Source organism: Tetrao urogallus (assembly GCF_951394365.1).
Source record: "Tetrao urogallus genome assembly, chromosome: 2".
Classification (NCBI taxonomy): domain Eukaryota; kingdom Metazoa; phylum Chordata; class Aves; order Galliformes; family Phasianidae; genus Tetrao; species Tetrao urogallus.
In genome coordinates, this window is record NC_136814.1 from 86,286,557 (window position 1) to 86,430,735 (window position 144,179).

The 144,179-nt window shown below is 37.6% G+C and overlaps 3 protein-coding genes across 3 annotated transcripts in view; 1 reads left to right on the plus strand and 2 right to left on the minus strand.

Moving 5' to 3' along the window:
* Window positions 1–22,643: 22,643 nt before the first annotated feature.
* HMGCLL1 (3-hydroxy-3-methylglutaryl-CoA lyase like 1) lies at window positions 22,644–95,044 on the plus strand (the record flags this gene model as incomplete). The annotated part of the gene is made up of 9 exons (XM_079550373.1): window positions 22,644–22,748; window positions 42,871–42,948; window positions 43,853–43,960; window positions 47,821–47,916; window positions 49,511–49,659; window positions 59,835–59,898; window positions 63,987–64,175; window positions 90,927–91,052; window positions 94,931–95,044. 9 exons carry the CDS (start codon window positions 22,644–22,646, stop codon window positions 95,042–95,044), a joined length of 1,029 nt encoding a protein of 342 aa, XP_079406499.1.
* Window positions 95,045–103,425: 8,381 nt separating this feature from the next.
* On the minus strand, window positions 103,426–128,661 carry GFRAL (GDNF family receptor alpha like; the record flags this gene model as incomplete). Its single annotated transcript, XM_079550768.1, has 10 exons — window positions 103,426–103,513; window positions 104,484–104,565; window positions 110,097–110,192; window positions 112,129–112,388; window positions 114,855–115,182; window positions 115,836–115,892; window positions 116,610–117,038; window positions 118,484–118,642; window positions 125,355–125,489; window positions 128,640–128,661. 10 exons carry the CDS (start codon window positions 128,659–128,661, stop codon window positions 103,426–103,428), a joined length of 1,656 nt encoding a protein of 551 aa, XP_079406894.1.
* Window positions 128,662–133,387: 4,726 nt separating this feature from the next.
* Window positions 133,388–144,179, minus strand: part of HCRTR2 (hypocretin receptor 2) — a gene marked incomplete at both ends in the record, with an annotated part of 32,753 nt that continues 21,961 nt past the window's right edge. Inside the window, 4 exons of the mRNA XM_079550145.1 lie at window positions 133,388–133,581; window positions 135,636–135,836; window positions 136,940–137,061; window positions 138,496–138,716. Of these exons, the coding sequence (XP_079406271.1) occupies window positions 133,388–133,581; window positions 135,636–135,836; window positions 136,940–137,061; window positions 138,496–138,716 (738 nt within the window). The remainder of the gene's footprint in view (window positions 133,582–135,635; window positions 135,837–136,939; window positions 137,062–138,495; window positions 138,717–144,179) is intronic.

Sequence of the window (144,179 nt, forward strand, 5' to 3'; positions counted from 1 at the left end):
GACTGCAATGATTTCCAGTAGGTAATATTAAAAGACAGAAGAAAAATGTGAGATGCGTATTTCCATATATTGTCCTCTCCTGAAATTATATTTGCTGTGTAAGTCTCACTGTAATTAAGTTCCAACTTGAATGTTACAGCATCATCACTCAGGAAGCAGAGGGATGCCATTAGCTAAAAATAGTCTTAGTTGTTTTCCAGATTCTTTTGTATTTGTGATCTGTATTTATTATTTCAGCAATATGTTGACTTCATCCCAGCAAGCTCTACTAATGTTTCCTTGAAGTTTTGTACTTTGGTATTAAATAATGCATTCAGCAGACACAAAAATGCATCCCATTACGCTCTGATAAAAGGTACATTCATTTACTAAAGCTCTAGAAGCAAAAGCTAACAATTTAACTTATTCTTGCTTTTTTGTTTATCTTTTTCATCATGCAGTATGATGATTAAGGTACAAGATTGAAAAATAAATTACTAATGCACAGCGGATTTATATACAATATGTTCAATAATTCAGTTTTAACTTCATGTTAAAGGGTTGTTAAATGTTGAATATTTTAAATCGACCTTTTGCTATAACTGGACAATGATTTCTTGTGCTAAATTAGCAAACTGAGATCTAGGATGGTTGAGATTAAAGCAGAATCTATATACCAAGACTACAGATTTTCTGAATCCTTACTAGTTAATGCCTTGGGCTAGTAGTATATAAAATTCCTATGCATTTATTATTATGATTTCAAAGCTGCTCATGGGTCTCAATTTTTTTTACTCAGCATATCCACAGACAACCCCAGTCTCTGTGCTAAGAGACAGGAGAGATTTTATTTTGAATTTCAGAAGACAAAATGCCCCTCACACTTATGAGAAATACGGTTTCAGGCTCACCCTTTGGCTGCAATGGTCTAACTGTTTCTAAACCACCAGACTTCAGAGGTTTCAGGGCACAGGAGCTGCCAGTGTCTTGTGGCTAACTGAAGTTTTTCAAAGCCTGATGAAACATTTTCTAATCAGCAACTGTGATTCAGAACATCAGTTAGTCAGTATTGGCACTATTCAGGGAAGACTGCAGTGACAGCTCAGCTAGGGTGACCTGTGCCACTGCCACTGGCTAAGCAGAAGGTATGTGACTGCCTCGGTTTTCTTGCAGGAAAACTGACACCAGTTTCCAGATTGTGAAACACCATTAGGCAGAGATATCTCTTAAATCTGCAATTAAGTATATAAAACCTTACATGGGAGTAAAGATGAAGACAATTCACCACTTACAGCATTTCTTACAAGCTGCTTTTGTTGACCTCTGCTTTCTGAGTCCAATTCATGTGTCCCTGATTCTGCCCCAGTCTTGAACAGGAAATCCAATACGTGGCAGTGAAATCTGTCAGGGACCTACATTTGGGTGCTAAATATTCACAACTGCAGCACTTCAATACTACTACTACTACTATTATTATTATTATGTTTCCAGACATAGGATCTGCAGAGAAAAAGATCAGATTCTGAAAACACTTATAGTGTCTGCATACACACCAGTCTTGTGGTCTTCTCCTGGACTGCCACTGCAATTAGTAAAACTATAAGGATTTAGAGAGCATACTGCAACTAATACAGATGTTGTATACTAGCCATTTAAAGGTAACTGTGGAAACTAGGTACTGTATGCCCAGACTGCAGCATAAACTGCAATTATGTAAACATCATCATAGCATCAGGAAAATGTAGAGAAAAGAGAACCGTAAGCTGGATTGCAGGGCATTTAACCATGCGCTCATACTGCTCATGTCCACTATGCTTCTTCTGGAGGGGCCATGCAGGCTTAGGAAAGCTCAAGAAACTGAGACTGGCAGCAAATTAAAGTTTAATATGCACTGCAATTTGTATCTTTTAGAATCCTACATCACTTCCTGATCATAACTGTGTGTGTTAACTGCCATTACATCCAAGTATATGAAGTAATAAATAGGTCCCAAGTGCCAAGTAAATAATAATAATAATAATAATAATAAAACAAACCCGAGGCATTTCTCCATGTGGGAACCATCCCTGGTGAACTATAGTTCTGTAAAATGAAACTTATTACTGTTGTTCTACAAGTGTTTTCCTTCACTAGAAAGCTGCTATGGAAAATGACAAAGAATTTACTCTTTTGTTGAATGTTCTATATATGTTGTATGCCTTCTCCAGATACAGCTTTACAGATGGAAGTATTTGAGGTGAGGCTGAGTGCTGTACTGAATTGCGATCTGTTATAACAGGACTTTTCTTCTCAGTCTAATTCATTCTGCTTTGCACTAGTCAGGTGCTGCAAACCAGCTGTTGGACTAGCTGCTTTTATATATGTAAATTCTCCTTATGCATGAATGCCCGTGTAATGTTGACAGAAAAGGACTTGAAAACTGTGTACCAATAGACTTTTAGACATGAAAATCACAGAATCATAGAATCACCAAGGTTGGAAAAGACCTCCAATATCATCTAGTCCAACGAGTGGCTTCCTGGGGTACATTAAAAGGAGTGTGGCCAGAAGGCCAAGAGAGGTGATCCTCCCGCTCTACTCTGCCCTGGTGAGGCCTCACCTGGAGTACTGTGTCCAATTCTGGGCTCCCTGGTACAAAAAAGGGATCACTTGGAAAGAGTCCAGTGGAGGGCCACAAAGATGATAAAGGTCCTGCAGCACCTGTCTTATGAGGAAAGGTTGAGTGACCTGGGTCTGTTCAGCCTTGAGAAAAGAAGACTGAGAGGGAATCTGATCACTGTCTGTAAATATCTGAGGTATGGGAGGCAAAAGGATGATGGCCATCACCTTTTCAACAGTGTGTGGCAATAGGACAAGGGGAAACAACCACAAACTGAAGCATGGGAAATTCTGCACAAATGCGCTTAAGAACTTCTTTGCAGTGGGTGATGGACCCCTGGAACAGTCTGCCCAGAGAAGTGTGGAGTCTCCTTCTTTGGAGAAGAACCCAAGTTCAAGACCCGCCTGGATGCCTACCTGTGTAACCTGGCCTAGGGAGTCTGATTTGGCAGGGTGGTTGGACTAGATAATCTCTAAAGGTCCTTTCCAGCCCCTACAATTCTCTGATTCTGTGTGATTCTGTGAACAGGACAGTCCCCAGTACTGACCCCTGAGCAATGCCACTCACCACCAGTCACCAGCTGGATTTAACTCCATTCACCACCACTTTCTGGGCCTGGCCCTCCAGCCAGTTCTTTACCCAGCAAAGAGTGTACTTGTTCAAGCTACAGACTGCCAACTTCCTTGGGAGAATACTGTGCAAGATAGTGTCAAAAGCTTTGCTGAAGTGTAGGTAGACTATGTCGATGTCCTTTCCCCCATCCACCAAGTGAGTCACTCAATCATAGAAAGAAATCAGGTTGATCAAGCAGCACCTGCCTTTCATGAATCCATGCTGGCTAGCCTGATCCCCCAGCTGTCTTGCACGTGCCATGGGATTTCACTCAAGATGATCTTCCCTGGCACCAAGGTCAGGCTGCCAGGCCTGTTGTTCCCTGGATCCTCCTTACAATCCTTCTTGTAAATGGGAATCCCAATGAAATGAAAACAAAATGGATTTTACTAGATAGGTGATAATCCAGAACATTCCTGCACTCCAATACTCCCTGCTTCTTTGTGTTTGTGAACATATTCATACAATTTTGAAGCACAGCTAACTTCTACCACAGTCAAATTAGTTTTTGCTGAACCTCAACAACACTGAAAATGACCTGAAGTAACTGTGCCACTCATCCCATGTCAAGGGATTATGTTTAATTAGACCTAAGTAAGGAATTTAAGTAGAAAAGAATAAGATTATATAAATTTAACTTTTAAAACAAATATAAGATTATCATTCCTTTGACCATTCCTTCTTAGAGACAGCTTTATGATAGTATCTCTAAATATGCCCCAAGCATGATAAGGAATTGATAGTGGATGTTTTTGTTGCTATAGCAAATGGAGTGGCAAAGCATGATGAAAACAACTGCTATGTATTGCTATTGTATACATACTGATGGGGTTGTAGGGCACCACTCTCTTTGCTTATCTTTGTCTATTTTTAAGCAAAGTGTTAATTGAGTGCAAATGTGTCTGATTCTGTGATGTAGAGAACTGTGCTTTGTTGACAGTCTTTAGTCTCTTGATTGCTTGTTTGGTACTGACCAGCTGTGGCCTTGAGTGATGAAATATCTTAAAATATGAACCATGCTTTCTTCAAAGTATGTATTTTGCCTTCACAGAAATCAAACCTTTAGATTTAGCTTACAGGAAGAGGAATTTTGCTATAATAAGTGCTGGGGGGGAGACCTCAGTTCAAGGAAAGAGGATGCTGAGGAATGTTAAAAGCAGATACTGTTATCACTCCATTTGAGTATTGAGTTTACCTTCAAGTACAGTTGCTTCAGATCCTCCCTCTCTAACCTTAAAGAAAGCCTTTCACAACTACTGTGACATAATTTAAGGAAGATTTAGCATTGAGGGAGGGTGGGAGGGGAATATCTCCATTTTCTCCTGACAGTATTTTTACAGGAAATACATAGTGAACCCTCTGGATTACATGAACCTTTTTAAAGTTCTGTTTTCACAGTAACAGTTCAAACATACAAACAAAACCACAATGCTCTAGTTTTGGTAAGAGAAACATAATTTATTAAATCAGAAATTCTAACCTAGAAAAATCTCAGATTATTTTCACCTGAATTCCATGATTGATATGTGTTAACAACTTTTCCTCCTGCTATTGTCGGGAATCAAACACTCTTTCCCTTATATTCTAATAGAATCTCTAATATTCTAATATCTATATATCTTTTAGTGAGAACTACTGGTGATACCTGGATGGTTGGACTGGATGATCTTGTAGGTCTTTTCTGACCTTGGTGTTTCTGTGATTCTGAGATTCCGTGATATCTAATATCTATATTTGAGGATGAGCCTGTCACAAGACAAAGTTTGAAAAGCTTAGGATCTTCATGCTTAAATGAAGAACTGACCTCAGTCTCACAAAGCATACTTAGGTGGTAACTAAAAACTGACTGAAGTCTGTGCCTCCATTGGATCTGGAATGAGGCCACTGGGACGTTCATTTCAACAAAGCTACTCAGATGGGATGAGAATTCACAGGACCAAGTGCTAGTAAGTTGCTTGTCCCTCAGAGAAAACATCTCTTGCTACCTCTTTTCCAGAATACAACTCATTATTTGTATTTTTAGCATAGTCTCTGGTATGTTTGTGAAGTGTGCCTCACAAGATTTGTTCCACTTCCTTGAAAAATGAATGTAACAGTCATATTTGTGGTTCACGTTCACTCCAGTGGCATTCCTGTTTCCTATGTCTTCTGAAGTCAGATATTCTCTGCTCTTAAACCAGCTCTCTGACCTTCATTTGGCTCCATTGGGAAAGAGCAAAACTGTCTGTGACTCTCTCCTGAGAAGTATTTCCTTCCCTTATTCTTGTGCTTATTGTCTGAAGAAGGCAAGAAAGTTCTCTCTGGCTTCATAATTTTCCTGGCTACCCTTACTTACTGCCTTCCGTCAGCAGAAAAGTTGGCATTCTGCTAGCATATCTTTCTCACTCGTACTTTGTGGGAACTTATGCTGTTGTGGGCACAGTGCAGATCTTAGCAGCTGGAAATGAACTGTCAGGCCTAGCCAAAGACAGGTGTTGGAAAAGACAAGAGATTCTGATTTTTATCAAAAAAAGTCACCATAGTCTTTATATTTGCAGCAATCACGAGTTAGGTATGTTTTGATATGTTTAAGATGAAGTCTTTCACATGTGTGTGGCATTTACATATGTACATGTGAGGCTCCATCTTGCACAAATCTCTTTGGTAAGCTAGTATCAACAATTAAGCTAAAAAAAAAAGGACCTGATTATTTTATTTTTCTTTTTTTGCAATTCTTCAATTATGACAGAAGACACTTCAAAACAGTGCTTAGGTGGCTCACTTGAGATCATCAGAACAGGTTTACTTCTGCTGTGATGAGCCAAGAGGAATTACAGTATGTAGAGCTTGAGTAGGCTGAACCCAAATTTCTTACAACTGGAAGCTGGAAAAGGGCAAAGAAGGAAGATAAAGTAGAAGGGGTTAGAAATGGAGCGTGTTATTCCCTTTCCTTCCAAAATGAGTTCTGGAAAATTATAAGACTGCTGTCAAGATTGTGTTCTCAACCTACAGTAAGGAGCCTAGTCTGCCAAAATGAAGATGATTTTCCACCTTTGAGGCTCCTGCAATTTTTCAGTAAAGCCAACACAGCAGAACACCTACCGAACAAGGCAACTCTACCTACTGTTTGGAGAAAAAAAAAAAAAAAATTACATTACTGTCATCAGAAAGAAATGTTATTCCTAAGCCACTTTGTTGTGGTTTATTATCCAGTAGAAAAGTTACCTTTGAGAATTTTTTCCCCCTGCTACTTGTGAGCACATTAGCAGGTATCCCGAATCTGGAATATCTCTTCTTGAAGCATGATTATGGTTATCTACAGCCCTGAAGCACTGCACTCTTCAGAGTTAAGAAGGCAGAGCAAAGGTCAATGGAAGCTCAGCTCACGACTTTTTACAATCCAGCTTTTTCTTTAGCACACAGTGTGAGGAAGTCCAAGCTGTGGTGTTTCACTCTCATGAATGTCTTTTGGCTTTCACTTCAGCTTGTATTTAAAGCTGGATAACTGTTTTAAAGGGCACTTGAATTCAGTGTCCTTTGTAGCATACTGTTCTGCGTCTATTTAAGAGGTGTTCCATGTGCTTTTGGCAGATGATATTTCCAACCATTCTGAAATGTTTTAAAAGGCCAGTTTTCTGAACTGCCTGCTGCTGTGTATGCTGTAATTCCAATTCAGGCTTTTGAAGCTATGGCTAGATTCAGCATTTTAGTTTTACTTTGTTGTGAAAATAATAAACAAAATAAAATACCCTTCCAAAATACAAATAGCAGAGGAAAAAAATGAGAAAAATACAGATTTAATGATTCTGTGGTTTGTCTTTTTATAGTTGTAAGACTTAATTTTGTTTCTTTTGACCCAGCCAAGAGCCAACAGTTCTCACTGTAGCAATATGGGAGGCTTCAGCCCCAGAAAATATAATTGCAAAAGAACAATATTGTTAATTGTTGGGTAAATAAAAACATTGAAGGTGACTCCCAGAATAAGAAGATCAAATCTTTATAAGCTTATCTATTGTGACACTTGTCACTGTCCTATGGACAAAATGAGATGGAATAAAGAAAAGTTGTTTCACCTTGCAGCATGATGCAAAAATACGTATCCAAGCAAATAAGATGGGGTGATATCTGTGGATGCCCTCTCCTTCGTTTCTGTTTGCTCATTAGAAAAATTAAAAAAAAAATTTAAAAATAAAAGCTGTTCTGACAGAGCTTGAGGCAGAGCTTAAAATTCAGAGGGCGCTGAGTTGCGTATTCTTATGTTAACCTTAAACCAGTGCTACTTTTTCGGCAGTTACAATAGATAGCCATTCTGGATGGGAATGGTTCACAGGTTCATTTGTCTGCTGTGCACATACAAGCCGCGTATCATACCTTGCATTTCAAATTCATTAGCCCCATACAAACATCTCATTCACTAAAGTGCTTAAAAATATAAAATAAAAATATAATTTTATAAAAATATAAAAAAGACAGCCACGTTACGAACCCCAATCACTCACCAGATGGACTAATTGAGAAGAAGGGAGTCTGTTTTTGGCAAATATTTATAAAGGAGGATTCAGTGGTTGTCCACTGTTTTTTCACCAGCAAACAAGTACCTTGTTTGTAGTTTAGGTATTCATATGCCAATGTTTAAATTCTGGTAGAAATATACATGAATGCTACGCAAGTTTATGTCTGAGTATTAACAATAAAAGGTACACCTCATTGTGTGTTTGTGAAAGTGTTTGTGCAGATTTTCTACTTACAAAATGTACTGAAACACTAATCTCCCACATTTTCACACGTATAGAGAACGGACAAATTCTTCCAACTTAGTGTACATTAAATATCATTCTCTAAGTCACGTGCTTATGAAATCTAATTGAAATAATACATATTCATAATATGAAGGACCTGCTACCTTTGTTTAGGCTTCTAAATTTACACTGAACAATGTAGCTAATGTATTTTTAGTCATTTAGAAATGGTCATGACAATCAGACATTGCTGGCATTGAGGGTGTTTAACTCGGTACTTCAATAGCTTTCATATAAAGCTGGCAAATAGGATATTGGAGTGTTCTCTCAAGCGCAGTTATTTTGAGTAATCAGAACTGATGACATAATGAAATGCCTTTCTTTTTGCCCTGTACAGCTCCACATTTAAAAATATTATGTGACTTAAGTTGGGAGTGCTCAGCACCTCACAAAACAGTCCTGGAGCAGCACAGTTGTACAGTTGCATTTTATTAAGCTAACATTAAACATTCACTTTTCAGCCTTGGTATCAATTTTATGCTGTTCACATGCTATGTTAGTTTGCTGTTTTCAGATTTGTTGCTTTTGCCTCACAGTAAGAGGCCAGTTTACAATGCTGCAGAACTGGCTGCACCTTGGTAGAAGCAAATATATTGCGGACATATGCTAAGCAGCCACCCTGTTACACTCTGTTTCTTCTGCTCTGTCACACCACTGTTATCACCGATCAGAGCCTCTCCTGAGCGAGGGCTGCCAAATGTGCTGAAATCCCTCCAACCTGTGTGGCAAGTTTCTCAAGGACTCTCCTAACGTGAGGGAGGCTTGGTACCTAATGAGGTTTTTGCCTTAAAAAAGTGTATCAAATTGGAGGCAGTTGTAATTTGGAGCATAAATCATACATTGAGTAACATAACTGTAGTTTGCCCATCATTTTTCACAAGGAAAATTTGCATAAAAGGTATTTCAATGGATAATACATAAGTGGTGTTAAAATGTGAGAGACAATGCTTGCTTTAAAGAAAGACTGGCCCTTTACTTGAGAAAGCTTATTTTATCATTAAGATTAATAAAGGTATCCAAAACAGTATGTGTCTGCAAAATTCCACAATAATTTAAAATGGATTCCTGTTGGTGAGCAAGGCTCATCTCAGACCAATTTCCACATTTGTCGACTTGCAGATCAGGGTCTAAAAAGTTTACATCTCAGTGGGAAATGTCCTTTATGTTCTTTCACAGCAGGTGAATCTGTCAGATAGGAAGAATGATACCAAGAAGACTTGTTCCAGCCCACTCTATCTTTCACTCTTGTTTTGCTTTATTAATTTTTTTAAACGATTCATCAGGTTAGTCACCAAGCTTTATTCTCTATTATTACACTAATTTTAAAATGATACTATTTTGTCTGCAAGAATAATGAGATAAAGTCATTGGGGATCAGCTGTGGATACATGGCCCCTCCTTTACTCATGCTCTCATGAGGAGGATTAGTCATATGTTGGTTTAACACATCCCTACAGGCAATGTCTTATTGCTTAAGGTTCAGAAATATGAATAATAAAACTAGACCATAAGCTATTTAACTTGCTAGAAATTAAATTTAACAGCTTCAGCTCATGAATCCAGCTGTAAAAGTACATACAAGGCATTAAATTAACAGGAACACGTGGAAATCTACAGGATCATATTCCAGAGGAACCAAATTTTGTGTTTGTCTTACCAGATAATGTGGTAAGACTAGACAAAACAGATTTCTTTTTCTTTTCCTAGCATGAAACTTTTCATTCCACTATGGAAATCCTTCTCCGAAGAAATGTCACTGTTGCAGAACAATATTCATAACCCTGATTTGTCCTTTACTCATAGAAACACCACATCTCTCAGCTACTTTCCTTTGTCCCTGTTGAAAAAAAAAAAAAAAAGTTGAAGCAGGATTAATGTGCCTAAAGAATCATCTGCTTTTTTTCCTTCCCAAATATAGTGACTAATCTCCCTAAAAATACAGCCTCTACCTACAGACTTGTGTATCTCCTTAGATCACAGCCACAGCAGTGCAGTGCTAATAGTATCAGTATTTGAGAATATATCCGTATTAAAAAAAAAAAAATTACTAAAATCCTGCATCTCAAAAATAAATTCCAATCCAAAATGAGTTTTTTTGTTTGTTTGTTTGTTTTTTGCAAAGTAAGGGCATTGCTTTTGTTACCGATTCTATGCACTCACTCCGCAGCAATAGGCAGTAGTACAGGGACTGTTCACTGATAGCACTGTAAGATATATTTGAGTCTTTTGTGGCAGAAAGTTCATATAGGAAGTTTTTTTGCTTACTGCTATGACTGGCTTTAAGATGAGTGAGAAAGTAAGGATGATAGTGTAGGGGCATCATAGAAAGATGAGCTTTGAATCTGCTGTAGATATATCAGTGGGGACATATTGGAGTAGGCCAGGTTACAAGCAGAAATGAACATCTGGCCACTTGTCTTCCTCCAAATCCTACATGCAACACCTGCAGAAAGGCCAAATACTATGTAATTACATGGGACTTTAGGATTTCTCATTGTGTGAGGAAAATAAAGTGCTTTTTCTCCCATGAGGAAAATCTCGGTTCTGCTTTTGAGGCCAAGAAGACTTGTTCTATGCTGAAATTGTGTTTTGGCAGCAAATGTCATGACTACAGACTTTGATGGTGTATCTCTGTACAGACCGGTGTACCAGTAATGGCTTAGAAGGAGAGCAAGGCCAGTGATCAACTATTAGTCAGCTGTCTTCATTCAGCAGAGCTACATGAACTGCACTAGCAGTAGGATGTTCTGCTTATTTATCCACGGCACTCAATAAAAGATGAACTGCTATCAAAGTCTTGGGTCGTAACTTGTATGAAGTCAGTGTTCCCCTGCTGCCTACATATTCTTTATGTAGTTACTGCTAGGCAGCCCTTTAGGAGAAAGCTGATTTCATCATACCCCCATATCCATCAACTTTATTGTTTTCTGACATCATCTCTCATGCCCTTGTATGTCTGTTGCTAGGTGACATCACCTATTGTGAAATCACAGCTGAGTAAGTGTTCAAGTTGTCATGCTCACTGTCTCGCTATTCTATCCAGCCTTATATTTTGTGGTGGTAGAGATGGAAGGATTCCGCAATGGCAATATAAAAAGGAGCAATCAAACCTTACTTTAAAATTACAACCTGATTAATATTCTTATCAAAAACATAGCACTGCATACTGGTACACATGCGTTTTGTTCACAACAGAGGCATATATTAAGATATCTCTTTATGTACAGATAAAGATACAATCACATCATGTCTAAGGTCTAGCTAATAAGTAATCTGTCTCAGGAGCTGCAGTCCATTGGCTATTATAAAAAAATCAGACAGTAACCAAAAATTAAATCTGCTTCTAAGGAAAACTCTCTAATTCTTCCGAGTGTCAAGTGGTAAACACTTGGTGTATTTTTTCAGCTATCTTCTCATGCATGTGGTCACTAGTCCTTCTCAGAATTCTGCTAAGCTCTTAGATTTCATGATATCTTGTGCAAATAATCCTTACTAGTTAAGAATTGCCTAAAAATGTATCGAAATAAAAAATATTTCTATCATTTTGAAATGTTTTGCTTGCCATGAAATTCATTCTTGCTTTTATGCTATAAGGGAAAAATGTGACATATTCAATTTTAACCTTGGTTAAGAAGTCCTATTTGTGATTTGTCATGATGACATATGTTAAGAATCAAAGGAATCATTTGCTTTCTTAATGGGATGGGAATATAATTTGCAGTTTGTTTTTAAAAGCTGAATCACTGTTTTCAGATATCATTCCTCAGAAAATATGTTTTCAATTATACGCCCTCCCCTTTTTCTCTGGCTACACAGTATTTTAAAGCAAAATATATTCATGTTTTTCATAAACTTACTTCCCAGATACCTTCTTTTCTAACTCATTTTTCTTAGAATTGCTTATGCAATATCTAAAATAAGAGGCCACTTATTTTGATGTCCATCTCACTAATTGTTGACTGTGTTCAATATTGCTCTGTCTGATACAAAGCACAGACCATTAGTGTTATATTTAAAGACTGATAAGGACAATCTTTTAATGTTTTAATTAATTTCTGTACTCTCTGACTATATATAGAACTAGCTGCATAATAATTCAAGTCAGAGAATTTCAGATAGCCCACATTTTGAATACAATAATACAGTAATACAATATAATAGAATAATTACCATGCTTAACAGACCATTTATGAATATAATTTCCAAATCTGTCTGAGTAGACTAGAGGATTAGAATAAGAATTGCTTCATATCTTCCTTCAGAAACAACACTTCAACTCTTTCTGTCTTTTCCTTATAACTCTCTTCGGAGTGGAATCTTCATAAGTGTTAATACTTGTTCCTTTCTGCCCTGCACTTCGGGAGCTCCACCTATCTTCTCTTCTCTTAGGGCTTGACTTTCATCTCTTTCCATTTAAGAAGAGCCCATCTTACTATCTTCCTAGCATATCACTGTTTAAATGCCATAGCAATGATTTGCTCAGAGATCAAACAATGAAAAACAGATAATTTCTTGCATTTCTTATGAGGTCTTCAGCAATGCATCTGCCCCTCCTTAGCTAACGTACTCATTCATAAAATTTAGTCATGACACAGATAAACAGAAAACAGCAAGAGATTCTATACTCTATGGTTTATTCCTAAGTTTTTGTGCCTAAAATAGTTTGTATTTTGTACCTTTGTCAGTGAAAGGCTTTTACGTCTGATTATTTTCTGATTACCTTTCCCTTCCCATGTTTCTGTGATTCTACGATTCTATGATTCTGCTCTCTCTTCCGGCGTTTTGATAATCTGGGATAAGAACCATGTTTCTTTTTTTTCTTTTTTCTTTTTTATGCCTCGATACAGCCGAGCTTAAGAGAAGCATGGAAGCATTGTTTTATTTTCATATGTTTATAATTAATATCTTATGTGTTAACAGAATGGCCTCTTGCTGGAAATCATTGTTTCACTAAAAAGAAAATAGTCCATAGGTACAACAGAACACCTCTAGAGCTAGCATTCTGCAACTTAGCATTCTGTGACCTTTCTGTCCTTACTGTAAAAAAGTATCAGACATTTAATCTATGAAGCACAGCATCCTGTCAGTGATGGCAGCCAGCACCAGATGTTGTAGACAAAGGTGAAAAAAGCCCTTACAGTAGGCAGATGTTGGATTATTTTTCTATTAAGGAGATCTCATCCTAAACCCTAATACTTAGAGATTGTCTGAAACTCTGAAGAATGAAGTTTCAAGTTCATTCCAGAAATCTTCTTTAGTGTCTTACTAAGTTTGTTTGTTGTGGAACAATGGCAGGAATTGTGTTGTGTGGGCTCCAGATGTAGGTTCAGCATTGTTTCCCATGCCGGAGCAACGTGCAAGAGCACAAACTGCTCAACCAGTATATTAAACTACTTAGCTGTTAGTCTCTAGCAAACATAAAGAAGAAAAACATAACCAGAAAATTACATTAACAGTTTGGAAATTAGATCGATATTCACCTGGACAACAGAGTGCACGTTCCCGACTTCAGGCTGTACTGCTGGCAAACTCCAGAGTTTTTCTACAAGACATGGAGATATCTGTCCTTCAGAAATAGCTTGACATACTTCTGCAATGGAAAAGCTTTGGCAACTTAAACTCAGTGGTTACTATTTCAGGCACCGATTTACCATGAGTAAACAGCACTGTGTTTACAATGGGAACACAAGTTCATTGTCTCGAGAAACTATGTGGTGACAACAGTATGGCCATGAGCAGGAAATGGATGCTAATGAGGCTGGAAGAGCTGTTCTGGTACTTCCAGAAGTCTCTCCAGGACCAACTGCAAAAGAAATTAAACCTTCCCTTCCTGGCTGTGATGCACTGGAGCAGAGCTCCTGCCTCTGTGAATATAGGGCTGCCTCTGCTATTAGGCCTTCTGGAGCTCCATGCCTGCCTTCATTCTTGTCCCTCAAACAGCCCATTGAAAGGGGAGCATAAGAACTCAAACACCTCCATTAACGTTGCTGTATGAACATTCTTGATAGCTCTCTCCTTGAGCTCTGAGTTATAAAGCTGATTTATAATAATGAAGGCAGTGGGTCAAATTGTTCCTTAACATGGTATGAAACACCTAAAAAATTTCAATGGAAGTCCTGTATGGGCAGGACACAAAAAAGCTTTTTACAAAACCGATAAATCATAGCTTCAAGTCCAAAAGTCTAGAAGTCTATTTACCTGTTCTCCTCAAGGGAAGCTATAGATCTTTAAGAATCTCTCAGCCTTAGAACCAGCAATACTTAAAGGTCAAAGAAAAGTCAGAACTCTAACACTAATGTATCACTACAGAAATACTCTGTGCATTGTTTTTAATTCCTTATTACTCAAATTCCTGGCTGTGCAGTGATCCAGTGTCAACATTTGGTTTGGCATTTAGGATTCTCTCCTAGGAAATGGGAAGTGTGGGTTCAGTACTCTCAAGGCTTCTCAAATCCTGAGCCAAAAACTCCATGGCCATTCTTCCATGCTTGAGGTTTCCTACTGGCCAAACCTTATTGTCTACTTGTTCAGTGTATGAGCATATGGCATTGCCTACAAGAGACACCTAAACTTCCCTCATTGCACAGCAGAAGCAAGCCTAAATCTTGGCTGCTTCAAACAACTCCCTGCGAGTGATGCGGACACCTACCTCTCTGCACTGGCTCTGCAGAAATATGCAGCTAATAGGCAGTCTACATCTCTCTGAAGGCTCATAAATGCTGCAGTGCCTTATTTAAAAGCCTAAAGTAGGAGGTTTGACTAATACTGTTCATACCTATTTTAAGTCTCCGCAGTCACATGCAGATCTGTATCTGTTAACCCCAGCAGGCAGCTGAGCACCACACAGCCACTTGTTTGCTCCCCCTCTGTGGGATGGGGTGAGAATGGAAATGGGAAAACAGAGAAAAAATAGGGGTTGAGATAAAGTCATTTTAATAGGTAAAGCAAAAGCCACATGTAGAAGCAAAACAAAACAAGGAATTCATTTGCTACTTCCCATCGGCGGGCAGATGTTCAACTAGAAAGATTAGAAAAGTGCTAATTTTCCAAGGAGGCTAATTCTTGTGTTGCCACAAACCCCTAGACCTTCTGTGTGAAACAAAACCCTTCTTGCTACTGCGTTCTGCTTTGGAGGCAAATTGTCCTTTAAATGGGGGAGAGAAACCAATGAAGGGTAGAGTGGTATAGCTGATAACTGTGATGACATTCTAATGAAAAAGAATGTTGTCCTCTTTTACAACATGGCATCAGTATTTTCATTTTAAGGTCGGTTGTTTTTTATTTATTTATTTATTTTCCCTCAGATGAAGCTTAGTTATGTCTTTGTTTCAAATGCTTTGGACTCAACAGTAATATGAAGTAGAGAACATGAATTTTTAGGTGATCACGTCTTATGATAAACTGAAAAAGTAGATATAAAAAAACCTACAGTTTTTACAGGGCATCTTTATTTTTAAAGGGAATCTCTGAGCATAAATACCATTCCAGTACTTCCTATGTGATCCCTTCCTCTAGAGTTACAGCATTCATTTGCTTGATTTGGTCTTCACTATTGAAGCCAAAAAATAAAACCTTTTGTTCTAACTTACGCATGCTACCAAAGAGGATTTTAGATCACAGAACACAGCTGAAAACTGCAGCCTGACTCTGAAGTTAAATACAAACAGAAAAGGAATAAATAAATGACACACACATTTACTTGCAGATCTCAGATTACTTTGTTTTATGGTGCATGTTATATTTGTTTTTCTTCTCCATTACACACTATTTCAATTTCTTTTTCATTATTTAGTAGTATTTTGTCCAAAAGTTTTTTGCTATGTTGATAGTTTAACAACTGCATTCAGTTGAATATCCATTCTAATTACACATTGTTTGGTCAAAATGATATAAAGTAAATTGGAATACGTCATATTAAACACAAGGAGACTACCTTGGCAAGCATGCTCTTTACATAATTTTGCTGTAAGGAAGAGAAAATTACCAAAGATGCATTACTTCTGTCTTTTCCAACATTGTTATTTTAGTTGGAGAGAAAGCAATTTAAAGAGGATTTAATAGGGTAGAGTACATATCGATAAGTTAAGAATGCAACAGAAATCTTCAAAGAATGCTTGGAAATTTTATAGAGGTTACAAAGGTTTTGGAACCCCAGTATATTCAGAACTAACAGAAAGTTAAAAAAAATCAAAATATTAAATTATACTGAAACCAATCCTTGTATGCACATCTATGGATGTATTCAGTAGATGGTAGTTGCTGTATTTTTTAATGCAAGATCATGTATTTTAAGCAATCTAAAGAAAAAAATGTCCTCCAGACTAGGTAGAAACCTTTTCTCTGATAACACAGCTTATCTCCAACCCATAATGTACATTGAGTTTTTACACATTCTTCCAGTTCTGACTAAAATTGGAAAAAAAATGAAAGTTCATAAAATAGCTCTTCTTACTCTGATTTTGCAATATATTTTTAATGAAGCGTGAAAATATAACTATGTTTGGACATTAGATTTCAGAAAAGCCATTTTATTGATCCACTTAGCTGCCATCCTCCATTGTGTTTTTAAGGAATTGCCATTTAGAACTCACATATCTCAGATATTTGAGGGGATACTACATGAATCTTCTTGGAATCAATGATTTTGGATTTATATAGCTACCAAACTGGACTCCGGTTGTTTTATCTGCCTTAGGAGGACAATGTTTGTTAAGTAATACCTTTGCGTTTTTCAGTTTTGGGTTGGCAAATTAGGAGGCATGTTTATAGTACACCAGAATACTTCTTTTTCTGCATTTATTTTTTGTCCCACGTTGAGTACTGCTGGTGACAAAGAAGAAATAGAAAAGCTCCAGTGACAGGTTACTAGTCTGTCTGGACTTTAAACACTGCTATTTTTCTAGGACAATTTAATGACAGGGAAATAGTAGATGAGCAAATACAGTCATTTTTGAAGGATAACTGTATAGCCAACACCTAAAAAAAAAAATTTCCAACATAGTCATTCCTGGTATGGTCACAAGTTATTTTCTTTTGTAACATCAGCTTAGTAATTACAAGAATAAAACTAAAAAGAATAATGAAATCTAACTTCTGATTTTTATTGTCTACATGTATTTGTGCCTTATTAGATAATTGTCAGAGCTGTATCTCATGCACTGTCACTTCCTAGAAAAGTTTGAAATAAAGTACTCGCATATTAGATTTTAATATATTGAATCCTAGGATTTGTAATAAAATCACCAACAACCAAGTTAGCAACTCATCAATCTATTTCTCTTGAGATTTCACTGCCTACATACCCAGTTCCCTGGACTATCTGGGCTTCCCAGAAATGCTCTAGTCCTATTCCATCTCTTTTTCCCTGCCCTTACTGCAGAAACTGCATTCAGCTCTGACAGTCTGAAGCAGGGACACACTGGTTGTTTGTCTCTTTTATCTACCTGCCTCGAAGCTATTACTGTAAAACCTTTAGCAGGTCAAGTTTGGCACCATATCTCACGCAGCAAACAATGAGATTATATATACCTATTTTCAAATTGCATTTCATTTTCATGTTTCCCTAACAGAAAAATGACAAAAAATAAAATGATTAACTTGTACATGTCATTTCCAGGTATTTTCATTTAAATCAAATTCACTATACACAAAAATTGACTCTACCGCTTTTTACCAAGATCACAAAACATGACACAGATAATTTATGCATCATCCTGCTGTAATTTCAGTCCACTTTCAGCTTCTTTGGTGACCCTTTCTCTAAAGCCAGCAGCAGGTTTGCAAATAATACTGGTTTGAGACTTTCCCTGTCTGCACAGAGCAAGTAGAAATCAAATATGGAGTTGAATGGAATGACAGTATAATGGACTCAATCATGTTAGCTGGGATTGGGTCTTATTTAAGCATATGTAGGTAATGCAGCTATCTGTATCTGAGTAGTTACTTTTGGCTCTTGTCAGTAAATATATATGCATACAGTAGAATGTGGTTCATTTGGTCTTAAAATAAATGTTTAAAATAAGTTAGAAGAATTGCTCCCTATCAGAACACAGAAAAGGTCCAGGTCTTTATTTTTTCTTTCCTCTTTGGGAAACTATTCTCAGAAAGCACTGCAAGTTCGCTTGCCAGATGATTATTTTGTGGTGTTCTGCTTTAATTCCAATAAATGCTAAGCACCTGAGAAGAAATGAATGTAGCATAAAAGTCAACCCAAGATCTCCTTATTCAGCAAACATTTCTTAAGGATGATTTAGGGTTTCTGTGTACCGAGTGACATAAAGGGGGTGTTTACTGGAAGAGCAAGAAAACTGGCCTCGCTGACAATCAGTGCTGTTCTGCTGACTCTCAACAACATAAAGGGAGGAAGGAAATCAGAGGTTTCTGCCTATTCCACCTTCTACTCCATATAAGAGATAACATCTGTAATTACTGGCAGAAAAGACTGGATGGAGAGGGAGATACCAGCTGCATTTATGTGCAAAACAGAGATGGAAACATAGTCTGTGTAATGGTAGGCAAAATATGTGCTCTGAAATGTTTTCTTAAGTATCACAGTAGCACTTTTAAAATCCATTCAGACATCAGCTCTTTGTTTCTCCTGATGAAGCTGAGTAGTAGCTCAGATACCTAAGATGAAGAACTTACCATCTAAAAGATGGAGTCAGACAAGAGACATATTTGTTCACTATTTATGGAAAATGGAAAATGTAACCCATAAATAAACCCTTTCTGCTGCAATACTTTTTTGCCTGTGATAAGCCTCACAATGATTACATTTAGCTGTGTAGTGCTGGCACTTGAGAGGTTCAGAGTACCATTCTCAACACTGTAAGAGGCAGTGTCCTTTATATATATAGCATAGCTTTCTTTTCAGACTCTGTGCATCAGTGAATAACTTTCATGATTACAACAAGAAACAAGAAACAAGCTCTAAGCTCACAGAATTTTCTTATCTTTTACTTAATACTGCTTAGTAGCACTATAATTAATTTTTTTTTTTTCTTTATGTGTTCTATGCTGTGATCTAGTTGGCTAAAACACTGCTATCTGATTGAATTAGGGAAAGAATAGACAAGAACAGGATCCAACATCTGGCAAGATGCAACTTGGACTTTCTTCCTGATTATGACTGTTTCAAATGCCAGGTGTCTATCACCTGGAGTGCAGTCTTTCTTTGGCAAAGTAAATCTATTACTACCTCTCTGAAGAATGCTGTCTCTGAATGATGCCGTTGCTAATGGAACACTGATTTACTGCCACAACTGTAAAGAATCTTTTTTAACATTGTGTTACACTTCCCATCAATTTAGATCAACCAGACCTACCATATGTGAGAAGTTATCTGCATTTTTCTCCAATAAAACTGAAATGATGAAAGCTTTGCTTTCCCTAAGGTATCATCCACTATTGGTAGCGCAGTTGTTTTTTCTTTAGCCCCCATCCTCTCTGACAAGGCTGGAGCATATTATTCCTGCAATGCTTGCCAGAATTCTATGGCTTATTTGTTGTTTGAGACTCACCATATGTGTCTTTGATCCCTGCCTAGTAGGCACCTTGGCTGCTTGCCAGTTTGGCACTTAATGATTATCAGCGGTATGAATAGCTCCCTTGCTTCTGATTCTGTCCTTCTCGCTGTCATCAAATCACTCTTTAAACAACTTTCTTATTTTATTTTAGATGCTTGTAAATGACTGACTTATTTTTACTGTGCCTCTCTTGGCCAAGGGTTTGTGTCGCACTGCAGGAAACCCAACAGTTCGGTGTTTTCACTTCTAATGATCTGACTGCCAACTACCTGTGTAATTGCATGGAAACAGTAAGCAGTACAGAAATATCTCTCATGGTAATAGCTGAAGTTTCTCTGCATTTTACCCAAATGTGCCGATTCTTACCATCTGGTACACTTGGTGGCAGGATTTCTATGAGATTATTTATTTCAGTGAAAAGCATTCCTTTTAATAAACGTTTTAAAACCTTTGACCAGAATACAGTGAGCCAACGACAATGACAGATTCAGAGGAGTATCAAAATGATAAATAGTTTTAAAAGACAGATGGAGAGCCTAAAGCCAGTCACGTGCAATTTCTGTTCCCTGTTCTGACATACCACTAAACACATCTGAGTCCTTCCATGTGTTCCTGTAAATTGACATTCCTCCAAAATGCCATTTTTGAACAACAAAAAATATGCAGAATCAAGATAAAGAACAGCACAAGGCATGTAAAGATTCAGACCAAAAGAGGACTGCATGCTTCAGATCTGCCAGAAGTCTTGATTCTTCTTCACATGATTTTGCAAAACCTTCCATCAATAAATATGCTGGTAGTACCACTGAGGCTAGATAAGGTTAAGCAGCACGTGGTACCACCACAACATTAAGTTAATTCGTATACTAGGGTGAAGTTAAGCAAGTTTTTTAACCCCTGCAACTAAATGACAGCATCAGCATGGTTAGGTCTGCCTAAGGTGCACTCAGAGCTCCTTCTACTTTCTATTGTTCCACATGAGTCTAGCCTAAGAATAGCAATTTGGTGTAGCTCTAAAGGTTTTAGCAAAGTGTTTTTTCAGTGGATAAATCATCATTATCCTAAGAACCAGCCAGTTTCAGATGAATATTGTGCAAATGCAATTATGTCTTTTGATTTTAAAGAAGCTGTTTACATATAATTAGAAGCATCAGTTGAAAAATTCAGTGCTAAATTGCCAAGAATGAAAAAGATATATATCTGTTTTCAGGAGAATGAGAGGGGCAAAAGAAAAAAACAAACAAACAAACCAAACTATGAAAATCTGTTTATTTGGGATTATATTTTCAAGTACCATCATTATATTTTTCTTCTCTGCTCAACACTACTGGGATTTCAATTAAAAATGCTCCTTTTCACCTTCATTAGAAGCACTCTGAGTCTTAAAGCAGATCTGTGCTACAAAATGTTGACAGAGGGCCTAGCATGGAATAGGACTGGGAAGCTTCGAGCCCCAGAAATACAGCATTCAAATCTGGCACAATGTTTTTCTGATTGCAATAAGAGTGACACAGAAAAAGGCTTATACTGAGTCGTATCATGAAACAAATTTCAGACGTATTTGTAAGAAAAATGATTAAAGGTTTGACTTCAGTGCTGAAGTAACTGGAGAAGAGTCCAGGTCAAGCAGGCAGGAGAGGTACACTGTATACACAGGCATACTCTACCTTTCTCACATAATTGTGTTTTGCAGCGTACTCCAATTTGCTAAGAAAACATAAACAATGCAAAACAAAAAATATTTACATCAATGCAGTATTTTCCTCTTCACATACAACACATCAGAAATAAACAGCCTGTCACAGGGACACAGAATAATGAGGCTTGTTTTACGATCAGCCTTTGTGTATTTTATTTCCAGTTTTACAGGTAGCAGGACTCAGAGTCAGCATGTTGCAGGTAATTTGTGGAATCCTGAGTTTTAAACATGTAAGAATTTTAAAGGCAAATACTTGTCTGGTAGAAGAGAGAAAGGATATGAATTGTGTATGATTGCAGCCAACAGAGAATCGCCTCTGCACTTTCCTGTGGGCAGGTTTGAAATTGCAGAGATGCCCAAAACTGGCATTTTATAACATACTGTAAAACTGTACTTTAAATGTTTTATTTCTGAAGAGCTGTCACAACCCTCAGAAAATAAACATTTCCCAGCCCTTCCAACTCGTTCCAGCATTGTTTTACAGGGTTTCAATAGACAGAGGAGCAAGCCTGAAATACAAGAGACTGCCTTGAGAGTCTCAAGCCTACCAGCAAAGGGCTGAACCAGGGACTTGGCTGTAAACTTGCTAATCTTCTGTAGAAAACGAGGGAAAGGTGAGTGAAATTATGAACTCGCTGATACCCCAGAAAAGGAATTATCCAGAAAGCATAAGGCATTTCATTTGAGAGGAGCCTGGAAAATTGGCTGACACTGAAAGGAGCGCTGAAGGGAGATGACAAAATATAACCTGCTGCTTTTGAGAGCTGTTAAAGGCGAGCAGTGTGCCGCTTGCTTTAAGTTTCCACTGCCCAACTGCAAAGCTGACACGCTGACAAGCACAGAAGACTTTTGTCAAAGATGTGCCACCATCTGAACTGTCAACCAGGAAAGGTTTTATCTGGAATCACCGGCACAGCCCCAGGGTCCCCAACCAGGCCGGCTCGCTGTCAGTCCTTCCTTGGCCATCTCTCCTTCCCCTCCAGCCTTCCGCGGAAGCACGCAGAGCACAGCCTGCACTCCGCTCCCCCAAGGACGCGTGTGCTTGCCGTCGCCCTGCGGCAGAGCGGTTAGCTGTCCCACGTTCGTGGCTCCCGCCCGGCAGAAACGTTGTCCCCGCGTCCCCTCAGAGTTCCCTGCACGGCTTCCCGCAATGGCAGGCAGCTGTGGAGCCGGCCAAGCCGCCGCCCGACGCGGGCAGGCAGCGCCCGGGCTGCGCAGCGCTCGGGACGGCGCGGAGGGGCAGGTGAGAAGCGGGGCAGCGGCGGCGGCCGCCGGTTGCGCTGAGGCGCGGTTGCCGCAGCAAACTGTAGGCGGCGGGGGTGCCGGCACGGCGGGCTCCCGCCTTCCGCCAATCGCAGGCGCTGCCGGGACCGGGCTGCAGCCAGTGGCTGCGGCAGGAGCGGGGCCAGGAAGCCGGGCTGACCTTGCGGCCCGCCGGCCGCCGCCCGGCCATGGGTACGGTGCCGTCGGCGCTGAAGCACTGCCTCAGCTATCAGCACCTCCTCAAGGAGCAGCTGTGGATCGGGGAGCCGACCGCGCCTCCTCATCCCGAGCAGGTACCGCCCCGCGCCGCGGGGGGTGGAGGGGTGGTGTGGGGCCGGCCCTACCAGGCGCCGCAGCCGCCAGGGGGAGAACAGGGCGCAATCGCCGCCATGTGCCTCCGGGCGGGGATCTGCCTCGCCCCGCGCTCACCTGCGGCACCGCTGCACCCTGCCTGCGTCCGGTCTCCGAGTGTCCGCAAACCGTGTTGGCCCTCTCTTGGTCAGTACTGCAGTATTTTTCGTTTGCCCGAGGGTACGAAGACCCTATAGAGGGTTCTGGATAGGCTGGATCGATGAGATGAAGCCAACTATGAGAGTTTCAACAGGACCAAGTACCGGGTCCTGCACGGCGGTCACAGCAACCCCAGGCGATGCTACAGGCTTGGGTAGCATCAGAGTGGCTGGAAAGGTGCACAGACGAAAAAGCTGTGGGGTGTTGGTTGAAAGCCGACTGAGCATGAGCCAGCAGTGTGCCCAGGTGGCCGAGAAGGCCAATGGCAGCCTGGTCTGTATCAGAAACAGTGCTGCCAGCAGGAGCAGAGAGGTGATCACTTGCCTGTACTCAGCACTGGTGAGGCTGTACCTCAAGTGCTGTGTTCAGTTTTGGGCCCCTCACTACAAGAAAGACAACAAGGCCCTGGAATGTTTCCAGAGAAGGACAGTGAAGCTGTGAGGGGTCTTGAGCACAAGCCTTTTGGGGAGTGGCTGAGGGGACTGGAGTTGTTTAGTCTGGGGGAGGCTCAGGGTAAACCTTATTGCTCTTTACAACTACATGAAAGGAGTGGCAAGGTAGGGGTCAACCTCTTCGCCCAGGTAACAGTGATAGGATGTGAGGTAATGGCCTCGAGCTGCACTGGGAGAGATTCAAACTGACTACTGTAATCTTTTTTTTTTTTTTTTTCTCAGAAGGAGTGTTCAGATGCTGGAACAGGCTCTCCAGCGAGGTGGTGGAGTCACGCTCCCTGGAGGTGTTCAAGAAACATGTAGATTTGGCTCTGAGGAACACAGTTAGTAGGCATGGTGGGGATGGGTTGGCAGGCTAAATGATCACTTGCAACCTTTGTGATTCTGTGAACATGGCAGGTTTTAGACCATGCAGGTAGGCATCTTCTGAGTCGATCCAGGATCAGGGATGATGCATTGTTAAAAAAGAGTTCCACTTGTGCATCTCGCACTTCCACTCCTCTGTTACAGTTCACAGTGTGAAAAGTGAGATAGTTTAAAAATTGTAGGGTGACAAAAATCTTGACAAGCCAAAGTATCGACTTTGCTTACCTGAGTTCGCATTTCTCAAACTGAAGTTCTGGGCCTCTCTCTGGGCTGCCTGTAGTGCTGCCCACAGTTCCAAACCATGTCGGTATTGAGCCTGTTGCTGGTGCTGCTGCTGGCACCAGTGGAACTGTCATGCCCTCGTGTAGCATGCTGTGCTCTTACCAGCCATGGGCTTGTCATGGAGCCCACCAACACATTGGTCAGCAGGAATATTCAAATTTTTTTTCTGTATTACCTCCCCGTGCTTTTGTTGGATGGTTTTAGTAATTTTCTTCTGCTTTCATGGATGTTCAGATTTTCATTTTTCTCACACAGATGCTCAAACAACATGCAAAAGTTTTCCTTATGCTTGAGTGCATTCTGCAACTACTACATTCAAGAAAAAATATATTCTTTATATGATAGAAACCATAGTAGCTCAGTTGATGGCTGTAAAAAGGTGAGATGTGTGTTAGGTAGCTGCTGTTAAGAGCTAGGGGATGGGCAGGCAGAGAGAGAAGAGGGGAGAGCTTTAAGTAGGAGTTTGTTACCACATATACAAACATATATACCAAGGAGTAGAAGTTCAAGAGCTAAGAATCAATTGTTGGTGATCTGTAGTAGCTTTTGAATCAAAATTACAGGCCTAGTTACAAAATGACAGTCCAGTTTAGAAATCAAGTTAGGCTATGCAGTGTCTATAGTAGCAAAAGTGAATGGATTCCTAAAGGAGTTTGAAGCTTGTTTAATAAGGACTGTAGGAATAAACATTTAAGTGATTGTTGAAATATAGGCAGTTCCAAATTCAATTTTTTGATGACTTACAGTACACTGAACAAAAATGAGTTTGGACAGTTGGAATGTGTGCTTCAGTGTGAAGATTCATCTTCTACTTTCAATCAGTGCATCCTCCTCTGCTGTGGGAAAGTAGTAGCTCAACGTAACTGGTTAATAAGCATCTTTCTCTTGGATAATTGTATTTTTATGTGCCACTGGCTAGATGTACTGAAAGGTGTGTCATATTAGTATTCATTTGCTCTGTTGAGAGCTGCTTATATCTATTACATGCAGAGCTAAAATGATTAAAAAATAATGGTCTGGTCTCTTGCTCTGCTGGATGAGGCTGTGACTCTAGGAGACATAAATCTAAACAGTGCTGATGTGTACAATGTAATCTTGTCTAATTTCTGGGTCCTTTGTTGGATGCAGTATGCTGTTATTAACTGATTGATATGTTATCACAGCAAATCACGGTATACATTAATGTTAGTTATGTAACTACAGATGAATTCAAAACATGTATAAACTTGTATAATAACAAACTAAAGCTCAGGTCCTCCAATTTAGACAGCTAACATCTGTTTCAGTGCTTAGGTCACAGTGATTTGTATGTTACATGCCTAATTATGTTTAATGACCTAGACCTAAAATGCACAGCCTTAAGATTCCCTCTCTACTCACCAACTGGCACTCTCGAAGCAGGAGATACACAGAAGAAAGACAGGGATCTTCTAGAGAAAGTCCAGAAGAGGGTTATGAGGATGATTAGGGGCCTGTTGTATCTCCCTTATGAGGAAGGCTGGATGTTATCAGCATGGAAAAGTCCGAGCAGGGATCTTGTCAGTGTGTATGAAAATTTCATGTGCGAGAGCCAAGTGAATGAGGCCAGGCTCTTTTTGGTGGTGCCCAGTGGTAGGACAAAGGGCAGAGGGCATAAACCACAACACAGGAAGTTCCATGTGAGCATGAAAAAGGGCTTCCTTTTTTGTGAGAGCAACAGAGTGCTGGGACAGGCTGCCCAGAGAGGCTGTGGAGTCTCCTTCTCTGGAGATGTTCAGAACACACCTGGATGCTTTGCTGTGTAACCTACTGTAGGGAACCTGCCTTGGCGGGGGGTTTGAATTCCATGATCTCCAGAGGTCCCTTCCAACCCCTATGATCTACAATTCTGTACTTGTCTTGCTTTTGCAGTTTTAAGTTAGTATTTTAGATTTTGCAGTATGCTGTCATTTTTTAATGGTATGCTAGAAACCTCTCAAATTTATTTTTAAAGTAATTCAAGAATGATGTGATGAAAACTGACAAATTTATCTGTTTTTGTCTTTGCCACTTGTGTTTAACAACTGATTCTTGGTTGAAATTGCAGCATAAAAATGGAGGTGTATGATATTATGCTGCCTGGAAAATCGAGGCATGCCTGTTATATTTGAACCTTTTAGCTACTCCTCAGAGTGATTGATTTGAGACATACTGCATTTCATGTTCTTTTTATCTCTGTGTAATTTTATATTCCAGCAAAGAATGTGCATTGCAGACTCTGCTTAAACTGCTAGGTTATTTTAATTTTTTATTTAACGTATTTAGCTTAAGAATTATTAAAAAAATCTGGTGTTGCAAATATATTATGGCAATTACAGTGTACAATAAAAATACATCATAATTTACGTTCAGTTTGTTTTGTTATGCTGAAAGTTGCCTACCAAGTCTGTTTTTATGGGAGAAAAGAGAAGCTTGAAGTTGTAAACTTTATATTGTGGAACTCTGGTTTCCTAATTTTTAGAAGGGTGATGTTACTGAAAGATGCTTAATGAACTCAGTACAGAGAAAGAACATTAATTTCAGGGAGTGAAGATCTGGCATCCTTCTTTTTTTTTTTTTTTTTTTTTCCCCCCCCCCCTCTTTCTCTCTGTGCTTTAGCCACTGTCTTTACCTCATTCTGTGTTTTTATTCCGAAATTCCAAGGTATTCAGACTTAACATTGTCTTTCATGTAGTTTAAATAACTCATTGTTAAGCAACTTAGAAATTTCTGATTTCTAACCCTGCTTGTTCCTCTACATGCAGGGGCCATGTCATGCATCCCAAGAATGAGACTTTTTTGGTTTGTTACAGATTTCCTCACATTTCCAAGCATTGTTTATTTATTTGATAAGGCAGAAGGCATACAATCTTATTCAACCAATGAGTACAATCAGAAGAATAAAGGAGGAAGGATTACTCAAAATAAAGAACAATTTAAATTGTTAACTGTTAGGTTGATATCAGCATTTCTTGATGACTTTGGAGATGGTAGATGCCACTTGACACATGTTAACACTGGAGGTACAAAATAAAACACAAAACACACTCCCACTGAATTTAACAGCAGTGGAGAGAGTTCAGTGTCAAACTCTTTCCAAAATTTTCCTTTAAGTCAAGAAGAATTTTCCCTTCAGAAGATTAGTTCAGTAGACTCATCTCTATTTTTTCAGCCAGATATTCTTCATGCTGTGATTTAATGGCTCGAGAACATCGCTGGATAAAGCATTGAAGAGTGGAAAGTCTGAAAAGGCCAAGCAGTCAGTTTTCTAAAAGTGCCAAGCAGAACATTAGAAGGTCAAGGTTGGATAGTAAAATTTAGGTTTGACACAGGTGAAGTCACAGACTTTTTTTTAAATGCTATTGGATTGTGAATAATGGAAAGATAACAGAAACTTTTTAGCTGATAGAGGTTTATCCTATATTGGGATTATTATGTGGGTTTAGAACTTCGTAATGCAGCTGGAGATGTTGTAAAGGATTTTACAGATCTTGCTCTGCAAATTTGGGAATTAAAAAAATACACAGGAAATTTCTGCTCAGACCCAACATCTGTTTTTTGGTGAGATCCTGTTTTTGACTTGTCCCACCTCCACCTCCTTCAAAGACTGCATATGGGCAGGGATGTTCATTTCCTCTCTTGCCAGCTCAAGGAGGGAGATTAATTTCAGACACCCCATGTGTCAAATCATCATTCTGAAAATTCATATGTCTTGAGATCATTCTTCTTGATTCATTTTCTAGTTGTTTTTGCTGCGGTGAAGATAAGTGACTTGTCTAAGATGAACTAGATTCACATTTAATTCCTATTGAAATAAATGGAGCTTTTATCATTAGCTCAGGTATTAATCTTAATAGTGGTTCAACTTAACAGTTTCTGGATCTTCTAGCTTTGGAGTTGCTGTACTTTGAGTAAGGAAATCTCACAGCCTGCCTTAACAAATCAGCAGTAAGTCAGGCATAAAAGTTTTTGTAAAGCAAAATATTTACTGCTCCTAATGAATCAAGTTTTGAATCCTGAAAATGTTTGATGAGGATACTGATAAATTGTAATGACAGTAGTTTCTGTGGTGGCTTGGATCAATAGTTTGTTTATTCTTTCTTGGACTTAAAGGTAAAATGCTGGGTACTAAGAATGTAGTTACGTTTATTTACTCTCAGTTTTAATCCTTTTTTTTTTTTTTTTTTTTAATGTTGTAATTGTTTTGGAGGAAGAAGGTAGCTTTTGTTCTTGCAGAATCTCTAGTAAAAGATTCACTTGTGTACGAAAAGGTGTGTTTGAATTTCAGTTTCCATGTGAATATTGTGTGGGAAGAAACCGGTGCAGTGTAAGTACAGTGCAGAGATAAAGCTGAAATGAGTTCTTGTCACCCTCTGCTCTTTCACAGCGTAAATATTTGAGGTATTTAACCAAGGCGATGATTCCCTGAAATTTTAGGAATTGAAGGTTACTGAAATCCTTTGATGTGTCAAATGTGGAAGGAGTTATGTTAAAAGAAACTGTGGGGGACTCCAGCAAAGTAGTTATTTAATACTTCAGGCTGTGTTGAACTCTCTTGTATTGTTCAGCTCCCTCATTCATTTAACAAAGATGGCCTATTTTCTTTAACATTCTTCTTTTCCCCCCAAATGTGTATTATAAAAGATACATGAAGTATGAAGAAGAAAATGTGTGTTAAAGATGGTGCTTACTATTGCGAACTTGCTGGGGAATGTGTGCTACAGTGTGTGCCAGTGCACATCATAATGCACACGTGGACCTTGACGTGCTCATAGTGCCATCAAGGACCATGCACCCAGCTGCTTGTAAGAAGTAAGACTCATCAATTAACTGATCTTCAGAAAATACTGGAACAGAAAAATTAATTTTAAGAATGTGAAAGACAGACTGCCAGACACAAATTTATAGGGAAAGGTTCCCTTTGGCTGTCTAACCCATTCATTTTCTATCATGTGGAAGAACTCAGCGGGATATTGAAGCTCTCAGAAAACTTGCTTTATTGGCTGATTTGGAATTTCTGAGATAAGAGCATGTAATACGAGGTCTGTAACTCCGTGATCAAAATCAGGCTTTCCAACTGTGCTAAATACCAGTAAAGCTAATTCAGCATTTTAGCTTTTCAGCAAAAGGGAAATATTTTATTGCTGCTGTATTAGTGGTTTACACATGCATAGACCTCATGGGACGGAAATGTCAAAATTGTGCGCAAACTTTAAAGCTGAGTAGTGGAGTGGAGATAAAAGGTTTCCTTTCAGTTTTGTAATATGTTGGTCTGGACGTAGGATTTAATGAATAAAGAGTTTATTCAGGAGATTATGAATCAGATACGGATTTTATTTTTCTGACTTTCTGGCATTTTAATCAATCTCTTGCTCCAGAGGAGTCAGAAAACTGATAAATGCATGATATGCATTTCAGGAAAAACCTTACAGGGTTACTTTTAAGGTTTCTTTTTATCACAAGGTATTGAGTTGAAAGTAATCAACTTTCCAGACTTTCACTGGGTTAAATGTAACGACTGGCAGTGAAGATTTTGAGCATTGTTTGGGACGAAATCTGATTGTGAAAAAGAGGCTGCAGGAGATAGGGAGTACATTATACTTTCTGTCATAACGTTGCTGTACCTCATACTGTTCTTAGATAATTCCTTTGTTAAACAGGAATTTATTTTTTGGTTTGATATAAATGAATGAAACTTACTCCAGTTGTTCTGTTTGAATGTGTTGCTTGGATTAAATGTACTTAAGAGTGCTTCTCAGCAGCTTTAAAAAAAATAGATTTATTACATGCAGAAACTGCTAACAGTATGTTGGTAAAATGCTGTATTGGATAGATATTTCTTCTTTGTTTGGCTGTTGTTTTTTTTTTTTTCTTTTGTCCACAGCTGTTAGCTGTTTTGTATGAGAATAAAGGTGTTAGTTTATGAGTTTCTTGGGAAAAAAAAAAAAAAAAAAAAAAAAGTTTAAAGGCTTTGAATGCATGAGATGTGGACTGAAGCGCCAGAGGACATTGGTGGAATGTTAGGTGAAACCCACTGGGAAATAATTGAACAGCAGCATCTGGAAAGGAATTGTATGTGGCTTTAGGGTTTACTTTTAATGCAAGTAGTTAAGATGAGATTAAATATAGGTGTTAGTATGTGAGAAATGGGGGAGCAAGCTAAGTGATGAAGGTATATCATGTGGAACGCTGGGATTAGGACAAAGATTTAACTGAATCCGTAGCTGATCACAGCTGAATTTTTAAAAGCTTGGAAACATAATTTGAGTTGAGCTATGTGTTGGCTTTATAAACGGCAAAACAGCTTATATGAAGAATACATTGGGAAAGAGAAGAGAAAGGATGGGGAAGCTGCTTGGACCTGCTGTTTCTCACTTTGCCTGAATGGTGTGGAGATGGCTTAGTTTAGCTGCTAAGCCAGCTGGCTGTTGGCTGTATGGAGAGGAATGTGCTGGTGATTGAGAACTGTCTTATCTCTCTGTTATCTTTTCATCTTTAGAACTTGATGCAGTTGCTTAAGCATAGTTGACTGGTACTGTTTCAGATGGTTTGAGGTAACTGGGACATCTCAGATTGTTGGTCAATACCAAACAGTATTTATGGGAGACCTGTGTAGTGGTAGCTGGCAGTCAAGTGGGATGCATCTCGGTGCTTGCAATTAACCATCTGAATTGTGCCCATATTACTCAGTTGACTTATGTCATATGCTTTTTGCCATTGCTGACAGTGCTGAGAAATGTCGTTCTAAGATACTCTGTCATATCTTGTACTCCATGTCCCAAAAAAGGCCACTGGTCCCTGTGTTCTACATTTTGTCTTTCAGGAACTTTAAGACTGTACATGTAAAGGTGTGAATTGACTTTACTGAGCAAACTTGTAAATAACAGTGTAGAGTGTTGATACATTCTTGTTCACGGATCTTAAATTCCAATTCAGTTATATCATGAGGTCATGTGAGGACATTTTGGGCTTAATGGTAATGCTGGATTGCCATTTAGATCCTAATGATTATTCCCTATCTTCAGAGTTTAGAGCAATCCTTTGGTACTAAAAAGAAAGGACAGCTAATAATAATTCTTTTAGATATTATTTACATATTTCACATTTAGTTAACGTTGACCCACTGGTCTTATTATGAATTCTACAGCAGCACATGCTTTTTTTCATATGTTGTACATCTTAATTTCTAGAATATTAAGGCTGAAAAAAGTCTTTCCAAAATCAAGAAGTGGAAGCAATAACATCAGGAGATCTCATGATTAATTTTGCCTTGACAACTTGTATTCCAAAGTATTCTGAAGTGATATGATTCCATTCTGTTTTTCTCTTTGTCCAGTATTTGTCTCTTTTTCTCCAGTACCACTCATATTCTTCTGCCTTTTCCACTTTAATGTTTTCAGGTTTGCATGATAGAATATGTTAAAATCTTATACATTGCTGTCTGCTCATACTGCATACTATACACTGGAAACTTAACCAGTTTGTCAGAAGCCTCAAGTATACGTAACATATCTTTACAGTGGCATATCGTTGTTTGCTTTGAAGTAAGCTAATAAAAACTGATAAAAAATCAATATATTTATTTAAAAGTGAGGCAGCACACCTGTCTTTTTCTGAATTTTAAATATGGAAAAAATTCAGTAGTTTTAATTGTTATCACTTAAATGGTCAGAAATTGATATTCTTTAAATGTGTTCACGTTTTACTGGTTCTGTTGTGAAAAGTGGAACACTCTTACAATACTGAGAATGTTGTAGTGTTCAAGATACCATAATTTCCTTCCTGCTATTGGGAAATTATTATGGTAACACTTTACAGATGTTACTTTTCTAAGGAGCTTCATAGAGTTCAGATTGTCCTGGAGTACAAGTTGCCAACTGTGACTAAATAAATAATCATTAAATTACTGTCATTTTTATCAGTGTCTTTTGGGGAGAGCTGTGGAAAACGCAGCGGTGAGCCAGCTGTACTTGAGCTGAAAATTTCCTTGATTAGGTATTGGTTTTGGACACAGAAAGTTATTTTGATGACACTAATAATTGAGGATAGTTTATTTGCTTCCAGCTTTTTACTTGAATTCTCGAGGATGTGTGCATAACTCACTTTTATTGACAATGAGGTATTCAAAGAGCATATATGATAGAATGGATGGACTGCCTTGTCAGTGTATTTTTTTTTTTTTTTTTTTTTGCCATTGATATCCCAAAGTATTATGAAGGGCAAATTGCTTTCACATGTTGGTCTTGTAATAATGATCATGCCTCTGCTTTTTCAGTGTGTGTGGAAAAACACCACTCTTTCTGCATTCTAGAATTCTGTCTTCAGTCTTGCCTGTAAAACACCATACACACCATAATGCTATTACCATAAATAATAGTAAAGGAAAGTGTGGGAGGTTTTGGCTCCAGTGTCATCAGTATGCTGTTGATCACAGTTCTCTGTATCCTTTTCATCCAACCCAGATGGCAGAGTATAATTGCTTTTCCAGACTTTGACCAAGATAGGGAAATGGATGAAAGTGAGTTGGCTGCAAATCAACTTGGTTAATGGAGAAATGCTGCTTGTTAGCCAAGGGAAACATTTAGGAAAACAGAAAATGGTAATGTATACACTGTGTCCTGAAAATACATCTTCAGTTTTTGCTAAAGTGACCAACAATGCTGAGATCTAACTAACAATAGGACTGTAGTACTGTTTATTATTAATGATTCCATTGTAACATGAGTCTAACTGTGGTCATCTGTGTCTCTGCTACTGCCTGATTCCAGTAATACATTCCCTTTGTCATTATTTTGTAAATTTTACAAAGTCATCTGTGACTACAGAACATCTGTCTGCTTTTAGATTGCATGAACTATTGTTAGCTGTGATTGACACTTGTATGCAAAACTCTGTGATAACACATGCTCTCCATTTGTAGAAAATAGCAAAAATTTTTTTTTTTTTTTTTTTAGAAAATGGCAATTCAAGTTGTCCGTGATGATTTAGAGTTCAGACTCATCCAGGAGTCTGTTAGTTGACATACTCCGTTTAACTTTTTTATTCTGTCATGTTACTTTATGTCATATACATGCACAAATGAGGAAGAATATCTTTGTTTTCGCAGTCTTGGAATAGCCTATGGGCTTGGTTTTATCCTTCTGAGTATCTTTCTTGTGATAGTCCTGCTCGTTTCAGAGCATCCAACATCACGGCAGTGAATAGGGTGTGATTTGCAGTTGCTGTTAGAACTAGCTGCTGCTATTGCTGGATGTTGAGTCTGCAGTTCCTGACATTTCATATTCCTAGGGCTGTCAGAGCAGCAGTTTGGATAGCCTGCCTGTGCCTAGTGTTCCAACTGGAACAGGTTGCCCAGTAAGGTTGGGGTTGCCCCCTCCATGGGGCTGTGCTGGGCTTTGAGCAACCTGTTCTGGTGAGAGGTGTCCCTGCCTTTAGCAGGGGGATTGGAACTAGATGGTCTTAAAGATCCCTTTCAACCCAGTCCATTCTATGATTCTGTGATGAGGTAGTCTTGATAGGTTTTGCTCTCTTAATTACTTTTCTTAATTTTCTCTCCAGCATAGCTGTTACTGTGTACCTGAGACATAATGACCGGTTAAATTGTGTTCTATCATTTCACTGTACCTGTGCTTTGCACTGTTTTGGGGTTGGAAGCAATATATGAAGAGTTATGAAGCAGGGACTGCGTTAGAACTGATGCCAAAGAATGTAGTCTAGCAACTCATTGTTTTATGCACTGCCATTGGGGGAAAAACACGCACATGCCTGATGTAGTATGTCTGTATAGTTCTTCAAACCTGGAAGAAATAATACTGTTACATTCTGTGCTTGCATCAAATAATGAAGAGATTGAGAAGAAAATCCAGTTTATGAGGAAACTGAAATGTCATTAATAAGTACAGGATTCTGTGAGATCAGTGTGGTAGCCTATGCAATTTGTTTAAGTAACAGTAGTTTCAGAATGCATTCCAAATGCACGATATGATAAAAAAGTGATGAGGAAATTTTAAGCCTGTTTGTATTACTTTTGAACTCATGAAAGAGGAAAATGAGAAATAGTCTGAGAAAGAATGTCGGTTTAATCTTTCATGTAGTTTGAATAATATGACAGGAAAGAACTTCTGTATTAAAAATGTATTAATAAAATATTAGTACTTTGGCTTTTAAAAGAAATGTAGAAGTAGACATTCCTAAACAGTACTCAAATGTATGACTGCTCTTTCAGTTAAACAAGAAGGAAGGAGTCAGGGTTTCTGTGTGTATTTGTAGTTCAAGCGGAGTTCACTAGATTTGGTTATACAGGCGAATTATCTGATGGAGGCAGCTGCAGGTTTTATTTGCATCTCTGATCAGCTAAGGACATCCGCTGCAAGTCAAGGGTAAACTGCATCATAGAAAACAATATCCAGCAGGTGTTGCACACAAAAGATGCGAGAGTTCATCTCATGTGCTGTAAAGAAAAACAGTCTGAGGGATGAGGACTTCTCTTATTCCCCATGTTTGACTCCTGCAAGCAGAGATTATATCAATTTATGAAGTCTATAAGATTGTTTGGAAAACATGCTTTTCTGTGTTTGGCCTGAAATGAATTTCCTTCTATCCAGAAAGGAGTTGCTTTATTTAATCAGTTGTTACGTATAATCTCTTGCTGCATTTTGCTAAGATCTAGGATATACCATGCTGGGAAACAGACATACACGCTTATTAGTACTCTCCTGATTCCTGGTGATTCTCCTAGCAGAATGTGGCCTAACATGACTGCATACACTTTTTTTTCTTTTAAGTGGATTTGTATTTGTGTATCAGAGAGAGCTCTTTGAAAGGGTAGATAACAGCAGGACAAGGGGAAATGGTGTTAAGTTGAGGGAGGGAAGATTTAGGTTGGATGTCAGGGGAAAGCTCTTTACTATGAGAGTGGTGAGGTGCTGGAACAGGCTGCCCAGAGAGGCTGTGGATGCCCCGTCCCTGGAAGTGTACAAAGCCAGGTTGGATGGGGCCCTGGGCAGCCTGGTGCCCTGCCTGTGGCGGGGGAGTTGGAGATTCATGATCCTTGAGGTTTCTTCCAACCTGGGCCATTCTGTGATTCTGTATGATTCTGTGATTGTGTGATTCTGTGTTTTTCATGTCAGAGACCTCTGCTTGTATTTGGAGCCCATGTCCTCTCAGGACTTCTCTTTTGGGATGACTCTCATAGCATCTGATAACTGCAGTCTCCACTGAATAAGGAGGCAGTGCAGTGGGCTCAGAGAGTTAATGTCCAAACGCTAGTTTTCAGAAATAGCTTACAACTGCTGCTGTGGAACATATTATGTTGCTGGCCTCTACTTGCAGTAGTGGCCATTAAGAACTGCTAACTCTTCTGTTTAGGTGCAAATGATGGAAAAGCGCAAAGAGGGGTAGAAGCAGGCTATATTCTACTCCTAGCATTTATGGTCACTGAGGGTAAAGAAATGTTTGCCTGCAGCTGGCTGAGCGTGGGGAGATTAGGGTGGCCTTGGGGCTGGAAGAGTAGCCAGGTTCAACCAACTGTACAGAATTTTCTTAACCTTGAAATGAATTTTCTTTAAACCTTGACTAGTGTAGCTTTCTATTCTATTCTGTCCTATTCTAAAGGATTTCCAAAAGGAATAGTAATGAATGGATCATAGTTTGCTTTTTTAATTCATGAGCATATGTTTGTGAGTAGTGTAGTTAGTACAACCTAACCTAGTTTTGTGTATTTTTCTTAACAGTGCAATGTTTATGAAAATTAGTTAATGTCATTTGTTAATTTTGGATCTATCAGTTCATGAAAATTCTGCTTGCTTGATAGAATTATTTTTATAAAAGATTGTCTCAACAAAGGTAGCAGATTTTTCTTACTGATTCTTAGTTAATATTCTTTGCATTTGATGACTTTTCCGGGCAGTATTGGTGGTTGGTAGATGGTTGAAGTAGAGGATCCTGGAGGTCATTTCCAACCTTAGTGATTCTACTTTTCTCTTGACTATTACAGTCCTCATTGTTAACCGAATTATACCAAAGAACTGTCCACTCTGGCAGCATAAGCATTTATCGTTTGGCTGAATTCCCCTTGTGTTTAAAATCACATTTATTTTGTTTCTGTATGACTTGTATTTAGGTGTAAACAGCCTTGCAACAATTTAATAGGTGTGATAGCAGATTATATTTAGATTTCACAATTAAAGGAAATGATGGTGGAAATGTTAGATGTATTACTTTGCAATAATGAATTCTCAATTTATATAATTTCCTGATATATGTAAATCTCTTTCATAAGCTCTCACAAGCCTTCTGATAGAAGTTATAAGCACATTTGAGTTAAATTTGAAGAGGTGGGCTAAAGTAGTAGCTGTATGTTTACTTCCCATTAGAAGTCATATGGATGTACTGGATTGAATCCAGCAAAGGGCCACAGCAGTGGTAATAAATAGGAGCATCCCTCAGATGAGGAAAGGTTGAAAGAGTTGAGATTTTCTAGCCTGAAGAGCAGATTTGAGACATCTTACTGATGTATATATTAATGCATCAGTACATTAATACTGATGGGGAGAAGTCAAGCTCTCCTCAATGTCATGTCAAGAGGCAGTGGGCACATACTGAAGGATAAATTCCATTTAAGGATCAGAAAAAAATGTTTTGTACTGTGAAAGTGGTCAAACACTGGCACATGTTACCCAGGGAGGTAGTTGGTTCTTTGCATGTGGATGTTAACTCTGTATACAACTCTACTTTATAGAATGAAGCTCATTAACAAATTACTTTGATTTTCTATTTTGCCGCTCTTTGGTTGGTCAAATTCTTTTTTTGAAGCATAGTCCAAAATTAGGCCTAGTATTTCTATTCATCAAGTGCTGTGCTGCCTTTTTAATTTCTGACATCTGTTTATCTCCTAAGTCCAGGGTTATTGTTTCACTTTTGTTTTTTCTAGTAAGTGTTATGGACTCTTATTCAGTTTGCTACCAGTTTAATATCCCAGTACTTTCCTATAGAACTGTTTATTCAGGTACCATCCATCTTCTGAATTTTCCAAGTATCTTTTTTTTTTTTTTTTTTTTTGTCAAAATTGTCAAACTAGAGAAATGAACAAAATAGAATTTGTAAAAGACAAACAAGCAACAATTATTTTAATTAGTATAAGTATGATAATTAATCAGCCAGTATTTAATTAATCAGGATTACATACAGTAATGATAATCCTAAGTGTTATGCATTGCTTTATTGAAATGCATTGTGTTTCACCAGGGGATGCTGGACCAGATGACATTCAGAGTTTCCTTCTACCTCAAACGTTTTGTGATTCTGTGTTTGTTTCTCCAGTGTGCAAATGGAATTTCTAAAGCATTTGCAAACCATTTGACTGTGGTATTTCTATTCAAGTTGTGAGTGTGCAGTAGTATCAAATGAGCAATTTACTTGTGGAAAATGTCTCATGGGCTGATGAATTATTTTACTACTGACGTGCTCCTGGCTAGTGGTTATCCAGCAATTGTGTCAGCAGCATGTAATAGATATTCTGGGATGGATGCTCAGTTTATCTTTCTCATAGAATCATAGGATGGCTTCGGTTGGAAGAAACCTCAAGGATCATGAATCTCCAACCCCCCTGCCACAGTTAATACCTCCAACACTTAATACCAGACCAGGCTGCCCAGGGCCCCATCCAGTCTGGCCTTGAACACCTCCAGGGACGGGGCATCCACAACCTCCCTGGGCAGCTGTTCCAGCACCTCACCATTCTCATAGTAAAGATCTTCCTAACATCCAACCTAAAACCATTTCCCCTTGTCCTGCAGTTATCTACCCTTTCAAAGAGTTGATTCCCCTCCTGTCTGTAGGCTCCCTTTAGGTACTGGAAGGCTGCAATGAGGTCACTCCATAGCCTTCTTTTCTCCATGCTGAATAAGCCCAGCTCCCTCAGCCTGTCTTCATAGGGGAGGTGCTCCAGTCCCCTGATCATCTTCGTGGCTCTCCTCTGGACCCTCTCCAACAGCTCCCTGTCTTTCTTGTACTGAGGGCCCCAGACCTGGACACAGTACTCCAGATGGGGCCTCACGAGAGGAATATTTACCAGGTGTGTCCCTCTGTTTTCTGAATATTTGTATATATTCTTCGTATTTCCAGGTGAATCTCCCCACCTTTTCCCCTAGTTAGATTGGGAATGAATCTCTTTTATAAGCAGCTTCCCATAGCGTGAACAGTATAAACAAGTCTCTGCAATATCACTTCAATCATTGTTTGATTTATAGTAATATTTTAATTTTTTCCTGTTTATTTCCTCTATGTCTTGTAAAGTTTAGAGATGTGTGTGTGTGTGTGTTCAGAAAATTGACCACTGTTTTCTTTGTTCTCCTTCCAGCAATTGTATTTTTTATCTCAGAGTCTTTACTCAGTTATTGGGCATTTATCCATGTTGCTGCACGTGTGCATGCGAGGTCATGATGCCACATCCCTGCTGATTTGTCTTTAAAACAATTCTCTTCAGCAAATTTTCTATGAGATGGACCTGCTTTTGCTCAGTTGTCCTCTATGAGAGAACACCACCTTGTGGAAAAGGAAAGCAGAGCTTCATCTCGGCTAGATTGAAAAGACCAAACCTTCAACTTATTCTCCCTTATTTTGGGGTCTCTTTAGTTAGTTTTGATCATCTCTGGATAATATTTGCCAGTGCTGTTAATCCCCATGTAGGTGAGCTGCACGGAATGAAAGTCAGAAGTCTGAATAAACCTCAGTGCCTTTATTAGAAGTTTTGAAGCAGTGACAGAGCTTAAAAAAGCATGTTTCTTTAATTTGATTACATTTATGGTTATGTTAAATTATACTGCTCTAATTAAGGATTACTAGGATTTTCTATAATAAACTTGAATGTTCAGCTATTTATAACTCAGGGAAAATATTTCCTTACAGAAATTTGGCATCCAGTGTCTCAAGCTGAACAGTATAGCTTTCCTTTTTCTAATTTTTTTTTTTTTTTTTTTTAAGACTCTTTGGCTGGATTCTGTTTAGAGGGAGGCAGTTTTTTTGTGGTTTTATATGCTTTTTGTTCTCCCTTGGCAAGGCTTAGATACATGGAAAAAACAAATTTTCTAGGCTCTTAGTCTTTTATGTCATCTATTTCCTTTTTGATATTTCAAACATTGTGCTTTGGTAGCCATTACTTTTTAACAGAGCCAGTATATAATTCAATAAACAGTCACCTCTAACTATCTGCCATAACTACTTTTTATATTTCATTACATGAAAGTAGTTCATATAATAAAGTTATGTATTATTTTTCTGAAACAAAACTGATTTGCCTTGCATGTTTAGTGTCTAACATAAATACTTGTGTATTTCTGTAGGGTTCATCGTTTTTGGATTCTCTTCAAATATAAAAGCTATTTCTCATTTTTCTGTTTATTGCAGAAATAGACCATTTAATGCCATACTTAAAGGTATCAAAAGTCTCTGAAAACCCTCCCCTTTTACCCAAGGGGATGGTGCACATTTAAAATCCCTGTTTTAGAGTTAAGGAGACTCCATTCCTCAATTCAAGAAGTTCTGGTTAAGGTCTGCTACCATCCAGATAGTAAACCCCACGTAAACTCTTTAAGACTTCAGTCTGTTCTGTGGATTTGATGTTTGCCTAGTGAATGCAAGTGGCATTGAGCCTGGCACAGAATGACTGGTGGCTGTGCTCGCTTCTTCAGCTGTGTTTTAAGTGGCATCCACATACTCTGCAAGTGTGACACTGTGATCAGAAGGCTGAGCAAGAAAACAGGGAGTCTCATTTTCTGATTGCATTGTCAAGTACATATCTCCAGCTTCTTGGAAGTAAGTCCTAACTGCTTGGTTACTGAGTCCTGTGAACGTAGGACAAGTGAAGGTGAAGAGATGTTTCTTTCCCTTCAAATTCAACTTGGAATACAGACTCTAAAAGATACCGCCTGAGAAGATGTAAAATAGTCCCTCTTTATTTATGAGCTTTATTCAGTGATTATGTACTGTAAAATGCGTAAATAGTACATGGGACTGAATTTGTCTTTGTATCTCTTTTGCTCGTTACTTGAGCTTTGGCAGTACAGCACAAGAGAATTTGTATGTTAAGTTGGGGAGAAAGATGATGAGAAGAGGAATTGCAAAATGAGTAAGAAGCTGGCTGAGGAGGAACTAAGAGATAATGTTGAAAGTAGATGTTATACTGAAGAGACATTGCTGGCGGAGATCCTCAGATAATTTTGTTTAACGTGTTTCTTCAATAGTGCTAGCTCAAATGTATTGAATTGAATGTATTTTTGCTAAAATGAGGTATACTCATGGTAGTCCAAGTGTTTTAGTTATGAAATTAGTAATGTCTGTCTACTGATGACAGAAAAACAGGAGACCACGTCAGTACCGCACTGGATAGCACACAGGAGGAACTGGCTGACCTTGAAGACAAAGCAATAGAATGTAATAGGTGAAATCAGAAATAATGTAATGCAAAGCAAGTCTTTCCTGGTCTGAGAGCCAAGGTGTTTACTCTAAGCCATTACTTCATTAGCATGAAGAAAGTCAGGATTTGTCTATAGCGCTGCCTTGAATTTCCATTTCGTGACTTGTCCTCTTGAAAATCAGCCTGTACCCTGTCAGTGTTTTTGGTCAAGAACAGAGTTTAAATTGGGACTGACTGATGAGCAAGAAGGCTACAGAGAAAATCAGATATGGTATGCCTGAAATATCACAAGTGGAGAATATAAATCAATGCTGGAATGGCTTTCTGCAGCACTTTGTCTTTTTGAAGTTCACTTTGTCTTTGTGAAGTCCAACGGCTGCAGAGCTCCACTTGTCCACTGGTCGGCCATGTAAGTGACTACAGTACATCGTACAGTGAGCATGTGTGAGCTATTCTGTAAGAACAGGTACAACTCTTCCATTCAAACAGAAGTTTTACAACAGTAGGAATTGAGCAGGATTTACAGGATTTGGCCTAGGAGTTGAACATTTTTGCCACCAAAGTTTTATGGATATTTTTCATGCTCTAAATTAAGCTTTGCATTATCTATTTTAGCTCCTTTTTTTTTTTTTCTTTTCTTTTTCCCCCACTTTTTTTTTTTCTCCCAGTCACAGCTTCTATTCACAGCAACACTGTGGCATTTGTCTTGTAACAAGAAGGATCTATAATCATGAAGTAACCCAGATTTATGCTTGAAGCTGTGCCATATTTGTGAAAATAACTCGAGGGGAAAAAAAAAAGAAAAAGGAGGAACAATATACAGCAGATGTGAAGGTTTTACCTTCCCATTTAAGTAGGTTTATACTGTCAGCGAGTGTGGGCTTAGCACAGCCTGACAAAGTTTTAACTTACCAGATGTTCCACGTGATCAAATAGATACTATACAGCTGTTTCCCATTCTTTTTACTGAGCTCAGATAAATATACAGTAAATGCTCTGAAATACGTTTATTGTATTTTGGCCAGTATGTCGCCTGTTACTGTAGAGAGCTTCCTTTAATCCACGAGCGCTGAGAACGCGGGGGAAAACCAAAGGTGCTGTAGAAGTGCGGTGCAGATGGCTCATTTTCCATTGCTGTGAGGAGAAATTAGCAGCACTTTGATTCAAACTACACTGATGCTACTAATAAGGAAGGGATGAAATGCACATTTTGAATAAGATCACTGGTCTCACAACATTCATGTGTGGCACAAATGACTTCTGTGGGCTGTGCTTGGTCTCTGTGCAAACTCAGACTCCTGCGTGCGGGGTTGGTCCCCCGGAGCTGACAGCCTCATGGATGCAGTGGAGTTTAGCTGCCAGGGGAGGACATGGTTGTGAGAGAGCTACTGTCCTGCAGGTAGCTTGCACTAATCCCATCAAGGGCTTTAGCACGAATTGAAGACACCAAATAAGATTCTGGATTCAGTGCAATATAGAAAACAGGGCACCTCCAGAGCTTCTGGTGGTGCTGCCTGTATTCTTCATCCTGTCTGCTCATCCAGGGGCTGGCTGCCTGCCCGAGGTTGGCCATTTGATTTGTTTTTTAAAGACACACAGCATTTGGGGGTCAAACTAAGCAACTACTCTGAAGTGTTTCAGGACTTCAAGGTGCAGGTTACATTAACTGCCACACCTGTCAACTTGATTCAATAACAGAGCAGCTAAATAATAAAAAAGGAAGTTTCATTTCCCCTCACCTGCTTTTCTGCTCTTGTTTCTCGTTCCTCCACCTTCAACTCCCCATGCTCTCCTTAGCCCTATAACCTTACTGCTGCCTTCTTTCCCTCCTTTGAGCCTCCTGCTTTTGTGGATCTTCTCTTACACCTGGAAAATTCCTCTTGTCTACCAGGGGCCTTCCTTGTTCCCCTTTAAATCCTTCTTTAAAGCCTTCACCTTCCAGCAGAGGAATTACTTTCATCTTTCACTAATAATCTCTTCAACATTTCTTGACTTCTTTGCCCTCTTCTTTTCAGATTTATAGCCTAGTCTTGCAAACCTTTACACAGAAGTAAGTGTTTGGTTAAATTGAGAACATTCAGGTAAAAGTTTAGAGGATGGTAATACTTGTTTGTTGGGAAGCTTTTAGAAATGGGAATATTTCTCACTTTGTAAAACAAAATGTTCATTTATGGCTTTCTGTATATTCTTAAAATAAGCATTTTTGGCCTCAGAGTAGCTGTGGAACATATATGTCAGTAACTTCTGCTTTTCATTCCCTAATTGAAGGTGTGGAACATATTCTCACAGATTTTTTTTAAATTCACTGTTGACAGTATGACTTTATACCTGGAATAACAGGAGAAGTGCAAGCTGTGCCTTTTATTTAGAGATCTTCATTGTTTTGTGTTTCAGGAATCCCAAGTATCTGGACTGCCGGAGTACATAAAGATTGTAGAAGTTGGGCCAAGGGATGGTTTACAAAATGAAAAGGTAATTTCTTTTTGTTTTGCGTACCTTGACATGGATATCAGTTTCTTTTCATTGTGTAAAATACGTGTGTCATACTAATCATATTTCTTCCATTTTATAAAATATAGTTATGTATATTAATAACTGTCTTGCATAGAATTAAAGCATGTTACTGTTTAGCCAAATGTTAAATTGCATCACCTCTTGCTATACTTGATTAAGTAGCCTTTATTTTATTCCACCACCTTTTTTTCCTCTGGATTTTTTGTCAGCTAATCACATTCTGTTATAACAAAACACTAGCTATGCTTGTAATATGGAACATGTAGGTATATATATACAGTAGGAACAGTATGATAGATTTTGTCATAATTCCTGAGGAAATGAAATTATTGCCTAAAGGAGTATAGGGAGTATAGAAGTAAATTGAAAGGGACTATTTAAAACACAGTATGTTTGTCAAAACCCAAACAATAATCCCTTTCATAAATGGGTGGTTAATCTTACTTATATTGTTACTTATATAAAAGGTTTTGGTAGAGTTAGTAGTACTCCAGAATAGGAGAATAATTCTGCCTCAGTTGTGGAGCTTTTATTTTTTTACCCCAATATTTCTCTGGTTGAACTATTCTCTGTTACAGTTTCCTTTGTTGCTTCTTCTCCAGGCTGATGTGAAGACAGATCTATAATCAGTTATATGGAAGTGTTTCCTCATTTTATTTTTGTGGTGGAAAAAATGGAGTAGAATCTTGTGTACCATCTAGTGCTTTCCCTGAATGTCAGCTTCCTCTCTCAGTAAATTGCATAGTACAAGTATAGTTCATTATTTTATAACTCATGTATGGATTATTGCTAGGAACATGTCACTTATAAAAACGTCTTGCTGAATGAAATGCTTTATGATAATATGTCTCCATGTTCACAGGTGATTGTCCCAACTGATACCAAAATAGAGTTAATCAACCGGCTTTCTAAAACAGGACTTCCAGCAATAGAAGTGACCAGTTTTGTTTCATCCAAATGGGTGCCTCAGGTATGTAAAATCATCACGATTTCTAATTTAAATTCACATGTCATTCCATGCAGTGGAGTTTTCCAAGAGTACAGCCTGTATACTTATCCACGAAAGTGGAACAGGGGCAATACGCTGTGTCTGTAAAATCAGATATTGTTGTCTGATGCTATTTATGCAGTTTTCATGTTTTATGGTTTTATCTAGATTACTGAAGTTGAACTAATTATTAAAATGTAGTCTCAATGCATACACATACATATATAAACTCTACACACCTTTATCTGTCTTTATGTCTTTGTCCCACAGCGTATTCCAATGAAAAATAACAAGCTGAAAGTATTTTTATTGTTTTCAGCTGCATCCATTGAAGGGCTTGTTGGAACATGAAGGTTTTATAGCTTCAAATTATAATCTAATGTTACCCAGAGCCGCATGTTGCATGCCCTGAGGTGGGAGTCACCTGCAGTGAATGCAGACACAATCAGTGTCAACAGTTGAACAGAAGTTCTGCAAAAAACTGGTTAAATCCATAACTCAGTAGAGTGAAAGAACAGCAAGAACAGATTGCTCCAGAAGGGAAAGGAAACCCTGATCCAAACACAATAACCAGAGGATCAGAGGCTGTAGCCTTGTTGACAAAGGGGTATTCCAGCAGTGCCCAAGAACAGAGCAAGGTGGGTGAATGTAACCGGGGGTGGCACATACTGAGGCAAGTCTATGGTGATTTGATTCAAGATAGGAAGTCATATCTATCTGAGACATAGCCAGAATCTAGTCAACAGATACATGGCCAAGCATGGGGTTGGTTGCTCCACAACTGTGCTGTTTCTCCAGCAGGGAGGAAGAGTAGAACCTCAACTTTTGACCGAAAAGGGAAATAGTTTTAACAGAGCTGTTTGGAGTATCCTCTGCTGAACCTTCTTCCAGCTTTTTCTTGCTTCCAGCTTTCTTCTTTCTTCCATAGCTGAAATCTTAGACATCATCGTCGCTCCCAAACATAAGAAATTTTCTAGAGGAAGAAAACATAATTACAGAACTTGTGCAAATTGGGGATTACTTCAGAAATGTTCCCTAGCACCAAAGCAAGGCAACTGACTCTGAGATTCCTCTGTATACACAGAAGCATTTGAGTATTTGTATATTTAGTAAGGACCACACGAGTTATTTACAAAGTAATACATGTATATAATTGATGTGAGAAAATATGCTAATTTTTAACATTTTTATTTGCACATCTTCTGTTAAAATGTATAAAAAGTTTGTCCAATTGAAGCTGTTGAGAATGTGTCCTGCATTCCAGGCTTTCATCTGAGAAAAACATGGTATGGTCATACTTCTTCTTGTTCTTGAGATAGCAGAGCAAACTGGCTATAGAGCACACACGTATTTATTTCAGTGTTTCTGGGATCATCAGAGAGGAACCTAAAGAAAGGATAAGAGAAAGATAACTACAGAATATCTTGGGTGGCAGTGTACTTTCAGTTTGTGTTCGTTAAAGTGCCTATGCTAAGTGTCATCAAACTTTGCTGCTACAGCAACAGAGAATAACACAAAGATTTTAAACATGTGAGGGAAAAGTCTAAAAAAAAAGAGATGGACTTCTTCATTTCCTGTCTAATTAATTTCTTCTCCTATCAGCCATTAAGAGTATCAAATTTAGTACTGATGTGACAGTTTCAGAAAAAATGAACAATCCCTTTTTATCTTAAATCCACGTCTGAATGCTTTATTTTAATGACTTAAGTTGTGCTTAAAATGTTTCTTTATTTAAAAGATAAGATTGTGTTGCTTTGATAGGAAGTGCAATCTTGACTTTGTCTTTTCTTTGCTCCTTTTTATTTTTGTGAGTCATGGGAATGAAATTCTTGGTTATGTTTAGATTACTCATTCACTTATTTCTTTTTTTGGTATTTTCGAGCTTTTTATAGTTTCCCATCCACTTCTTCTTTTTTTCTTTTTTTTTTTTTTTTGGCCCAGAGATTCTGTTGCTGAAAAAATGCTAAAAGAAGAAGTTCCACGGTAGCAAGATGCCATGTAAACAGGATCCCACACCTATAACTTAAATGGCCCAAAATTATAAATACCTACCATCAGAAAGCTTATTTTTAAACACATTTGGAAAAGAAATGTTTTATTGCAATTTAAAATTTTCTAACATGCAGCATGTGTTAAAATGGGATTTTACTTGCAGGAAAAATAGTAATGGGACAAATGTACTACATAAAGTATTATTTGGACCTGGCAGTTTTATGCAGTTTGAAACTGTGTCATTTTGGTTTTCTAATATATTTTAAGTTGGGCTATAACTTTAAAGTGTAGAATTACTTCCAACGTTTGCCATTTATTTAATCATTTAGTTTTAAACATTCTCCTTTGCCCTCAGAAATTTTATTAAATTGTGGAATGCAAAATTGTTCTTAAATAAGGCAAGACAGAATGTTTTCTATAACTTCATCAGATATGTTAATTATAAAGACCTATACAGTTTACATACAAGCAATTACAGAAATTTACTTTGTGCTATTTTCTTGATTCCTGATGAGAAGTAAGTTGTATCAGTCTGTAAGACATTCTGTACGTACCATGTATCTACTTCTTTACAGGCGCACGTTGGTCTTACACTGGAGGAAACAGGCATGCATATTTCTGATGTATTTAATTCATCCATTTTCATAATAGGAAACCAGTTGTGAGATTCTAGGTTACTGGTAGTATTGGCACTTAGTAACCTAGAATATACTTAGAATTCAGGTACTGCAAACTCTCATTATTTCACATCTTACTTTTGCAAATGACAAGTAGTGAAAGCTTCATAGTTCATGTATTTTTTCATATAGTACTCCTAAGTTGACTCTGCACAAGTGTGAAGGTAATCAGAAATCCAGTTAAATATTTAAAGTACTGTTTGTTTGGAAATTTATGTGAAAACTGATGTAAACAGCACTTGAAACGTATGTAGATTGAGTATTCTAAAACTCAAAATCTGAAAGATGCAAAGTAGGAATTACTTGTGTTGTTAACTCTGTTGTTTTCAAACGTGGACAACATTAAAAAAATTAATTTTCTCCCACTTTTTCAAGAAATAAATTGTCTAAATAATATACAGTTTAAATAAGTCTTTGATTTTTCTTCTTCATTAATACATGGAGCTATATGTAATCTCGAGTGAGAAAAAAGTAAGCGTATCCTGCAAGGTATGATTTCTCTTGTGAGGGGAGGCTACGGAAAACAAATGCTTCAGTAGGTGTTCAGTAAAGTATTGTTCTTTGACTTTTGTTGTAATAATTTTTTTTTTTTTTTTTTTTGAAAGAAAGTCCCAAGTATATTAAAATGTTGTGCTATGCAGAAATTTGGATTTTGCTGTATTTTTTAAGAAAAGACTAAGCACTTCTTCTTAGTCTTTTCAAATATGCTGGTTACAGCATTGAGTAAGTTCAATTGTTTTCAATTTTGTGAAGTCTCATTTATCTCATATCTGATGTCGCATTTATCAAAGTGCTCCATTTTCAAGTTTTGGATGGTTTTATTCTGTTGATTTCACCTATGGAGTCCATCAAGGTAGGTTTAAAGTTGCAGTAACAATCAGAGATTAGCATCATAAAAAATTTGTCAGTGTATAATGCATTCTTTTTTTTACATATACATGTAAAACAAAACACTACAGAATTTTTAATCCCAGTTCTGTATTCATGTGGAACTGAAATGCTTGCAACTCAAATACTCAAAAGTTAAGAAATACAAGAAAAGACGTTTGTGCAACCTCAGTTTAATCCCTGTGCTGTTATTCTTTTCTGCGAACGGTATACCTGAACTAGACATTGTTTTTTTGCTTAGATATATAATATAAAAATTAGCTGCAAATTATTTCTGTATTTTAGATGGCAGATCACAAAGAAGTAATGAGAGGCATTGAGCGGCATCCTGGAGTCCAATATCCTGTTCTCACGCCTAATCTTAAAGGTTTTCATTCAGCTGTAAGTGCATTTGTAGATGACATTTACAATTACCTCCTCCATGTTTTCATTTTTTTTCCTTCCCTAATTTCTCACACCAGTGGAAATATCAATCAGTCCTTGCATATTTGTATAAATGATATTTGCACAAAAAGGAGAACTCCTTTTCTTAAGCTTGTTGGCTCTAGAAAAGTTTCTGCAGAATTTTTTCTTATTAGAAAGCAATGAGTGAATTAAATGAAAATGGTTTAGAGGAATGTGTTAGGTTCCTTAAATTTTTCATTTCATTTCAAAAGTGCTTAACTGTTCCAGTTCATACAGAGTAAATATTCATTATGTTAAAACTCAAAATGGTGTAGTTCAGTCTTCATAAAGCAATGCTTATTGATAGTTGTCTTCACGTTGTTTTTTTTTTCTGAAAATGTTTCATGCTTCCATGCTTTGCCTTGATAGAGGACAGGCATATTTGGAAGGCACACTGTTTTGCAGATGGACAGTTGTGGTGTCCAGACTACAGTCTGTCGTTCAGTTTCTATACCACGCATGTAATCTCTGTTAAGTAGAACTCTATACATAAGTGAGTCAGTTACCAACAGTCAGCCAGCTTTGTCTGCAGTGGCAACTTGTGTAAATTAAATTAGATCTCTGCATACCCTGCTTAGTGATATAGTGAAGGGAAAACAAAAACAAACAATAGTTGCAGGTGATTCCTCTGTCCTTTCTTGATTTTTTTTTTATCCTTTTATTTGAAAGGGTTTTTGTTTCTGTAGTGGTTGCTGAAGTTAAGACATCCCACAGAAACAGCAAATAAAGGGAAAAGTGAGCTAGAGAGAGAAAGCTACTAGTATTTGTACCAGAAAGTGAGAATTAATTAATTAGCTTAAATGTTTTCTCAGTGTTCTGATTTGCCTCCTTAGTTAGTTAGTTGATTAATTGAGTATAAGCTCGGGCTAATCACCCCTTCAGTGAAGCTCACACATTGACACTAGGCATTTTCTAGGCTGGTATTTGCTCTGAGGCCTTTTCTCAGCAGAATCCAAATGCCCTCTTTGTGTTCTCAGCTATGACACCAATACCAGTGGAGCTCTTGATCATAGCAGTCAACTGTGTCAAGGAAATCTTATTGGTTACTGCTGCTGCTCTATGTACTTGTGGGTCACAGATGTTGTGAGAATGACTTCTTGGCGCTGACAAGGAGCTGACTTTGTACGGAAGCTGAATGTTTCAGAGATGTTATGCGATCTTTACTTTTGCAAAAAATGAAGTGAATTGTTATTTTCATTGAATGTTTATGTATTTTCCTGCATTTTAATACTTAAATTTTATCACTTTAAAATATATATGTATTTTTAATATATATTTATGTATTTATATTTTTATGTGTGCATGATTGCTAATAAGAAGGAAATTTGTCATAGGGCAATGAACTTAATGTTTGATTTGACTGATTTGTATGAAATAGACAGAAAAAGATAAAGTAATTAAACTTATACTTCAGAAATAGAGAAGACTTATAATGTACTTTAAAGTTCCAGAAGGTCTTAAGAAATTAAGTACTTAATCTCATCTTGTAATGTAGTGTTATAATTCTGTTCTGTTGAAATGTATTTTTCAGATTGCAGCAGGGGCTACAGAGGTTTCAGTATTTGGTGCAGCATCTGAATCTTTTAGCAAAATGAATATTAATTGTTCTATTGAAGAGAGCATAGAAAAATTTGAAGAAGTTGCTAAGTCAGCAAGAAATATGAATATTCCAGTGCGTGGGTAAATATAAAGATTCTTAAATATTATCGAATTTTTGGAATACTGTTAGAAGTTTATTTTTTTTACAAGTAAAAAAGCATACTACCATACTTTTATGTAATAAATTAATGAAATAATAGCCTTTACTGTGATATTATTTTCTTAAGTGAATATATTTAGTAATTTTGTTCTGTATCTTGCAACAATTAGTGGCAACTAGATTTATCTGGAAATTACAATGTGTATATACATATCCATTTTATTATGCAGGGTTTTTTTGTCATCACCGATGACAGAAAAAAACGTATTTTGTGTTGCTGAACCTTAAAAAATATCCTGAATGCTTTTATTTTATAGTAGTATTCATATACTGTATAATCAAGGTATAAAAATAATATAACAGATCCATTCCTAAAGAAAAAAATATTTTTCATGGAAGTTGTTGTGAAAACTTGGAGATCTGGAGCATATACAGTATCTACTGTGTGAAACTCTGAAATCTTCCAGTATTTCTCTTTTTCTAGTATATTTTCTTTTAAAATTTCAGAATTCCTGAATGGTAGTGGCCTTTTGACAATCTTCTCCATTTCCATTTTCTGTTGCATTACATTGAGCTTCATATCTAAGATTGTTTGTGAACGCAAAAAACATTTGTATACATGTTTCAAGATGAAACTCAACACTGGGATTCATTGAGGAGTGCTAGTCATGCAAACTGCATCAGACTCAGGAAATACCTGGAGCTGAAAAGAAGTAGATATCTCAGAGAGTCAGTTCTTGGAAACCTGTCTGGGAATAAATACTGAGATCTGTCTTTCCTTCAGAACAGTGAAGAGAGAATGCTACTGTGAACTTTTTGCACAACACAGTGTTTGCCTTGAGAAAAGCTTTTATAATATATCTCATACCTGCTCATGTCCTTTTTGCCTGGCCTGGTCTGGCCCAATTTGGATGGACAGTCACTTGGATAGAGAAATAAGAACCTAATTAAGAAACAATAAAATTGTAATGGAGTTAAATACTCCAACTAGCGGCTAATCTCTTGAGTCAAGCTTTGCCTTCCTGAGCAAAGTCTTTTATAAGAAGTCTGTTTAACCAGTCTCTGCAGCCGCTGTTTGCTGTGTTTTTCTGAAACTGAACTCTGAGCTGAGAGCATAATGAGTGACTTAAGTTTTCCAGGAAGACTAAGCTCAGGGATTAGCGCATGTCAAGCAGTGTTTTCTCTTTCGTGTTCCTGTATTTCACTACCAAACATCAAACATATGGCCCAATAGAGCCAGCCAGCAATCAAGGGAGTCCTCAAAGCTTGTGGATTGCATTGCGTGCATTTTTGGATAGCTACGGGTGTCAACAATTGAACTTTCTGAAGATGTAAACTGCAGGTGATGAAGAAGCCCCCTGTGGTGGACTCTAGATTGATGTTGAAGCTTAAAGTGGTAACTTATATTCTCTGCACTAGTTTGCACATGCTTAAGAAGCTGGAACCCTGCTGCTTTTTTTGCACAGAGTACGCATTTAAGGCATTTGTGATATGCCAGCAGCAATTATTCTGGCTCTGATAAACTGACATGTGATGGAAATAGCCGTTCCCATGGTAGGATTCTACAACATTCCCATACATTTATTGTTAACTATCTGATCAATTATGTATGGCCACAAGGCAGAAAAGAATGAGAAAAAAACAAAAAAAAACCCCAAAAACCCCACACAGTATTCCAAAATGAGATGATTTAACTCAGAGAAAATATAATCAGATTATGTATATATTGCATTAGCTTTGGACTTGTGGAGCTTTACACTGCATTTAATGACACAGAACAGAATGTGGAAAAGACAGTCAGGAAGTGAAATTTAAAAATATCTTTAGTAGAAATATTCACTGCAATCAAGGCGACTTTTTCCTGGAGATAAAACAGTCAACAAAGTTAGTTATCAGAGCTTGTGATTTATGACCTTGATATACTAATCCCAATTTAGCTGCTATTAAAAGAATTAGTGGCAAATGAAATAAATGTTATTTTCCCTAAAACATTTTAATAACCTTTGCAAGATTCTCTGAATGCTAGAAGAAGCAGAACTTTGTGGTTTATAAAAATTACAACAGGTAGAATGAATGTATCAGTAGTTTTTGTGATGGAAAGTAACATAAAGTAAAGCTGTATAATGTAAGGGCAAAGATTTGCATTCTGTACATTGAGAATTAACTTTTTGTTTTTAATTAATCTCTTAGAGAACAGCTACATCTGAAGAGCTGTGGCCAAATTCCACAGCCTTTACACATGCAAACGTCCAGGACTACGCATTTTGGTTTCTAATATAAATGTTGCAGGCAAAATATTTTGTTTGAATTACTTAGGTAATAAAAATATGCATGAATTGTGTTTCTATTAATTTCAATACAGTGATTGTTTCCTTTCTAAAGAACTGTTGTTGTTTAAAGTGTTATTTATTTTCAGGAAATGGATAATTTAGTGTCTTGCCCTAAGTCCTTATTTGTGCAGTTGAAAAATACTTTCAAAATAATTTTAAGGGGTTCAAATTTTATTTCCCATTTTTACTGGCAATTTAGACTTTATGTATTGAGTGTAAATCATTGGCAATCCTTGAATCTTATGAAAAATGCACTCAAATAGTTGAAACTAAATGTTAAGCTTTTGCATGTCTTACTGTTGCTACAGCTGCACTAACATTGACTCGATCATCATCCAGAAAATTTATGTTGTCAGCTGTCACGTTTAAAATCTGTAGTGTAGTTTTCTAAATGTTTACTAAATTAGTTCAAATGTTTATGAGGAATTGAAATCTTGCATATGGTCATAGAAGTTAGACAATTTATTAGCATCATAAAGGGGTTTTAATTTTTAGTTTTTGTACATGTATAAAAACTTTACAATAACATCTGGGACACATTCTGTGAAGACACTGTGCCAAATCAGTGTTATGAATTGTGTGGTCAGTTAATGACTACTATGTGTATTTTGCATGGGACATGGCACAAAATATATAGCTGGTTTTAGGATTATATCTTTTAATGCATCATTCAGGTACTATTACAAGTATCACATCTTTTTCTGTGATTAAAAATGAACTCAAATAATCCAGGATTAGTGAAAAATTGTGGCACATGCTAGTTACAAGTAGTCCATTGGACTGTGTTTTACTGAAATTGAAATTTTAGTGTAAGTGTAGGTATAGTGAGAAAGTTAAGCAAATTCTGGCTAAGCCACATTCTTTAAAGTTAATATAGTACATAATTTGAATAGAGAAAGTGCAGTTATTGCAGTAGAGAGCCTTTAAGAAATTAAGGAGTTTCTCATCCACGCTCTCCACCTCTTTTCACAAATAGCTCTTCAGTTCCTACTTTAGTTCTGTGACAGTGAAGCAGTATTATTCATCTGAAACGTTTGGTTCTGTGTAGGATTGTGTTTGTCCTGAAGAAAATTAATGGTGAATATAGAGCTGAAATGTTCCTTTTTTTTTTTTTTTTTTTTTTTTTTTTTAATCTATCAAAAAACACCTTTCTATGACCTGTAATTAAAAGCTGTACGTATGTCACAGTCCTGAAAAAATTCCCTGTGAATAGCCCTTTTGGACTATTTGCATGTGCATGTGTAAATCTGAGTGTGTACGCGAATGTTTAGAGTTTCAGCGTTGGAAGAACAGATGGAAATGTTTGCTATAAAATAACTTCTAACTCTGGAAGCGTTTCCTTACAAAGCTGCTGCTTCATAAATTAAAGCACGTGTAATCACACATTAATTCTAAACTGATGTATATAATTCCTTTGTTTATAGTCTATAATTTTTAAGAATGAGCAGCAGTGTCCCGAAGTTCACAATATGGAAACGATTATTGAATTGTATCAATATTTGGCAAGCATCCATGTTTGTATGGAATTCAGTGCCAGTTGATACACTTGAAATTTAGGAATTTTTTTTTTTCTGTGGCACACAAATGTCATACAAACAATTACACAGCAAAATTATTCAAATAGTTCAAACAATACATTTATTATGTTATAATTAAATTATCTTAACATTAAGATTTAAAAGTGTATACTTCCTTGTTGATCATAGTAAATAGTTATTATTGTACATCTATGTTAATATAAAGAATAATAAGAAGATACAAAATAGTACAAAACCTAACAGAAAGAATAAAGTTTAATTTTCTTCATTCTGCTAAAGATATTTGGATTTATTCTGGGGGAAAAAAAAGGGGGGGGCGAGGGGGGGAAGAACACATTGGTATTTTTTTTGATATATTTTATGGCATGCAATTCCAGAGATGTTTATTTTTATAATGAAACATTTTGAGTATCTGAAACTTCTGATTTTCAAGACAATTTGATCTTAATAATTCAGTTCAATAATGCCGTTTTTCCATTTTTGACAGTTCACCTTAGATACCTTAATGCAGGACATTTGGCTGGCCTTACAACACTGTACCCAATGAGAAGTACTATGAGATGAAACTCCGACAATGCAGTTTTGCACAGATCAATGTGGTTTAAAGCTGTGTATATTTTACCAATAAAGACAGGAACTTAGAATTCACATTTTTGGCTTTTTAGAGTACTTAGGGCTAGACTACATATGCTTTTTCTGAATTGCGTTAAACCATCGTTGTTAGGCCAGATTGAGAGTTCTTTGGCATAGCCACAATTATATTAATAAGAGGGTGATTTGTATTAGTATCACTGCTTTAGAAAGTTAGTAATAGTAGCTTAGCACGTTCATGTCGCTAGAAGTGAGTCTATGTTTGAGACTGTGGGAACAACAAAATGTAGACAAGCATTTAACAGACTTGGAAGCAGTGCATTTTAATGTGTAAATGGTAAACTAGTCTACGGGGTTGTACAGTATTAAGCCATCTGGTCACGGTCCCCTGGAGAAGTTTGAGAATCCAGAAACTGTTAGGAGTTGGGACTTGGTGCATTTCTCTCTACTGCACAAAAGTTAAGAAAATAATGAAGGAACTGTTATAATAATTCCATCATGGTGGATGATTACACAATATTAGAAGAGAGATTTTCCTTAAGAACCATGTTATACCAATTTGTACTCATCTGTTTGGTGCCAGGAAGATAGGAAATATTACTGTAGGGCCGGAAGTGTATTTACTTGTTTCTCTTATTTCTCTTCTCTGAATTTAAGCAATCCCTCTTCATTGCAAGTGGTAGTGTAAAATTAGATATAATTGTTTGTATGAAATTATAAAATAGATAACCACGCAGTGCTTGGTAGTATGTTATTGATTATTGCTTGAATAATTAGCCATAGTTACTAACCCAGAAATGGCCCTTCAGTATAGTAATAGTATTCTGTTTTTAGAGAGGTTGAAAAATCATTCATAGAATTCAGTGGTGTTTTCTGGACTTTTTTTTTTTTAAGTACTTAAAAAAATCCTGAACTTATTTACACATTTTGAGGCTGTCTTGGAGATTTTGTTTCTAGAACAATCTCCTTTCCCCCCTCTCTTCTTTGTATTACCCTCTCCTTACAGTAAAGATTGTGTGTTTCTAACAAATGGCTTCCTTTGCAAAGAGACAGAATATATCAACCTTAATATTATGAATTTACCAAACGATAGGCACATACATTTTAGCACGAACATCCAATAAAAATAAATACATCTGCAGTGAACATGGTAAATTATATGCGAACTTACACTATAATAATAAACAGGAAACAGCAGCATCTGAGTCTGCAACTGGCTTCTCAGGAGGCTCTGTGCTTCCAGCTGTGGTAGCAGCTGTGGATCTGGCTCTTGAACTCTTGCTGAAACAAGCTGACAAAGGTCTGATTACAACATGGAGTTGAGTTTCTGCTTGGATTCATTTTCATTTTAACACTTTGGTTATGAAAAGTTTGTTCATTTACCCTGTTTGTGGTTTTGTATCCTACATTTCACAGTCATTGGGCTGGTGTGGTGATTATCACTGTTACTAGTCACCTTGATCTCAGAGACTTTATACTGTCTATAGCATTTGTGGAGCACAGCAATTTAGTTTTGGCTTATTGGAAGAAATTGAAAACTCTCTTCCTCTTCCTTATCCCTCCCCATCCCCAGAGGCTGTTTAGCATTTTTGTCCAAAATATTACACAGTAAATTTGTTGGGTTTTGCGTTTTAAATTGTTGTTATATGCATAGAAGGCAATTTAGGAGAAACTCAAACGATCCTCACCTGCAATGAATTCTGAAAAAACATGCAAGAGACTGGGCAAACTCTGCCTGGGGATGCAAGTAGGGATCTTTTTATCACTTTTTTTACTAAAGGAAGTAATTGGTCTCATAAAACCTGAGTGAGAAAAACAGCATCTACCTGTGTGTTCCTAAGGCGGCTTTATAGGTAACTTCACATATTGCAAGTTCTTCTTTCTGCTCCCAATTGCTTGAGTTCTTTTAGTGATAGCATGCTAAAGACACAGTTAAGCTACTAAAATGCCTGGCCTTCATTCAGCAAAGATTTAAGCACGTACTTAGAATTAAACACTTCCATTGCAAAGTCTCCTTTGTGAACTCCCAGATATGTGCTTCTGCTCATATAGTGAGGAGTGTCTCTGGTGAATATCCTGAGACCAAGACAGTCTTTTCATTACAAATTCCTCTTTTCTTTCAGTCTTGCCATCTTTTGTAGAAAACAGCTGTATTCTCTAACTTAAGTGAATCCCCAAATTAAATCCCAGTTGTCTCTATAACTTATTGCTCAAACTCTTCCCTCTTTTTCCCTCTGCTTCTTTTCTTCACACAATGTCTTGCTTTTTCTCGTGTGGAAAAATAGATACACTGTGCTCTTCCTTCTGTCATTCCCCTTCCGTAATCTTTTCTCCTTCTCCACTGTCGAGCAGCAGGAGTTTCTTGTCTAGTTTCCATCTGTACCCCTTCCACTTGCCCCAGTGACCCCATGTTCTGTTCTCCCTCTTATTTCATCCCTCCCTTATTCTCTTTCTTAACCTCTCGTTGTCCTCTGGCTCTTTTCCACTGCAATATAAGCAAGCATTTGCCTCTTAAAAATTGCACCTTTGACCCTACTTGGTTCTTCATATCATATCTCATTGCCTATCTCTCCTTCATTTCTAAGCTCATTGAAGGCGCTGTTTATAATTACTGTCTGGAGACCCTCTTCTGTGATTCTCTCCTATAACTCCTACACTTTGGCTTCTGTTCCTTGCTTGCAACTGCAACAGCTCTCACCAAACTCCCTGATGACAGCATCTCAGAAACAGTAGTCTATCTCCATTCTTCTTGCCTTGTCAGTAGTGTTTGCTGCACTGGACCAGGCTCTTCTTTAAATGTGTGTCCTTTGTTGCTTCCTGTAGCTCGATCTTGTTAATTTTCTTCTTTCTAAGCAATTCTTTCTATGTTCTTCAAGGTTGTCTGCAATTTGAAAGGGTGTGGGTGGAGGTCTTAAGGCCCTTGCCTTGACTGGATTCTTTGTTTATGCCTTATGGATTATTTCAAATACTGCAAAGAAAATGTAGCTACCAAATGTATCTGTAGATAACAGATAGGTTTTAATATTAAGTTACCTCCTCTTCCTCGAGTTTATTAATTTGTATATGTGTTTTCTTTTCACGTGAGAGATTGTACTGCTGCTAGCTGTACCAGCCCTTGCAGGCATCTGTTCCAGCTTTTTCTATGGATGACTCAAATCATGTCTGTTTTCCAGTGAGAACATAACAACTTGTCAAATGAAATTCATGTTTTATATTCTCTTCTAGAAATGCTTATCCTGATATATGCATTTCACTATTTTACAGTCTCAGGCATTTCATTCCTTTGTCATTGCTGCCTATTGAGTCTCATTTATGTTGATTCTGTCCTTTCTTCATAGAATCCCACTGCTTTTTTGTAAGGACAGTACCAAGAAATTTCATGTAACCACCACGTTTTTAATTGCAAGTCATTAAATGAGTGTTTCTGACAAAATTCTACCAAATCCTTAGTGTGTATCCTTGACAAACTCTACTAAAAACAATTATTTCATTATCCTTAGAACTTTGCTCTCTATGGTAGGAATTCCTTTACCTGGCTAATTTTTCCCTAGTCCCTATTTTTTCCAGTCTAATATTGAATATCGGGTGCCCGGTTAGATTATATTTGCTGTATTTTCCTTGTTTAAAATTTCATTCTAGTTACAATGGTGGAAGCATGCAGAGAGTTCATAATCTCAAACAGATTTGTGCATTGTAGTAGGCAGATTCCTTAGGTCACCACATAATTTCATACTCCAGCAGGCCCAGCTGCATTATGTGAGCTCAGGCTGAGGGATGGTTGATGGGAACTACAGGGAGTAGTAGTTCCTTGTTCTGTAGGTACCTTTTGGCCTGTATTTACTTCTGTTTGCCATATGCCATTCAGGATGCCACTTGTGCCACATTATCACTACAAAATGCAGGTCTTAGTGATCTAAGGTGCTAAGGTGCTAGTAACATGTAAGTTATACATAATTAAAGTGAACGTGTAAATAAGTACTGTATGTTTTGTATTTACTTTGTACTAGTTTTGCCTCACTTCACAATGAGTGCCGTGGTTGATATTTCAAATTCATTTCATTAAAAGTCTGTGTGTTTGGTTTGGTTCTGACATTTGTCATGTTTGGTACCTTTTGAAAAACTCTTGGTATGCAGACAAGAAAGTTAAGGAAATTTTCTCCAGTTGTTTCTGAGTTACATGTTTCTGAAAAGCAGAGCAGTGCTCAACTGTTAAAAGTAGCTACTGTTTTATATAGATAAGAAAATTTGGAATGTTAAAATTTAAATGGTGACAACTAAATTGAAGGATATTTATTGAAGTGTGTGGTTGAGGTTGAAAAACCTGGTTTTTATAATAATGTAAAGATAATTGAAATCATGCCTACTGGGCATCTGGGTTAAAATTACAAGTAGGATGCAATGGACCTAACCACTTTCGTGGAAATGAACTTTCTTTTCCATTTCTTTGTCAGGGCTAATCAAGGGCTTTTTAGGTTCCGGATCTGCTTCATTCTCACTGCAAGTTCTAATGTGCCATATATAAATGAAGGATGGAATATATTCCATGCATTAAAATGCTGACATTTTTTCACAATTAGTTTTTGCCTGTTACTCATCCCGATTTCACATTCTATGAATCAGTTTCTCTGTCAACTGCAAAGAAAAAACATGTATTTTACCCTACGGATCTTGACTACATACAAACTGGCATCTTTTCAATCTAGTTTCATTATACAGTGTATAATTTTGTGTTATATTCTTCAGTGCTGAGGGAAGGGAAATGACAGGGGATCGATGAAGGCTCTTGTTCTCCTATTAAGCAGTTGAGTAACCTCCCACTGGGGCTGGGGCTTTGCCTGTCTTTGAAGCTGTTGTAAATCCCTCTACAGCAGCACATACTTTGATTTTGAATGGCTGTTTCTGGTTGGTTTAATGCTACTCTTAATCAATTTAAGATAAACAATTAGAAATATAATTGAAATTTCATGGCTTTTAATTGTTATTGAGAAAAGGAAATTTAAACCCAATTCTACATTATCACGGCATTAAGACTGAACAATGAAGATTCATCTGTGGCTTTCAGTTTTTGTGCTTTGTGGAATAGACAGCTGCTGAGAGACACAGTCTGGTTACTCGATTTCTTCTTGTCCCAAGCAATGAAGCTGTAGTTCTCCTGGGGCACTGAGACACAGATGCCAGCACAAAGGGCCAAAGCTATCCTATTCACTGCAGTTCCAACTACTGATGAAGTGGTGAGGTGGTTTTAAGTTGCTTATGTCCTTCTACTGCTCTCTGTGATCCAGGTAGCAGGCACAAGGAAGGAAGTGTTAGGATGCTTCCTCTGAATAGCTTGTGTGGGCCAGGCAAGGCAAAACTTGAGTGGACTCTTGTAACTTATAAAGGAAATACCAAGAAAAACTGAAGTTTCCTGCAGCAGAGTTAACTTGGCTGCATTGCCAGTGCTTTACAACTTGTAACATATTGAGCATAAATAAAACTATAAAATCTTGTTCTGTGATTTAAAAAGAAATTGGGGAAACCTGCTATTCTCATGTAATGTAATTTTAACTTTTCATTGAGAACTTTATTCTACACTGACTAGCTTAATTGTTCAAAATTATATTTAAGCTTTTTTTTTTTTTTTAATGTAGCATGGACAGTTACAGAAATGCATATATAGAACAGAAGCATCTTTGTGTGTTGTTCTTTTTACTGTAGGTATGTTTCTTGTGCATTGGGATGCCCATATGAAGGAGACATCACACCAGCTAAAGTGGCTGAAGTAAGAGTGAAACTATGGCTTTTCTTTTTAGTGAAATTAATATATATTTGGAAATGTCTGTAAGTCATGTTATCTAATTAATCCTAAAAAAGATCTTCAATGAATAACAGGAGAAACAAACACAAAACGCAGCTAATACTAAAAGTGGGTGCAAAACATCACTATTTTTTTCTACCATCTGTGGTCAAATCTAAGGAAAATTGTGTGTTTGATTGTTTTCAGTCATGAGAAAATGTATAATGTACTATTTCCTTCAACAAGAAAGTAAGGAAACGCTTAAAGAAGTAGATTAAAGAAGTAGAGCATATGTGTCGGTGTACCAAGTTGTATGAGATGATGCACTCTATGCTGGCGAGAGCATGCTCTTACAGTCAGCCAGCAGAGTCACAGGTAAAACTTTGTGTTTTGGCATGTGTCATACAAATCACATGACTGACACATGAACTCATGCCCAACATGATTTTCTACAACTTAACTCATGCTTCTGTGATAAAGTACACCTCTCTCCACCGATTTTTTTCCATTTTGGATAAAGGACAATGAAGTCCGGCCTTTACTTTGCTAGCAGAGCTAGCAGACAGAAAAAACTGGGGAGTAGAACACAAGTGTTAGATTTTTCAGGAAGATGCAGAGTGCACTGAGGGTGAGATGAATTTAAGCAGCACAAGGCAGAACGTAACTTTCCTCCTGGAGAAAGATTTGTCTTCTCTGTTACACTTAATCACCTATTTTTGATGATTTAGCAAAATCTGCAAAGCACTTCTTTTTTTTGGTAGCACTAACAGCTAGTCAACATTTGTCTGATTTATTGTGTTCTCCTTGTGTGGCTTTCAGGTCCAATTCTCATGCATCTTCTTCTGGTGTACATTCCAGATGGAACTTGTGATAATTCTGCTCCCACAGCAGCCACATGATACTTGAACTCTTTGAAAAAATAGCTAAATTGGAAGGTACTCAGTATTTCTAAATTAATTGGTTTTAATATGAAGTGAAAATTAGAAGTGACGCAGCTTTACTTAGAGCGGTGATGACAGATTCAGCTGTGCTGTTGGTAAATTGCTTACTGCAATATCATGTTCCCCAACAGGCTTCCTTCCATGTGTTGCTTGTTTTCTTAAACTAGGTATTCTCCTTGTGCAGAAAAGCTCCTTTTCAGATTTACAGTGGGAGTGCTATCTAACATTCCAAACATGCGTATATTTACATACACAGCTATCTTATGTCTAAATCTTAGTATGTGACTTTTTGTGTACCTCTACACCATTGTGTATGAGTTTAAGAATGAAAGCTTCCTCATTAAAGTTACTAATTCAGGCCTTGATTCAGCAAGCATTCATGTTTTTATAGAAATATCTGATTAGCTGTTAATGGATTTTATGTGAACATCTGCACTCATCCTTTGCTGAACCAAAATGATCAAAATTACTGGCCCTGTTGCTCAACCTGTCAGAGATCTGCCTCTTGGGTCATCATCTTTTTTGGGATGGGAGCGTCTGATTGTGCACGGTAATCAACAGCTATGATTGAAAGGTTTATGCTATTTTGATGCTGTCATGAGAGAGAACAGATTTTTTTTTTTTTTTAACAGAAGCTTTAACTGAAGCAAAAGCAATTAGCAGAGAGAGGTGGATCATCAACCTACATGCATTTCAAGCTTACTAGGTCATAACTACTTTACAATGACTCCAAGCTTCATATGCATATAGAATACATCTGGTTCATGCATATAGTTCTTTATTTGAAAGTGAAAAAAAAAACCAAAGCATTTTTAATGTATTAAAATAAAGCTAGATAATCTTTTTTATCAGTCTGCTTCTTCTTGGAATAGTCTCTGATTAACTGTTTTCCATATAAATATTTATTCATAATAGTATTTATTCATATTGTTATTAACTATGAAGTAATTTCCATTCACTGATCAGACTACAGAAAATGTACTTAATCTTTTTTTTTAACATTGTTTTATATTATTGCAGTTTCTCTTGCATTACAAAAACTGCAGAGTGTTTTTTTGTTGTTACTCACTTAAAAGTATGAGTAACTAGACTAAGACCTTTTTTATTAAATTTAAGAGTATAGTTTTAGATTTTCTTTGCAACAGTGGAATTATTCACATGCCTCTGGGGTTGCAGTGTTGGGTCACCAACTTCCATTTTGATCAGTGCTTGGTGTCAGGGCAGTACTCCCAGAGGGAGCAGCCCAAGGCTGATGCAGAGAAAAACTCTTCAGTAGTGCAGAACACAACTGTCCAATTAAAAACCTATAACACATTCTCAAAAATCTACACCGAAAAGTTACAAAATTTTATAACTAATGAGCTGCCTCTTAGTATGGTAGATTAGAAAATTCAGCATGAAAAACTCATTCATTTCTTAAGCATGCACATTCTTCTTGAAACTAAACATGTTTCTCTTATGTCTCTAAGACAATAATGAGCTCAGCTTGTTAGCAGAGTTTCCTATTTTCTTCTTTCAGGACTATATATTCAGGGAGCTGGAAGACAGAAGAACTCAGCAAAGGATTGAAGGGAATCCAATAGGATTTCTAGCAGTTGATATACTCTCCTGGTCATCACTAAAATACTCACCTATAAAATGAATCAAGCATGGAAAAGAATGTGAAAACAAACAAAACAAAAACTGATGTTTGGGGATGAACTGGGGATAATTCACCTCTAACTGCAGTTGATCCATTTTGTGTTACAACAGCAGTCCAGTTTAAATGGATCCAGTTTATATGCAGTGTTGATGCAGTTAGAATTCATTTTTGCAATCTGGTGAATGTCCCTCCTTTTCTTAAGTATATATGGAATATATATTGATAAGACCAAAGGATTCTTCGACTGTAAAGCAGGAATTTTATTACATTTGCAATGGTCGTAGCACTTACAGGCTTTAAGCAAGACAACTCAGACCACTTGAACTTCTTTTTCAGCTGTTCTTTGAATTAAGTGAACAATGATATTGATCCAGTTCTTCTGGGACTGCTAACGCAGCACTTTGTCAGCTTCCTCAGACATATTCACAGCAATCCTGCTGATGAAGTCTTGGAATTGTTTTAACAGCTAAGAGCAGTGCAACCAAAGTTGTCTTGGAGAAGAGTCATGTTTTTTCGTTTCTAAACAGTTGATGTCCAGATCAGGATTCCTCTCCAATGGAGAGGCCTGTTGGGATCGCTGATGCACAGTGGGAAATGCTAAAGGAGGCAAACATACTCAGCACGTGTAAATCACTTGAAGCCTTTTCCAAATAGGTTTGACAAAGTTAAAATAGGAAATTCCTACATTCAATTTCTAAAGCAATATATTTGGTGCAAACATAATTGCTGCTTTCTTGTGTATGTCTCTCCTCGTGCAAACTGATCTCATATTTACACAGTGAACTCAGCAAAGACATAATTCCTGAAACATTTAGGGCGCTATTTCTGTAAGAACAGCAACAAGTATGGGGTTTTGTTTGTTACTAAAAGAAAAAAAAATAGGATTTAAAAACTTGAATATTAATTGACTTACGGTTTTGCTTTTATTTGTATTTTAATGAATGGCTTCATGAAAAGCAAGCATCTTAAAACTTCAGTTTTTATTGATGTTTTCAGTACCAAGACAAAGCCAAATCAAGCTGCTTAATTATTTATTGTCTTAACTAAGCCACATGCTTGATTCTGTGTAGTAAGCAAACAAAAAGGCAGATCTTTACCCTACACAGTTTGTAATCTGAAAAGTACATGGAGAAAAACAAACACCTGGAAAGTGCCCAGAGAGAGGAAAATGCTGGGAAAGGGCTTGACAGAATCTTAGTTCACAATGTAAAGTCTATGTTATTTAGATTATGTGGGAGAGTCAGCAGTTGTTGGTGGATTGCTTGGCTGGTTTTTCCATATGTAGAAACGGACCTATAAACTTGAAAAGGAGAGGATCTATGGGATGTTCTTCTTGGGGTGCAATTTTGAAGAATGAATAGAGGTTTTCTTATATACAGGCCCACTCATTGTGACTAAAACTGTAGAGAAGTGTACTCTTTTTAATGTATATTCTGGACCTTATTTTCACTCTTTCATCTTGATCTCTTGTTGTTTCTGTTTCTGATCAGGTGTCTAAACATCTGTACAGTATGGGCTGTTATGAAATCTCTTTGGGGGACACAATTGGTGTGGGGACTCCTGGAAGTATGAAAAGAATGTTGGAAGCTGTTATGAAGGAAATCCCTCTGAATGCCCTTGCTGTTCACTGCCATGATACATATGGGCAGGCGCTAGCCAATATCCTCACAGCCATACAGGTAACATGGGTTCTTATTTTAAAGTCATGATAGAAATAATAGCTTAATTCAAGTAAAATTGTTTTTAAAAAATCTTACCTTTAAAGGAGAGGAGCCACTCATTAAACTTTCAGCAACTATTGTTCACTTTTCAAACTGTCTACAGGTATTATAGAATCATAAATCCTTGGAGTTGGAAGGGACCTTTAAAGATCATGTCATCCAGCTCCTCTGCAAAAACCAGGGACATCCACAACTAGATCACGTTTGTCATAGCCTGGTCCAGCCTCACCTTGAATGTCTCCAGGGGCAGGGCTTCCACTACATCTCTATGCAGTGTATGCCAGTGACTTCAACAGTGACCCTCACTGTTTCCTTATGTCCAACCTAAATTTGCCCCTCATTTGGTTTCAAACTATTTCCTCGTGTCCTATCACTACAGACCCCACTAAAGAGTATGTCTCCTTCTTTTTTGTAGCTCCCCTTTAGATTCTGAAAGGCCGCTATCAGATCTCCCTGGAGCCATCTCTCCTCCAGGCTCAACAGCCCCAGCTGTCTCAGCCTGTCCTTATAGGAGAGGCGTTCCATTCCTTGAATCATTTCCTTGGCCATCCTCTGGATGCGCTCCATCAGGCCCATGTCTCTCCTGTACTGAGGACTCCACATCTGGATGCAGTACTCCAGGTGAGGCCTCACCAGTGCAGAGTAGATGGGCAAGATCACCTCCCTTGCATTGCTGCCCATGCTTCTTTTGATGCAGCCTAGGATATGGTTGGCTTCCTGTGCAGTGAGGGCACATTGCTGGCTCATGTCCAGCATGTCATGTCTGGGCTGCCCTCACAGCCCAGAAAGCCAACCATATCCTGGGCTGTGTAAAAAGAAAATTACTGCTTTTGTTTTTGAAAAGCAAACGAACAAAAAACTACAACTGTAAAAAAATTAGTACTATTTTTTTTTTTCAAGAAAATGTCAAAGCATATTCTGCTGCCTTGCATGAAATAGAAAGTTCTGAATTCTGATATTATCTTCAATTCCATACAAAAACACTAGGAAACATTGATGATGAATAAATTCCATTTATGTTGCATGAATGAGAGAGATAAAATACTTTTTATTCTGATATCTCAGATTCCACTTTTTTTAGGAACATCTATACATTCATTGTTCATTAAACTAAAATCTCTGTTTTACAGATACATCTAAATATAAAACAGAATAATGCATTATTACATATTGATTTCAGATTGATAAGCCTCAGTTATCGACAGTCATGTACACAGAATGGTATAATTTTTTCACTATTAACACACTTTCAGTATGCTTTTATGTTTATGAATTTCATCTTTCAAGCAACTTTGCACCTTGTTCAATCTTATTTGAAATTAATAGGTAAGTTATCAGGAGTACTTAATTTCCATAACAGTTTTTTGTTTTGTTTTTAAATAATATAACAATACAAAAAATAGACTACAAATTCTAATGGAATTTTTGTAAGGATAGCATCTTAATGAAAAATACTTTCACAGGAACATGCATTCCTTAGGAGAGCCAGTATTGTTAAGTTTTATACTTAATGGCACTTTCTGCTTCCTTGCAGTTCTTGGTGTTACTTTTAAGGTCAACTTTTCTTTGTACTGTACTTCTTTGTACTTTTTGTTTTGGCACTGCTCTTATTATTTTGTTTAGAAAATAACAGCATCTTATTAACAGTGTTAGTGATAAAGGCAACAAGAAAGTACACAGAAATGTTTCAGTCAGCATGAGAATCTCTGCAGGTATTAAATGCTGGATGACAAAATCTGATTAAAAAGGGTTCTAACATAGTATGTTATTATTATTATAGTATTCATTATAGACCCTTACTCACTTTTACTATTGCAAATACGTGTGTATGTGCCATGGGATAAATAAATTGCCAACTTCACAGTTAGCTTCAGTTGCAGATGTAATAGCTAAAGGCATGAAAACCCCTGAGTATGGGAGGAGTTTGCCATAAAAATGTTTGAAGGATTGTTTTCAAATCCTTCCTTAAAATAATTGCTGTCATGGTGCCTAATAAACACTGAGCTATGGTTACGCTTTGTTAACCCTGGTATTAGTTGTGGTACTCATTTTGTGTTTACATCATGTTGCTATCTTTTTATTTACATCTTAACTCTGGAAGAGTTAAATGGGGAAAAAAAATCTTAGGTTGCCAACGTGCAGTTCAGACTATTTAGCAGGTAAATTCAAGAAAGCAATAGACCTGAAAAAAAAATCCCTAGGCAGCCTTCTCTGATTCCTGGGAAGCCAGAGGTGCCTGAGCTTCCAACAGCAAACTTCCTTATGTGCTCAAGTTCTGCTACAGTGCATGCCTAAAGGTGCTGTGTTTTTGGCTGAGCTGAGCTTGTCATAGATTTTGCCAAAATTTCTTGATGAAGCAGGCATTACACAGTCTCCCTGGCTGGATTTATGCAAGCAGCTCCTTGGCTTGGCCTGAAGGTAAGTCCCCAGACTCTTGGATACTCAAATGGGTCTGGAATGTCACAACACATCCTGCCTCTGGTGCTGGCTCTAAGTAATGGCTTTGTTTGAAGAGATGGGGCAGTTAGCAGTGAATTATAGCTATTCAATATTGTTTCTAAAATAGGGCAACTGTTACTGGTCAGTTGGATTGTAAATGACAAAGGTGGATTAGAATTCCAAGTCACTTCGTAGTCCCTGCTGCTTGGTTTGTCTCTGTTTTTCCTCTCTGACAAAGAAACATGAGTGGGCAACTTAAAATACTGGAGCAAAACTGTTGTCTTCAGCTCAGTAATTTGTTTCATAGACCAGATTCTCCATAGATGGAATTCCTTACCCTGCCTGCTTTATGAGTTTTTGTGACCAACACAATATTTCATCAGGAGTGAAATGTGATTGAGGGGTTATAGAAATAATGGGCTGCAGTTATTGCTTGAAAACAGTTTTCAAGAATATTCAGCAGGTAAATTACACTATTCCTAAAGCAGTGCAGACTACAACCTTCAACTGAGTACTATTGCATTGTATATTGTGTTTCCTAAGAATTAATGACTGACAGCTGGAAAGCCACAAATCACTCTGCACTAATTCAGGCATTACTTCGATGGGAGATCTCCTAGGAGTGGAGAGAGGTGCTAGTGATTCAGTAAGTGATTTTTTATACAGATCATATTGTTCCATGCAGGATTATACTACCCAGAATATTTTCTTTTGTTTGGGGCTGGTCCAAAGTCATCTAGAACTGACAGACCATATCTGTATAAGAAATTAGCAGGGAAGTAGCCTTGTAATTCTAGTATTCAGTTTTATGTGTGTTGTTTTAGCAAAAGGATAGGTAGTGAAAGATGGAAGAGATATTAGCCACTATTTAGAGGATAAGTAATTTTTTAAGTTGGAGTGAATAATATAGGTAGAAAGCACTGCATTAAAGAAAAGAAAGGAGATTCACTTTTATGAAAAGAATCTGTGTAAAATGTGAAAAACATGAAGGGATGTTTCAGAACAAAACATTAAACAGATGACTGGCTCTTGGTTAGCTGCCTTAATATTAAAATACAGGAATACAGAATTAAATGAGGGGGCAAATTCGGAGGACAAGAAATGATGTGATGATTTAATTAGAAGTTGTGGTATGTTGAGTAAAATTGCATATGTGGGTTAGTTAATGCAACAAATACAAAATGGGGCTAAAAGAAGTAGTAAAATGTCCATAGAAAATTGTTACAGACCTCCAAAGAAGACTAAAAAGAATGGTCAGGAAACTTTTGTGCTGGAGAGGCCCCAAAAAGGTAGACCATCTATCTCAGGAGATTTGAGTTACCTTGATAATTGACTCCTATAGCATTTATAGAATGAGTAAGAAAGGAGAAGTTTTTTAATGGAAATAGTACAAAACTCTGTTTTCTTTTAATAGTTTGTGTAGTTGCCAGAAATAGCTTTGACTGTTTTCATAGCGCATACCTTAACATGAGAAAAGAATATGCTAACAGGTAAGTGGGAGTTTTGTCTTGCAGCGATACCTCAGTGAATTAAACAACTGCCTGGTAATCTCACAGAATTTTATCAAATTCAAATTGCTATCTTAATTCATTGATATGAACTGATCCCTACAATACTGGGATCAAGTCCTAATTCTGGGAAAGCGAGTGTGAAATTCTTATGACTCACAAGGAGCAAAGATTTTTGTCACTGTGTGTAATATTTCTACCTTACTAGAATACAAAATGAATGAGTTTGACAATTATTGACACAAAAATGAAAATTATTTTTCATTAGTCCTTTCTTTTTCAAGCAAATAGGTACTTTGAAATGAAATGCACACTTTACTACCAGAAACACAATCTAGCAAGTCTATAATTAAGCTTTTGAGGCTCAAATTGAAAATTTCAGATTTGTGAATAGGGTGTTTCTCATTATAGAAATTATATGTCCCCTTATAGAGATGAAAAAAAAAAAAAAAAAGGTAGTCTCTCATTAATATCTTTAATGTCCTTCAATTTTAAAAATTAATTTCTTTAAAAATGTCAACAGAACCAACGAAGTGGAGTGGTTGGCTACTGAACTCTTCCCTTCGTAAGTTAAGTAGATTCTAGACCCCTTTTTACATGCTGAACAGATTAACCATTTTTGTGCTCAAGCTTATGTATGGAATAAGGGCTACATTCACACAAAGGCAGGCAGTGATGATATGGCTAAGTTTTAAGTTCCAGAACCAGGAGATGAATAGGAACAAAGATACTGAAGGTCATGGTGTATTAATTCACAAGGATCATTATGTTACAGGAGCAGAGTTCAAAACAGCCAGCAGCCTGAAATGGGAGAGCCTTAGTTAGGCAACTGAAAAGGGGATTATGTTTTAAATTCCTTTTTATCATGATTCTTATGAGCTTACATCTGAAGCCTTAGGTGAGATGAATTTTGCACCCCAAGCCATCTCCTAGATATAAGTGCCTGACTCGTTTGTTGATTTTTTTTTTTTTTTTTTTCAAACACAAGATTTGCTTTTCCTGACTGATTAGCTTGCGTATAGCAAGAGCTGACTGTTGGTCCATTTAGCTGCTTGTTAAAGCCAGCTCACCATTAACATGTCTTTCCAAGAAATTGCTCCTAAAATGCTTCTATTTGGGCTCCCCCTCCTTCACCTGAGGGTGACTTTAAACCTGAAATCTTGTGCTTTGCCCCCTCCTGAGCTTCCCTGCAGCAGAGTTGCAGCTGTGCCTGCAGCCGTTCTTTTATCTTGATTCTCAGACTCATCCTCACACACTGACTTTGCTTTGGACCTGGCTCATCAGTGAATTACTGTGTGATCGCTGGACTGCTACCGATCCTGATTACTTGGCCATGAACTGATGACTCAACTTCTGACTCTTTTTTGGTGAGATTGATTCTGCTACCTGCCTAGCCAGAGTCTCCTCGTTTGCCATCCTCTAAGGCGCAGGCTGTCCTTGGCTGCTACTTGAGATTATCAAGTATTTAGAGGGGAGACCAGCAACCACTATCAGAATTCAGGATAGAGTTGAGCAGCAGCTACTGATGAGCTGGGAGATACAGCATGAGCTAGCATGATCCAGGTCTATAAATATCTAAGGTGTGGGGGCAGAATGGCGAGGCTGGACTCTTTTCAGTGGTGAATGGAGACAGGACAAGGGGAAACGGCCGGAAACTGCAGCATAGGAAGTTCCACACAAATGTGCGCAAGAACTTCTTTACAGTGAGGGTGACGGAGCACTGGAACAGGCTGCCCAGGGAGGTGGTGGAGTCTCCTTCTCTGGAGATGTTCAAGACCTGCCTGGATGCCTACCTGTGCGACCTGCTGTAGGGAACCTGCTTTGGCAGGGGGGTTGGACTGGATGATCTCTGGAGGTCCCTTCCAACCCCTACAATTCTGTGATACTGTGATACTGTTTCCTGAGATCTTGGAACTTAGCTGGTGGCCTTGTTTATCAAAAGGCAAGATATTGCTATTAAGTACAGAAAACATTTTCTTGTGTGTGGTTGCACACAGAGCTCTAGCAGTATTACACCGAGAATTTCACTGTACTTAAGAGAATACAAAAAACCCAGCTTGAGGTATTGATGTATATAGCAGAGGAATATCAAGATTTTGAACTAAAATATCTCTTTTAAGAGCCAGATGAACTTTAGCCACACTTAACTTAAAATTCATGCTAAGTTTTCAGTCCAGTATTTCTGGAACTAATTGACTTAAAGAATATATATATAATGATGTATTTCCAACTAAGTACAGCATCTGTAAGAATATTTCTTTACTAGAAAATTTGCTTAGCATTTGTATCCTGCAGTCAATTCTTGCATTTTTTTCCCAATTTATTTACTGAATAATTTTATTAGATGGTGTATGGTAACTGTTGAGTCACAGCCTGAACCAATTGAGCACCTGGGAAAAGGACCAGGTCAGCCCTGGGAGCACAGGTGAAGGTAATTCACTTGTGTTAGCAGAAGGGGTGGAGCCTGGCTGCACCTCTCAGGCCTCATTTAAGGGCTGACTGGCTCTGGGGAAAGATCTCTGCTTGGAGATCCTTTCCTTGTGGAGTTCTCCCTGCAAGCCTAGATCTTTCGAGATAGGTGAGCATTTCTTTTGTACTGCCATTCTACTACCAGTCTGTTTGCTACTTCGCTCCTGTATTGCCCTTCCACTGTTTCCACAGGATAGTGAAAAGTTCAGCACTCATGCTAATGTGCCCTAGTAAGTGGCCATTATGTGCAGCTGGAAGCCGTATAAATTAGAGTAGCTGAATAAAATGGGAAAATAATAGAGAAGAAATAATGGTAAATTAGCATGAAGGTATCAGTAGTGGTGGAGGAAGGCTGGGTAGCAAGAAGGCAAATATATTTGTATATTTGTTACGTATAGCTGTCCAAAAGCTTGGGGCTTCTGTTGGAAGTTTGTTACACTTTTGCTTTTTCATAGTGTGTGAATGATTTCATGATTTATATAAAAGCATGTACGTATGCAGACTCAGTGTTCTTAATTTTTACAAGAAGCAGCAGGACAGATGTTTGAAGTACAATTTTATGGAATCTTATTTTGTAAAAACTTATAAGCATGTTTTCCTGTGGTTTAGTTTTCGTGAGCTTTGTGTCCTGATTTTTCCTTTGTAATTCATTTCTGAAAAGACACAAAGTTAAAAGGGAATTTTCTGGATTTATGGTAAAATCCGCTTTTTTTTCTTTCTTATAATGAAAAGACATCTCTGGGTTCTGATCTTTTGGATGGCTGCTTGGACAGAGTCACAGAATTAACAGTGATGTTAAAACTAGATGGGTTGTATTGCAAAATGCTGTTTTAGCAAAGAGTGGTGAGGGTGTGAACTAAGTAAAACATCAACAATAAAACCAAAAGACTCTTAGTTCCCTGCTTTTCTAAGGATGAAATAGCAATAAGAAAGCAAAACAAAGTCTGTAAAAGAGAGCAAAGAAAGCAGGGTTAACTCAAATCATCATTCATTCGGGCATGCACATTAATTTATGTGCTGTTATATACAGTCAACATTTTAGATTATCAAAGTTTGGGTTTTTTTTATCTTCCTTCAGTTGGGATTTTACCAGTATCTAAATTCCTTCACTAAAACAAAGTGTTGTGAGTGCACAAGCCTCGAATAAAAGTATAAAATTTCTTTTTTGTTGTTGTTTTTTTTTTTTTTTTTTTACCCTTGATTCCTAGGCTTCATGTTTGTCATTGATAATTGTACTTCTTTCTACTGACTATAGGCTACAGTTGTGATAGTACTATAAATACGTGATATACCCACATCTCTCATATATTGTCTTACTTACTAGTAACCCAATATTGGACATTCAAGATGGTACACAGAAAAAAAAAGCCTTTTTCCTTTTTTTTTTTTTTTTTTTTTTTTAAATGAAATGCTATATTTTAAATTCCTTACAATGCACAATGAATAGATCTATAGTGTAGGAGAATAAACTTCTGTTGAAGGATAAAGACAGGTAAACCAACGTTGAAAATGTATTGATCCTTGCATGTAATCATTGTGATAGACTTGAACTAGGAATTTGTCATGGAACAGTGAATATGAATTTAATAGCTGTGGAAGACAGTCTGCCCTTATTTGCCTACTGATAAACAAGTCAAAATATACTCGTTTTTGAGCAATAAATAGTAATCACAGAATCACAGAATTGTAGGGGTTGGAAGGGACCTCCAGAGATCATCGAGTCCAACCCCAATGGAGGTGATAAACTTTTATGTAGTGGACTGCTGAATTTCTTGATTGAGCAATACATTAAATACCACTGGGGTTTTGTTTTGCTGTGTACTGGAATGCCCATTGCCTTGCAAGGGAATGATTTACATCTAAACTCATTTTTAATAGTGTAGTTAATGTTTCAACATTATACTAAAGACAATTTTTTAAGCCAATAGGGAGGTATTATATGGAGTGAATGAGGTACAGAAGGCAGGAAACATAAAATCTCGGCTCTTTTCCCAAGTTGACATGTCAGTGTGTATGTCAGTTCTCTTCAAATCATCTGTGTTTTGTAATATGCCATTACATTTCTTTTGCACAGACTGGTACTCTGAAGAATTTGTCCAGTCCAGTGTGGGAGTGAGAAAGGCTTACCATGTAAAGCACTTGCATGTTTTGAGATTTTGAGAAGTATTAATGTTGTTTGCGTTTTTAATTTGAGAAATGCATAGATTTGCTGAAGTGTCAGCAGACTTCACAAGTTTACTTGATTCATTTGTAAACAGCAGAATAAAGATATGCTAGAATTCTACTGAAGTCTTAGCAGAGAACTCCAGAAAGTAATTTCAAGGTTCAGATAGGGAAACATTAGAAAAAGCACAGCTTGACTGAGAATGGGGTTCAGGAAGGGCTGGTCATGCTTCACTGTTTTGCTGGAATTCTTTGAGGCAAATGCTGCCAAAGAAGACAAAGGATATACAGTGGCCATCATATGCCTTGATTTGTCAGAAAACAATTCACAGTGTTCTGTACTGGAAGTTAATACTAAGGCGTGGAGGTGTAATAAGTGGAAAATTGGCTAAATGGCATGGAACAAACAGTTACAAAACAGAATTTATTCAAGCTGGAAAAAGTACCCTTTAGCAGAGATGTGGAAGTACTGGCCTGATTAAATAAGTAATTCTTAGTACCATAATGTTCTTAAAGGCAATTGGTCTTAGATACAGAAATTAAAATCTTCAGACTTAAATTTAGAAGTTCCAGACTTCTGTTGTGGCTAGCACAAATTTTATGTATAAATCTGTCTGATACTCTAAAAAGAAAAGTTTAGGATCAAAAGGAGGAGAATAGGAATGAATATAATTTTTTGGTAAGGTAAAATGTTTTTTATTATGGTGAGCCTCTCAAAAAAAAAAAAAAAAAAAAAAAGTCTTCCTGGAGCTTTCTACTTTTGGATTTCTTAGGGAGCTATTTAGTCCTTGGTACTTAATAGATATCTTTTGGGTTTGAAGTGAAAATGATACTTTTGAACTATTTGCCAGTATCCTAATAAAGCCATTAACAATAACACCAAATTATTTAGAAAATGTCAGTTTGTGTTTTTATTTTCATTTTTTCATTTTTTTTTTTTCCTATCAGAAACAGCAGGAAACATAGGTATAGCTAGTAATTCTAAAGTTCATGTTTAATCTGAAGAGATATGTGATGTGATGAGATTAAGAAGGGAAAGAGTGAGCAAAATTGCTCAAGAATGAAAACTAACAAAAAAGAAGTGAGGAAAACTGTGTTTGGAAAGAAATAAAAGAGAGGCAGGTGAACTGTGAAGAGATACCAGATTGCAATATTTCTGTTAAGAAATCTTAAGAGAGTACATGCTTGGGGAAAGTAGAAAAACACTTGCATTATATCAAATAATATCACTACTATGAGTAGTCAGCTAGTTACTTTTGCAAGTGAAAAAACATACTGCAGAAATGAGTATATCAGACCTACATATGGGAAGAAAATGAAAGCATAAGCATTCATACTGAAAATCACAGAGATTTCCCAGTATTTTCTCTGTTCTTTCTCTTTTGGGGGCTTATTTCTTCCTAAATATACTGGTTTTATATTATTGCCTGTAATCTCAATGAAATAAAGGAAGAGAATAAGCCGACAGTACCACTCCTGCTCTTTACTGAGATCAATACAAAAGAAGCAGCAGCCCTGTTTCTGTTGCTTTCTGCTCCCTTTATGTGCATAATTTTCTGAAGGGCTAGATGTTTCTGACCTTTCTGTGCATCAGGAAAAATATGGGAATGTTATTTACCAAAATAGCAGCCAGAGTTGCAAGATGAAGAAATATACATTTACTTTAAAAAGGTAGCATTTATGTTTTCTTAGTGTATTGTAAATGATTATCAAATAATAGAAATCTTCATGCTAGCTGCTTTTAATATGATGATTGAATTTCAGAAGCTTTCAACCGTAGTTACTGAACCAGCAAACCTCAACTCTCTCTGTTTTGGGATACTGATCAGACAAAGAGATCCTTCATCAAAAATAGATTATTCTCATTTCCAAATTCTCTCACTAGTATTGACTTGGAACAGTATATACTACTTCCCTTTGGCTTAAAATCAAGCCTTAACTAACTTTTTAAACATTTTTAAACAGTGTTTAAACTGAATTTCTCATGCAAATTCATGTATGTTTCTGTATGTCTCTGATAGTTCATATGGATTTGTCACTCTAGATGTGGAATATGAATTGAGAAATCACTGTAGTATGAGAAAAAATCTAAAGTGGTTTTAGCGATTTTTTTTTTTCTTTTTATCTTAAAGGCAATAATAAATTTATTTACAAATAGCACTGAAGCTGCAGATTAATAGAAAGAATGAGTTTGGCCCAGAAGTTTTGTTGTCTATCTTTTTTTCTGTGCTTGCCTACATAGTCTTTATTCTTAGAATGCTGTTTTTAATGTAGTTTTCCTAATCTCCATTTGAATGCTTTCATTTCTGAGTTTTCCATGCTGTAAGTGATGTTCAGTTGCACATTTCATTCTTCGGCGACAGTGCTATGTTCCAGTTTCAGCTTTGTTGATAATTTTCTGATTCATTAAATCCAGAGCCCTTAAGACAGTTCTGTTTTGATTGACCAATACGTGAAACCTAGCATTGTTTCCATAACTGGACATCTTTTTCCTGTTGTGAAAGCACTTCTTTTGAATGTAAAAATAAACAAATTTAGATTGCTTATTATAAATGGTTCTTAGGTTTTCATCAGATGCTGTTCTACTGCATCATTCTTTACTTGTCATATCTGGGAACTTTGTAAAATGGAAAGTAATTAGAGTCTGTAGACTATTAGTAGACAATTCTGTCTTATTTCACCTTTTGCCTATTGATAACAGGTTTGGAAAATTGTGCTTGCAAACAAGGCTCGCACAAGGTAATACACTATATGATGTAGGTACTTAACCCATAGATTAAAAGCCCTTCTGAGGATAGTGCTCTGTACAGGATGTTATTGTCTACCTCTGTTCTTCGTAATCCTTTTCTTTCTTTTTTTTTTTTTTTTTTTTTTTTTTTTTTTTTTTTTTTTTTTACCATTCTTGGTCTCCCTCAGAGCTTGGCTGGGTAAATATACTGCTGGCAATTCACTGACAAGAAGGGAAAATGATATGAGCAGATACAGTGTTCCTACATCATCTAATCATAATATTTTCCCTGGCACTTAACATTAATTTTCTCCTCTCTTTCACTATTTTCCTAGTCATTGTTTTCTAGCTGTAAGTCCACATGACCAGAGAAATAGTCTTCTTACAGACCTCCTTCTGTCATCCCAACTGTGTCTTGTTTAACTTGACTATTTAAATGGCTAGGAGTCAGCATCATCCAGTTCTGAAGTGGACTGGGCAGTAATCCAGCTCTTTCTGTTAGAGACAGACATTCATTTTTTTGGAATAGAAACAAATTACTTCCAAATGCTGGAAATGTAAGAAGGCTTTTCAGAAAAGGTTTTCAGGTGTTTATAGAACAAATCAGTATAAAATAGTTTTCAAAATGCTAAGCCCAATTTAAAATAAATATTTAGTGCTTTTAGGAGTTGTGAAAATACAGCACTAGAAAACTGAAGTCACTAATCTGTAGCATGCATAAAAAATGTTGTGGGGGCACACAGTGTCAATTTCCCGATGAATTTTTTCTGTTGTGCCTCAACTGGATTGCCTGCATAGAAAAGTAGCACTTCCTTTTTTTTTTTTTTCCTCACCTGCCTTTTTTTTTTTGTTTTACATGAGACTTACATGGCTGGCTGAAAGTTTGTCAAGATGAATGTCCATAACAATCCAAAACTGAATTACTTTAAAACAGCTTTTGATGCAGTGTCTGAAAATCTAGATTATCTGGACTGGAAAATGCAGACTTTTTGTAGAATCATAGAATGATTTGAGTTGGAAGGGACCTCAAGGATCATCAAGTTCCAACCCCACTGTCACAGGCAGGGTTGCTAACCACTAGATCAAGTACTAGATCAGATTTCCCAGGGTCTCATCCACCCTGGCCTTAAACACCTCCAGGCATGGGGCATCCACCACATTTCTGGGCAACCTGTTCCAGCACCTGCTCACTCATTTATTTGAAGGTGGTTTTTGTGTGTGTCTCTCATTCTCCACAGCTATTATCTATCTCTTGGTTATACGATGTCTTACTTACCTATTACACACCTACAAAACACAAAATGGGATTTCCATGCACAAGTATTTTACCCAGCTGACTCATCCTAGATCTGCTCCATCTTGTCAGGCAAGTTCCATTCTCTCCACTCAGTATGCTTCCCACAATATGCATTTCTTTATCAATTTCTGTTCCATCAGCTGTCACATAAATTTTAGGTATCAGTCTATGTGTCTCAATAGGTGTAGTGCTTGTAGAATTGCTGCATTGCTACTTTGTGTATTCCCAGTCTCATCCTACAATTCTAGTTGTGTAATTTCTTCCCTTGTACATCTCATACTATTTCTCATACTATATTCTTTTTTGTCATAACTCCATTTGAATCAGTCAGCTTTCTGTTGCTGCGTAGGTCCTGTCAAATGTCAAAACTGGCTAAATATGTGCTCATAAATTACCTGTCCCTAGGCTTCTGTGGCATCAAGGCTGATTGATATAAAAAGTTGCATCCATTAAATTGTTGCCTTCCAAAACAATGCAGTCACCTCAAAAATGCCAACTAAGGGTGATCTCTAAATAGTGCTAGTTCCTAAAGTACACCAGAAATGGTTTGTTGGAATCCTACGTGGGCAAGGCTTACAGCAAGAATTATGCAGAGTGTTCAGTTTATTTCCACTACTTGGAAGTCTTCCATGACCATAACCGGAGGGCACAAGTAACATTACATTAAATGCAGGAAAGAGAGTTTTTGTCATCATTACTAGAGGTAAAAGCCACCGGGCTGTCTGCACTATTGAAGTTTTTAAGTTCTGGTCAGCTCTGGCTGTGCTCTGTGCTGCTAGAGGCCCTGGGGGTTTTCACTACCCCACTGACAAGAGTCTTTATCACACACCTGTACAGTGTACGTGTTTTTGTGGTGGGAGTCCCCAAGTTTCATGTCCTTGATTCAAGGCACTGAGCAATTGCTCTTCAGGAGGCTAACAACATTGTTTTGAAAAGCTGATCTATTTTGGCTGGGTTTTTCCAAAACAATGTAGTTCAGGGCAGACATCCTTCCCACAGGATTTCAGCTCAATTAGCAAAAATTGGCAAAGTTGTAAGTAGCGTACCATGGGATCTGAGTAGTGAAGATGCTGGCCGATCTTTGTAGCTGATATTTCTAATATGGCAATTTAAATTTCTAATTGAAGTACACCACCAAATTAATGTCTGTACTTAAAAAAGTACTCTGAAACATATTCTTGATTAACAATTTATGTTAATAGGCAACCTACTTCCTCCCATGATTAAGATGTACTTATGATTCTAGGATATGTACTTTAGCTTCTTTGTGATCTAGAACATCTGAGTATGCTAATAGTTGTGCACTGACCTTCATGTTTTAAGATAGTTTCCTTCTGGATGGACTGTGGTATTTGTTTTGAGCTTACATGCTGTACACTGAAAAGCAATGTGGTACAATGGCAGTAACACTGTATAGTATTTCAACACAATTTTAAAGCAATTCTGAAAAGAAAATCAGAAATTTGGTTAGGATACATTTAAGTGCTTGTAAGAACATTTTGTTGTGACATTAAAAAAAAAAAAATACAAATAATAAGAGCTGCTTCACTTGTTTTTGGAAACTCTCCCTAAAATCATCTTGCACTTCAATAAGGTTGTGATTCTGTATAAATCTGCCAGAAGATAAATGGTTTTTAAGCTTTTGTATTTTTCTCCCTCCCTTTTTTTCCTGAAGTAAATGGTTGTGTTTTTTTGTGGGTGTTTTTTTTTTTTTTTTTTTTTTTTTTAAGGCTTAACAGTAAGCATAAAATAAGGACAGAATTGCTACAGTGAAAATGGTATTTCTTTTCATTAACTTACATTGCTTGTGAGGATGGTAGAGTAAGACTAATTTCCCATGGCTGTTCCTGCCATGGCAAACAACTGCAACTGGGTCCCAAATCTTAGTGTCTCCTGCAGGGAAGTGCAGTGTTTACAGCATGATGCTTACTTCCTTTTTGGGCAGCTCTACAGACAGCTGTGCTGAGGGGGTGTAACTAAACCTCTGGCCATTTTTGCATATTTATGGCTTCTCGGAACCAATTTTGTTATGATCCAGCAGGCAGTGAAGGAGACAGATTTACTTCCTATTGTTGAGACACGTCAGGCAGCTTTAAATAAGCTGTTTAAGTAAATTAAACTGCAGAAAGTCTAGGGATGCCGGTGTCTGACATGGTGAAGTTTCAAATTCTCTGTAAGGGAGTGTGTTCAATAGATCTTTGTAGCTGTATGAGAACAAATGGTCATCTTGCGTAACTGCAATGAGCCAAAGATGACTCTTCGGTCAAGACAGAAACCAAAGCTGATGCAGTACTTGAAGTATGACAATCATCTTTCCCTTCTGTGCTGTCCAGAAGCAATGCTGAACTGCTCTTCTGAAGCAACTCATTTCTCATTTATCTATTTTTTTCATTTGAAATATTACAGTACAAATTGAAGCAGCCAGGGTTTCGAAAACAAAGCCTTTTTGATCATTGTAAAGACAAATGGATGATACATTCCATAATTTTTACCAGCTTGCATATTTTCCTGTTTATTTAATTCTTTTCTCCTTTGTTGCTTAGTGCAGCTACTATACAGAAGCAAATTGTCAGAGGCAAATGATATGATTCACTTAACACAAAGTCCTTTCAAATGCAGAAAGTAAACAGTTATAGAAGAAAGTTTTTCTCTGATCTGTGTTCTTTATAGTTAGATGTTGCTCACTCTAGTTGTACCAATATGTAAGAATTTTTATTTTGATGTATCTTTTCCACTTAAGAATACTCTGTATGAACAGAGTAGAAGTAATCTTAACAAGGCAATATAACATGCACTTACAGCAAAAGAGAAGATGCTAAGTTGAATTTTTTTTTCTTAAACAAAGCCAGTGTTCAGGCTTTAATGTTGGAGTTGTTTTGGATGAGCGATTTGCAACTTTTTTTTTTTTTAAGAATTTTATGCAGCATTAAGGAGAAATAGTGTAAAGTAGATTACAGTTTGTAATCTTCTTTAATGTAGCTTCATGCTGCCATTTAAGTAGCCACTGTATTAGAAAGCAAGATTTTCTTGGAAGTATTGTAATATGATAAGGCATTATAATGCAATGTGGTAAATATTACAGAACTGATGCTCTTACAGCAGAATAGTAGAAACTGAGCAACTGTCATACTCTCTTTTAAAGTTTACTGCATTGTGATGAAAATCATGCAAAAAACTTAATTTAAAATAAAGATTATTTCTTTCATATAATGTCTAAAAAGATGCCCTATTTGATTACATTTTCTCTGGTCACTTTACATTAGTTATTAAGTGTTTAATCCCATCCTGGATTCCTGCTCAGGACGTTACATTTTAGAACAAAATGGGTCGTTCTACTTCCTTGAAATTACGTAGATGAATGAGTAAAACGTATATTCTGCAGTTCCTAAAAGGAGAATGCTCCTTGGTTCTGTATCTTTACAGTAGAAGCCGTTTTTTTCAACAAGACCTTGTTGGCCCATTTGTTAAATACATTTGTCTGAGTCTTGAATAAAATTAAGCCTGTGTATAGCTATTTGCAAGCTATAGAGGGTATTTAGTGGGAATGAATAGAAAACTCAAATCTACTGATGGAAACAATCTGTTTATTCCTTTCTACATCTTTTGCAAAAATAACAATAATAATGATAATAAAACAGGAATATTTATTAATTTATTATACCATAACTTCCATTGAAATTTTTCTGTAACTTGTGCTTACCTAAGTGGGATCCTAGTCTTCCTTCCTAGGAGTGATTAGATATTTGTTTTTGTTGTTGGATTTTGTTTGATGGGGTTGGGTTTTTTTGTGGTTTTTTTTGTTTGTTTGTTTTTGTTTTTTGGTGGTGGTCCTTTTTCTTCCTTGCAGTGGTTTTCATAACACAGATACCAGTGAGGAGAGAAAAAAAAAAAAAAAAAAAGCAGCAGTGTAGCTGTTGTAAATATTCTACAAAATGTCCATCTGAAGCCCCTCAACCTCTGGTAATTAGAGGCCATACTGTGGAGATTGACAGGGTAAATTACCAGTTAATGTTTACACAACAAAACATATGCCCAGTACAATATCCCACACTGATGTTACTGAAACCAAAGTCCGGAAATGTACAGTGGAAACAAGACGTGGTACTTTTCTTGTGCCAACACAAACAGCAATTACAGCACAGTGTGAGAGAAGTCATAAGAAATACTACTGCATATCAGTAGTTCAACAAAGTCAGCACTTTTGTGTAATTGCAGGGGAAAAGGGCTGAAAAACATTACAGAACTCAGCAAGAAATGGCCCTTTATACTTTTAAAGTGATCCTTGATAAAACAATGCTGGGGTCATGAGAAGGCTACTCAGCCAATTTTGCTTCACTGTGGGATCCATTGACATCTGGCTGAGCTGCGGAAGCTGGAAAACTTCTTTAATATTCTCTTGACAGTAAAATGGACATGTGGAAAACATTCTAATCTGTTAATCTTTGGTGCTCCTGAAGAAAAAGGACATTTGGCTTTATACTTTGCGATGATAAATATTAAGTCTCCAGGTCTAGCTGTAAATAAGTTAAAAGTATTAAAATGGAGAATGTATTTCTTCTTTTCCAAATATGGGAGAAGATGGATATGCACCTGTGTAATCCAGATGATGTAATAAATGCCAGGAGTTTTTTCTAAGGGTAGTTTACCATACGTCTTTGGCAATTTGCTCTTCTTTATGGTGAATATATTTAGTCAATGAATAATGAGGAGTAGAATCTCCAAACTTCCTTATATCCTACATACTAAAATAGAATAAAGTATTTTGTTCACTCAGGGGATTATGAAAATAGAAATATGAGGGATTCAAAATAGTAGTTTGTCTGAATAAAAGGCTGCACCTTTTATTTGATAGCATTGACTCTACAAATCCTTTTTGGCCTGACCTTTGATATGGAGTAAGGTTGAATGATGGAGATATGCATTCATTTAACTTGAGGTAGCTTGCACAGTTCTTCATTACTGTCATGAGATGAGAAGAGCAATTATTTATCACATAAAGAAGTGACTGCAGTGAGCTTATACTATGTGTTGTAAATATGAAACATATATTGAAAAAGGCAAACATGGGAGAACAAAACTAGAATTTCTGCACTTTTTTTTTTTACATTTTGAATTAGTCTAAACAACTAAAACAATGCATAGAAATAATACATTTATTAATTTTATGAAAATTAAAGTGATTTTCTTGTTCAAAGTAGCAAATTATATTATTGTAACACATGTTCTGTGCTGGAAATGTCTGTGATTTCATTTACGTATCTTCTTTTACAAAATAAATAGCCTTGTAAAGTAAGAAAACTTGCCTTCCTCCTCTCTTTCCCCTTACCCCCCCTAAAAAAAAAAAAAAAAAAAAAAAAAAAAAAAAAAAAAAAAAACAAACAGAACAATTGAAAATATGAAAACAGACTTCTATTCCCTGATAAAAACAGGCCTTTTTCTTTCTGCCTGCTTATTTGGGAATTATGGTATTTCAGTGATTGTTACTGAGATCTGCCAGAGGCATCAAATCTGAGTTCCAACTGCAGGGTAGAATTATTTTAACAATCGTAATAGTAGTGATACAGTCCTGAAGTTCACATCCCTTCTCAAGCGAGCTCCCAGTGAGGAATAATTTTAGTAAAGTAAGAATTAGTCCAATCTACTCTTGGAAGACTGTGTTCGCAAGAGTTCTATGCTTCTAAAATAGGTTCTTTTAAGAAGCTGGCTTTATTGACAGGACTTTAAATGTTGCTGTTGCCTAAGGGAAGTGCAATAAAATTTGATTGAAAAGTTTTTTTGGGGGAAGATGATGTTACAGACATTCTAGGCTTCTCAAGGCACGTGGACAGACCCACCAACATCCTAGTGTTTCTGAAATAGGTGAAAGCTTGAGCTTCAGCAGAGTATTCTATTTAAATCGGTTTAGATCAGTTTTGTCTGTTGAGCTTCCCCAGCTTCCATGCCAGTGAGGCAGCAGCAGTTTCAGACCACGAAGACCACACATGCCGTATGGGTGATCAGCTCTTAGAGAGCTGATAGGATCTCCACAACACATCTGGAGATACCAGCCCCGGGGATTTTGGGGAGGTCCCCGTTTTTGCTGGCGGGGTGGCAGGTGGGTGGGATTTCAGAGATAATATGGGGAATGAAAGTCAAAACAAAGTGGTTTCTGTGGGTGGGTGATGTTCCTGGCTTTAGGGGAGTCAGGTGCTGCTGTGTGAGGGCTCTGGCTGAATTAAAGTCAGATGGGATTGTAATTGCTGTTACCATTCCTTAAGATACCCTGTTGTTTACATACTGCTGTATAGAAGTATCTTTATTCTGTTCTTCCAGCTTTTATATAAACACCATCGTTGCTACAAATCAGTTTTATTGTATTTATATCTATGTTTTCAGCAGCCCTCCTACTCTTTTTTCTCACGTAGGTACAAGCTAGCATCCTCTGCCACTTAGTGCATCCTGCTGGAAGCATTGTGTATACAAAGTGAGGGAAATTAGACCTCCAGGAACAGTTTTTGGCCACCCAGCTCAAGCCACAGAGTAGATCAGCAGAAGCTGGTCTTCCAGGAACTAAAAAAGGCAGGAGCTGGCTGATGCTAATCAGGAGTGAATGAGGAGATTGAAAAATGTATAATTTCTATCTGAAGTACAAATATCTAAAAAAAGGGCAGCTAAGATAGATGAACTAGATTATATGATCCCTAAATTTAGGAATAATCACCCTTTTCAGGCACTATGATACTCGGGTCAGATTTGCTATTTTCACTGAATTAATATATTCCATTTTTTCCACATCCACTTAAAATACTAGAACAGTGCCTTTCTTCTGTCCACCATAGCAGCACTTACCATTTTCAGTATTGTAACTTACAGTAAAATGCATTCCCTGCAGCCAATATCTCAGCCATTCATTTTCTTCTGTGGCTCCAATCTTCAGTCTGCTCTAAGCTGATGCTCTGTAATTCAGGCATTATGATAATTCAGCCATTTTATCTCAGTGGGCACATCTCTGCTCAGCTTATCCTCTGTGAGACATCCTTGGCAAAATGAGTGGGTTTTGTTTCTTCATCAGACCTTCAGTGTCATCTGTTCCAAACAAGGTTTCTTTAATCTCAGCTCATTCTTTCTCTCTCAGAACAATCCTCAGAAACTTTTCCATCAATTTAAGTAATCTTTTTGTCTTCCCTGTTGATTCTCAGACCTTTATTAATTTACAATGTGGGGGTATGTGAGGAGTCGGGAGCAGCCGTTGCTCCCCCTTCCCCTCCTCTTTATCTAGTGAGGATGTATCAAGCTGTAGCCTTGTATGTACATATTCATATGTAGTATGAATTTGATGTAGTATGTGATGTAGTATGTGAGAAAAACCGTGTGGCGTAGGTGTTATGTGTCCATAAAATGTTTCATCCTACCCACTCCACTGTTGCCCATAGCTTTTCTTCTCTTACTCTTTTCTTTCTGATCCCAAAATTATTGTTTTGTTGCCTCCTGACTGTACAAACTTGAATCTATCCCAAATTTTAAAATCAGATTAATTCAGAAGATGTAACAAACAGACAGTGTGAAACCACCAGAGCTTTAGCTGAGAACAGGAATTTCTGCTTCAAATCTCCAGCAAGCAATCTGGAAAATCTGGCAATGCCCTGGGTTGCTTGGAAAGGGAGAATGGAAAGCCATTCAGTGCCCTTATGATCATCGCATCTTCATGGGTCTGGAAGTGTGTCTTCTTTTTCCCCCTGCAGGGTCAGTAATCCTTAGCAGGGGAGCATCTCTAACGTACAGCCCTAAATAAGCAAACTAAAATGTCCTGTAAATAAAGAGGAGTGCATATACCATAAAGAGAGCAAAATGTGCCTGCAAAAGCAATGCTAGTGAGATCAATAATAATAGTAGTTTTTGAATTTTCAGATTCTGAGTAGGACTTTCTGAACATTTCAGAATCTCAAAATTCCTGACAAAAGCCATTCTCTCTTACATTTAGTGGCATTGATCCCTCCAAAACATCCAGGAGGCTTCACTGAAGAACTGGATCCACAGTACAGCGTGCTGTAGGCAGTTGGTGAGATGTTTCCCGTAGAGGTGATGCAGTGTAGGGCAGAAGCATGACTTTTTGTAGTTTCAGAGAGAAATTGCTCCCTAGTTCATTCTTTGTTGAGAGTGAACATAGTCAGTTGTTGATGCCTTGACTGTCGGGCATTTTAGATACCAGGCTGCTCAGGCTCCTGACAGGGAGGTGAAGCTTTCCTCAGCCCAGGCTGTGTGAGCACTTAAAGTCAGTGTTACTCCTGTTCCACATTTGAGAGCATAAAGCTACAAGAATGTCTCCAAGAAGCTGGTGTTAGAATTATTGAATATTAGCATAACAAAGCATTTTTCTTCCCCAAAACTTGTTCTCGGAAGCAGCCAACTCCATTTTTCACTAAAACTTTCCAAAACAATACAGCCTGAGGCAGAGACAAGGCATGGAAAATATAAGATCCAGCAGTTAAAGGCTGACAAAGTAATAAACAACTGAAAGTAGGGCCTTATGATGGAAAGTGTTAGGGAACTTTAACTCTAGATGTCATTGCCAGCTTTGCTTATAATAAATGTGTCAGTAGCAATATGAAAAGATGTGTGCAATACGTTAAAGGAATGCTGTTTTAACCTATTTTATGTAGCACGTCTGCCCACAAATTGCTTACATCTCAGTATGTTTCAGGAGAAAAGGATATATTTTTTTTTGGCTGAGCATACTAATTTTCTAAAGAATGAAATGTGAAATAGTAGATTTTAATGTAACAGTGACACCCTGTGGGCAGTAGTGGTGCAGTTTATTCTCCAAAGCATTTTCTTTTGTGATGCCTTAATTTTTAGCAAGAGAGGAGTAAGAGAGAAGCAGAAGGGAAATGCAGTTAGCTTTCCACAGGGAGAGGTGGCATCGCATCATGTTACTTTATGTGTAGAAATACATGCTTCTAATTTTTCATATACTAAAAAAATATTTACTTATGTTGTCTTACTGAAGTAAAAGGGGATGACAAATCTTGATTTTAGTCATTTTGAGAATATAACTCATAGAAAAGTTTCTGTGGACATTCTTACAAGGAGTTCTCAGAATAGCTATATCTTTTAAGTACTTGATAAATGCAATTGATTTTAAAAAAAAAAAAAAAAAAGTTAGAAGCCAGAAAAAATGGGTATATGTTATGGTTTCAAAATCTCATAGTTTAATTATTTTTTTATGATGGACCTGGGTTATTGCTTCTGAATTACAGTTTATGCACCCCTCAAGTTACTGATGCTGATCTTGCCATTTTTAAGAAAGGGAGAAACACATTTCTGTCAAGTGAAGTCAGGTTTAAAGATGGGTAATGAAGAAGGCTGACTGTCACAACAAGAATTTATGGGGAGTCAGTAAAGCAAACTGAGAAACACGAAGCATTTATTGTCCACTGGCAATATTGGTTTCCTGTTAAAATTGGCTATTTGACAAAGGTGATGAATTGAATTCCCTGCTCTCTCTATGGGGAATTAGGAAGTTAACATGGGACAGAAGGAAAGAGCTTTCTGCTTTCTATGGAAAGTAAACTGATACTAGCCAAAGCTGAACTTTAGAAGGTCTTCAGGAACTGCTATCAGGAATTTAGTGATAATCAAAACTGTACAGGTCTTTAGAAAGATTGGAACATTTGAGCGATCCTGGAAGACAAGCCATCGTTCACCCACGTATATCCTTATGTAAACAGCTCAGTGAGTGCTTCTCTTGGATGCATTCTACGAAATAGCTGCAGGGCAATGTCTCATGAATCTCAGCACAGCTCAGTACCTGTCAGGAAGTGACAATGAGACTGTGGGCTTTTTAAAGATCTCGTATTGACAGTGAATGTTTTGCAAGCTTAGATTGCTGAAAGGCTTGAAACTCATTATCTCCTTTAAAACCCTGTCAAATATTGTACATGTGATGAAGGATGAGGCCTTATTTTACACTTCATATCAGTTTTTTTGCTTTCCTTTTAGAGCCCCTTCTGCTTTTAAGGGCTGCAAAAGCAAAATAGCTTCATAGCTGCTCAAACTTGCAGAGAAGTTATTTATTAGGTGCTATTTCAGACTCTGAGCTTGGACAGGCTGTGCTGTAATATTAACCTCCAAATTAGTTAGTAGTGCTGCTGAAGGATGTTTTCCAACATCTGTTTTTAGCACTGTTAGAATGGATCTTGGAGTATGTGTTAAGTACTTTTTGAATGGGGCCATACTGGAGATGAACTGCAGCGATTCTGCACATGGATCAGAAAACACATTGTAGATGCCTATCACTGAAAGAAGTACCACATGCAAAAGCAGATGGATGCTGCTGAGCCTGATGCTTAAATAGCAGTATGGTGCAGTAGGCACTCTGAACTGTTGTAAAGAGGACTTTAAAGAACAGAATTCTAAAGGCAGAGACCCACTCACTGCATATTAAGAGAAATGACTTGAAGTCGTCAGATTTGAATTTAGTCAGAACTGCTGTATTATATACATTGTTAAGACCTTCTCTACAACTTGCCGAATGTTTAAATAGCACATCCATCCTAATGCAGATACAGACAGAGACAAGTTTATATCCTGCTTCTCAGTGTCCCAAACTAGCATGAAAGCTGCTGTTTTGGGGCTGTGAACTATTTAAAACTGTGACTATGCTTCCTTCTTTCTCTGTTTAGGCAAAATAGTTGGTCCTTTAAGTGAGACTGTCTCCCAGTAATCATCTGTCATCTGGAGATTGTTGCTACCACTGCTTAGCCAGTTAGAAAGCTCATGCCTACATAGGCAAAATGGAGCTCACTCCATTTTACGGTTTAAGTAGTTTGAACTGACCCAGTGAGGCTGCCTGAGAATCCTAGGATCTGCTTAGACAAAGATGTGTATTTCGTTTATGTTGCTCTGATATCCTGTACCCCTCCATATGTTCACAAACCCTTCCAACAAAGAATAGTAAACATATACTCCAGTGATATGGACCTTGCACTGCAAATGTAACATTACAGTGGCATTGTAGCTATCTGTACAAGCATATGTGCATTCAAATGCTAATTTGTCACCAAAACCAATTCAGTTGATATTTCTCCCATGTTTGCTCAATGGCAAGTGTTTCATGAGATAATTCACTGGAATTAAAAGATGACTTTTCATATGATACTAAAGCTAGTCCTCAGTTTGTTGATCTTTTTTTAACAGCTATGATGTCTCTCAGCACATAATTTACCTAAAACTTTATCACCCTGTGAAAGTCTAACCAAAAAAAGTGCATCAAGAAGAATTCTCTGGCAGTTAAGACTTAACCTGGCAGCTGGGGAAACTCCGTAAAGGACATGTTCTTCTAGCTTTTCACTGCTCAACAGACATTTCTGATGGAAATATTTATTTCTGATGGGAATCTCAAAATCGGACTGAGAGAGCAAGCATGGTTGGAGGATGCACGTTTGCATTGAAACAGCACATCTACATTGTAATCTCTCTTTTTTTTTCCCTAAACCTTCAGTATGCCTGAAAGCTTTCTGGTAACAGACCTTAGCTGTGGTTTACAGTTGGACTAGATGATTTTGTAGATCCTTTCCAACCTCGTTATTCTGTGATTCTGCGGGGATGCTTGCAAGCCCATCAGTTGCCGCTTTGGAGCTCGAAGCAATGACATCCAGAGTGAATGTATGAATCGTAGCAACTAGTGTGAAAGAAACAGAATTGCCAGTTGAAAGCTATCACAAAAGCATACCCTCTGTGTATTGGACACAGATGTGTTGTATAACACGTTTTTTTGACCGGTGGGTTACACAAACAAAGTGTGTGACAAGTGACTGAAATGTGAAATGTGTAGTTCGGTGATTCACTCCATAATTCACAGATTAGTATACTTTTAAGTACAATATCCCTTCTCAGAAAGTCTCATTGCGTGAGCAATATGAAACAGTATTTACTGCCTTGCCTGTCATGGTTATGTTCCTTGTCTCATTTGAGGTCTTTATTACAGGTTTTTAGCAACTACCTAGCTCGAGATAGTGTTTCCCCTTTTAGAATGGGACATAGCACAGCACTTCATTGGATTCCTCTTTTATTTTTACTCTCCAGAACTGCCAGAATTTCAAAGAGCCAAATTTAAAGGCCAATGACAGAACTATAGAAAGCACTGTTAGAACTTAGAGGCAAGTACAACAAAACCCTAGGGAAGTTTATTTCAGAACCTCCCACATGAAGCTGATGGGTATATTCGGAAAGGGGACTTCGCAATTGCAACATCCAGAACTCATCTTTAGTCAGCCTTGCCAGGCAGTTGTATCTGTGGCTGTGAAGGAGAAACTCAAGCTCCCAGTTTAGCCTATGAGGATGGTTAAGTACTTCTATGAATGCAAGCAACAGAAGTCAGCTTGTACTGCAGTCAGACTCCTAAGCTGGTCTTAATGACTTGCACATGTAAACAACAGAAATAATTTAACCTCTGAATTTCTCAGGATTCAACATCAAGGTTGGGGTAAAAGCTTGTCTGTGCTCAAGAATTCCTGTCCTCATTCTGGGTGCACCCTCATCCAGTCTGTCTAAACTTCTGGTGCATGTCTGACTAAATTGTAGGTGGGTAGCCCTAGTGGGAGGGAACACACTAGTGTGCTTAGGGTAGAGAGGTGCTGGTGTGTCTGAAGAGCTGAAGACCTCTCTGTCTGATACCATTGCCTACCTCTTGATTATCTCTAGATCTTGAATGCTTCCAAAGGTATCTGATCTACAAGGGGAGAGAGAAAGAGCTTTCTATGGCAAAGTAGGCCCAGTGGCTAGGATCACATGCCTCATGTAACAGAAAAAAAATGCTTCCTCATTTCAGCTTTATTCTAAAATCTGTTCACTAAAAGAAGAAATTGAACAAAGCGCTGGCACTTACAGCCTCGAGTTCCTTGCCCTGTCTGACCAATTTCTCTGGAAAGGCTTTATCCCTTAGGAAATTCAATGTTATCTATTGGGGAAAATCAATAATTGTTTTTAGTGCTTTTTATTGTGACTATCCTGAGTGACGATCAGGAGAGAGCAAGAGATCAGTAGGTTGGAAAACCATCCTAACATAACCTTAATCCAAACTCTTGCCTGAATCAGAGAATTATGAATTAAAGACAGTTGACTATTTTTTAAGTCTTAATTTGAATTTGAAAGTTTAACATTGTGTTAATATGCTACATGTGTTTCCTTAAAAAGTACTCAAAGTAAAGATCAGAACCTGTACCTACGGAGAGCTTCTGTGATACCCAAACTAATGAGTAATTTCAAGCAACTTAACATTTAACAATCAGATTTCAGAGTGCTGTGCTAGGGTGTGAAATTTAATGGGCTTGGGACTGTGTATTCTTCTAGGCTTCTGAAGATTGTAAAGAAAGAGTCAGAGTCACCAGGATGCTGCTCTTTACTGCTTTTTTTTTCTTTTCCCAGTTGTTTTGAACTCAAACTTTTTTAAAACGTATCCCCAAAGTAATTCTTCCTGACATTGAAGCGTTCAACTTGGTGAAAATATCTCAGTCTTCATCTAAACCAAAAACTAAGAAAATGTTGAAAGAGTTGTTAACATGGTGATTTCATTGCCTCCAATAAGAGAAACCAGAAGAAAGTTAAAGGAAAGAAAATGCTATTACTGACACTCCTCGTGGAAGGGCAAAACACATTTTAGAGTATTTATGTACCAAAATCATTGAATAATAAATGATATAAATCAGATGCTAATATTAAAAGTTCCAACTTGCAAAGATTTGTACATATGCTTAAAATTACATATTTGAATAATGTATTGATTATGTTTAGTTATTAGAAAGCCTTTACAGACTAGATACTGGCTTAAAAATAATGTGGAGATGTAAGGAGAAAGATACCATAGAACTATGGTTGGCTCTAAAACAGCAATCAGTTATCTGCCAAAATCACACATAAGTTCTCTGTTCCACATCCTGTGTTTGGAGAGTTTTACATATAAAGATGTCAGGACTAAGGCTGTTGTAAGAAACTTCCTCTGAGGAATGCCTCCATTTGTGGAGATGTGTATTTATCTATGGTAAATAATGTGTATAATCTGCTACTTACGAACAATTACAAATAATATTTGTTGATAGTGATGCATTTTTGTGTTTGTTATTTTCCAGATGGGAGTTGCTGTAGTGGATTCGTCTGTTGCAGGTTTGGGTGGCTGTCCCTATGCAAAAGGTGCTACTGGAAATGTGGCCACAGAGGATGTGGTATATATGCTTAATGGTCTGGGGATCAATACAGTAAGTTATCTTGACTTTGTATTTAAGACTTTAAAGCATTCTGAACAATGATGCTATGCAATAAAATATTGGAAGCAAATGGTAGTTTTTTGCCAAGGCAGTGTTTTAACGTGGCTTGTCAAAACTTGAATGATGTTCATGAGCAATCTAAATCAGAACTGTATTTGGCAGGGATTTGAATAACCCCTATTTCCTTACCTTGGAGATATGAGGAGCACAGTAGCAAATGCTTAGAGTCATTCTATTGCCTCAAGTAAGATAGTTTGGTTAAGTCATGGTTGGACTCGATGGTCTTTAAGGTCTTTTCCAACCTGAGCGATTCTATCGTTCTATGATAGCGAATTTTTACTAATTTAAGCCATGCAATGATTTTACCTTGAACTTAGACAAGAAGGAGCTGACAAAACTGTAATGTCTGTGGCTTGCATTTAAACCACTTCAAGAAGAGCTTGAAGTCTGACGTCTGCCATGCAAAGATCTAAGTTAAAGGATTTGTCTATTGAAGTTCAGTATGGCGTTCTTTCTAACAGAATTGCTTGACATAATAGAATCATGGTACTTCCTTCTGAAATTAACATCCTCTAAGCATTGTAAAATCATATTCCGTGCCTTACAGAATTCACTGTAATGATCATCTACTTCCATGTGCTTCTTAGGGTGTTCTGGTTAGGTGTTGCATACCTGTTCAGAAAAGTTTTAATCTCAAGTGTCTGCTGTACAAGTGGACTCAGTTTTGAATTGTTCATAGCTGATTTGGGGTGACTTTTTCATGAAGACGGTGCACATTCTTTTAAAATAACAGTTTGAATGAGGAGAAACCATGCATTTTAGTTTACATTGCTCTGTACGCTTAAAAAGTCTTTCAGAATATTCTTTGTCTGGGGAGAATACCCACTGACTTTTCCGATTGACTCCCAGCAAAAGAAATCAATTGAATAAAAATACTAACTGAAAGAAATGCACCTTGTTCCAGTCTGGTTGATAAGATTTACTAGTCTATGAATGATGTGGAATCTAGCTTATTCTAAAGGCTAATGCCAAATCCCATGAAGATAAATATCTCATCCTCAAACATTTCGTGCTCTTTTTTTTAAGTTTAAATTGTGAAATAGCAAAGCATGAGGCTTTGCTTCTTGACTCTTTTCTGGCCCATTAAAAAGAGAGTGGTTTACTGGATGAGAGACAAATCTGTGGATGTAGACAGAGTTTCAAAATTCTTATTTTAGTATATGAGCTTTGTTCTTTGCAGTCTTTGTTGGTTTTTGTACCATGGTAAAATAATAATTGAAAAAAATCTATTAATATGTCCGTTTTTGTATGATGGTATAAAAATGAAATTATAATTACTAATGCTGACCATTTGCAGAGCTCCTTCTCTTGTTCCTTTCAGTGATGCACTAAAGCACTAGTTTTGTTGACTAAAGTCATGTAAAGTGTCAGCCAAAGGATGGGCAACATTTAAGTGCATATTACTGTGTTCAGATTGACTAGATATATCAGAATAATAATTAATATTTTCTATATACTGTTCTTCACATTGCCTAACCAAGAAATGATGCATGAAATAAATCTCTAGAAGGATAAATGTGAAATTTACAGCATAGTCTATCTACAACTGATTGGTTGTACCATAGTAAATGGACAGAAAATAATGTCATAGATCATTCATGCTCATGAAGGGGAGCAGATGGGCTGATGTCAATCTACTCTCTGTTGACCAGCGATAGAACCCAAGGGAAAGGCATGGAACTGCATCAGGGGAGGTTCAGACTGGATATCAGGAAAAGGTTCTTCACTTGGCGGTGATCAGGCACTGGAAAAACCTCCTCAGAGCAGTCATGGGGTCATGGCACCAAACTTGACAGAGTTCAAGGAGCATTTGAACAGCGCTCTCAGATGTATGATTTTTGGGTGGTCCTTTTGTGGAGCCAGGAGTTGGATGCAGTGATCCTAATGGATCCCGTCCAACTTGGGATATTCTATGATTCTAAACTTTATAGGGACCCTATAAAGTTTAGACAATTTCTGTATGGTTCCTGTGTAATTATAGTAAACAGTACTTGTGCTTACAATGCCTCTGAAGTTTGGTTAGCAAACAATAAGCCTTTCTCAGAAGTGACTAAATACTGTTACCCTCATATCCTGACAATGAAACCGAAGTTCATGCAGATAATAGACTTGGTATTTATGAGTGCTGAATGAGAACCATTTAATTGAACTCAGCAAGAGTTAAAGAACTGTGCTTTTTGGCAGATGCTTTTCTGATGGAAGTAACTTTTTCATGCTCATCGATGCTATTGGAGAAACTTGTTTCCGTGTTTCATGGTAGCATGGAATAATTCTGAATATACGAAATGCTTACCAAATACACCTGAGTACATGTCTGAGCATCTATCTGAAGGCATTGTTTTGACTCAACAACCTTACAAATATCTGTCACTGCTCTTTTCCTACATCCATCTGTGAGCTATGCTTTTAGATGCTGGGATTTGTGCCTTCACTGTAATCCACTTGGGTTCATGACACGTAAGAGTGACAATTTAAAAGGCAGATATGCTTGTGTTCCATTTAGTGATTATGAAATGTAAATATGTTCCTTATCAACATGTATCATGTTATTCGGTGTTACAGTGCTGAAAATGTGATTTTTGTATAGTTTTGTTTTCTTATTTTGGCATCTTACATAACCTAACCACTAAGTATGTCTGGTGGAATGTACCTTGCTTCTTCCTAATAAAAAGCACAGATGCTCTTAAGAATTTTGAGACTGTTATGTACAGTAACTAAAGCTGAGTAATGACCAATGAAATAAAAAAAGTATGAGCTGAAATTACCCTTGTTATAACTCTTTGAAAATTAACAATAAGTTTGAGGTGGTGCTGATTACTATTGGAAATTAGTCTTTTTTTTTTTTTTTTTTTTCAAATTAAAAATATTTTGATTCCATTTTTGTGAAGTATTTCCTGTACTCACTAACATTTGTAGCCAACTCCAAGAGCATAAAAGACTAAGTTTTAATGTAGAGCGTGGAAGTATCTTTTAAAAATTCTAAGCAACTAAATGAGGTTTTGGTATAAAGTGCAATATTGTGAGAATGTCTTTTTGGTGTAATAAGTCTTGCACTCTTTAGTGCTGACTGACACACTACTCCCAGTTTTGTGTAGCTACTTAGTGTATTGGCAGTTGAATGTCTTGTTTTGCATCCCTTCTATTGGCTTTACTGGTTTCTAATTCCCAGTCTTTGGTGCAAGAGCTTGAATTATTTATACAATCTAACTCTAAAACTTCAAGTGTACATGAGTTGCTCAAGAGACCATTTTAGCTAGGACCGATCTAGCAGCTGCAGGTTTTTGCTCAGTTGGGTTACCAGTGTAAACTGCAATTTTGCACTGAGGGGAACTTTTTCAAGAAGGCTTTATTTGTTCAAGAGAATGCAGAATCCTGTTTCTCACTGATGTTATTTGCCAATAGATTTCCTCCATTTTCCTGAAATGCAGATGGAATACTTACAAACATCAAGTTTTTCAGCGCTTGACGATAAGCAATTGCAGCACATATTTAGACAATGTATTTTTCTTCCAACTTCTAGTTATTATTCTGATTCTTTATTCCAGATTCTTTTGTGTTTGAAATTTATTACTATAGTATTTGGTTCACTACCATTAGAGTAAGAGATCACCCTGATAGTGGTAGAACTTCCCACCAGCAGGAAGCTGTGATTGTTGTGCAAGTCACCACAACTTTACTGAGCTCCATTAATGACTTATGAGTCAGACCCTTTCCAAAAATTAGACCCTGGAGCAAAATAAGATGACATTTAAGCATTTTCAGTGTGTGTGCTTTTATTATTATTAATGATTTTTACTTCTATTTTTCAGGGAGTCAATCTTTATGCCGTGATGGAAGCTGGAAACTTCATCTGTACAGCTCTGAACAAGAAAACAAATTCAAAGGTTGCACAAGCTTCCTTCAATTCTAGAACTATCAAGTAAACGGATTTTCTTTGCAATTACATTTGTCATCTACCTTGACCAAGGACACATATATCAAGAAACCAAATATAAGAAAACCATTTCAGCAAAGAACTAAAATAGAAACCAGATATAACTTTCTGTTATGGAAAGAGTTTCCATACTGTAGTGTCTTGTTGAAAATTGTCTTATAAATAAGTATGAAATAAATGACTGTCATAAAGAATGCTATGCTTGGTACTTATACAGGTGAGAAAACTGTATAAACAGCAGGTCATTTTATCATGCTTTAAGTTGAATTTTGTTTTTTGAGTTTTCTTTGGTTGAACTGGTTGGAAACAGTGAATACATAGTTAACTTTTAATCAAGATGACTTTTAGAGCAATACAAATATTTGCAGTAGTTTATGAGATCCCACATTGTGTGTGGCCATTCTCTTATGTGTTTTATTTATTTGAGTCTATATTTTTCGTTTGTCAACTCAGTTCTGTTATGAACACAGATCCAGATCAGAATTCACCATAAGAAATTTTTAGATACAGCACTTTTGTTATTGTGTTTTGTTTAACATCTGTTAAATATATGGATGACTTTATCTTGTTCCAAGACTTTATGGTTAATGGCAGCCTTCCAGATCCTCCAAATCTGATGCAAATTTTCTTATTTGCTACATGTGTTAAATTTGTTGTAGTTGCTTTTTTTTTTTTTTTTTGTCAACTGTATTAAAACCTAATTATATTAAGCAATTAGAAACTGGCAAGATTTTCAACTGTCATTCAGGGTAGTAGTAATATAGAATGGGCAAAAATTTTGTCTCATTGAACAACTGGACTTTTTCTTCTGTATTCTATGAGTTGACATTTTCCATTAATTTCTGAGGATATTACTACTCAGTTGGACTTGCTTACACAGTGAGAAGTATCTGTAATATTTCTCTGTGCTCTTGTGATGGTGATACTTTACTGTTAAGATGTCTTAGTTCAGCAAGATGCTAGTGAACTGCTTTGTCGTTTTTAGATCTATAATTGACAAAAGCAAAGAAAAGCCTTATATCTATAAACTGTTGAAATGCTCCATGAAAATATTGTCATTTTTCAATTTGAAAATTCAGTACTGTTACTGATTTTGTGTAGATTTTTTCAGAATTCTTTCAGAATATTTAACAATATTTTTATCAGTAAAGTTTCCCCTTTCAGTCTGTTTCTGTGTGTACACAGTATAAGCTCATTTTAGGCTAAAGTGCCCAGTTCTGATGCAGACTGGTGAGTGTTTTGCATCCAAGATCCTGTGAGCAAGACTGAGCTTCTCAAAGATTGAAAGTAAAGTCACTGTTGGGAAAAAAAAGTAGTTTTTCTGCAAACCCCTTTTAAAAATTGGCCTGAAATTCAGACTAAACCACTGATGAGAGGTGAAGATCAGCGTGAGGATATTCAAATACACTTTCTTTGGGGATGCCCTAACCAGTGAATCTAACCACTGGGATGAAAAAGAACATACTTCCTAACCAATCTGAATTTGTGTCACTGTCCAGGAAGGAATCCAGGATTCCTGAGACCAGAAAGATGACGAAGAAAAAAGCAGAAAAGGTGGTTTTTTTTCTTTCAAGACGATGATAAGATCATTAATTGTAGGCCAGTTTGGGAAGTGAATTGTCCACTTGTTCAATAACTAACCAACTATGAATTTCTTAAAAAAAAAAGTGGTTGGTTGCACTGCTATCACAACTTCTGTGTCAAATAAAATATCTATGCAGCATATAGAGTATAGATTAGAAGAGCTATCTCTGCTCAGTTCTCTGAAAGTTCTAGACATCTATATCATAACTCCCTAGAAGAATTCCTGACTTGGGCTCTAAGAGACCTTTAAACCATGGAGGTTTGCAGATATGTCCTAGTGTGTAGTGCACTGTAGGCTTTTCAGCAACCAGCCTGCTTGGTTTAGAGTTTTAAGGCACTGAACTCTCCCTCTATGCACTGAAACAGGGTACCTATTACATTGTGGGAATGAAAAACCTAAAGTCATAGAATCATAGAATAATCTAAAATGCCTTAGTTCTTTACAGGTTTTGCTTTAGAAACAACTTAGGAGCTTTTGAAGAGTCTTGAATGCAGGTCTTTTGCTCTTTAGTGATGTGAGCACTGGAAAAAGACGAGCAATCACATCTGGAGCCCGTACTTCACCCACACGTTCATCTTCAACCATGTAGTGAGTTATAGTAATCCAGGGTGGAGGTCACAGACATATAGATTGTTTGTCAGGATCGTTTTAAAGGAGAAAGAAACACAGAGCCAGATTAAAAAATAATGAATGCTTATTTGCCAGAAGTGCCACCTGGGATGAATTTAAGCCTGGGTCCAGGTGAACAATCCCAACAAAATCCCTGAGATTTGTTAGACATCTCATGTTCATGCTGCTAAAGTTTGTTGGGCACATAATGTTCTGCTGCTTGCTGTCCTGGGCTGGTATCCCTTTGACTGAGAGAGCATTTTAATGCCTACTCTTTGGCTTCAGAAAATAGACATACATCAACCTTAAGATCAAGGACTAATCTGGCCGTTACTCACATAGATAACACTGACTTCAACACAGCATAGTAAAGCAGTCGAGACTGCATCCCTTCAAAATACAGCAGAAGCAGCATGCATTGTGATAATGCTACTAAATCTAAATCCTTATGCTACCATTCAGAGTGATTGACCACCAGTGGTGGCTGCTCTTCTAGTCCCTATCAGCGTCTCCCATTGAGTTCACTTCCCCCTAAAGTAACTCTCTGCTTGTGGAAGGCTTGACTGCAGGTGTTCTGTTTCCCTGTTGTGCAGCCCTATTCCTATTTGTGGCCCAATTATTATGTCATTATAAAAATTATGTATTTGTTGAAAGCTATAAAGAAAAAGCAACAAAGTGCTGAATATCATGATCACACAGTTAGAATGTGGGGATATGCTGCCTCTCTGTCTGTTTTGGTGGTGCTCCTATATAAATGCTGAAAAGGGGAGAGTGTAAACTCTTGGCATCTGCAGAGGAGAGAAGCTCCTCCTCCACACTGACTGCTCTCTGTGATTTTTACCAGAGCCACATTACATGTTCCAATATATTTATTTCTGTTCTTTGAAAACTGTCTTCTTCTGTGGGCCACTGGATTGAAATCACTACAAAGATCTTCTGGAACAACATGGAGGTCATTTTACTTGTGCTGGGGCCATGGAGTATGTAACTGGAATATCCAGGGCAGTCTTTGGTCAGTGGCCTTCTCTGAGACTGTGAAGGTTTGACAGATGACCGATTGCTGAACTTTCTTTAATACTTCCACAGTAGTTTTCCTTCTTTCCATGTTGTTGGCAATGACTAGAAAGTGAAATACTGGCTCTTGAAAGGTCAAGATACTCTGTTCTAAAGGCATGGCTTGTACATGTTTCTGGAGAAGTTGATTAGTTCCGCTAGTAATGGGCGTAGTTCTTCACTGGGCAGCAGTGTCATGGATCCCTTACATGGGCAGTGCTAATGTCTTCCAGCAGCAGCTTGCTTTGTAGTTTAGTTGCAGCTTTTATGTATTTGGGCAACTTGGCTCTGGACCAGCACTTTAATGTTTTATTTTCATGTGTAGCCAGAGTTTATGGGACAAAGAAGTGAATATTCTGGTCTTGTGAATAAGTCCAGAGAAGCTTCGGCTAATTTTCCCTTCTTAATAGCATCATTTGAGTTCATAAAACTTTTACTATTGTAATAAGGAGTCACAGAATGAAGACTGAAAGTCTATGAGTTAAAATTTGCTTTTTGGGATCAGCACTGTTGAAATGAAATAATCTTCATCCAAGGGTTTAGTGTGAATGTATGAGATATGACTATTTTTTTCAGAGTTACTTTTAAGTGGTAGAAATATTGCTTAGATATGATGCTAAATATCTGAAAATTAGAATTCCGTGGCACTGAGTTTTATATGATTTCTCAGGCTGCCGTAAGTTCTTTTTTAAAAATAAAAGGTTGTCCTGTTCATATAATATTATCAGGATAACTGTTTCTCTAGATCCAAGATGTATGCGGAAGTGGATAAATGTAAAAATCAGTCTTGAGAACTGAACGAAAGACACACTTCCTTTCAGTTCTTACTGATAAATCTTTTTCTACTAAGATGCATTTTTGAACATTATTTTTCTCTAAGGTTCTTCTCTAACACTGTGTTGGTATTCAGTGCTACAGTGTCACCACAAGCAGAAGAAATAAAGCCAAATTCAGCTTAGTCCCTCAAAGCTGATGTAAAATGGTGATGCGTTTGTTAAGGAATCAGCATGTACCCTCCTAGTTATATCCACTGGTGATTTTGCAATGTGTGATGTTAAAGATAAACAAAGTCTTTCTCGGTGTTTATTGAAAGTGATACACTCATCTATTATGCCAGATTCAGCAGCTCTGATTTAGCAGCTCACACGTATGGCATTAGCAAATATGAGCTGTCCCTCTGACATGTCCTCCTGTGTTGACTTTGTTGCCTCATAATCTATTTGAAGTACATTTTCTTGGATTTACCTTTTTATCAGTTGTCCCCGTGTGCTTTTATAGCTGACAAATCTCTTCTAAGTAACTAGGAAAACATTTTTTCCCTCCATTAACTGAACATTAAAAGCTACAGGCAGTAATGGAGGTACAACTTGAAAATTCAATGAGGCTTCATCCAGCTTTAGATGTTCCCCCACAAAGCAGAAATCTCTGCCCTGTAAATGGTGTCAGAGACTCTCTGTACAACTCATGGGAGATGGGACAGCTTCAGCATCTGGTCTGAAATGTCAGTATGTTGACTGGGGAATATTCTTGGAAAAAAAATTGCAGTAAATATCCTAACCCGTGGCACTGAGCTGCCTCAACCTGAGCTGCAGATATTTGTCTTCACCAGTTTGAATCCAACAGTAAAAGACTCCCATGATAATTTTTTAAAAGAACAGAATGGTGTTCACTCTTTTAAGGCACTGTGCTGGGGATGTTGATGGTCCTGCTTGCATCTGTCATCTGTGTTAGTAGGCTATGATTCCCACAGCTTGAGAGGGTTGTCCCTCTAAAAAGTAAATTCTCTCATCTCATAAGAAATTGGAGTAGCTGAAGAAAATCTTCCTTTTGAAGAATTTAGGACTCACTATGGTAAGACAAGAGAAGTGTGGACTTTGAATTTTAGGCTTTATATCTTCAGCACTGCACAAGGAACCAAAACCTGTATGTCTCAAAGACTCTTTACATTTAATTTGAAGCAATCTTTAGATAAACTGCATAAATGATGTTGAAAATGCTTTCTGCAGAAGCTGGCAGTCAGAGGCTTGGATGGGTACACTCTTGGCTGGGTAAGGAGCTGGCTGGAGGGCCGGGCGCAGAGAGTGGTGGTGAATGGAGTCAAATCCAGCTGGCGACCGGTCGTGAGTGGTGTTCCGCAGGGGTCGGTGCTGGGGCCTGTCCTCTTCAATATCTTTATAGATGACCTCGATGAGGGCATCGAGTGCACCCTCAGTAAATTCGCAGATGACACCAAATTGGCTGGAAGCGTGGATCTGCCTGGGGGTAGCGACGCCCTACAGAGGGATCTGGACAGGCTGGAGAGCTGGGCTGGAGCCAATGGGATGAGTTTCAACAAGGCCAAATGCCGGGTCCTGCACTTCGGCCACAACAACCCCAGGCGACGCTACAGGCTTGGGGCGGTGTGGCTGGAGGACTGCGTAGAGGAAATGGACCTGGGGGTATTGATTGATGCTCGGCTGAACATGAGCCGACAGTGTGCCCAGGTGGCCAAGAAGGCCAATGGCATCCTGGCTTGCATCAGAAACAGTGTTGCAAGCAGGAGCAGAGAGGTGATTGTTCCCCTATATTCAGCACTCGTCAGGCCGCACCTCGAGTACTGTGTCCAGTTTTGGGCCCCTCACTGCAAGAAAGATATTGAGGCCCTGGAACGTGTTCAAAGAAGGGCAACGAAGCTGGTGAGGGGTCTGGAACACAGGCCATATGAGGAGAGGCTGAAGGAGCTGGGAATGTTCAGCCTGGAGAAGAGGAGGCTCAGGGGAGACCTTATTGCTCTCTATAACTTCCTGAAGGGAGGTTGTAGTGAGCTGGGGGTCGGCCTCTTCTCTCGTGTCATTAGTGATAGGACCAGGGGGAATGGTTTCAAGCTACGCCAGGGGAAATTCAGGCTGGACATGAGGAAGTATTTCTTTTCAGAAAGGGTGGTCAGGCACTGGAATGGACTGCCCAGGGAGGTGGTGGAATCACCGACCCTGGGGGTGTTCAAGGAAAGACTGGATGTTGCGTTGAGGGACATGGTTTAGTAGGAGCTATTGGGAATAGGTGAACGGTTGGACTGGGTGATCTTTTAGGTCTTTTCCAACCTTAGTGATTCTATGATTCTATGATTCTATGATTCTATGAAAACAAAAACTGACATACAGTATTCCCTGTTTCAAATGAGAATAAGACAAATTTATGCTTTCTCTCTAACCTGGTTGTTCTTCATTTCTTTACTGTGCAATGTCTCAGCTCCAATGGAAGGGAGGCAAATCATGTGTCCTTACCCAAAATGACCATGGAATACTGAGTCATCAAAGAGACATAAATGTGGACTTTATTTTCCTCGGCAGATGGTACAGATGTCTCACTTCAGATAAAAAGTTTTTAATGATGAGGCTGTTAGAAAAGATAATACTTCATCAAGACCCATCCACATGCTTTCCTGTGCAACCTCTTGTAGGGAACCTTCTTTAGCGGGGGTTTGACCTAGCCCCTGTAATTCTGTCATGAAGCTAATCTACAGGGCATATGATATTGTTGGGTGTTTCCTAATCGTATTTGGGACAAAAGTGGCAAGACTGGGGATACTGCTCTTCAAAAAATGCTGACTGAACTATAACTGTATTTGTGTAGTTGGTGCTGTGCTGCGCAGTGCTTCTTTATTCAAGAAGTAGTTAGAGTCTAATCATCGTACTTGAATACAGATTATGACAGCAGAGATTCCTTTATTTAATAGTTAATGCTTACATTCAACTGACAGAATACAGTGCCACTATGAAATATAAATCAAAGGAATTGTGATACAGGTACATGTTACATGTTGTAATGGAGGAAATTTACTTTTCTTTTAAGCATTAAAGTTAGTTCTAATGAGCAGAGCACATCAAATTCCACATATACGGTACGTATACAGTATCCACTCAATATCTTGCAGTCTTTCAGAATAACCCACATGCTTACTCCAGTTTCAAATGCATTTTACGTACTCCTGTGTGTGAGAGTTTGTGTGTCTAAGCACACGCATGAAGAGTTCCTAACATCTTAGTATAAGCTAATTAGAAAATTTTGTTGGATATTATCATGAAAAGATAAGATATATGCTGCTTGTGGTGATAGCAAAACAAGAAATGCCAGTCTGTTACTTTGTGCTGATCAGAACCTGATTGTTACAAAAACACAACAAAGATAATCAATTTCTAGTAAACAGAAGCTTAATCTAGCGGAACAACTCAGCTACAAGGAGAAATCCAGAACTCATCACCACAAAGTGGGATCCAGAATGGTGTGTTAGGGACCATGACTCCCAGTGTAGTGCACAGGGAGAATTAGGCACTTCGAGTATGGCCTAGTGACAATGAATATGAAACAGGGATGGAGAGGTTGTATCTGATCTCTCAAGAAACAGGCATTTCACTTCATCCCCCATCAAATGTTTTTTGCCACTGGGAATTCAGACCATAGAATGTTTTCTAAAATTGTTGTTTTCAGACTGGCAAAGTTCTTTCATGTCTTTTTGAAGCATCTTGGAAAGGAAGGAATAACCAGTTTCAACAACAACGTGCTGGTCAAAACATCCACCCAGGCACCCAGTTTAATTCCTCTTCGCACTGACAGAGGCTGTAATCCTGATCTTCCTCTACCCTACTGAGTTCTCCACAATCAAACTGCAGGCCACCTTCCCATGTGTGCTGCCTCATAGAAAGCCCATTGGGTACATGGAGGAAACCTGGAGTCCTAAATCCCCACATATATGCTTTCTAACTGCTCTCTGAAATGTTTCCGATGGATCTTTTTCCTTTCTGCTTGATAAATTCACATCTGTAGAGTGGCTCTCGTAGTTTGCTCCACAAGACACATTGCAAAGCCAGACTCGTGCTGATACAGCATTAAAATCAGTCACGTGAGTCTGAGGATATAGCAAATGTATAGCTCAGGACAGATCTATGAATCTACGCAAAAATATGTTTGTTTTTTTTTTAGCTTGTGAAAGTTTTAATGTGTTAATAAATAGAAAAATTTTCTCTATGCACAACTACAAAATTACGTAATTTATAGTAAGTTTTCTATTATATATTTTATTACCGCATATGTACAACAGGCTGGCTTTCAAGAGTAGCCTTAAAAAGCATAAGCAACAAAGTAATTCATCTGTGACTTTTATAATGGACCATAAATGTTTCAGAAGAATGATCTGGCGAGGGACTTCTTGACTCGTGTTTTGTTCTGCAGGCTCTGAAAACAAAGAATGTGCATGTATTTAACTATAAACTATACGGCTTTTGGTTTGAACTTTGGCTTAATTGAAATCAGTGGCAAAATTCCCCTCTTTTCATGATGAACTTTGTGGTATAAAGTAATTCCCTTCACCATTATTAATGTGCTGTTCTTTCTTCCATCCCCTGTATTCTTTAAATCTGAGTTTTATTTATATGCTGATATTCCTGTAACTGCAAACCTAAAGGCCTCTGTGCCCATATATCCTTGAATTGCCTTTTGCATTTTTCTGCACGATTCCTCTTTGATCTGCCTCTGAATTTAATAATGAAATTCGACTCAATATCCCCCCCACTATATATAGCTCCTGCTACATCATGTTCTGTTACCTATCATCTGACAGTGTAATTCTTGAAATCTGGCCATTTAATTTGGTCCAAGAAAATGTATCATTTAAGAAAAGGCCATGTTCATTTGATTAAGTGAATGCACATTTCTGTTTTCTTACCAAGCACTGGCATATGGGCAGCATTTCATACTGTGTGTGGGAATGTTTACAGAATCCTATCAGCAAAAATGGTATTTGGCAAGAATATTAACTACAATAGCAGCATTCACAGTTCTGTTTCTAAATATGTTATAATGCTGAATATTCTCATTTCCTTTCTGCACTTCCTCTGCCTTCTACGGGGCTAGGAAGGTAGCCTTGCAGAATTTTTGAATTCAGATTTCACCTTCCCCTGCCATGGGACAGGAAATGAAACCTCCTAAAGCCTGAGATCTCCGTATGAATGGAGGGCATTGTAGATATGCATCATATTTCACATCTTCCCGCTGACACCCGCAATGTCAGTTCTTTCCATCGCTGGGATATGCTGGACTGTTTTTAAAAGACAGTCACAGTGCCAACTCTCAACTAAATCAAAACATTTTATTTTCTGCTTTTCCAATTTCCTAGAACCAAAGATTAATGCTCCTATCAAATTACCTGATCTTTAGGAGAGTCAACAGGACTATTCCTAGGATGAGAACTATGCAGGAGGAATAGGCAATAATGTAGACTGTTTCACCTACAAGCCAAAACCAGAAAGCAGACAAGAAACATTCTTCAGTGACAAGAATCAGGTTTGAGATCTGAATTGGAACACATACATTTGCACACTAAATTAGCAATCAGTTCTGATGCCAGTAATTAAAAGGAGATTGTATGCCGACGGTGGGAGTTACTCCTGCTTCACCAGCTGGTGCAAAATCATTTTCAGACTCCTAGTAAACACCAGCTCCAATAGCACTTCACGTGTGTAGCACTACCTTTTACTCTACCCCGGGGAAACTGCAACAGCTTGTTAGGCTGATTTGTGTTTTGGAGTATTTTCCCTGTTGATTTTAAGATGTCAGTTTTATTCGGTGTATTGGAGGAGATCTGGCTCTTAAATATCTGCCTGGCCTCTTTTTCTTTTTCACATATTACCATAATTGCAGTGTGAAGCAATACTCAGTCTAGAATCAAATTAAAGTAAAATGGGATCTAACATTGTGTTTCTGGGCCCCGTGCCCATGGAGTTTCCTCTTACTCTTAGACTTCTCACCAAGAAATCACTTAGGCAGCTTATGTGCTAAAAATTCTGACTGTTGAAAAACTGGGAATTGTTTCAACTGTTATTTTCCAAAAGAGGGGAAACTTGTTTTTCCTGATGGAGTGAATGTATCACTTTTGATCAAATATTCTGAAGTGAAAATATTTGGCTCAGAAGGAAACATAATGTGCCAGAACGTGCCATCACAATGTGCAGAGGTTCAACAACAAAAGGACCCAAATCAAAAGCCACAGGAATAAAAATGAGACCCTTCTACTTGCCTATTGCAAGATGTTCACGATGAGATCATGCTAAAAGCCATATATTTTCTCCTGCCTTCTGAGAAGCATGGGAATTTGTAAAGCTGGGACAGGGCACAGTTTTGTGGCTGAAGTGACAATTCTTCATTTTATATTTTCATTTTATATATTCTTTGTTTTCTAAATACTTGAATGTGCCTATTTATCTTCCCTTAAAAATGTTGTAGGTTGTCTGTTTCTTGATAGGCATCCTACTTGTCTAAAAATGCAAGGAATGTTTTATGTTAATTTTCACTATTAATCTGTCTCCATCCAGTTCTCAAAATGTGAAATACTGCTAGGGGAGTTAGAAAATATAGATATGAAATTTTGGCTCTGTTCATCCCAAATCCCATCCATGAAAACTACCAGAATACACATGCAAGTTCCTGTATGACATGATGGTCTGTGTGATTCCATTTTTCTCATCTGAATATGATCTTAGCAATGATTTAAGGCTTAAAACCAGTACCTAAACAAACATCAAGAACACTGACTGAAATTAAGCCCATTTGTAGTTATGGGTCTGTAAACAACCTTAGCTCACATGCTGTGCCCCTGTTCACATTTCACTGGATAGCAGACATCACAGTGATTAAAAACATGATTAAAAGTTCAAACACTTTCCTACTCCTAGCAGGATAGCAAATAAAAAATGCAGTGTACACAGGTCAATCATGACTGGGTTCTAAGAAGTAGCTGTCTACTTTAGTGCTTCTCTTCAGCAGACTGAGGTGTAAAGAAGAGATCTTCTCTGAGTTATCTGGCTGAATGGAGAGAGGGATGCAAATATCTGTGTGCCTTGTGAAGACTGAAAGGCACACATGATGTGCAAAGACACAGTGCAGTAGAAAGCAACTGTAAGATGCAGAATGAAAGGGCACAAGAGGAGACAAGACATTCCCATTGCTATGGTGTAAGGTACTGAACTGTACCAGCTTATGAAGCTGTCTCACGCTCATGAGAATTTGGTAGAGCAGCTTAGGGACAAGTCTATGGCAAGGCTGCCATGGCTTTGGGACAAATGTCTTGCCTTTCCTTGGATGGACTACAAACCTCAGGAACACGACAGCTGTAGTGCTAGTAGGAACTGCCTGTATAGAAATACAGACACTGCAGTGACAAAGTTTGCAATAGGACAGCTGTGGGCTCATCAGCTGAAACAATTAGTGGCATCAGTCTACATGTGTATGGAGTGAGAGAACAGTGAATATTCATTAGATAAATTAACTCTGGCTGGTGCTCTAAGGTTTCTTGGCTAACTGCAGGCCACTGCAGGCTTTCTTCTACATTTGTAAAACAATGAGATTGACAGTGTTTCATGCCTTACAAATTAAAATTGCTGGAGAGGAACTAATCTCAGTTCTCACAGCATCCGGTATAATTGTAAATAAATCCTGCCAATTACATGTTTATCTAGATTCTCAGCACAGCAAAACTTGGTACTAAATATCTGATAACTCTACAATTTAGGAGGAAAATGAGATTAATTCCAAGAATCTTGGGTCATGCCCAATTTTACTGTATCTGACAAGAACCAGAGAAGAGTTGTATATTCCTAGCTTTTTCTTCCATTCAAAAAATGCTCCAGCTCCAAAGCTGATGAAAGTGAATGTTTATCTTCATGCATGATTCATTTTTCAAATTAAGGTGTAGGAAGCAATCTTTTTAAATTATTTGAATCTGCAAAATCATGGAGATGATTTGCATAGGATGAAGTCAGAACAGGCTGAAAGTGGGTAACTACATGGGCAATAACAGCATTTTTTGAGGTTTGGAGAGCTTTTGTTTAGTTTGTCACTTGATTTTTGTACTATGACATAAGATTCTGGTCCCATTTAAACTTGCAGGAAAAGTCTCATCAACTTTGTAAACGATCAGGCCTCTGCTTACATCACACTGTTTTAACTGGGACAAATCAACCCACAGGTTGTCATGTATCCTCCTGGGTATATGACTGAGTGAAAATCCTGTTAAGAATTTTAAACAGTCCTGTTTTTCATGGCAAACCAAAGGGCAAAAGGCAGAGAACTTCATCTTTTACACCTTCTTTTCGAGATATCTTGTGGTTCAATATTCCTGACACAAGCCAATTTCTTGTGTGGCAGATCTCACTGAGCTAAACACAGTAGTGAGGGTGACCTCTATCATCACCCTTATGCCACCTGGGCCAGTGGTTGCCAAAGTACTTTAGATATCTAATCCTGTTTTCAAACATCACAACCTAATTTAGGAGGCTAAGGTCATTGATATACGTCATGCCAGGCTGTAAAATGTTACCGTTACCTCTACATTATGTAGCAGGTTCTCTGCAGCAGCATTTTATACATACTATTCTCCTTTTCTCAGTAAGAGATGGATTAAATTGAATTTTATTGCAGGCTAGGAATGTGCATCTGTACAGTCACCAAGGGTCAATTTGTCCACAGCAAGTGGTTAGCTCTTGATTATGGAGTTGTGCATTTGAACTACTTTGGACCCAAGATATCTGGCTACTGCATTCACAGCAAAGCATCTTTGCTTACACCCAAATGGCATAATTCCCAATGAAGAGGGTCATATTCATTTGTACATATGTTGGTATATATGCCTATGCTTATTATTTGTTATGAAGCACTCCTTTTATTAAAAATTACTCAATTATCCAAGGATGGACAGTACTACTGTGTAAACCAGGAAAATTTTTTTGAACTGTTTTTTGAGCAGTAACTTTCTTGAAATAAAGAATTAAGGAACAGTTAAATAAGGACTGAATTTCTTTCTTGGCTTGCTCATCTGCAGACAGACATTAATTTGAATTTGTGAAAGATCTTTGTATTTTATGCAAGTTAAGAACTCTTCTGGGATTTTGAGGCACAGACAACACATAGGCAAGTGTTATCTCCAGCATTCTGAGTTCAGCAAATATTCTTAAATATCTTCAGACACTCAAAAGAATGTATTTGACAACTTAACCATTTTGCATCTACACCATGGGATTCTTCTTGGGATTTGATTTCAATAAAGATAAATACTTTGTAAAGATGATAACTCCCTTTGCAGCCAAAGTGATACGCATTTACTAGCATATACATCCAGGGTACAGGGATAGATTTTTGGCAGCGGGATTTATGGAATAATTTGCAATATGGTTTTTATCATCAGGTAGATATCCTGAAATCAGATTCTTCTCCTTGACCTGGCTTCCTATGAGACATATATAGCTTAGAGAGTTCCCAGCTAGTGCACATGTCAACTCCAATAGGAGGAATATTTTATTTTATCTTTCAGGCTGGTCAGCATTCTTTTTATTTTTCTAAGGCCATCCAAAATTTTGTTAGAGTTCAAGGATGGGTTTTTGGAAAGTGTTCAGATTTCAGTGGGAGCAGAATTAACTAGGCACAGCCTGCTTTTTGCAAACATTTATCTAATTCTTTGAGGGAAATACATATTGCATTCTACCCAATGAAGGGGTCTGCAGTTAGAACTGGTCACTGGGGTGAAATAGCTCACATTTTATTTTTTCTCACTTATAGCAGGATTTCTTCCATTACAACATTCATTATTTAACCACTAAAGTCTAGTTCCAGCCAGCCAGAGATTCAGGCTCCCCCTGTAGTTGGCAAAAAGAAGCCAATGCTTCCAGGATACAGCAAAGAGTTTTTATTCAAAAATGACAGTGGAATGCTCAATTATTCATGACATTGGTCTCAGAAATACTGTTACTAACATCTATATTTATAATTCCCAGGTTGGACACTTCAGCAAAAGCTGATGGGTGGACCTGATGGAATATCCTTTATTTTGTACTGCATGTGGAGCATGAATTATTTGTTCACTGTTAAAGGTGTTCATTGTGAACATTTCTTGTAAAAAAAGAAATAATTTGTAGTAATACATGGAGTACTGCAATCTGCCCTATGCAAGGTAGAGCAAATGTTTCTCATTAGAGACAGTATTTGTGCATTGAGTTTTTTAGTATTCTTACTCTATAGTGGGGTCCTTCAAAAAGAAATATAAAATTAATATTATTTCCGCTATGAGAAAATTTATTAAATCAGTATCTTTTATGTCACTTAATTGCTTACTGTAAATGCATAGAAAGAAAAGCAGATGCTGCTTTTCAATCCGTGAGATATCATGATCCACAATTGCAGGCTTTGCTGTTGCATGAGAAGATAATAGCTGATGGAGTGTAATGCAGCACCCTTCTCAGATCAACTACTGCATCTTCCTAATTTCACTGTAACTGGTATGGCACAAAAAGTCAAGAAAGTTAGGAAGGAAGCAGGTGTGGCATCAAAGCTAATCATTTATTTTACGTATTATGACGACTATTGATTGATTCTATGAGTTGTACTTGATGATCCTTATGAATCCTTTCCAACTTAGGATATTCTGTCATTCTATGATTCTCCTGATTTGTAATGACTGTGTGGAGACTCAGGCTATGGTGGGCTTAATAGCTTAATTGTACCCAGTTATAATATAGTGATTGTGAGCTGTCTATTTCAAAACCACTTATCAGAGTAAGTGGTGCAGTCTTATTATCTTTACTTTGTGATTGTATAAAATAAGGAAAGCAAGTAGAAAGATTTTTCCACATAATGTTGAATGACTGTGGAAAAGGTAAAGCTCACCTTCCTGGAACCACCCAAGGGAGTTAATCTTTAGTCTTCTCTGTAACACAAGGGAAATTTCAATAGTGCTTCTATTAAAATCATGAAGTGATTTGCTCAAACTTACCATTAAATGAAGATGAATGCAGTTGTGTTCTGGAAAGCTTTTCTCCTGGTATTTCTGTGTTCAGCCAATGAAAACCTTTCCTAACTGAAATTTGACCTGAAGATTGGAAACATGTATCAACTTGAATTATTATTTTTAAATAATAATGTAAACAAATATTATTATTTGGTGTTTTGATAAGAGCCTCAGAACTAAGGAAGGCAGCAATAGTACCAATCCTTTACTTAGACAAGGGCTTTGGATCGCCAGTTTTCGATTGACTAGCAGGAACTTCATTGCACCACAGGAACAAGCAAGTTTCTGTTCTTCAATCCCAATTAGGTTAGGGAAGTTCCCATCACAAAAATACTTTCATCCTGAGACTGCTTCAGTGAATGGCAAAACCTGATGAGCAATTATTTGATTATTCTAATATGATAAACATCTTTCTTCTTGATATGTAAAGAACAACTAACAGAGTTAGTTTGGATCATTAGATACAGTCATGGAGAAAACAAGCAAGTAAATAATGTTCTTCAGGAAACTCAATGCCAGCACAGTCTCAAATCTAACGGTGTTACAGTATTACTTTGTCAGAGGAGCTGGTGCAGCAATTTTAAACTTTTCTCAGGCTGAACTGCCTGGTTGTCCTGATTGTCTAAGCTTAAGCACAGTGTTTCTGCAGTTAGTTTTCAGGTGTATTTTGAAGGACAGGAAAAAATTATACTATTATCATTAGCAATTTTGGGGGAAGGCTAAAACTCAAAAATTAGCTAAATCATTCAATGAAATGCATGTATGCAGCTAATTTGTTTTTAAAAGTCACTTGGATGGAACTATGACATAATCATTCTTTTTCTCTGAAATCTTTGGAAGTAATTCCTTCTCCCAGGCTACCATGTGAATATATAATTACATATAGAGGCATTAGCAAGTTCATGTAATAGATATAAGTGCCACATTATGTGTATTTGTGGAGAGGGTAGTCAGGTCGTAGATGTGGTCCACAGGTGGCATGGCCAGGAGCTGATGTATTAGGTGAACATTCAGCTTCAGTTTTAGGCTGTGGGAGTCCAGTTCATCTTCTCCTGAACCACTCTGGGACGTAACCCACAGCACAGTAAGTGAGGACAAACAAACAGGGGATTTGCTTCAAAAGCACTCTCCTGACCCATATGAAAACACTGATATTCTCTTTCATGTTGCCATTCATTGCACTAACGACTGAGTCCTAAAGAAGGTCTTAGCAAGGAGTTTTATATTTAGCACATACTGGCATGCATCATTCTGTGCCACTGCATAGAAAGAAAAACAAATGAACTCCTCTCCTGAAAAAGGCAGAATTTATTGCATTACCTTCCGTGTCCCAGTTTCTAACACAAACAGGATCTGTGCTCAGAAGTTATAGCTAGAGAACTCTCAGTTTAGTTTTGTATTCTTTCTCATTGCTGTTAAGTAACCACTTGAAGGTAGCAGATCATTAATTCTTTTTATGAAGCTTCACAACACAGTTAAACTGTGTCTAAGATAACAATCATTTGTAAGGTTAACATTTACTAAATTATTTCTTAATATGTGTTAGCCAACTTAAAGTTTAGCTAGGCTAATATTTAGTCTCCAAGAAGAAAAGGAAAGAAAAACATAAAAACATAATGTATATTGTGTTCTATGTACCAATATGTATGATATTGATTGTTCTAATGCTGTGCCAAAGTACAACATTAAATCAGTGGCAGAAAGACTCTGAAGCTTTTCTAATCTGCATAATATTTCTCACCCCCAAAATTGTTCTTTCACTGTTATTCCAACCAGAAAATTAATGTAGTGAGACTTGTAGCCAATGTATTGACAGTATTAAATATTGCCCACAACCAGAGAAAACAACTTGCACATGCAATCTGTGTTTCAATTTTGATTAAAAACCTACAGATATAATAAACCTTGGTGAAATCCATGGTATTATAGCAGAGATATGGTTAAGATTTGCTGCAAGTTAGCATTTTAATTTAAGATTTTAAATTAATTATTCTTTAAAGTAACATCTGTTACTCACGTAGCTGACTGAAGCAGGATGTGCTGTGAAGCATGTGATGGAAGAGCTTGCACAGCGACTGTTCTGCCGGTGGTGAATTCTGACAGGTGCACTCCACACGTAGCATTGTGCCCCAGTTGCCGATGTAGGCTGCTTTGCAATCAGCGTTTGCAGAACAGGGCATGTCGCCTTTAATTAAAGTTTCAAGACAAGCTTCATCGTCATAGCACTCTTTGGTCACATGTCTCCAACATTTGTCCCAAAAAGCTTTGTATTTTTTCCTGACAGAAAAAAAAGAAGTGTAGAGGTTTTGAAACTGTGATTTCACAAAAAGAAAGTTAAGGATGATCATAAAAAGGGAGTGTATTCTTGAAGTGCCATGTAAGCTTTAAAAATCAAAATATTCAGTAGGTGACATAAATTCTGCTCTGATTTGGTTGCACCTTGTTCGTTTCAGTGAAACTGCAAAATTGTAACTTGAAATTACACCATTACTCAAAAAGTTTTTTGAAACAATCAGCTGTACCCCAAATCAGCATGTGTGTAGTCTTTCCAAGGGTTCAGCAGAAATCATTGTGAATGCCAGCAGTCCCAGATCCTCAGGGACAGTAGGTGGAGGAATAAGACCGCTCACCACCATGAAAACAGAAGAGGCACATTTCTATGGGATGAGCTTGTTGGGCAGCATGATAAGAAAAATAAATATTGAGTTTAATTGAAATAAAATAATCTGCATACAGTGCTAAAAGCCAACCAACTAACCAAAAATTCCAGATAGAATGCTAACAAAATACAAAATGACCAAGGATATGGAGAAGGAATTTCATTGCAGATACTTGCCCTTAAAAATTAATTGACAGTGAAGAGATGTTACGTGAGGAATTGTTTCTCAACTCTTAAGTCTATGGACTTAAATTATTTTAGTTTATTTGCTCTTAGAGTAGAATAAAATTAATATTTAGTGCTTTTGGTATGACCAAAGAGAAGACTTACTAAAGATTAATTAAGTAATCTGTAGATATTGGCTGGAAACCAGTTTATCACTTATATTAAATCTTGGCAGACAAGAAAGGTAAAATGTTGTTATGTAGTGTACTGTAGTATCTTAAAATATTCTTTCATTAATCATAACATTAGGCTGTTAATTTACTACTGCTATTGTGTAATTGTTACAAGCAAGTCACGTAGAAAAATGTTCTTGGACCTTATTGTAAATATTTTTATTACACCAGCAAAGGTTTCAAAGCAGATGCCACCTCTGTGCTAATGGAATTATTTTTGTTCACCTTCAGATTTATAGATATGGCTGGCTATAATTCACAAACTAATTTAGCTAATTATGTCCACTTATTGTCAGTGCCAGGAAACATTAATGCTCCCAAAATAATGGGTAATTCAGCAAGTCTCCATTATGGTATTGCATGTGTACACATGTACATGCACAGACTTACATTCGTAGCCCAGTTCTTCCTGACATAAAAAAGGGCATTTTCCACTGATGTCAATCTGAGTAGCCTGCTCTGAACTGAAAGTGTCTCTTGGTCTCCTGCATCATTTACTGAGAGTAAAATTATGCACAGCTTTGGGGGGAAATTAAGGTGTAATCCACAAGAGAACCAGTGACTACACTGAAAACCAATGTGAGCCAACTGGCCATCCCCAAAAGGTGTCCATTAAATAGAAGAGAGAGTATGGGCTAATCCTGTTGCATATTTTCTAAACTAAAATAAAATCTGAAAACTGTTCCTCTTCATGACTTTGGTGGTCTGTGTATTGTTCCAGGGCAGCTTTTTTTCATGTTTATTTGAGAATAAAAGAATAATATGAAAGTTTTACAAAGGGCCAAGTTAGTCAAACAGCAGTTGGATCTGAAGGATGAGATGCTAAGGTGGAAGAGGTAATTACTTTAACCAAACAAACTTCTCCCAGTCTGCTGCATAATTTGTGTAAACTGCTAGGGGGCAAAGGAGCAGACTGGCAGGTGTTATCTGAAGAAAGTGGTAATGAAAATACTATACAGAATAGTTTGTCCAGCCAAAATGGTGTTAAGAGTCATGAAACAGGCAGAAGAAAAGGCCACTGACGATCCAAGACCTGTCTGAAAATGAATGTTTGTGGTTTGCTTGTGGGATTACTTATTCAATTACCAGTTTCAATGCAGACATCTATGATAGATGTCCAAATGGAACCTGCTGCTTTGTAGTCTCTTTTCAGACTAGACTTCAATGAATTGCTGTCTGTGCCAAGGGATAGATAACCTAACTTTTTTGACTGGGTAATTGGGTAAATTATGCTAATCAAACCTATTAATGTGCCATATGTAGCCTAGTAAAATGTTCTCTGCCCACATCTGATTTTAAATATTCACTACAGTTCTTACACACAATGATTTAAAGATCCCCTCTATTTGAGTTTGTGTGAAGAGGGTCTCTAGATGCCTATAGTTATCATGCAAGAGTAAGTCAAAGAGGAGAAAAGCACCTGGTGGGAAGATGGTGTGTAAAAAATGTATTCTAAAACTGGTAACTAAGATGTAAAGATCAAAGATTAAAGGCGGTAATTCTCTGCTGTTTGTATCCATAAAGTATGACTTTTTGAAATGTCAAGCACAAGAGATGATATAGAATAGATACAGTGCTGAAAATCATTTTGTTATAGGTGAGAAATACAAAAATTATTTGATCAAGTCACTATTCACAGGCACACAACTGGCCGAGATTAGGAAAAGTAATCATTCTTCTAGTTACCTGCACAATTTATCTTCCTCACACATGTGAATTACACTTAGACATGATGGGAGTGGAGCTGAAGTAATTGCACAGGGCTTGCCATGAAGAAGTTCTTTGGCACTGTGGCAGGATTCATCAGGCTGGACGCAGTCACAAAATGTCATCATTTGGGCGACTTCAAAAGGCATGTTGTGATAGAAGAACCTCATGGCCGCTTGGCATTCTTCCATGTTGCACTTCTTATTTACTGAACAGACCTTAAGGTACAGGGACAACTGTTTGTTACATACTTCATCTTCAACACAGTCCATGTTCACATCCAAACAGGATCTGTTTGCTGTGTATGCTAAAAAGAACAATGATTTTTAAAATGAAACTACAAGAAAATCTTACTCACGTGATGATTGGCAGTCAACCTGCCTGCATTATTCCCATTAAAAACAAGTTAGTCTTCCCAAAGCTCTTAGCCAGCTTTTCCAACACTGTCTCTTCTAAGCTCATTTTGTTGTCCTCATATTCTACCTTTGCACTGCTTGCCTCTCACATGCAATCCCCTTGTAACTTGTTGCCCTACCAGATAATTGAGTAAGAAGAAAGGGAGAAATGGCAAGATGGAAATTTCTTTGGAGTATCCCATAGCTTCCAGGAGCTACTAATGGATTCTTAAAAACGCTGACATCTCCACTATGACATTTTAAAATCTAGTTCAGGTAATTGTAGGCTGTCCTATAAGCCTTCCAAAACTATATAGCTATTTCTAACTCCAAAAGGGCTATGGGATAAGTTTTGCCTCGATAAATATAACAGAAACAGGAGTGTTACCTATCATTTTTGGATTCTCATCTATCCAGTTGTTTAACTAAAATATTCAGGGTTCTACTGACTCCTTGCTCTTCAGTAATCTGAATGAAAACTATTCATTTTAATCTGGAGATACAATGCACATTATGTGAGAACAGAGATAAAATGGGTTTCTAGGATCCAGAAATAAATGCATACCTTGCTTGGAGAGAGATGATAAACTCCATTGTAGCTTTGTTTCCATACTAATATTGTCTAAAACAGAAAGATATAGATATACATATATGAGCAGTGTTGATAAATCATGCCGCAGCTTAGTTTTCAGCTTTAAAGCATTGTGTTTTGCTGAAGTAGTGCTGGTAAAAATAAACAAGAATAAAATAGATCAGCTCAGTGATCAGTCAGGAATTGTCAGCTTTTAACAAACTCTAGCAGCACTGTGACATGTATTTATAGACTTTGGGGTGAAAGCACATTTTCACAATGGCTGTTGATACATAATTATACATTCATGTGAAATGAAGGAGAGTTTGTAGAGATGCTCAGCTCAGAATAAAATCAGGGTTATTGTGAATAAATAAGGCCAGTGGCCTTAACGCATTCATCTGTATACACATTTTTTAAAACTCAGAAGGCTTGTTGCAGTATGAAGTCAAGGCAGGCAGAGAATTCTTATTTTTACTTTTGAAAAATGCAAAATGAAACTTCTGAAAAATGTAAAATGAAACTTTTTTCTTTTTTTTCAGCTATAGTGTAGTGCTAAAAGAGACTGATTAGGGTCAGGAGTAACCAAATTAACCAACTGAAGGAAAATAGTGTTTTCACTCAGGCTTTCAGATTATTCATTTGCATTTAAATAAGCCTCTCAAAACTATCCTGTTTCCAATGGTAAACTGCAATGGTTTAAGAATTTGTTTTCTCCACAGACGCACACATGTATGAAAGGGTTCTGAGTTCTGGAATAGCACCAACCTATGTCAGTGTTCTGATTTTTATCATGATCATCACCATTATCATCATCTTCATCACCATTTTCACTAGCTACTGAATCTTGGTTCCCTTGAGAATACTGCAAACAAGGGTTGCTAATTATTCCCTTCCATATTTTAAGGCATCTCCTTTGTAGTGGCTCCGAGCACTTGCACTGTCCCAGCACTGTTTTCCTCAGTTCTTTCCATGCTGACAAACACTCCTGGCTGCCCATCCTACATTTTGCTGCCTCTGCCAGGCACGCTTGCTGGAAGCTCCTATACACTGAAGAGCAGTACAGATCCTCTTGACAGAATCTTTTCGCAGTGGTGCAATCCTTCTCTGATTCATCGGGGTGTCTTTGGCTTTGGGGCTTTCTGTGCTGCCTAAAACTCAGCTCAGCATTTGATCTTGATGAACTTTCCATGCTCTCTGTGCAAACAGAAAAAAAAGACAGACATTGAATAGAAGTTGCAACATCAGCTCACAACAAATTTCAGAAAAGTGGATGAAATGGTCCTAATTGTGACATGACTAAATTCTGCTGTATGTATATATACATAATAGTTTCAGATACCTTTTTCATTCCTGGTATCTGTATAATGTATAGTCTAGTTCAGCAATTCAGTTGCCAAATGCCGCTCACTGCAATTACAATATAAAGGGATTAATGTCAAATAATTTTAGCCATCTACAGATTGGACATATGGCGGATTATCATTTTAATAAGGAGAGGAGAGGAGAGGAGAGGAGAGGAGAGGAGAGGAGAGGAGAGGAGAGGAGAGGAGAGGAGAGGAGAGGAGAGGAGAGGAGAGGAGAGGAGAGGAGAGGAGAGGAGAGGAGAGGAGAGGAGAGGAGAGGAGAGGAGAGGAGAGGAGAGGAGAGGAGAGGAGAGGAGAGAGGAGAGGAGAGGAGAGGAGAGGAGAGGAGAGGAGAGCCCTTCTCCCCGTCCCTCTCTCCAAAAAAATAAAAAAAATAAAAAAAAAAGATAATTCTTTTGCTAAAAGCAAAATCAAGTGGTCCAATGACATGAACAGCAGATTTTAGCTACCCACTCTTCATGTTTCAGGTCAGGATGTTATTTCCTCTGGAATAAAGATATATATCCTACTAGTCTGTGTGTGATAAACACTCATTGATGTCAGCAGGGAGTGATGGATCAGATGAATCAGACCAGGGAATCAACCTCAGGGCTTACTTTCCAGACTCTTGTTCTCTGGCTGATTTTACTGCTCTCATGTCAGATTTACTATCATTAAATTGGGTGAGGAGCTGCCAGTCTGACATGCACCAAGTATTTCTCAGTTATAGAACGTATTTTCTAGTTCTCAGAACAGCATAAAATAAGTTAGAAGGAGCTGGGACCCTTATTTACAATGGAATTCTAAAGAGGAAGCTTTCTATGTATTAAGAACTGCTTTATTGTACAGCTAATTGCGAAGGCAGTCACAGTGTCCCCCATACCAAGTAAATGCAATGAAGATGCAAAGTGACTCAACAGCACGATGGGGCAAGCCACTCACTCTCACTCCCATTCACAAGGGCTTGATGTGAGTAACAGGGATCCAAGGCAATGGGGAGACCTCAGCACACCCAGTGTTTTCACTCCTGCTTCCCTTTGCATGGAAGAAGGGTTTGCAAGACTATTTGAATTCCTCACATGCCTTTTACTAATTTTATTTATTTTAAAGCATTGCTTTCATGTGCATGCTAGAATGTTAATATCATAGAAAAGACAAAACGTAACTAAATTGAGGGGGGTAAATTATAAGGTTTGAGAAATGCACAAATAAACTTGAATCTAGTTAAAATGAGGGTTGCAGAGTTATATTTTAATTTTACTTCTTCACAACTAAAACTTCCCATTTAACTACTACCTTTGTCACCACTGCATCGATTCCTGAGTATAGCTGTGATGCTGCAGGGACCATCTGTAGTGCAGACACAGTTTTTAAAATCTGGATATTTGTCAGCCAGAGCCCGGATGATTCTATTACAGCCAATAGCATCTTCTGCCTTGCATCTATTACCTGGAACTCACAGTTAAAATTATAATGCTGTTAATGCTTATGAACACTTAAGGGATATGGTTACATAAAACAATTCAATTGAAGCACAGAAATAATATGTTTTGCCACAAGAAGATGCCTCGAACCTCATTTTCCTTGAAAACCTGACATAATTTACAAATTTTAAATAATATTCAGAACAATGTAATAAAGATGTAGGCACAATATTTCCTTCTTGTATTCGGCCTGACCTGCTGCCAGAATGTCTGTTTCTGCTCTCTCTTCCAAGGTACATGAAATGTTAAAATGATTACTTTTGACAGGAATTGAACAGAATTAGTGCACTTTTGGCTTAAAGAGTTCATTTAAGGGACCATGTTCACAGTGAGGTAAGCCAGCACACATCACTGTGCTGGAGGTTGGTGATGGAAATACCTGCAGGGGAGGGGAGTAGAGGAGGAACATAGCTGGGATCAGAGGCCACTCAGCAGCATGAGACAAAATAAATCAGTTAGCCCTCTGCTTTATGGTCTAAATGGTTTTACGAGTGCATCCATTTTTGCTTGAGAAAGTTTCAAGTTGGTTAAGAAAGTTATACAGGAAACAATTTATTACCATTTTTGAAAAGCTTTGTAATGTGAAAGCCATGTTCTGCCTTGTGAAAGTAGGCACGCAACTCCCTAGACCAGCACATTCCCCTCTCTTTGCTGCATGAGTTATCTCGCCATATTAGGCTAAGGCATACATATATGGGGCTCACAAGATTCAGACTGGTCATGGGGCAGCATGAAGATCTGTTTTAACCTACAAACTGCCTACGGCTCCTGTCTGTGCCCTGTTAGCCGTGGTGCCTGCCTTGCTGCCTTGCTGCTTTTCAGGCGAGCGGTGCCTTCTGTCACCACTGCTGCTGACAACTATAATGTGATTACAGTTTTAATGTCATTTACAGGTTGCTGACATGAATGGCAGCGGAAAGCAGCTGAGATGAAGGCCTGCAAGAGGAAGGAGTGCCTGAAGGAATGAGAATTAACTGCACAATAGTGTACACACCCGTTTTACCAATCCTGAATCCTTTTTCAAATGGTGCCTGCACTGTACTTTCTCCGTTTCCATCACTGACTAAGGAGGGTTTGGGGATCCATGAAGATGTGCACTGCTCCAGGGGTATGTTGTATTCTATCACAGATTACAGCTCCCATCCTCTACTTCCACTTCATCTCTTGTCTCAGTAAAGTCATGGTGCCTTGGCTTACCTTGATATCTCCATCCCATCTCAACTTGCCTTCTGCACTTTCAGCAGCAGTGTAACCCCCATCCCTGGAGGCTTTCAAGGCCAGGTTGGACAGGCCTTGGGCAGCCTGATATAGTGAGTAGCAACTCTGTCCATGGCAGGTGGTTGGAAATGGATAGGCTTTAAGGTCCCTTCAAACTCAAACCAGTCTCTGAGTATGATTCCGTGATTCTATGATTCTATGATTCTATGATTTTATGATGTAGAGAAAGACATGGCCTTTAGCTCTTATATTTCTTTCTCTTCTTAGTAGCCAAGGAACTCAGGAAGTCTAATAGGAGCTATGAAGGTCACTTTCTGACAGTATAGATAGGGAGGAAAGTACATGGTGACATGGGGACTATGGAGATCCACTCAGGCAGGTGGGAGGATATTCTACTTTGTGAACTGAGAAAGGGAAAATAAAAGAATTTCAGGATACAACTTCAGGAGGACAAATTTCAGTTGTAGATAAACAACAGCAAAGATCAGCTTGTGTAAGAAGTGTTTAATTTACAAAATTTTGACTGTTTTCCTGATGGGCTTACAGATACTTCCAGGATGGAGTTGGGAAGAGATAAGAAGAAAAGAAACTCAAATCCTAGTATATTTCATGCAGGCTTCCCAGCCTCACTTGGCTCATTCAAGTTGATGGCACCAGCCACACTTCCATCATTGTGTCCTACAAACACACTGCTGAATTAGAGCAGCAGTGGGTAGGATGTAGGTTATGGGGTTATGAACTTACAAAGAGCATCAACAGAATCAGGAAGCATATCAGATTTACCCCTTGCCTGGCCTCTTGAAAGCTGTGTAGAAAGAACCTATTATCAGCACTGGTCTGTTTGTACTCTCTGTTGATTCAGCTGTGATGAACAGCAGAAAATATTTTATTGCTGGTTTTCAATTATTTCGCTTTATCATTCATTAGTTCTAGGTAATAAATTTCAGCTTATACAAATGCTACCAAGGCATTTACAAAAAAAAAAATTCTCTGACCTAATGCTTGGCAATCATTCTTCATTATCTGATTGATTTATATGTACATAATTTATGTACATGTGAGCACAGATAGAAGTTTGACAGAAAAGAAGCTTACAGTTCCAGGGTGATAATCTTTCTACTTGCACAGTCAGCTCTTCAGTCATCTCAGTGGTAATTGCATCAGAAGGAAAGCATGGGGTTTTTCCCCTCTAGCACTGGTGAACCACATCTCAAGTACTGTGTCCCCCATACTGGATTCCTGAATATAGGAGGGACATGGGCATACTCAAGTGTGTCCTGCAAAGTGCCACGAATGATGAAGGGATTGGAGCCTCACCAAGAGAGTCTGAGAGAGATGGGATTGTTTAGCTGGGAGGACACAAAGCTCAGGGGCGTACTGATTACACACATACTCATGCATATAAATACCTGATGAGAGGAAGATGAATCAGTCAGGCCCAATCCAGTGAGAGAACAAAAGGCACAGAAAATTCCACTTAAGAGATCAGGAAAAAACTTTTTTTTACTTTGGGGGTGGTGAAACAAAAGAAGAGGTTGCCCAGGAAGACTGCAGAGGTCCATATTTGGAGATATTAAAAATCCAACTGGACACACTCCTGGAAGACAACTTATAATCAACACTACTTGACCAAGGGTCTTGCTCTAGATCTGCAGAGAACCTTTCCAGTCTCAGTGATTCTGTTATTCTAAGTAAACTCAGTAAAAAAGTATGCTCAGTGAAATAAAAAGAAGAAAAAAAAAAAAAAAAACACAACAAAACCAAACCTTAAAAATCTTCATTCTGCAATGGTGAAACATTTTTGATATTTTCAAAGCAAAAATTTTGGATTCAAAATTTTCAGAATGAAAAGCGAATATTTTAATCTTTTCCATCTCATGGACATTTTGATCCCCCTTTTTTTTTCACTATATCAGGACATAGAAAAGAAATTAGAAGAAGGATTTGTCTCAGAAGACTATAAGTTGAGATTCTGAAAAAGCTTTTGTAGTAGAGAAGCAGTGATGGGCAGTGTGACTGAGAAAGGAGTCACTTAGGCTGTGTCCCCAGTCCTGCTCTGGAGAGTAATAAATGAAGGTCGTGGTAATGCATGTATTTAACTTGGAGGTTGTCTCCTGAGTGATTGAACTGCTGAACTTGTAACACAGAACAGGAGCATGATTATCATTTGTAGTTAGGTTTTCATAAAGAAAAAGCAATATTTACCCCGTTGCCTATTGTCTCCAACTGACATCTTTGTGCTCAACATTGAAGGGACTCTTTCCATTCACAGCTCATCCTTTAAGTTTTTTCTCTTGCACAGGTGGAGTTCTCTTGACAGGTAGTATAATGTTCTCAGCAGTAATGCTGTTGTTTAAGTTTTTCTGTTGCTGTTGCAGTGGGCTCTCTTAGAGGTACCATCAGTGTCTGACTTTGGGTTCATACCCTCTGAGGTCATGGCACATACTAAACACATTTAGAATAATTTGTCCTAGACATAATTTGAGTGTTCTGCAACACCAAAGAGTTCTTGCCAAAAGCTATTATCATAAGGAAATCTACAAACGCAAAACCAAACAAACAATCATGGGAAGAGTTTATTTTTAGAAGGGTTCTCTGGCACAGTTATATGCCATTAATATCAGTGAATAAATACACAGGAGAATAAGTGAGGGAAATAGCATAACATGGGAACATGCAACAAATCTAAGGGGGATTCCAGAGAACTGATCATGCTGGTTCACCTCACCTGGCTGTGGTGAAAGCTACAGCGCAAATCCTGACCTTTATGTCAAGTAGCCTTGGTGCTAATGCCTTTGTGAATGACGTGAAAGATGCAAATTCATCTTCTAATTTGAGGAAGAAGTTTGGGTCTAGACAGTTCATCTTTAGCTCACTGTCTTGATCATGAAAGTACAGCATATTCCAATACTTTTCTTCAAATACCAATTTTTGAAACTCATAAAATATTTAAAAACTCAACAGAGCACAAGCTGAAACCCAGTTCCTCTGGGGACTCTTGTAGCCATTAGGATATCATGTATTTTTCATTTACTCTCTCTGTTCTTAAAAGTACTTGGCCATTCTGTACGAAGCAGATTTGTATCTGGAACAGGACACACTAAGAAGGAACTCACAGATGACTCCCTGCCCTAATTATTTTAAATACTGCCTGTGACATGGGACACCTGAATGCAAATCTCTGCAACAAATCAGACAGCAGGAGCATTCAAGTAGCTCACACTGCAGGTGTGAAGTCAGTGTCTTCTTCTGCCTGGTGTGCCACACAGACCAAACATGAGGCTGGCCACTGAAGTTGCAACAAACAGAGGGACATTCATTTCATGAACTCTGCTTCATTTGAAGCTCTTAACGGATCATGGCATCAGGAGATGGCTGATTTTGTTCAGGATGTGTCCATACAAGGAGAAGAAGCATTCCCATAGTGATTCAAATACTTTGGTAATTCCCAGAAATCAAGAACCTACCTTATAGAATTAAGTTACTAGAAATGGCAGTTAAATATCTAAATCCTTTTGGCTGAATTTATGAATAAGACCAAGGCACAGGCTAGGCTAATGGCAAGTGTCTGTGCCTAGACTGCTGCATGTTAGTATCGTACCTGTAATGGATTGAGTCAGCTACGTGGTGAGGATAGCATGGACAACATAGCATAAGGGCAACAAAGCTGTGAAGTCTTGAATATAAGTCTTACAGGGAGCAGCTGAGAGAACTAGCACAGGGGAGACCTTATAGCTCTTTACAAATATCTGAAAGGAGGCTGTGGCAAGGTGGGGGTCAGCCTCTTCTCCCACATAAACAGAGATAGGATGAGACGGAATGGCTTCAAGTTGTGCCAGGGGAGATTCAGGTTGGATGTTAAGAAAAATTTCTTCTCACTGGAATGGGCTGCCCAAGCAGTGGCTATGTCACTATCCCTGGAGGTGCTCATTTAGGAGGAAGTTTTTGATGCAGAGAGTGGTGACACAGTGGAACAGGTTGCCCAAGGAGGCTGTAGATGCCCCATCCCTGGAGGCTTTCAAAACCAGGCTGGATGTGGCTCTGGGCAGCCTGGTCTGGTGGTTGGCGACCCTGCACACAGTAGGAGGTTGAAACCAGATGATCATTATGGTCCATTTCAACCCAGGCCATTCTATGATTCTCTGATTCATTCTATGAATCTATGAAACTAAGGGATGTGGTTTAGTCAGGAAATATTGGTGATAAGGGAATGATTGGGCTAGATAATCTTGGAGGTCTTTTCTAACCTTGGTGGTTCTATGATTCTATGATCTAGAATCACTCCTGAGAGGCATTTTTTTCACAATCATCACTAAATTTAGCTGTATGGGTCCATGCTGTCCCACAACACTTGAATTCAGAGTGCTGTCCCATAACGCTTGAATTCAGGGCCAGAAAACAGCCCCTGCACCATTTTATTTTTGTGTACAGACGTAATTTTTTGTGAATCAAGGCTCTTGACGTTTATCAGCACACAGAAGAAACATTACTAGGTCATCTTAATGACACTGCCATGCTGTTTTGCCACTGTTTTTCTCCCTTCTGTATTCACATCATCTCGTAAGTGAATACTTAATAGTTAATGATGAGCTCTTTAAACCTTTACATAAAAATTTAGATTACGAAAAAGGGAGAGGTGGTGACTGATACCTAAGTACTTCTACATGGTTTGTTCAAGAAGATAATAGGTCTATGGAGAAAGCAACATCTTCTACAACTGAGATTAAGAAGAGTTTTAGATCAGACATATACCTGGTTTTCTCCCACTTACAACATAATTATATTTCACTAGGAAGTGATGGAAACGATGCACCAAACACTGGAATTGCAGTAAAGAGAGAGAGACTGATTTTTTGCTTTCTTTTATGTTAGAATCTGTTCAACAATTCAAGGAGGATTAGTCATATCCATAACCTGCAATTTAGTGTACCATCACTCCCTGGAAGTGAATCACTCAGACATATGGGTACTATTCACTGAAAAAAGACAATATACCTTCCTACATAACAACTTTCTTTGAGGAATGCTTTATTTTATTTGCTTCTTACTATAATACAGTATTAAAAATTAGCAGACTACTCCATTGTTTTGGCTATGGTATGAAATCAACTTTGAATTACAGAGAAAAAGGCTGAAATCTTATTCTAGTTACATGCTCGAAAATGTTTATCATAATCCTACAGGAGAATAATTTCCTCTGAATTCAGATTTGCTGAGTTGGCTCGGACTCTGACATTGCTTATATTTTGGAAATTACATTTACCATCTTATGTAAGGGACATCATCACTGTTAGTAGCAACAGATAGTATCGGCTACCATCAAGGATTTCAGACATCAACTGTCTGCTGATGCCATTTGCTCTTTGGAATCTCACTGATTTCAGTCTTTTACCACAGCAATATTATGGCTCACTACAGAAGTGCAACAACTCAGTCATTCAAAAATGACAAACATAAAGAATTACCTGAAATATTGCAGACATCCTCAACAATAGTCCAGATGCTCTCACACCCATTTGCAACATTCATACATTGTTTACTGAAGTGCGGGCAATCAGTAGTCTGGGCAGTAGATACACTTGTGAAGTACATGAGCAGCACTGTAAAATAGAATATAATGACTATTTAACACAAGTATTGTCTTTTCTCATTAGCACTTAGATTATAACAATACAATTTACTGTATTTTATCTATAAAGTGATCTAGTAATTTACTTTTTATTAGAACAAAGGTTTTCCTCAGTTTTACAGCTGAAAACTCCAAAATTTTCAAACTTGCAGTGTGGCTTCTTTCATATTGCTTTTATCCCAGTATTATGACATTAGCTATAGCTCTGTATGACATCTGTGTACAGATATATAGAAATGACTGGAGTTCTGAGAGCCACAATAAAGTGCAGAAAGGAAGATTGAGTATGACATTCAGAGAATGTATCACTTTATTTGATTGCAATTTAATGAAACTGCAGGGTACATAGGAATTCCTATGAATAGAAGATACAAAAGAGATCTGACAGCTCTACAAGTGTTAGATAATAGACTTTTATTCAATCTCTTTGATTTTATTTTGCAAATCATCATCATGAAAGCAATCCCCACATTTTTTATCTATTTCCCTGAGTGCACTGAACCTAAAGGCAGTGTTCATTGCATTAGAAAGTTCGAAAACTTATGAAAGACTGATAGAAAGTTTTCAAGGTAAAGAATTTTAAATCAGCACCATCTCTGGCTTATCTGTAGAAAATAAGATTGCTTTGCTCCGAGAAGACAAACTAGTTGGAGGTTAGTTCTTCATTTCCATGGTAACGCAACCTCTAATTTGTAACCATGTATATTTGATGTAAAATTAAGTTTCAGACACTTATTTAAGGTTTTATCAAACTAGCTGCTGAACATTTTCTGGGATTTTGCTTTGGTTATTGGGCAATGCCATTTTTTATGACATTCAGTCAAATTCATGTGGAATTTGAGGAGTTTCCAACTCTCTTCAAATCCTTAAATATGAACTGTAGGAGAGATGAGCTATTTTCTTTGTGTTTGTCAGGCCATTATTCAGATAAATTAAGTGTTTCAAATGATGCATTTGAGAAACAAAAAAAACAAATATAGCTCTTAATAATCTCAAAGAGCTCCTACTACTTAGAAGTGATGCTATTCCTTCTGTAAATGATGTTTACCTTGATATAATGATAGGGATCACTTCGTGGAGACACACTGATAAGGATGCTGTAACATTTAATACTTTATATCTAACAGGTGCAATAGCATTTAGTGTGCTGCAGAGACACAGAAGAGGCCACATGTGCTCATCATAAGAGAGTGAAGTTGGTGTTTATCCTTTCCCACTTGTCCATAATCCTCCCATTTCTCAGATCTATGCTGAGCTGGTTGTGAGATCAATCATTTTAAGCCTGGAACAGTCATGCAGGCTGCTTCTCTTAATCAGCCTAGAAGACTGATAGAAGCAACTTCTGCAGTCAACACTGAAAAATGTCAAACTGGCTCACCCAAAGGAATAAGTTTTGGCTCATTATCACAAAATGCAATTCCTGGGGTTGTTTATAAATGATTATTTCTAAATGTGAAGTTACTCACTGTTTATTTAGATGACAGAAAATGCAGCTATATGGTATAATGCTGGACAGGTGAAAATGACTTGCATATATAAGGCAATGAAAAATTACGTACCCAGGAACTTTTTAAGAAAGGACGCTTTGCTGGGTGATCATCTAAATATGCTTTAGGTACTGATACAATGGGAAATATAAATCTTCAGCTAGGATCTGCAGTACGAAAGACTCTATTAAGAGTATTCCTGTTAAGAAAGCATTTCAGTACCTGTAGCTAAAAATGAATAGTTAAACTGGGGATTAATTAAAAACTCATTAGCAACTTTGTTAGGATTATTTCAGAGTGCATGTATTTTGAACCCAACTGGAAACTGTGCAAAATGGAAGAGATGTTTTTGTAAAATAATCTGTAGCCTAATTTGTGAGTGAGGCTAATTCAGTCCTAAAAAAAGGACTTCTCCAGATATAATGATACACTGCGATCTTTTATATCTTCAGCAGCACACAGAGGGCATGCAGTGTCAAGTCGACACAAAGCAGACTGGTCTGATTTTAGAATCCAATACACTTCAGTTTAAGCACAATTGCATGAACTGATAGCCATTACTTTAATCACTCTCTTTATTTATTTAGTGTTTGGAGTACTCAAAACTGGTTTGTTATTAGGAAAGTTCAGGGCATCTAAAAGATATTTTGAGCTAAAACTTTTAGAGTGATATAGTTTGACACAAAGGCACTTAAATTTAGACTTCTACAGTAATCTCTTTTTGTACAAGTGTAAAGATGTGGTTGTTTTTTGTTTTTGTTTGTTTGTTTTGCTTTGATTTGTTTTTTTTTTGTTTTGTTTTGTTTTGTTTTGTTTTGTTTTAAGAATTTGATGTCTAAAAAGGAAGGGGGAATATGGACATTGTAGCACCTTCATTGTCTAGATTAAGCACAGGGGAATTACAGTCTTTCTTTCAAGACTGAAGAATGATTATCTGCTAGATAATAATGAACAGGAAACTAAGATTTCTCGAGCTGGGTCTTCTTAACCAGCAGCAAGAATAGATAGATAGCAAGCTCCAAAGGAGAAAAACAAACAGTAGTTGTTACCAGGAGTTGCAAATGTGAAAAAGGACAGCTTTATTCTAATAAAATCCCAGGCAGAACTCCCTATAGAATGTTTTTAACAGTGGACTAGAAGTTGAGAGTAACGAGAGGAGCAGCATATATACAGAATGTATATATTTGTTCCTCCACTTTTTCCGAGTGGGAAAAAGAGGACAGAAAAAATAAAAAGAAAACTTGTCTCATACTCCTTTCTACCAATTCTTTTTCTAACAGCTTTGTTGATTTTCCTATTTTTATCCACTCACCCTCACGGGGAAATGTCAATAATTACCCACATAGCACTGCCAGCACTGAACGCTATCCCATTAGCAAACAAGTGCCTGTTTATTTACAAAAAACATCCCGTTTGCAGATCTCCTCACCAGCTCAACTTCTTATCAGTGCTGGCGGTGCTTCTTTGCCTTTAACTCTGACTCGTCAGCGGACCAGGCTGAAGAAGTCCAAGCCTCAAGGCCTGTATAACACACACCGGTACGAGCCCTCTCCAGGTGTACGCTCACACTAGCGTCTCGCCAGTGGAAGGGGCCTCCTGGCGGCGCCGCATCCCCCCGCCGCTCGCGCACTTACCGAAGCAGAGCAGCGCGGCCATGGCCGGCCGTCGGCGGTGCAGCTCCGCGCCGAGCAGCGGCAGGTGCCGTGCGGCGCCTCCCCTTCAGCACCCGGCGCGGGGACAGCGCCCGTCCGGCCCGGCCCGGCCCCCGAGGAAGGCGCAGGGCGGGACGCGGGGGAGCGGGGCCGGGGCCGCGGCAGCGGCGGGGGAGGCAGAGTTGAGAGCCCACCCGGGCAGACTTCGTCCCTTCTTCTTCCCACCTCCTTCGGGCGGGAGCAGCCCAAGCCTCTCCCTACGCCCAGAGCTTCCCTTGCTGCATTTGTTACACCCTGCTCATTTGTCTCCTTGCAGTAGCGGTTGAGCTGGACTGCCTGTAGGTGAGAGGTAGTTCTTAGGCGTTTATCATGCAATTTGGCATTTCTCCTGTGTTCGGCTAGTACTTGATTTCAGGAGGAACAGAGCACGGCTTTCGCTGTTTCCTATAATCTCTTCTGAAAAGCCTTTTCAAACATTCAGTTTTGTTTAACTGTTGCCGCATTTGACCATCTTCTGTAAGCACTTTTCAGTGCACTTCAGAAGTGATTTTGGTTATTTTCAATTCAGATGTGGGACTGAATCATGGTCTACTAAAGGGAAAGAGTTACTGTGGACCACATTGGACAGCAGATCAGAGGAACAAACAGTAAGTATATACAGACTAGGAATTTCGCTAAGATACATATTTAAAAAAACACAACCCCTTGCAATACAAATGTCAGAAACTGACTTGACTACTTAAAAGATAAACCAACTATGAATTTTATAATAGGTGATAAGTTGGATGAATTTGCCTCTGTAGATAAATGAGAGCTAAAGCATGGTTTCACTTTTCCAGTTTAAATACACTTCTGCAAGGAATAAGCTAAGAGAAACATGTTTACATAAATGGGTAATTTTCTTCAATTCCTGAACAACTCTCAGGTAACTTGACAGTTCAGCAACAAACCATATGAGTGAAGTCATGAACCTAAAAACCCAGATCAAACAGAAGTATGAGTAGATAGTACAGACCACAAGATTGATAATGCTGTAAGGGTTCAGATGGAAGGCCCACCCAGCTATGTCCTCCTAGTATACTAGATACTGTGGACAGGTGTAAGACTACAGCCAGTTTAGGGTGGTCCTTCCTGGAACACTCAAATGATAACCATTTGCTGCTTGAAGAACTTCTTGAATTGGAGGACCATGCCACAGCCTTCTCGCCTGTAAACATGTCAAAAATTCCCATGATCTCAGGTAAAATTTTTGCATTCACACTCACAAGTAATATCACCTGACACAGGTATCACAAAATCACAGAATTGCAGGGGTTGGAAGGGACCTCAAGAGATCGCTTAGTCCAACCCCCCTGCTGAAGCAGGTTCCCTACAGGTCATACAAATAGGCCTCCAGACAAGCCTTGAATATCTACACAGAAGAAGAACCTGCAACCTTTTTGAGCAACCTATTCCTATGTTCAAAATTTTAGGCCATTACTCCTTGTCCTAATGCTACACACCATCAAGGAGAACCTGGCCTCATCCATTTGTCTCCTACTTCCCTTCAGATATTAATAAACATTAATCAGATCTCCTCTCAGTCTTCTCCTTCCCAGGCTGAATGAACCTGGGTTACTCAGGCTTTTCACATACGGGAGATGCTCCAGGCTCTCATCTTTGTGGTCCTCTGCTGGACTTCTTTTAGGAAATCCTGTCTTTTTTGAACTGGTGAGCTCAGAACTGGTTGCAATAGTATAAATGTGGCCTCAGCAGGTCAGAGTAGACAGGAAGGGTCACCTCCACATTATTTCTAATGCATTCCAAGGTACTATTGGCCTTTTTGGCTACAAGTGTACACTGCTGACTCATGGCCAACCTGTTGTCCATCAGGCTCCCCAGGTCTTTCTCTGCAGAGCACATTTCCAGTAGGTTATCCCCTAATATGTACTGATGCATGCAGTTATTACTCCCCAGGTGCAAGACTCTACATTTGCTTTTGTTAAACCTCAGGTGTGTCTGCCAATCTTCCCAGCTTTGTAACATCAGCAAACTTGCTGAGGGTGGATTCTATCTCTTCATCCAGGTCACTGATGATGATGTTGAACAAGACTGGACCAAGCACTGACACCTGGGAATCACTGCTAGTTACATGCCTCCAAACAGACTCTGCTCTGCTGATCACTACTCTCTGAGCTCTATCACTCAGACAGTTCTCAATCCACCTCACTATCCACTCATCTATCCCATGTTTTCTAAGTCTCATAACAAAGACGTTGTGCGAGGCAGTGTCAAATTCTTTGTTGAAGTCAGGGTACACAGCATCCACTGCTCTTCTCCTATCCAGCCAGTGATGACATCTTAAAAGGCTATCAGATTGGTCAAGCATGACTTCCCCTTGGTGAATCTATGTTGACTACTCCTGATAATCTTCTTCTCTCAATTGCTTGGAGATGGCATGCAGGACAAGTTGTTCCATTACCTTTCCAGGGATGTAGGTAAGGCTCACTGGCCTAGTTTTCCGGATCCACCTTCTTTCCCTTTTTGAAGACTGGAGCGACATTGATTATCCTTCAGTCCACAGGCACCTCTCGCATTTGCCAAGACCTTTCAAAAATGAGACAGCAGTTCAGCAGTCACCTCTGCCAGTTCTCTCAGCACATGTGGGTACATCCCATGGAAGCCCATGGATTTGTTTATGTTGATTTTGGATAGATGCTCTCTGACCGGATCCTCCTCAACCACAGGAAAGGCTACCTTTAACTTTTTCTCTTACCTCTAGGGTCTGGGATTCCTGAGTGCTAGTCTTATTATTAGAGACTGAAGCAAAAGTGGCATTCAGAATCTCTGTTATTTCAATGTCTCCTGTTACCAAGGCACCCAACTCATTTATTAGGGGAATCACATTTTCCCTAATCTTCCTTTTATTGTTGACATACTTAAAAAAACCCTTTTTGCTGTTCTTTACCTCCTTTGCAAGGAATAATTCCAAGAGGACCTTAGTCTTCCTTCCTTGTTGCATCCCCACAGGCCCTGACAACATTCCTATCTTCTTCCCAGTTTTACAAACTCTTTTTCCACGTTTCATGGATCCTCTTCAGTATGTTCCATTATCAGTGTAGGGTTTATCTTCAATGAAAAATTCAGAAAAAGATATCTAAGTAGTTCTCAAATTGTATAAAATAAAATAAAATGAATAAAGAAATAACAATATCTGCCTCAAAAAATATTTTTTTCAGAAAAGCCCACATTTTGGATGCACTTTTTTTTTTTTTTTTTTTTTTTTTTTCATCAAGATAATAAAGTATTTAACTGGGTAACCATATTTGATGTACTGGCAAGAATTAGTTAACACTGCACCCACCTTTACAATTTCAAACCTTAAATAAGTTTTGATTGTATCACTTGTGTCGGAAAGATATGCCTTTCACTCTGGCTAGAAAAAAAAAGAATTTTGTCAGTGAATAAATTACATCTCATACTGTTCATACAAAAGAATATGAAGTTCTAATTATGAATAAAATAAGTTCTTAGTAGCGTCATAATATTTTGAGGATATTAGTGGAAGTCAGAAAAGAAAACAAAGAGGAGAAAAAAGAATTGTTTTTTTTTCTTACAAAAGAAAAAATTAAGGCCAGATCCTCAATTTCCAGCATGTCAAAGGGTTGCAGGAGTCAAAAATTGCCAGTGGCCTTTACCCCAAGTACACTAAAGCTCCATTGACATATCAGCTTAATTCACCAAGGAAAAATACTACAATATGTGATAGGAAGCCGCAGGCCAAAGAATTTCTCCCATAAATGAAAAGTAGATGAGTACTTCATCTGCTAGAGCAATGAAATATCTGCTCTAAAATTCCAGAGAGAAATACTTTATTTTAGTTGTTCAAAAATCAACATTTTCTTGGCACATGAAATTGTTAAATGTTTGTATCATTGGTGTTAAATGGCAGATGAGAGAGAAATTGTGAGAGCAAGCAAAATAACCAGTGTTTTCTATTTTAAGTGTCTTCGGAGATCTTCTGTAGCAGCACTTGCAGACATTATGGACTAAAAGGAATTACCAAAGTTAAAATGTCCAGTTCTTCAGAAGTGCTGATACATGTTATTCCTAGTGGCCTGAGTAGGAATAGCACCTTTGAACATCATAGAAGTTTTATTTAAGTAGTTACCTTTTAGGCACTCATCTGAAGAAAAAGAGACTGGCTATTTAGTGTAACTTTTGAAAATATGTGTGACTTTCAGCACTTTTAATTCATATCTCAGAAGCATGTCTGTGCTTAGAAAAGTAGTCTGGAATCTCCCAAAATCAATCTGAAATGAAACTTCCTTAATACAGAATTTACTACAAGTGAAACAGCAGAAAAAGAAGTGCAAAGTAATTCCAGAATACCACTAGTGCATAAGTAAGTATTCCTTGTAAATAAGTCATTCATTAATAGAAACAGGATATAAATAAATGAGACTTCTTTCAAATACGTAGAGTTCTTTATATGGTACATTTTAGAACATTCCACAGCATCTAAAATATATAAAAATAAATATCTACAGTATTTACAAAGTATGATACAATCCACTCTTTAAAAAGACTTGTAAAGACATGTTGCTTAGCTCGTACTGAGGTAAGTAGGTTTCCATAAGACTGAGAAGAAGTAGAAGAGGCAGTCGTTTTGCAGGAATCCTTTTGTCCAGTTGTTCTAGTCTGTAACACAGCTAAAAACAAATGCCATTCTCAGCTGTTTTGAGCCAAAGTCATCCTTGCTGCAATTCCATTGAGGTAAATTTAGTTACACTAGGGACAAATTTATCCCATTCTGCATTCTCTGTGTTGCCAGTGCATCCTGCAGAAATTCTCACTGCTTCATCTAAATTTGAAGACACGTTCACCCCTGGTATGTGGAGATGCAGTTCCATTGACTTCAAAGGGCTGAATGTAGCTGTAATACCTGTAAGATAAGAATTTTAAGATAATTTACTGCTTGTAACAGGTAGTTGGCTGGCTCACCCTGCAACTGGTATTTTCTCTGAATGGTATAGAGGTGTTGATTTACTAACAAAATAATCTGCCAGAAAACATTTCAAATTTCACTGTAAATGTAAAAGACTTCTTGCCTGAAGCCTTAGGGGATTTTTGATGTATTAAACTTTTAAAAATTTAAATATGTTCAATTTATTAAACATGCGTTATTTGGTAAATTGCCTTGTTGTTCCTTATCCATGTGACACTGAACAGCGGAGCACTACAGGTTCCTGTCTCAGTACAAAAGAATGATGACAAATAATAGACTAAAACATCACCTACAGTCCCATTGCCTTCTGGGTTTCACTGCTGTGATCTTGCTTGCACCATACATATAGAAATGACAACACTAAAGGAGAAGGGCAAATCTGGCTAACCTGGTCACAATATGGAAAGTAGACAGTAGTTAATGACCAACTATCTGCTGCCTATTTTGGAGAGAGCTGAAAAGCTTTTTAGGCACTGTTGACTGTGTTTAAAGGGTGTCAGTACAGCTAGCAAAGCACTATTGTTCATTTAGACATATGAGGTTTACAGGTAGAGATGGGAAGTGTAACATACTTCTGGACCAGCAACAGTATGCCTAAAATCAGGAAAAATCTCAATAGGTAGTTTCTGATGCCCGTGTTTATATAACCTAATTGAGCTTAGATCTCTTTTGGTTGCTTAAACATCTAGAGCACTTATTTGTATGTACATATAGGTACTGAATAAAAATCCCATCCTACAATCCTAGAGGAAGAAAGTCCTCTCTTTAATATCATCATATAGAAGGAATTCATTCCTGGATTTGATTTCCAGCATTTTAGTATAAAGTGCTTTAGACATTGTGGAGTATGCTAATCAGCCTTTAGCTGATGCTCCAGCAAAGCATACAGCACAAACTTATTTCTGGGTAATTAACACTGACAGATGGAAATTGAACTAAGTGAGTCACCTGGTGAATCTTCTACAGTAGTGGAAGGCATACACCTTCAGATGTAATTAATTTTGTTCTTTTTAGATACCTGTATTAAGAATTGATTACCTGTCCTTGGACATACCAAGTTCTCTGTTATCAATATATAGCTATATAGTCCTAGCCTAAGTAACTTCTAGACAAACAGGGCTCACATATCTTGGAGAGCAAGGATGAATTCCATCTCTTGTAAAATCCCACTAGAATATAACATATAACATATATATATGTAATAAGAAATATAAAATCATAATTTAGATGTCATTTTCCACTTATTCACAAGACTATGCACAGTCATTTTAGTGTCTACATGAAACTAGCAAAGTTTGAACAAGTTCTGCCTTTTATTTTTAACTATGCTCATCAACCTGTATTGGAGAAAAATCAAGAGTGGCTTCTCCACTGATTCAGAATACACATAAAAACATATCCAATACAAAAAAGAACACAAAATGTGAGAAGTTCATGCCAATTTCTTATTTGATCAGCTCAACTCACATCAGAACTCTTGGTGAGCAGATCATTTGAAATAGCCAAAGACATTTGGATATTTCAAGCTACACTTTTTTTTTTTGGCTAATACAGGTATCTGTTACAAAACGTCTTATAACTTCAGCTAATTAGCTCTAAGTAAAATATATCTGTATATAAACAGATTGCAACATCACAGAAAATTATTTTCACATCTTCAGCTATCTGTTCTGTGTTTACTTAGGAAATTAAAGGATGCAGAAATCCAAAGAAAATATTTAAACGAAATATTTTTACTCTATGCCTTCTCCAATTGCAGCTCAGACTTTGAAGGAGGTTAAATGAAATTTTGATTCATAAATATATTATCACGTTTGCAGCATACTCTGTAAAATACATTTTGTAACTTACTTTTCTTACTGTCAGTTCTTAATTGTGAACACTTTTTCTCATTATACTCAAAGACTGTTCTATGCACAATTAGATTTTACTAGCACAGCATCAAAAGATGTGGGAACAATGATACTGTCAGTGGGTAATTAGTGCATTACCATTTGCCGTAAGTGTATTTATGTTGGTCAGTACAACATGTTCTGACTGTTTTGAAACATTGTCAAAATTGCTGATTTGGGTGGTCAGAGATTTTCGACTCTCTGTACTGGCACGACCTCTTGTGAGTCGTTCATCATGGTGACTGTGAATACCAAAGACGCAACAAGAAAATGCTGCTTTAAATTCTTCTCTGAACTTCCCTGTCAAACAGAAGAAAAGAGTAATGACAAAAAATTGTACTGTAAACCATGTTTCAATCAACTTTATACCTTAGAAAAAAAGGAGTTATCTAATGCAAAATTAATCCAGAACACTGACATGTTTTTCTATCACTACTAGAGCAGCAAACGACATTTTAAATGGTTTGGAGAAAGACAAAATACAATCTTCATAAGAATATATGTGAGGTATGGTATGAAGTCTAAATAATTATTTGCAAGACAGGATGGACAAAGTGGAACAACCTATGAAATTAACGTATGGATAGTTTGTTGATTAACAACACATTAAAAAAAAACCAAAACAACTAATTGAGCAATAGTAGGCTTAAATGACTGCAGCATTACTTTACATGTGAAATGAGAGAGGTTATTCTGTATTTCAATTTCAATAAATTTTTTAAAATGTATTCAACAGCCTGTTAGTCTGCTTTCAGAGCTTGGGATAAATTGTTTAGATCATCCTCACACTAGACACCACATACACACACACACACACAAAAACCAACAAAGCAGGAAAATGTGTAGTGAGGATTACCAAGCTTTTTTCTCCCTGCTGTAAAACAACCAGTTTTGGTCATGATTCTGCAGCTCATAGCCAAATAAGACGAATAACAAACTAAGACAAACATATACTAGTAAGTAAACAGCATCCTGACTGGTTCTTTAACCTTGAAACTAGTTGGCCCAGTCTGGCCCTGCAAGTATTATTAAACACTTGCAAACTCCAAGACCTGATAGCTGCATACAAAATGCCAACTGGGGACAGCCCTTGGGCTGTGCTAATCCTGACATTATCCAGTGATTGAGGAGAATGATAATTGTTTTAGACTGAAGTCATGCCAGTGACTTCTCCAACAAACTAATGGCATGGACAGTTGAATTCAAGCACTTGGACTTGGGTGCTGGCACTCTTTTGGTTAGTTATAGGTAGATAGTCTGAAGATAATGCTATTCATCAGGGAACAGGGTCTAGCTCTCACTGAAGGAGTGCAGCTGATGTTATACAGTCATTTTCTTATTTACTATGGCTCATTACATTTAAACTGTACATTAAATTTGAATTCTAGATAACTGCAACTTACCACTGAGGAAGTTATAAATAATAGGATTGGCTGCACTGTTTGCATATACAAGCCAGTGTGAGAATGTGAACCAGGCATATACGGTTTCTCTGTCATCAGCATGATTAAACATCCCAAAAACCCTAAGGAAAAAGAAAATCAAACTTGAAAGACGGCAAAATTAAAAATCGTATAAGAAGGAGTAATTGCCCAATTCTAGCCTAATTTTCCCTTTGATGACTTATTTGCAGTATCACAGAAAAGAAGATTCAATGCTGCTATTTGCTTGAGAGTATAAATTCCTCTCTCTATGGCTCAGCATCTATTCTTGGTGGGTTTGCACAATATAAAGCATTAGCACTTCGGAAAAGTGCAGATACATGACTTTGCTACATAGCAACATCAGTAGGTGCTAAATAAGATGGGAAATGTTGTTTTTGACCAATTCATATAACTGGGGTTTCCAGCTCTGGGACCGTTATTCAACAGGATCTCTGTGGAATTAGAAAAGCATTGAACTGGCCAAGAACTGAGCTATGGAGGCCACAATAGCAGCTTCTGTACTCCAGAAAAATCTGCCCTGATTCCTTACGCCCAATTTTTTCATTTTAAACACGCATCTACTTGCAGGCCTACTCTGCTAGTGTAGTGGAAGGAGACTGTAGTTCCTCTGTGGTTTAGACCAAATGGACCCTGAGGTGGAAATACTTCTTTATTTCTGTATTGCCTACTAAGTGATCTGAGCATGAAAAGCGCTTAAATCAGACTTCAGAAATATGTCAGAATTCAGTGAGATGCATTCTAGCCTTCATATCCAACATTAAAAATCAAATATTTCTCAAGCACCAACAAAACTCTTTCTTTTCTAAGGATCCTTTATCTCTTGAAGACAGCTAATAGCTTCAAGATCAAACCTGCTATATGTCATTGTTTATCAGTATGTCAGTGGTCTCAAGAGATGTAACTGTATCAAAACTTGTCAAGCTCTGCTCAAAAACAGAGTGTAAACAATTATATCTCAAATGAGAAGGAGAGAAAAGGGTAAAAAGTAAAAACAAAAAAAAAAAAAAACAAAAAAAAAAACAAAAGCAAAACCCAAAAACAACAGCTTAATGGAAAAACTGAAGGATTATCCTAAAAATAGATTCAAAACTAGGTTTCAAAACAGTACTTGATGAAGCTTGGGTAAAAGTCCTTGGGGCTAAGCCATTACACTATTTTCTCCTGGCAGCTTTCAGCTGCTGTTTTAGGGAAGTGCACTTCCAGGATTCATTTACAGCAAACAAGCTGTACTCCCATGTAAATGGCAAGTTTTAATGAGAAGATAAGATAGATCACTTTCATGAGGAAGAGATTACTAATAAGGCTTGTACAAACTGTCCAAGATTTTCAGTACTGTAGATAAGTTAGGTTCATTTTTTTCTTGCAAATATATGCTTATTTTCTATCTCTTTCTCATGAAATAAGTAGGCCTTGTCCTTCAAAAGTATCTGTCAGAATATTAAGATTCTCATAACAGAGGATTGATTTTAGACAGAAAACTTTACCAAGTGTTTACATTTTGGGATAAACTTTACCTTTTCAAGATATTGAGGATGCTAATTGGCAGATAGCAAAGTGCAAAAACCAGGAGGACAACCATTAGCATACGTGCTGTTTTCCTTCTTGCACGAATCTGTTTTATTTCAGCTGCCACAGCACTGATCTTTGACTTTGTTGACTGTCCCAGCCCTCGTTGCTGTGCTGAGGACTGCAGAGACTTCCATTTTTTCTGAACAACAGAAGAAGTTCCAGGGATCTAAAAAAGGACAGAATAAGGGGCATCCTTATCATTGGCACTTGAAAAACGAGCAATGTAAGTAGTTTTAACAAGAAAAGTAGACATATTGACATGTCAAGATAAGCTTGTATGGAGAAGTATTCTATTTTATCATATTAATTTACACAGCTGGGAGAAACAAATCAGATTTTAGACAAAAGGAGTGCTGTTTGGCTGTTTGTCCAATATACCAACTTATGCAATAAAATCATCCTTAGTTACCACTTGATTTGCCTTGATATCTTCAGACTATCATACTTAACAACCCCACTTCTACACTTATTTTGCTATGAAGATCTATGTCAACTGTTATCTCATATGACTGTATTTTATTCTACTAATATATTGCCAATTTAGGCTATGAAACAGATTTCAGTGATAAAAAACAAGGATATAAAACCTACATTAGCCATTAAAATTTTAAACATGGCAATCTTGATGACAGTGAAGCAATTAAAGAGGTTATAGCTAAAATGTGGATCTTGTTGCAAGAGTCTTCAAAACTGGATATGTAGTAATGAAGAGTGTCAAGACATAGGAAGAGTTAAACTGATCATAGACAACACTCAAAGGGTAGATGTAGCACTGAACTATTAAAAAGTTATCTGTCTTTGCTTTTTGTCCTTGTACAAGTGAAATAAAGCAATTTTGTTTTAGTTCTTCAAAATTACTTCCTGTGCGCAGCCACATGTGCAAGACTACGGATGGCAAGGATATTCTCAGAGAAATCGATGCCATTTATGTTTTCAATATTACACACTGTAAAAACTTCTTGGGTAGAAGGATAATTCTATAATGAGTAATGCAATTGTCTACAGGATGATGAGTCCCATGAGTGTAAAATGGTTCTTGTTTAAAATTATCTGAAGAATTCACATCCTCTATTGTAGAATTTTAAAATTAGGTCTTGTCCACAGAAACTAACCAGAAGGGAATGAAATTTTAAATACATTTTTCAGGAGAAAAAGCAAAAAACAAAAACCAACCAAACAAAAAAAAAACAACAAAGAAACCAAGTCAAAATGGAAACAATTATTCTAACTAAAAAATGCACATGCAGAATTGTTCTAGAATAGCTATTATCTATTTTTCCATGAATAGCTTCCTTGCATAGAGAAGCCCTTAACTGAGCATCTATGTGCACCATCAAAACTGATTTGTAACTATTGGATTATCTGGCAGTGTTGTGTTAAAATGAACAAGAAAACAACAAAGCAGAACAGAGAGAGATACATAATAACTGTTTTGTTTTGTTGTTGGTTGTTTTTTTCTTTAAACAAAAGTCTGTATGAACACAAAGCAAAAAAACAAAGAAAAGGCGAGGCGAGGCGAGGCGAGGCGAGGCGAGGCGAGGGAAGGGAAGGGAAGGGAAGGGAAGGGAAGGGAAGGGAAGGGAAGGGAAGGGAAGGGAAGGGAAGGGAAGGGAAGGGAAGGGAAGGGAAGGGAAGGGAAGGGAAGGGAAGGGAAGGGAAGGGAAGGGAAGGGAAGGGAAGGGAAGGGAAGGGAAGGGAAGGGAAGGGAAGGGAAGGGAAGGGAAGGGAAGGGAAGGGAAGGGAAGGGAAGGGAAGGGAAGGGAAGGGAAGGGAAGGGAAGGGAAGGGAAGGGAAGGGAAGGGAAGGGGAAGGGGAAGGGAAGGGAAGGGGAAGGGGAAGGGAAGGGGAAGGGGAAGGGGAAGGGAGGGGAAGGGGAAGGGAGGGGAAGGGGAAGGGGAAGGGGAAGGGGAAGGGGAAGGGGAAGGGGAAGGGGAAGGGGAAGGGGAAGGGGAAGGGGAAGGGGAAGGGGAAGGGGAAGGGGAAGGGGAAGGGGAAGGGGAAGGGGAAGGGGAAGGAAACAAGTCTTGCACTTATTCACTTTCTTCTATTCATTCAGTTAAATGAGGATTCCTACTCATTCAGTTAAACCAGAAATGCCAGTTTTATACCTGAACATATCTTGTTCTATTTAAAGGGATTCAATCTATTTAGCTGTGGGGTGTAGTACCGCAATGTGTACTTGCCATGCACTACAAAGATGGCATACTAAGATTCTGATTCTGGCTTATATGGGGTATTCTGTGTTCCCATTCTTTTAACTTTGAAGTTTTTCCTTCCTTTTCTCATATACTGAATTATCTTTTTTTTTTTTTTTTTTTTTTTTTTAGCAAGAATCATCAGATAATGGAGATGCAAGCAGTAAAAAAATTAGCTAAATCTCTACTGACCCCTCCCTCCTGATGATGCTAAAGATTCATAAAAAGAGTTCTGTGACCATCTTTCTTAACAGATGCAATTTCAAAGAAGATAAAGAGTAGCTTGTCTCAGAATTGTGAATGGCTATTTCTGTAGAAGTGTTAGACATGACTGTGTACATGGCTTGTTCAGTTATGTATGGTCTGCTCAGGTAGAAGGAGCTTTTCTGCTCTATATGCAGTCTTCAATAGCAAGATATGATCAAAGGTAGGGACTGTATACAATGTACAATGCCACTCTACATCAAAGTGACAAATCTTCAGAAGTTTGCACTGAGAGCCTTTCCACCTTTTCTACCTATATATCCTTTTTATCTTTGTCTTTATCTGGCAAAGAAGTGGGCCTTGCTACTTAGAGTCCAATAACCAATGATAAAGTAAGAATTTTATCAGAAAAAAGTACCATCTACCCATAGATGCATAGTTGAACCAGGACCATCTAACAGACAGAAAACTTCAGAGAGGTCTTATAGATATACAGAAAGATTTACAGATCAGTATTTAGGTAAACACACACATGTATTATGTATGTACAAGTATAAACACATTAGTAAAATACATGTAGTTGCTTTGGTTACTGAATCAGTAACCAAATATATACATATATATATATATATACAGTTAGTTGCATAGTATACAAGTATGAGAAGTGGTGCTTTTCTCAGATGCACCTTTCCTCTATCTCCTCAAATTATTACCAAGGGATATACGAGTAAACTCAGTCTCCTCAAATGTAAGAACAGCTTGCAAAGAGTTGGAAGGTGTATTTCAGCTGCCAAAATAAAAATGGGCAGGGCTCCTTGCTGTTAATATGAAAAGACTTTTGTGTCAATGCATTTGGACATCAATAAAACAAAGTATACAGGACTTGATAATATGAATTATGTATCAACTCTTTTACCATAAGACCACTCAGTCCTATTTATTTGTTTAGATGTCACTTTTTATCCACTTAAAATCCACAAGAGAACACTGTCACTAAGATACTACTTCCTTTCTAATAAATAAAATAAATTACTCAAAATCCTGGTGTTTGTGGCATGATTGTTCTTCCCTTTGCACAGATGAATCATTGAATCAAAGACTGCAAAGTTTATATGTGAAGAGCTGCCTGAAAGGCATAGTCAGTAATTTTAAGATCTATTGTACAAAGTACAAAAAAGATACTTTATAAATTTCTCATATCTTTAGTCATCTGAATGTTAGTATGCACAAAACACTCCATTTAAAAGACAAACAAACAAACAAACAAACAAAAAAAAACAACAAAGAAAAGCATCAATGAACCTTTAGAAAAACTGTAAGACTCAGAAGGAATTTACTGTTTGTGGTGTTTTTTCTGTCACATGCATCTGGGATGCATTGCATCTTCAACAAGATATTTAACATACTTAACTAAAGTTCTTGTAAGCAGCATCATTACTTAACTGAAGATACTATCAAATAATACACTCACAGTGCTGCATTAATTTGCTCTGCATTACTGATTATGGTCCACCTTTTGCATCTAGTAAAATGCCTGACGTCTGCAGCCAACTTGCAGTTGTTAATAGGCATGAAGTGGTTTTAATTTTACTTACTGCACACTGTTGTACGTACTGCTATCATCTAAGCTAGGAAACAAGGTGTCTGCAGTTTCACATCACTGACTGTCGTAGGTGCATAACAGTATTTGTCTTTTTGCCACCAAAAAAAACCCTAAATCCCTTTACACTTTTTAGCGTACAAGATGTATAGGGAGAAGAAATACTGTGAAGAAGAAACAGAACAACTAGAATAACTGAAAACAGAAACAAAACAAAACAAAAACAGAAAAAAAAAAATCAACCAGAAACACCAAAATGGTTTGTTTCCAGCAACTTATCTTCTGTTTTTAACTTTAATTAGAATTTTCAAACTACATTTAAGTTAAGAACAATTGCTTACATAAACTAAACTAACAGATAGTTTCAGATTATAGGAGGATTGTAAAGAAAATACAGAAGAGAAGGTTAAGGAATATTATAAGGTATAATATATATATTATACCTTACCTTATAATAAGGTGACCTTATAATAAGGTAAGGTCATTAAGCACCACAGAACAGAAAAAGTCACAGATAATTATTAAGCAATAAAGAGCATCTTAGGGCTATGTTAGACTGAACTTCATTTGAAAAGTAACCCATCATTTCAAAAGTAAAAAGTAAAAAGTAAAACCCATTCATTTGAAAAGTAACCCATCGAAGACTTTTTCCTATTGAAGATTCTTATCTTGAAACTATTTTATTGTTTAAACTTATTATTTAATGTAAGAAATTAAAAGTAAAAATAATCAACAACTAGATTTTACTCTAGTTTAACCAATAAGTATTAAAAATGAGAATAATTCCTATTCCAGTGAGATATCAAAATGCCTTAAAGAGGTTTTTTGTTGTTTTTTTTTTTTAATATTTTATTTTCTCGAAAGAGATATTTTTTGTCACTATATAATTTGATTTTAATTTTTGAACATATATATCCTTAGAAATCTGAAATCCACTAGAGATTTCCATAATGACTCCATCTGATCCAATGAGAATATGCCCTTGATATAGTAGATAATACACACTGGCTAGGACATCCTCAAATTCAGACAGTTGCAAAGAGAAAGGGGTCATGTCCATGTCCTGATAGCCACTGTCAAGGCCATTTGAGAGGGAGTATCTTGCATTATCTCTTTAATAGGATGAACTGATTGCCTTTCATAGAATGATCGGGCAGGGGATGGTGGGAGACTACAGCTATAGATACATCCTGGACAAAGCAGAAGACAGCAGAGGGAACTGCAGATAGGTGTATGATAGATTATGGCACTGTTCACATCCAAAAAATTATTCTCAAGCAAGCTGACACCAATTCAAAATGTTGGAGGGGAAAAATCATTTCTGAAAAAATTCACATGATTTGTACCACTGCAGTTTACATGTTGTATGCTTGCTTATTTGATATTATTTTGTTCCATATTTTTGTTTACTTTTCTATATTTTTAAAATGAAAATTGAAAAACTAGATGTTCATGTTATAGATTATGCTAATTATTTCTCAGTAATTCACATCTGTCATTACTGATGCTAGTCAGGTTAACATGGCTCACATCAGACAATTCCAATCTCACAGTTCTGATAGATGAACTTTCTTTTTCAACTTATGTTCAGACTGGACCTGCTCAGAAACTGAGACTTTGCAGAATGAAA